Raw genomic sequence first — 133,847 nt, 5'->3', positions numbered from 1 at the left:
TGGCTGCTAATACTGTTATTATAATCATACTGTATATAGTAATGAAACTATTCCTAGTTCTTTACCTTTTTGTCCTATTCCAGAGGTTTCTCCTAATATTGAGGTGCTGGAGTGGCAACAATGTCAGGGAAATAAACCCCGGATTTTATTAGAATACAATGGGATGCAAATAACTGATTGAAGTGTGCACGGGGATTTTCAAACAAAATTTAGTCACATACCTTTGAAATGGCACCGGGTAAATAAAAGTATTGCTGCTAACAATAATGAAACCTTGGTATGGCGGGAAGGAGGCCTAAGTACAGAGTCATCTTTGGAAGTTGTTAGCTGCAGGCAATGCCATTAGCATTTTTGTGGGGAATATGCCCCTTAATCTTTCTAACCCAAATAACTCCTTTCATATTCAGTTATATCAAAATACCTCCTGATATATTATTGCTTGTGTCTGTAAGCCCTACCTATTATTAGCAGGGAATTTGACATGGGATAATCTTACGGGGATTGTTAATTGTACAGATATGTGTACATTTTTGTCTTGCCTCAATCATTCCTGGTGGCACAACTTTACTGAGGATATTTATATCCTCAGGGCTCGTAAGGAAATTTGGCTACCTGTTAACCTTACGCGACCATGGGGGGCATCACCTCTTGAGACTTATATTTGGACTTCTCTCCAGCGAACCCTCCGTGCCCTTGGACTTATAATTGCCTCGGTGATGAGCCTTGTCGCCATCATCTCCACTGCGGCCCTAGCAGGGCTCGCTCTTCATCAAAGCATACAAAATGCTGAATTTGTGCAGCAATGGCACGAACAATCTCACCGGTTATGGCTTCAACAACGAAACATTGATTCTCAACTTGCTGAAAGATTGGACAACATGGAACAAGCCTTGACATGGCTTGGAGATCAGCTCACTGTCCTCAGTACTCGGATAACATTACAATGTGATTGGAACTCCACTCAATTTTGTGTAACGCCTGTGCTTTTTAACATCTCTCAAAATTGGACCGTAATCCGAAAATTATTAATAGGCCATAAAAATATTAGTTTGGACATCCAAGAGCTCACTCAGAACACTTCCGAAGCATTTCAACAACAATTACATGTGTTGTCCGGAACTGTAACCCTTCAGGAGCTGGGTCAGCACCTTGTTGCCTTTAACCCATGGACCCAGATGAAGACATGGATTTCTACAATCTCTGGAAGCATATTGCTTTGGGCACTTGGATTGGGTCTACTTCTTTTGGTGATTCAATGCTCCCTCCGTCGCCTCCAAAAACAAAAGAAAACACAAGAACAAATATGGGCTACCTTTTTAGGATTGAGGCAAAACAACAAAAAAAGGGGGGAAATGCAGGGGCTTTTGAAAACAGTATGCTGAGAATAGATAGGGCTCAAGGACAGTATCTCCAATTGAACTTTTAATGAACTCCTGTAGGCGCCAAGAAGGCAGGCAGATAAGGAAGAGCATAGAAACAACTGAATAGAAGGTTACATCTGGGAAAAGAAAGTTTGTTTTGCATTGCATTCTTTCTGCTGACGTGGGGTTTATGGAGTATAAGTAAAGTGAGGTGGAGGCTCTGAGCGCGGCCGCCATGTTCTCTGTGTGTCTTTGTCTTTTGTGTGTTCTTTCATTCTCCACCACCCCCGGCACAGACCCCAACAGGCCGCTCCTGCAAAACTGACTTTTCTTGCTCTCTTTGGGACTTCTTTAACTCTGTGTCTGCCAGTGAAGCTGCTCTTACTTTCACTGTTGGCTGGGCTCAGGCTGCACGTGTTTTGCAATAAGCTGCTAAACAGGGCTGGATCCAGGCCGGTCTTGTCTGTGCTATACTTAACTATGAATCAATATAAGGAAATTGATCTGGATGCCTCGGCTGTCCTCTGACTCTTGTCACCACCTTCAATACACAGCCAATTATTTACTTATCTATAGTTCTTTTGGTCAGCCATCTAACACTAAAAGAAGGCCATTCTAATTCACAGAGAGTTCTCAACCCCTGTGGGATTAGCTTAACTCCATAATCCTCTGCAAAACCTTTCTTAAAGTTCTGTAACATGCCCTCTAATGGGGTGACTTTTGATGACTTTCTTCCTATTCTTCCTTTTATGGCACGGCACACTCTTCCCTCTCGTTTCGGCCTACCACACTGTCTCCTATTATGGGAGTTTTCAGACGCTGCTCGGCTTTGGAGAGTTCCTTATTCCTGCTACGACTCCGAGCTGTAGGGCAGTTCTTATTAGCCGCGTGCAGATCGCTGCTAGTCTTAGTCGGCCTTACCCTTCGCTCGGAGCACACAGTCCACGCTAGGAGATCTGTGACTCCTTACTTCGCAGCTGATGAGCTTAATTAGGCCTTTTCATTCACACACTTTCACACACTTCTCTGCTCCTTGTTCCTGTGTACCTAACTGGGGTGGCAAGCCACTCTCACCATCTCTAGTTTCTTTTTCTCGACCGACTTGCAAGCCACTCTCGCACCTTGCGTTGGTTGGGGTGTGAGTTTCATCTGAACTGGCAAGCCTTTCTCACCGCCTTTAGCCTCTCTGGGTTGGACTGCTAGGCACACCTCGGGAGGTGATCAAGCTCCTCTTCTGTCCTTGTGGGACAGGTCCTGCCTTGGACCTTAAAACTACTGCAGTTCTTGAAGCGTACTGTTTCTGGAATCATCCTGTAGCCTTTCTTTAGGTTCTGTTGTGCTGCTGGGTAGGGGCACGGGGTCACATGAAAGCCGATCTCCTCTGTGGGCTGCAGTTCTGGTGGCACCTGGGGTCACAGGTCTCCTGAGGTCTGGGGCTCTAGCCCTTAGAGGCAAAAGAGACAGTAAACTTGCTGTCTCTGGTCCCTTTATGGTCGCCAAAAATGTCACGGGAAACTGAGGACTAGAGAGACTGATACGGAGAACAGGAGGATTGTTTATTTAAGATATGCACCGGCTCAGCTTTTTTTTTTTTCTTTTTTTTTTCTTTTTTTTTTTTTTTGAGATGGAGTCTGGCTCTGTTGCCCAGGCTGGAGCACAGTGGTGCAGTCTCAGCTCACTACAACCTCCGCCCCCTGGGTTTAAGCGATTCTTGTGCCTCAGCCTCCCAAGTAGCTGGGGTTACAGGTGCACACCATCACTCCTGGCTAATTTTTGTGTTTTTGGTAGAGACGGGTTCTCACCATGTTGGCCTGGCTGGTCTCAAACTCCTGACCTCAAGTGATCCACCCACTTTGGCCTCCCAAAGTGCTGGGATTACAGGCATGTGCCACCATGCCTGGCCCACTTCTCCTTTCCTAATCTAGATGGTTTGCATTTATTTCTGTTGCCAAATTGTCCTGGCTAGCACCTCCAGCACAATATGAATGGATGTAGTGAGAGTGGATTTATCCACCTTGTTCCTCATCTTAGGATGTAAGTATACAGGCTTTCAACATTAAGTATGCTATTGGCTGTGGTTTTTCATATGCCCTTTATTAGTTTAAAGATGTTCCCTTCTTTCCTTCTTTGTTGAACGTTTCATCATGAAAGGATGTGGGATTTTGTTTCTGAACTATTGAGATGACTGTGGTTTTGCTTACTGTATTCGTATGGTGTATTATATTAAATAATTCTGGCTGCTATCCAACCTTGTATACTTGGGATGAATCCAACTTGGTCATGAGGTATAATTATTTTCTCATGTTGCTGTATTCTGTTTGCTTGTATTTATTTATTTTATTTATTTTTTGAGACAGAGTCGCTCTGTCACCCAAGTTAGGATGCAGTGGCGTGATCTCGGCTCACTGCAAGCTCTGCCCCCCAGATTCATGCCATTCTCCCTCTTGCCTCAGCCTCCCAAGCAGCTGGGACTACAGGCACCTGCCACCATGCCTGGTTAATTTTTTGTATTTTTTAGTCGAGACGGGATTTCACCATGTTAGCCAGGATGGTCTCAATCTCCTGACCTCATGATCTGCCCACTTTGGCCTCCTGAAGTGCTGGGATTACAGGTGTGAGCCACCACGCCTGGCTTCTCTGTTGGCTTGTATTTTATTGAAGAGTTTTGCATCTGTATTCGTAAGATATATTGGTCTGAATTTTTCTTTCCTCGTGATGTCTTTGTATGGCTTTGCTGTCATGGTAATACTGGCCTCATAGAATGAGTTGGGACATGTCTCTCTCTACCACTTCTATTTTTTGGAGAGTTTGGAAAGAATTGATCCTAAATCTTCTTCAAATGTTGGACAAAATTCACCAGCAAACTTTCTGGGCTAGGGCTTTTCTTGGTGTGGAGTTGTTTCTTTATTAATAATTCAATCTCTTTACTTATTATGTCTAGTGAGAGCATTTTTTCTTGCATCAGTGTCACTGGGTGGTGTCTAGGAATGTTTCCATTGTATCTAAATTATCTAATATATTGGCATACCATTGTTCATATTATTTTTCCTTAAATGTTCTTTTCTTTCTGCAATGCTGGAAGTAATATATCCTCTTTCATTTCTGATTTTAGTTATTTGAGTCTTCTCTCTATTTTTCTTACTCAGTCTAGAAAAATGTTAGGAAAACTTCCTGCCAGAACTGAGTTGTCCTACATAATGGAGAGAAAGCTCTCAGACCAAAGAAAGAGATAGACCATTCCAGGCTGGTAGATGGTCGAAGGTTTATTCAGGAGGATCTTACTGAGGTGGTCTTGGGCAGCAGAAAGATGAGGCAGATCTCCACATTTGCAATGCATGCCTGTCTAACCTTTTATATCATGAAAATAAAAAGGGGAAAAGAAAAAAAGCCATTTAAATTGCTTTCTTAATGTATTTACTTTCTACTTAAAGGAATTGTTCGGGTTTCCTACAATCTGGTCAGCATTTTTAGGTGAGGGGATGCAGGGGAGATGTTCCTAGCAACAGCAGTTATCTTGGTCCTCCAGTTCCCGTGTCCTTCAACTCACTACTTCTTGTTCGTATACCCAAAATACGTTTTCATGACAATAAGGTTTGTCAATTGTGTTAAGCTGGTTTGAATGTGCTTTTGGTTTCATTGTTTTTCTACATTGCTTTTCTATTCTCTGTTTCATTGGTTTCTGCTATGATCTTTATTATTTCCTTCCTTCTGCTTACTTTAGCTTCTATTTGCTGTTCTTTTTCCAGTGTCCTTAGGTTGAAAGTTATGTTATTGATTTGAAATAGTTCTCTTTTTTATTATAGGTATTTACAGCAATAAATTTCCCTGTAAGCATGTCTCTAATTGTCTTTCATTAAGTTTTGTATGTTGTGAATTCCTTTTCATTCCTCTCAGTATATTTTCAAATTTCTGTTTTGATTTCTCCTTTGATTAATAATTTGGATGTGTGTTAATTTCCACATATTTGAGTTTCCCTACTTTTTTGTTATTAATTGCTAGGTTCGCTCTATTGTGACTGGGGTACATGCTGTTCAGTTCCTTTAATGGCTTAGTGTAGAATCTATGATGGACAATGTTAATGAGCCTTTGAGAAGAATGTAGCTTCTTTTGTTGTGTGGAATGTTTTGCATGTGTTTTTCAGGTCTAGTTGAACTATGAAGTTGATGGTTTTTCTATCCATTAGTGGAAATGCAATATTGAAGTCTCCAGTCATCATCAATTTTGACTCATTTCTGTCAGTTTTTGTTTCATGTACTTTGGTGATGTTTAATTGGGTGCATATATGTTTATACTTGTACTTTCTTACTGATGAGTTGGCCATTTTATTTTATTATTGTAAAATGTCCCAAATTATCTCTAAAAAAAAAAAAATTTTTTTTTCTTTTTTTTAATAATTTGCAATGGCGTGATCTCAGCTCACTGCTACCTCCGCCTTCCGGTTTCAAGCGATTCTCCTGCCTCAGCCTCCTGAGTAGCTGGGATTATTGGCACATGCCACCACGCCCAGCTAATTTTTATATTTTTAGTAGAGACGGGATTCTACCATGTTGGCCAGGCTGGTCTGGAACTCCTGACCTCAGGTGATCTGCCCACCTTGGCCTCCCAAAGTCCTGGGATTACAGGCATGAGCCACCGCACCTGGTCAATTTTTTTTGTTTTAAAATTCATTGTGTCTGATATTAGTATAACTACCTTAGAATAGCTTTCTCAGGGTTTCTGTTTGCATGATATATGTATTTCCATCTTTTTACTCTATTTATATCTTTGAATCTAAAATGTTACTCTGGTAGATGGCATAGATGATCTTTTTTTTTTTTTTTTGAGACGGAGTCTCACTCTGTCGCCCAGGCTGGAGTGCAGTGGCGCGATCTCGGTTCACTGCAAGCTCTGCCTCCCGGGTTCACATCATTCTCCTGCCTCAGCCTCCCAAGTAGCTGGGACTACAGGCGCCTGCCACCGTGCCCGGCTAATTTTTGTATTTTTAGTAGAGGAGGGGTTTCACCATGTTTGCCAGGATGATCTTGATCTCTTGACCTCATGATACACCCGATACACCCGCCTTGGCCTCCCAAAGTGCTAGGATTACAGGCGTGAGCCACCACACCTGGCAACAGTGAGTATTTTCTAAAATGACAATTACATTTCTTTAATGATTTTAGTACTCTATTTTTGGCTTATTATGCTAGTCAGTGTTCTTGGGCTTACATTATACATTTTAACCTATCAGAATCAGCTTCAGATTCATGCTAATTCAGAACAGTTTCAGTTAGACACAAAAACATTACCTCTACCTTGCTCCACGCCCTTCTGCATATAGCTTTGTACCCTATGTAGTTCTATACCCTTCTTATTGTACCTTTTTAAGGTATTATTCTTATTTATATTACATCTATAAATACTAAAAACTCAACAATACACTGTTATAACTATTACTTCGTATAACCATGTCTTTTAAGAAGCTGAGAGGAAATAGTAAAGCACATAAATATTTAAAATTTTAAGTCAACCTTCTTATTTATCATTTATGATTCTCTTCATTTGTTTTTACAGATTTGAGTCGTCTGTAGTCTGATATATGGAGTCGTTGTCTTAACCCAATACAGCTTTGTTCCCACTCACCTCGGTTAGACTGTTATTGGCAAACATATTAAATTTTGTAAGTCACAGGACAAACAATACATTGAACAGACATTGTTTTATAAATTGCTTTCTAAATCAATTAAGAGAAAAAATAGAAAAATGTGCATTTATACTGCCTTTTATTCTTTTCATAATATAAAATATATTAGTTTTAGAGTTTCATGTTTACCTTTACTGGTAGGGGTGTGTGTGTGTGTGTGTGTGTGTGTGTGTGTGTGTGTAAATTTGGATTATTGTGTGGGTAATCATTTTCAGCCTGAATAACTTCTTTTAATATGTCTTGTGAGATAGGTCTGGTAGCAATGAATTATCTCAGTTTTGTTAATCTAGGTATGTCTTCGTTTCACCCTCATTTTTGAACCATAGCCATGCTGAATACAGGATTTTTTCTTCAGACATTGTATATGTTACTCCCCTTCTTCCTGGCCTCTACTATTTCTGGTGAGAAATCAGCTGTTAGTCTCCTTGGGATTCCTCCTATTTATAACCGTTTTAGAGGATCCCTTTTAAGCTCAATGGCTCCTCTTTCTTTATCTCACTTTCTGCTTTCAGCATTTCCTGTGTGTCTTCAGCTTTCAGCGTCATTACTATGATGTGTCTGTGGATCTCTTTATGTTTGTCTCATTTGAAGTTCCATGAGTTCCTGCATGTGAGTAAAAGTGTATTTGCTGTATGCTCTTGGGACCATTTGCAGAGACTGTGGATGGTTATTTTTGTTTTGTGTAGTTTTTGAAATTTTGACTAATTTTCAGAAGAGAACTTATTTCTCACTCACCTTCCTATGCAGGTCAGTGAGGGGTATGTGGACTCCACAGAGTGCCTCAGGGACCTAGGCTGTTGCTAGCTCTGACATCTTATAGCTGCTCTGGAGCACATTGCAGGCTGCACAGCTGTAAGTGGACCACATAAGAGTAAGTTTCTCCTGCGACTTGACCAGGAGCTAGGCAGACTCAGGGATAGGCCGATCAACTGAGCTCGGTTCATGTGCCATGAGGTGACCCCTCTTCCAGCTCCCAGGGTATCTCCTAGATCCCCAGAGAATTTGCTTTGTTCTGCCTCCTTGCTGGTTTGGACATTGTTACTTAACCTGGCTCAGTCCTGCCTTCCAAATAGTTTTCCTTGAAAGTTCCCATAATATTTCCCACAGTCAGAGGTCAAAGCAGTCAATAACTGAAATTACTACCAACCTTGAAATAGATGAAGATGAGTTAGTTTCCAGTGGAATTCTTGGGGCCTCAAACTTGGTGGTAGGGGGGTGCCAGTTGTGTGGAATTTGAAGCTAATCTGTAAGTTGGGAAAAATTTTGGATTTGGGAGCCAGTCAGTCTTCACCAGGATTTAGACAGGTAGAGGCCACCCTTCAGCCAGCTGGTGGGTGAGAACATTTGTGTCCAACAGAAACGCTTGCTGGAACATGACACGCTTTCGGTCATCACTTTGCCCATGCTGGGGGCTTGTGTGTGGTGTGAACAAGACCGAATGTTCCACGTATCTTTCCCCTGATTTTACTACTATGGAGAACTGAATTTAAAAGGTGGCCGGTAACACTGTTTCTCCAAACACTGCCACTGAATACATTAAGGGAATTTCTCAGGGGAAGGAAACACATGACCTGCTTCTGGGAGCAGCATGTGGCTGATTTGTAGGCCCCTAATGATGGGTGGCCAGCTTGACTATTCCAGGGTTTTCTAATTTCTATGTTTCATCTAGTCCCCGTTACTGTGACTTGTGTTACCCCACTGATATGCTTTGGATGTTTTTTCCCCTCCAAATCTCCCATTGAAACGTGACCTCCCATGTTGGAGGCGGGCCCATGGAAATCTCGCTTTGAAACGTGACCTCCCACGTTGAAGGCCAGCCCACGGAAATCTCGCTTTGAAATGTGACCTCCAGCATTGGAGGCGGGCCCACGGAAATCTCGCGTTGAAATGTGGCCTCCGGTGTTGGAGGCGGGCCCACAGAAATCTCGCTTTGAAACGTGACCTCCCACGTTGGAGGCTGCCCACAGAAATCTGGGTTGAAACGTGACCTCCCACGTTGGAGGCTGCCCACGGAAATCTGGGTTGAAACGTGACCTCCCACGTTGGAGGCTGCCCACGGAAATCTCGGTTGAAACGTGACCTCCCACGTTGGAGGCTGCCCACGGAAATCTCGGTTGAAACGTGACCTCCCACGTTGGAGGCGGGCCCACTGGGAGGTATTTGGGTCGTGGGGACAGATGCCTCATGAATACTTGCTGCCCTCCTCATGGTCAGGAGCAGGTTCTTACTCTGAGTTCACATGAGATCTGGTTATTTAAAGAGGCTGGCGTCTCCCTAGTCTCTCTCTTGCTCACTCTCACCAGGTGATGGCCAGCCCCATCTTAGCCTTCTGCCATGATTGTAAGTTTCCCAAGGCTTCCTTAGAAGCAGATGCTGGTACCTTGCTGCTTGTATAACCTGCAGAACTGTGAGCCGAATAAACCTCTTTTCTTTCTAAATTACCCAGCCTCAAGTATTTATTTATAACAATACAAATGGAGTAAAACACAGACCAACTGAAAGCATGAGTACCTCTTTGAATCAGGCCACTTCACTGTGAACTACGGCTCTGTGTTGTTTTTGTTTTTGTTTTTGTTTTTGTTTTGAGATGGAGTCTCACTCTGTCACCCAGGCTGGAGTGCAGTGGTGTGATCTCGGCTCACTGCGAGCTCCACTGCCTCCCGGGTTCATGCCATTCTCCTGCCTCAGCCTCCCAAGAAGCTGGGACTACAGGCGCCCGTCACCACGCCCGGCTAATTTTTTTTGTATTTTTAGTAGAGACAGGGTTTCACCGTGTTAGCCAGGATGGTCTCTATCTCCTGACCTCATGATCCGCCTGCCTCAGCCTCCCAAAGTGCAGGGATTACAGGCATGAGCCACCGCACCCGGCCTAAGGCTTTTATTTTAACACTCCAATCCCTAACCCAGAACCAGACCCTAACCCTAACTTGAATCAGGCCACTTTACCGTGAACTATGGCTCTTCATCATCATCATGCCCCAACAAAGACTATGACCAACAGGACCTGAATACTGTAGTATGGAGTGGCCATGGGAGGACGGAGCATCTAGGAGAGAGAGCTGAGTGTGGTTGGACACTCCCCAGGCTCTGTGAGGGAGCTGTGGATGGAAGGGAACCACCAAGGGTCTCAGTGAGGTTGGAGGGGCAGCACTGAGCTGAGGGCTTGAGGAGACCGAGGAGGAGCAACCCTGAGGACTTGGAAATGACTGGGAGGACCAGAGGCAGCGGTGGTGGAACACAGGCTGGCAGCCAGCAGGACAGGCCAGGGTCTCCTGGCAGCAGCAGGGCCCCGGGTGCTGCCACAGGAGGCACCCCGTGTGCAGCTCCACGAGTTCCCAGTACCATTGCCTCTCACCAAGCATGTTAAAAATTCCATGGGGTGTTGGACTGGTGCCATGGTTCACACCTGTAATCCCAGCACTTTGGGATGCCAAGGAGGGCAGATCACGAGGTCAAGAGATGGAGACCATCCTGGCCAACATGATGAAACCTCATCTCTACTGAAAATACAAAAATTAGCCGGGTGTGGTGGTGGGCGACTGTAGTCCCAGCTACTCAGGAGGCTGAGGCAGGAAAATCACTTGAACCTGGGAGACAGGTTTCAGTGAACCGAGATCGTGCCATTGCACTCCAGCCTGTTGACAGAGTGAGACTCCATCTCAAAAAAAAAAAAAAAAAAAATTCCATGGGGTGTTTTAAGGACTCCCAGGTCAGACCCACCCAGGACCCTAAGTCAGGCCTCAGATGTGGGCCCAGGCAAGAGGTGCATGGCCTGGGGTCCCTGCAAGCATTGGCACCCGGGTCCCCAACAGGCCTAGGAGCACAGCTTTGGCCAGAAGAGATTGGCAGTTTCAGGCCTGGGACATTTCAGGTGGCATCTGCAACTGTGGCCACCCCAATGACACTGAACCAGGCTCGCTGTGCCCTTCACACAGACACCCAGTTACTGAGATAAGGGGCTTTGTGGTAAAGATTTATTCACGAAGATAAAATCCACTGTTTGCGTCCAATTATTTTTGTTATTGTTTTGCAAACCCAAGAGTCTGTATCAATATCTCATGGCTAGTTCTGAAGGAAAATCTACAGGATCTTTGTTTTGTATGAGTGTGTATGTGTGTATGTGTATGTACATGTATTTTGTTACATGTTTATGATCACAAGGCAGCAAATTTGGCTTAAAATAATTAGCCCAAATGTTTTTCAAGTTCACATGACTTATTGATCAAGCAATTTCATACTTATCTCTGCAACATACTATAAGGTGTCAGAATTTGGCATAAAAGTTATATAATTGGCTGGGCGCGGTGGCTCACACCTGTAATTCCAACACTTTGGGAGGCCGAGGTGGGTGGATCACGAAGTCAGGAGTTCGAGACCAGCCTGGACAATATGGTGAAACCCATCTCTACTAAAAATACAAAAATTAGCCGGGTGTGGTGGCTGGTACCTGTAGTCCCAGCTGCTCAGGAGGCTGAGGCAGGAGACTAACTTGAACCCAGGAGGTGGAGGTTGCAGTGAGCCGAGTGGCACCACCACACTCCAGCCTGGGTGGCTGAGCGAGACTCCATCTCAAAAAAAAAAAAGTTATAAAACTAAACCCAGCCACCAAACAGAATTATCTCTGCTTGTGTAATTTTTAAACCAGCAAGATGTTAATATTGTGGGTATAATGAAAACAGGTAAATCTTGAATTATTGGTAAAATAACCATATACTCTTAAGGTTCTTAAGTAATCACCTGAAATTCACAGGCTATAAAAATAGGATGGATGTGAGGCAGGCAGCTATGCCACCCTGGCAACACTACAGGACAAAATAAAAATTGGGTGGCTGCTGACTTGACCAGAAGGGGTAGAGTGTTAACCAAAAGTGGAATTCTAAGTTCCCCCCAACAACCATCTGAATGGACCCCTCCTCTTGGCCAAGGGCCTTCCAGAGGTAACCTGAAGCTCTAGTTCAGGGCATGATGAAAGAGGGGGTTGGAGATGCCTCATTATACCCCTCCAGCATTAACATCAACACAGACCTCAAGTGTAACAAGAAACATTTACAATCTGTTTTCTCTGAGGCCTGAGACCCAGTGGCTTCATCTGCATGATAAAACCTTGGTCTTCTGGATCCAGTGGCTTCACTGATTAATTTTACCAAACATCTAAGGAAGAATTACTATCAATCCTACTCAAACTATTCCAGAAAACAGAGAAGGCTGTTGTATTTCCAAACTCATTCTGTGAGGCTACTATTACCCTGAAACTAAAACCAAAGAAACTACAGGTCAATATCACTGATAAACATTGATCCAGAAATCCCCAATACTAGCAAAAACCAAATTCAACAACACTCTAAAAAGACCATTCATCATGTCTAGGTGGGATTTATCCCAAGGATGGCAGCAAATGGTTCAACACATGTCAATCAATCAGTGTGACACATCACATCAACAGAATGAAGGACAAAAACCATATGATAATTTCAATTGATGCTGAAAGCTTTTAATAAAATCCAACATCCCTATGATAAAAAGAAACCCTTAAAAAAAAACTAGACATACAAGGAACATACCACAGCACAATAAAAACCATATGCAGCAGACCCACAGCCAGTATCATCCCGAACAGGGAAAAACTGAAAGCCTTCCTTCTGGAAGAGGAAGATCTGGAACAAGACAAGAATGTCCACTTCCAACACTGTTACTCAACATAGTACTGGAAGTCCTAGCTACAGCAATTCAGACAAGAGAAGAACAATAAAAAGAAAGAAGTAAAATTGGAAATTGGAATCCAAATTTGAAAGAAGTAAAATGATTATTTTTTTCTTGTTTGCAAATGATTTGATCTTATATTTGGAAAAACCTAAGGACTCCACCAAAAAACTATTAGAACTGATCAACAAATTCAGAGTCACAGGAGATCAAACTACAAAAATCAGTAGCATTTCTTAATGCCAAAAATGAACAATCTAAAAAAAAAATCAAGGAAGTAATCCCATTTACAATAGCTACAAATGAAATAAAATAGGAATAAACGTAACAAAAGAAGTGAAAGATCTCTACAATGAAAACTATAAAACACTGATGCAAAAAAATTGAAGAGGACACCAAAAAAATGGAAAGATAGTCCGTATTCCTTGATTGGAAGAGTAAATATTGTTAAAATACCCAGACTTCACAAAGCAACCTACAGATTCAATGCAATCCCTATTGAAATACTAATAACACTCTTCACAGAAATAGAAAAAAAAATCCTAAAATTTATATGAAACCATAAAAGACCCAGAATACCAAAGCTGTCCTGAGCAAAAAGAACAAAACTGCAAGGATCACATTACCTGACTTTAAATTATACTACAGAGCAATTGTAAACAAAATAGCATGGTACTGCCATAAAACAGACACATAGACCAATGGAACAGAATAAGAACCCAGAAATAAATCCATACATTTACAACTAACTCATTTTCAATGAAGGTGCCAAGAATATACATGGGGGAGAGGACAATCTCTTCAATAAATTGTGCTGGGAAAACTGGATATTCATTGGCAGAATAATTTTTTTTTTTTTTTTTGAGACAGAGTCTCACTCTGTTGCCCAGGCTGGAGTGCAGTGGCGCCATCTGGGCTCACTGCAAGCTCCACCTCTCGGGTTCAAGCCATTCTCCTCCTCAGCCTCCCAAGTAGCTGGGACTACAGGCGCCCGCCAGCACACCCAGCTAATTTTGTGTGTGTGTGTGTGGTTTTTTTTAGTAAAGACGGAGTTTCACCATGTTAGCCAGGATGGTCTCCATCCCCTGCCCTCATGATCCACCCACCTCGGCCTCCCAAAGTCATCGGCAGAATAATTAAACTAGAACCCTCTCTCGCCCTGTATACAAAAATCAAATCCAAATGGATTAAAGAAAGACTTAAATCAAAGACATGAGTCTACTGAAAGAAAACATTAGGAAACTCTCCAGGAAATTGGTCTGGGCATGGATTTCTTGAGTCATACTCCAAAACCTCAGGCAACCAAAGCAATAATGAACAAGTGGTATCACATCAAGTTCAAAAGCTTCTGCATAGTAAAGAAAACAAAACGTGAAAAGAAAATTCACAGAATGGAAGAAAATATTTGCAAACTATATCTGATAAGGGATTAGTAACCAGAATATATAAGGAGCTCAAACAACTCTATAAGAAAAAAACTAATAATCCAATTATTTAAATGGGCAAAAGATCTGAATAGACATTTCTCAAAAGAAGGCATACAGGTCAGGCGCAGTGGCTCACACCTGTAATTCCAGCACTTTGAGGAGCCAAGGCAGGTGGACCCCTTGAGCCCAGGAGTTCAAGACCAACCTGAACAACATAGCAAAGAATTTTAAAAACTCCCTGGGCATGGTGATGTATGCCTGCAGTCCCAGCTACTCAGGAGGCTGAGGTGGGAGGATTGCTCGAGCCCTGGCAGTCAAAACTACAGTAAGCCATGATCATGCCACTGCACTCCAACCTGGGTGACAGAGTGAGACCCTGTCTCAGAAAACAAGCAAAAACAAAAAAGAAGATATATAAATGTCAAACAGGTATATGAAAAGATGCTCAATATCATTGATCATCAGAGAAATTCAAACCAAAACTACAATGAGATACCATCTCACCCCATTAAAATGGCTTTTATCCGAAAGACAGGCAACAGCAAATGCTTGCAGAATGGGAGAAAAGGGAGCCCTCTTACTCTGTTGGTGGGAAGATAAGTCGGTACATTCACTGTGGAGAACAATATGGAGGTCCCTCAAAAAATTAAAAATAGGGCTATCATATGATCCAGCAATCCCACGGCTGGGTATATACCCAAGGGAGGGAAAATTAGTATATCAAAGAGATATGTGCATTCCTATATTTATTTCAGCACTATTCATAATAGCCAAGATTTGGAAGCAACCTAAGTGTGCCCCAACAGATGAAGGGATAAAGAAAATGTGGGACATATACACAATGGAGTACTCTCCAGCCATGAAAAAGAATAAGACCCCGTCATTTGCAACAACATGGATGGAACTAGAGGACAGTATGTTAAGTACAATGAGCCAGGCACAGAAAGACAGACTTTGCATGTTCTCACTCATTTGTAGGAGCCGAAAATTAAAACAATTGAACTCATCAAGACAGATAGTAGAAAGAGAGTTTCCAGAGGCTGGGAAGAGTAGTGGTGTTATGGGATCTTTGGGGTGTCACTTTTCTGGACAAAAACCTCTATGGCTGGTGGCACCTTGGCCTGGGTTTTGCTTGGGCCTACTGGGCTCATTCTGCCCACTCAGCCTGGCAGGCTGTACTCAGCTCATGCTACCAGGTCGGATCCCATGCCTGCCAAGGGAGACTACGTGGAGTGGCAAGGGGGTTGTGAGCACGCATGGGGTCTGGCCACTGTGCAGTCAGACCTGCTGGCTGCTGCAGTGGGGCAGGTAGCTCCAGGTGGCAACACGGGCGCCAGCTCTCCACAAGGCTGTGGCTGGACCAGGGGCACCGCAAACAGCTTCTGCAGCTGGCATGCTGGGAACACAGTAGCACCCAGACGCTTGGAGATACCAGGAACCACAGGGCCCCAAAGAGGGAATCACAGCCCTGGCTGGGGGAGCTCCCAGGTCTGGGCTCCCCAAAGGACCGCAGCTCTTCTTGCCTTCTCTTTGCCCACAATGTGGCGAGCAAGGGGCATGTCTCAGCCCTGTTTGTGTTACAGCTCTTTCAGCCTCTTCCCCAGGATTTGTCGTAATTAATTCACGTGTCGCCTTACATGTGTTTCAGTTTCAGAAGATGTATGGGTCTAAACACAACATGATATGTTAGCTAGCTGCCATATGAATTTCTCCCGGTTCCACCACTCTGTAGCCTAAAGTTATTCTGTCATCCATGACTATCCTGGCTCAAGAATCTAAACATATTTGTTTGGTAGCTATGGCTTCAGCAACTTCATTTGCTAAGTTACCTAGAGTGGTTGACAGATTTCTAATTATACGTTCATGAGAGGTTACTCCCCACCATTGCAAGAGACTTCTCCCAAACATAGGCCAAAATCCATCTCCTTGGTTTGCAGGTACAGTTTGTCTAATCCTGGAAAGTAATTTTGATGAACTAGTTCAGTTTTCAATAACAATGGAGTTAGAAAGAGGGAGAGCCACATAACCTACTAGACAATCACCTCTCATATGCCAGCTGTCAGCACATTCATAAGCCCATGGGTGGTTGATCCAGGGACCACACAGGGTCCCTGACAGATTCTGAAAGTTAAGGCTTTGGTTTACTGGTAACAGAGACAGGTTAAAGTACATGTCTTCAGTCCTGAGTAGAGTGTAATCAGTCTGATTTCTTTTTTAATGAGACAAACATCTGGTGAAGACCTTGACAAGAAGGAAGAGAAAACCCGAAATTCTATAATCATAATAACAGAATTGTAATTGCTAGTTTAAGCAGTCCTTCAAAAATACATCTCATTCCTGACAGGCTAAAACAAGTTTTTAAAATATATTATATCCAGGTTCACTAAGGGACACTTGAAGCCAGGAAATAATTCAGGATTCAGCCAGGATTCAGGCAAATAATAAAAACTGAAAAACAATGATCAGGGTTGGAATCTAATAGTATATGTCATAGTTTTCTTTTGGAACTAAATTTTCTCTCTCTAGTCCCTCATTTTTATCAAAGACAAATCATAGTAGGACCAATGTGTGTGCAAAATAAGTTTTAGTCTTATCATACCTGGCCTGATTATTTGCATAAAGTGCAGCAAGAATATTTATTGGCCATATAGGCTTCTTAAAATTGGCTTTGTTGGAACTTTTTAATAAGGAATCTTAGGCTTTTAAAAGCCTCGAGGCTAGCCACATCAAAGATTTGCCATCAGACTGTGTCTGTAATACTTTTTGTAAAAACCTACCTTTTTTTATTATACTTTAAGTTCTGGGGTACATGTGCAGAACGTGCAGGTTTGTTACATAGGTATACATGTGCCGTGGTGGTTTGCTGCACCCACCCATCAACCCATCACCTATATTAGGTATTTCTCCTAATGCTATCCCTCCCCCCACCCCCACCTCCCAATAGGCCCTGGTGTGTGATGTTTCCCTCCCTGTGTCCATGTGTTCTCATTGTTCGACTCCCACTTATGAGTGAGAACATGCGGTCTTTGCTTTTCTGTTCTTGTGTTAGTTTGCTGAGAATGATGGTTTCCAGCTTCATCCATGTCCCTGCAAAGGACATGAACTCATCTGTTTTTATGGCTGCATAGTATTTCATGGTGTCTATGTGCCACATTTTGTTTATCCAGTCTATCATTGATGGGCATGTGGGTTGGTTCCAAGTCTTTGCTGTTGTGAACAGTCCTGCAATAAACATACATGTGCATGTGTCTTTATAGTAGAATGATTTATAATCCTTTGGGTATATACCCAGTAATGGGATTGCTGGGCCAAGTGGTATTTCTAGTTCTAGATCCTTAAGGAATCTCCACACTGTCTTCCACAATGGTTGAACTAATTTACACTCCCACCAACAGTGTAAAAGCATTCCTGTTTCTCCACACCCTCTCCAGTATCTGTTGTTTCCTGGCTTTTTAATGATCGCCATTCTAACTGGCATGAGATGGTATCTCATTGTGGTTTTGATTTGCATTTCTCTAATGACTAGTGATGATGAGCATTTTTTCATATGTTTGTTGGCTGCATAATTGTCTTCTTTTGAGAAGTGTCTGTTCACATCCTTTGCCCACTTTTTGATGGGGTTGTTGTTTTTTCTTGTAAATTTGTTTAAGTTCTTTGTAGATTCTGGATATTAGCCCTTTGTCAAATGGATAGATTGCAAAAATTTTCTCCCATTTTGTAGGTTGCCCGTTCACTCTGATAGTTTTTTTGCTGTCCAGAAGCTCTTTAGTTTAATTAGGTCCCATTTGTCAATTTTGGCTTTTGTTGCCAATGTTTTTGGTGTTTTAGTCATGAAGTCTTTGCCCCTGCCTATGTCCTAAATGGTATTGCCTCGGTTTTCCTCTAGGGTTTTTATGGCTTTAGGTCTTACGTTTAAGTCTTTAGTCCATCTTGAGTTAATTTTTGTATAACGTGTAAGGAAGGGATCCAGTTTCAGCTTTCTGCCTATGGCTAGCCAGTTTTCCCAACACCATTTATCAAATAGGGAATCCTTTCCCCATTGCTTGTTTTTGTCAGGTTTGTCAAAGATCAGATGGTTGTAGATGTGTGGTGTTATTTCTGAGGCTTCTGTTCTGTTCCTTTGATCTATATATATCTGTTTTTGGTACCAGTACCATCCTGTTTTGGTTACTATAGCCTTGTAGTATAATTTGAAGTCAGGTAGCACGATGCTTCCAGCTTTGTTGTTCTTTTTGCTTAGGATTGTCTTGGCTATTCGGGCTCTTTTTTGATTCCATATGAAATTTAAAGTATTTTTTTCCAATTCTGTGAAGAAAGTCAATGGTAGTTTGATGGGGATAGCAGTGAATCTATAAATTACTTTGGGCAGTATGGCCATTTTCGTAATATTGATTCTTCCTATCTATGAGCATGGAATGTTTTTCTGTTTGTTTGTGTCCTCTCTTATTTCCTTGAGCAGTAGTTTGTAGTTCTCCTTGAAGAGGTCCTTCACATCCTTTTAAGTTGTATTCCTAGGTATTTCATTCTTTTTGTAGCAATTGTGAATGGGAGTTCACTCATAGTTTGGCTCTCTGTTTGTCTGTTATTGGTGTATAGGAATGCTTGTGATTTTTGCACATTGATTTTGTATCCTGAAACTTCGCTGAAGTTGCTTATCAGCTTAAGGAGATTTTGGACTGAGACGATGGGGTTTTCTAAATATACAATCATGTCATCTGCAAACAGAGACAATTTGACTTCCTCTTTTCCTAATTGAATACCCTTTATTTCTTTCTCTTGCCTGATTGCCCTGGCCAGAACTTCCAATACTATGTTGAATAGGAATAGTGAGAGAGGGCATCCTTGTCTTGTGCTGATTTTCAAAGGGAATGCTTCCAGTTTTTGTGCATTCAGTATGTTATTGGCTGTGGGTTTTTCATAAATAGCACCTATTATTTTGAGATACGTTCCATCAATACCTAGTTCATTGAGGTTTTTAGCATGAAGGGCTGTTGAATTTTGTCGAAGGCCTTTTCTGCATCTATTGAGATAATCATGTAGTTTTTGTCATTGGTTCCGTTTATGTGATGGATTACATTTGTTGATTTGCATATGTTGAACCCACCTTGATCGTGGTGGAGAAGCTTTTTGATGTGCTGCTGGATTCAGTTTGCCAGTATTTTACTGAGGATATCTGCATCGATGTTTATCAGGGATATTGGCCTAAAATTCTCTTTTTTTGTTGTGTCCCTGCCAGGTTTTGGTATCAGGATGATGCTGGCCTCATAAAATGAATTAAGGAGGATTCCCTCTTTTTCTGTTGTTTGGAATAGTTTCAGAAGGAATGGTGCCAGCTCCTCTTTGTACCCCTGGTAGAATTCGGCTGTGAATCTGTCTGGTCCTGGACTTTTTTTGGTTGGTAGGCTATTAATTACAGCCTCAATTTCAGAACTTGCTATTGGTCTATTCAGGAATTTGACTTCTTCCTGGTTTAGTCTTGGGAGGGTGTATGTGTCCAGGAATTTATCCATTTCTTCTAGATTTTCTAGTTTATTTGCATAGAGGTGTTTATAGTATTCTCTGATGGTAATTTGTATTTCTGTGGGATTGGTGGTGATATCCCCTTTATCATTTTTTATTGCATCTATTTGATTTTTCTCTCTTTTCTTCTTTATTAGTCTGGCTAGCAGTCTATTTTGTCGATCTTTTCAAAAAGCCAGCTCCTGGATTCGATTTTTTTTGAAGGGTTTTTTGTGTCTCTGTCTCCTTCAGTTCTGCTCTGATCTTATTTATGTCTTGTCTTCTGCTAGCTTTTGAATTTGTTTGCTCTTACTTCTCTAGTTATTTTAATCGTGATGTTAAGGTGTCAATTTTAGATCTTTCCTGCTTTCTCTTATGGGCATTTAGTGTTAGAAATTTCCATCTACACACTGCTTTAAATGTGTCCCAGAGATTCTGGTACGTTGTGTCTTTGTTCTCATTGGTTTCAAAGAACATCTTTATTTCTGCCTTCATTTCATTATTTACCCAGTAGTCGTTCAGGAGCAGGTTGCTCAGTTTCCATGTAGTTGTGTGATTTTGAGTGAGTTTCTTAATCCTGAGTCTTAATTTGATTGCATTGTGGTCTGAGAGACTGTTTGTTATGACTTCCGTTCTTTTGCATTTGCTGAGGAGTGTTTTACTTCCAATTATGTGGTCAGTTTTAGAATAAGTGTAATGTGGTGCTGAGAAGAAGGTATATTCTGTTGATTTGGGGTGGAGAGTTCTGTAGATGTCTATTAGGTCTGCTTGGTGCAGAGCTGAGTTCAATTCCTGGATATCCTTGTTAACCTTCTGTCTCATTGGTCTGTCTAATGTTGACAGTGGGGTGCTAAAGTCTCCCATTATTATTGTGTGGGAGTCTAAGTCTCTTTGTAGGTCTTTAAGAACTTGCTTTATGAATCTGGGTGCTCCTGTATTGGGTGCATATATATCTAGGATAGTTAGTTCTTCTTGTTGCATTGATCCCTTTACCATTATGTAATGTCCTTCATTGTCTCTTTTGATCTTTGTTGGCTTAAAGTCTGTTTTATCAGAGACTAGGATTGCAACCCTTGCTTTTTTTCTGCTTTCCACTTGCTTGGTAAATCTTCCTCCATCCCTTTATTTTGAGCCTATGCATGTCTTTGCACATGAGATGGGTCTCCTGAATACAGCACATCAATGGGTCTTTACTCTATCCAATTTGCCAGTCTGTGTCTTTTAAATGGAGGCATTTAGCCCATTTACATTTAAGGTTAATATTGTTATGTGTGAATTTGATCCTGTCATTATGATATTAGCTGGTTATTTTGCCCATTAGTTGATGCAGTTTCTTCATAGATAGTGTCTATGGCTTTTACAATTTGGTATGTTTTTGCAGTGGCTGGTACCAGTTGTTCCTCTCCATGTTTAGTGCTTCCTTCAGGAGCTCTTGTAAGGCAGGCCTGGTGGTGACAAAAATCTCTCGGCATTTGCTTGTCTATAAAGGATTTTATTTCTCCTTTGCTTATGAAGCTTAGTTTGGCTGGATATGAAATTCTGGGTTGAAAATTATTTTCTTTAGGAAAGTTGAATATTGGCCCCCACTCTCTTCCGGCTTGTAGGGTTTCTGCAGAGAGATCCGCCATTAGTCTGATGGGCTTCCCTTTGTGGGTAACCCAACCTTTCTGTCCAGCTGCCCTTAACATTCTTTCCTTCATTTCAACCTTGGTGAATCTGACAATTATGTGTCTTGGGTTTGCTCTTCTCAAGGAATACCTTTGTGGTGTTCTCTGTATTTCCTGAATTTGCAAGTTGGCCCATCTTGCTAGGTCAGGGAAGTTCTCCTGGATAATATCCTGAAGAGTGTTTTCCAACTTGGTTCCATTCTCCCTGTCACTTTCAGGTACACCAATCAAACATAGATTCAGTCTTTTCATAGTCCTCTATTTCTTGGAGGCTTTGTTCATTTCTTTTCACTCTTTTTTCTCTAATGTCGTCTTCTTGCTTTATTTCATTGAGTTGGTCTTCAATCTCTGATATCCTTTCTTCTGCTTGGTTGATTTGGCTATTGATACTTGTGTACGCTTCACGAAGTTCTCATGCTGTGTTTTTCAGCTCCACCAGGTCATTCATGCTCTTCTCTAAACTGGTTATTCTAGTTAGCAATTCATCTAACCTTTTTCCAGGTTCTTAGCTTGCTTGCATTGGGTTAGAACGTGCTCCTTTAGCTCGGAGGAGTTTGTTATTACCCACCTTCTGAAGCCCACTTCTGTCAATTTGTCAAACTCATTCTCTGTCCAGTTTTGTTTCCTTGCTGGCAAGGAGTTGTGGTCCTTTGGAGGAGAAGAGGCATTCTGGCTTTTGGAGTTTTCAGCCTTTTTGCACTGGTTTCTCCCCATCTTTGTGGATTTATCTACCTTTGGTCTTTGAAGTTAGTGATGTTAATCATATTCCTTTCTGTTTGTTAGTTTTCTTTCTAACAGTCAGGCTCTTCTGCTGCGGGTCTGCTGGAGTTTGCTGGAGGTCCACTCCAGACCCTGTTTGCCTGGGTATCACCAGCAGAGGCTCAGTTGGAAATGCAGGAATCACCCGCCTTCTGCGTTGATCTCACTGGGAGCTGCAGGCCAGAGCTGTTCCTGTTCAGACATCGTACCAGCCTAGACCTCTCTTCTCAAGGTCCCCAGATATCTTGAGGTTCCTGAGCCTGTCAGAAAGTGACATTCTGTACTTCTTACCACAAGGACAGCAACTTTGTAAAGGACCCTTGTAGACAAGACACCAGGCCAGTCATTCTAAGGGGCTTTGTATTGGTGCTATAAAGTCAACCTCAATTCCTTAAAGTTGAGGAAAGTATGGTTGTATCTGAAAATATGCCATTCGAGTTAAAGCCTTGGTAAAATAAACAGTGTCTCCAATTGAATCCTGTTACCAAAAACAAATTCGTATTGAACTTATGCAAATAATTATATAGCCATAATTTAAGAACGCTCACGAATGGCTTCTGAATTCTGGAGAAATCAGTTAGAGAGACAGATAAATGGCTCAAATTTTTGTTCACAAGATAGTTTATCTAATGTATTGTAAGTTAAAAATAGCTGAAAAGAAAAAATTTTCTTCGGAAAACAAAACATAAAGAGAATCAACAATGTTTCCAATGAAAGGGACATGAATAAAATCTTTTTCATCTTTTATAAGTTCATTCCCACGTAACTAAATCTTGTTCTGCTTGATTTCAAATAGCAATTCTCATTCAGCTTTTTGCATTCTGCTTGATCTCAATTAGAAATTCTCATTCAGCTTTTTAGAGTCCTGGAAGATTTTCTTAGTCCAGTGATCTCCAAAGTGATCAGAAACCATATTTAAGACTCGTCAGAGTCCTTTCCATTAAAAGTAATTTAGATGATAGCTGACTGTAAAGGCTTTTTTTTTTTCTTTTTTACCCAGACATGGTCTGACTCTGTCACTCAGGATGGAGTGCAGTGGCATAATCTTGGCTCACAGCAATCTCTCCCTCCCCAACTCAAGCCATCCTCCTACCCCAGCCTCCCAAGTAGCTGGGACCATAGGCATGCACCACCATGCCTGGCTAATTTTTGTATTTTTGTAGAGATAGGGTTTCACCATGTTGCCCAGACTGCTCTCAAACTTCTGAGTTCAAGCAATTCACCCACCTCGGCCTTGCAAAGTGCTAGGATTTTTACACGCATGAGGCACCGCGCCCAGCACCGTGCCCGCCACTGCGCCCGCCACCGCACCCGGCCTGTAAAGGGTTTTAGAGAAGAACTTTAAACAATCACTGTGGATGACAAAAACTTAGAATAGCCTTTGTTAAAATCCAGTGAAAGTTCTCAACTGGCAAGAAAATTTAGTTATTTCTGTTATATGCAGCATTTTAAGATAACAGCCAGAATCATGACTGATAGCAACACATCAGATCCATCAGACTTCCACAAATGTTATATAATCTTTAGAATATTTATATTAATATATCTATACACATACAACGTTAGAAAGGATTTAACATCATCAAAATTATGACTGATACCATATTAGATTTTTATAAATTTATATAATGTTTATAACATTTATATTAATAACATACAAATAAATGTAACCAAAAGAAGATTGAGGCCGGGCACGGTGGCTCAGGCCTGTCATCCCAGCACTTTGGGAGGCCAAGTTGGACAGATCACCTGAGGTCAGGAGTTCAACACCAGCCTGGCCAATGTGGCGAAACCTTGTCTCTACTAAAAATACAAAATTAGCCAGGTGTGGTGGCACATGTCTGCAGTCCCGGCTACTTGGGAGGCAGAGGCAGGAGAATCGCTTGAACCTTGGAGCAGAGGTTTCAGTGAACTGAGGTCACGCCACTGCACTCCAGCCTGGGTGACAGGGCAAGATTCTGTCTCAGGAAAAAAAAACGAGAGAGAGATTTAGTGTTACTTACTTTTTGGCAATGCTTCCCACACAATGTTATCAACTAAGTTTTAGCAAAGGTGTCAGAAAATTAAAAACATTTGACCAAAACAGAATGACAGTTGGTTTTTTTTTTTTAATTTTATTATTTTTTTGAGACAGTCTCACCCTGTTACCCAGGCTGGAGTGCAGTGGTGCAATCATGGCTCACTGCAGCCTCAACCTCCCAGGCTCAGGTGATCCTCCACCTTAGCCTCCCAAGTAGCCAGGACTACGGGCACGTGCCACCACACCTAGCTAGTTTTTGTATTTTTAGTAGAGACGGGGTTTTGCCATTTTGCCCAGACTGGACTTGAACTCCTGGGCTCAAGTGATCCACCCACCTTGGCCTCCCAAAGTGCTGGGATTACAGGCGTGAGCCGCTGCACACAGCCCCACATCATTTTTAAATAACCGTCGTTCATTTAAATAGCATGACAACCAAAAGACATCCAAAGCAACATAGAAGGTTACATGGATGTGAAAACTGAAAACCCTCTTTTCCCAAGTAATAAAAAATAAATAAATAAAGGCAACACATGGATTATCTTGATAAAACCTAAAATCTTTATTACAGGCCAGTCATTTAAAGGGCAAAACCTTTTCTATTATTTAATTTAATATAACTAAAATTTCAAAAATAGGCTGGGCATGGTGGCTCACACCTGTAATCCCAACACTTTAGGAGTCCAAGGCAGGAGTATCATGAGACCAGCCTGAGCAAAGTGGTGAGATGCTGAATCTACAAAAAAATAAATAAAAATTAGCTGAGGATGGTGGAGTATGCCTGTAATTACAACTACTTGGGAGGCTGAGGTGGGAGGATCCCTTGAGCCCAGGAGGTCAAGGTTGCAGTGAGCTGTGACACGCCACTGCACTTCAGCCTGGGTGACAGACAGAGACACTGTCTCAAAACAATTTCAAAAATACATTACAATGTCTTGTATAGACCTTTATCCATTTACACTTACTTATTTTTAACAGTTTAGAGTATTCGTGAGAACTGAGATATTAGACAAAGCTAGCCATCATTTTTAGGTTATTTTCTTGTTAACCATTTTATAGCCTGTGAATATCAGATGTTCACGTGTGAGGACTTCAAAGTTAAATACACGGGTATTTTGCCAATAACTCAGAAAATTCCATGATTTTTGTTCAACAAACCGTATTAAATTGGTCTTACGTATTTAAAAAATCACATAAACAAATATTCTTTTTTTCCTGTGTTTACAGCTTTATAACCTTCATGCCAAACCCTAACACCTTAAAATATCTAGCAAATGTAAATATAAAACACAGTCAAAAATGTATGCTGACAATTCTGAATACATTTCTATTTTTATTTTATCAATACTTTTTAAATTATTTTTATTTATAAAAGCACTCTTTCATCGGGTACAGTGGCTCATGCCTGTAATCCCAGCACTCTGAGAGACTGAAGCAAGAGGATCACTTGAGCCGGGCGCAGTGGCTCAAGCTTGTAATCCCAGCACTTTGGGAGGCCGAGACAGGCGGATCACGAGGTCAGGAGATCGAGACCACCCCGGCTAACACGGTGAAACCCCGTCTCTACTAAAAATACAAGAAAATTAGCCGGGCGAGGTGGCGGCGCCTGTGGTCCCAGCTACTCGGGAGGCTGAGGCAGGAGAATGGCGTAAACCCGGGAGGTGGAGCTTGCAGTGAGCCGAGATCACGCCACTGCACTCCAGCCTGGGGCACAGAGCAAGACTCCATCTCAAAAAAAAAAAAAAAAAAAGAGGATCACTTGAGCTCAGGAGTTTGAGATCAGCCTGAGCAACATAGTGAGATGCCATCTCCACTAGGAATAAGATAAAAAATTACCAGGCATGTGGTGCATGCCTATTGTCCCAGCTACTGGAGAGGATGAGGCAGGAGGATTGCTTGAGCCTGGGAGGTTGAGGTAACAGTGAGCTCTGATCCCACTACTGCACTCCAGCCTGGGGAACAGAGTGAGACCTGAGGGTGAAACCTTGTCTCAAAAAGATTAAAAAATAATAATAAAGAATTGTTTCATTTTTTTGTTTCTCTTCAGCCAAGTAACCTTGAATCGGTAACACCACAGACAGTAAGTTGCATCTCAACACCAGCAGACAAGTCAGCAGACTCAAAGTAGGCAGGGAAAAAGAATAGGCAAAAGAACTGAGACTTTTTCATTTTAGGGTTTTTAAAAATAGAAACTATTTGAGTTCTGAATTTTCTTTCACGTAATTTGGCCATCAGGTTTAAAGTGTGCACTAGAGGCCAGGTGTGGTGGCTCACGCCTGTAATCCCAACACTTTGGGAGGCTGAGGCAGGAGGATCACTTGAGGCCGGGAGTTCAAGACCAGCCTGGCCAACATGGAAAAACCCTGTCTCTACTAAAAACACAAAAATTAGCAGGGCGTGGTGGTGCACACCTGTAATCACAGCTACTCAGGAGACTGAGGCAAGAGAATCGCTCAAACGTGGGAGGCAGAGGTTGCAGCGAGCTGAGATTGTACCACTGCACTCCAGCCTGGGCAACAGAGCAAGACTCTGTCTCAAAAAAATGTGTGTGTGTATGTGTGTGTGTGTGTGTGTGTGTGTCTAGAATGGTCCACAATATATAGCCAGCTCTAGTCCCAGAAAACCAGCAACCTTACGGTCAGAGCTTCTCATTTTGGCCTTTGCAACGTGAAATCTCCTTCCCTCCAGGGAGGTACTTGCCGGAGCGCTGCCTGGAATTGGTCTTCTGACGCCCTGTTGTTTCTGTTCTGAATGGTTTATTTCTCATTATAAGGGTTCAGCAAAGCAGGCAGAGTTAAAAGCAGAGACGTGAAGACTTTTTAAAATCGTGAACTTCACTCCTACACTGAACCTCAGGTCCCCAGAAAGACAGGAGCACCATGGGACCGCAGCAAAGGCAGAAGGAGTGAGAGAGGGAGGTGGACAGAAGAGCAAACAGGAGTTGTTCTAAATTCTTCATGTGTGCCATTTTCTGTAGGTTTTTCTAGTTTATGGAGTCTCTTTGTTCCAACTGAGCACACAGATAAACTAGAGATCTCACAAGGCTTTCGTTGAGACCATCACAGCCTTTAACCTCTCTTGGGCCAAATATTTTAGACCAAAAATACAGATAGACACACAAAAGCCAGAACCAGACCAGATTGAGTATCTCCGTGACTGCAGCCTTTATTCACTTTATTCTTTAGGATTTGAACTCAAACCAGATTCAGGGTTCTAACCCAACCAGGATCCCCCTGGGGTGAGACTGAAACGCACAGTCTAGACAAGGGTGGGGGTCTTTTTTTAATCTTTTCTTTTTTTTTTTTTTTGAGACGGAGTTTCGCTCTTGTTGCCCAGGCTGGAGAGCAACGGTGCAATATCGGCTCACTGCAGCCTCCGCCTCCCGAGTTCAAGCACGTATCCTGCCTCAGCCTCCCAAGTAGCTGGGATTACAGACATGCACCACCACGCCCGGCTAATTTTGTATTTTTAGTAGAGACGGGGTTTCTCCATGTTGGTCAGGCTGGTCTTGAGCTCCTGACCTCAGGTGATCCACCCGCCTCGGCCTCCCAAAGTGCTGGGATTACAGGCGTGAGCCAGTCTGTCTTTTAACTGGTACATTTAGACTGTTGATGTTCAAAGTGATTATTGATATAGTTGGATTAATCTGTACCACATTTGTTACTGTTTTCTATTTATTACCCTTGTTCTTTGTTTTTACTTTTGTCTTCCACACATTTTTTGCCTCTTGTAGTATTAACTGGGCATTTTATATTATTCTATTTTCTCTTCTTTCTTAGCGTATTTTTTTGCAGTTACACTTTTTTGTTCTTTTAGTGGTTGACCTCGAGTTTACAACTCATTCAAGTCCACTTTCCAGTAACACTATCCCATCTGATGGATAATGTGACTGCCCTATAACAAAACCATCCAAATTACTCCCTCTAACCCTCCCATGCCTTTTACCATAGTAGCTGTTCATTTCGCTTATATATAAGCAAATGCGTGTGTGCACACAAAAGAGAGTACAATGTTACTATTATTTTGTACGTAGTTCTGTTAGATCAATAAAGAATAAGAAAAATGGAAGCAGAGCAGTGGAGCCACCGCCAGGTACCTCTCATCCACACCACCCACTGCGCTGCACCATGGCAGCAGAGTGGAGACCACCCCCGGGAGGCGGGAGCCCCTTCCCCGAGCACGGGCAGACCTGTGTGGAGCACGGCCCCAGGATGCTTGAAGACGGAAAGAAAGTTGATTCCTCCCGGGACAGAAACAAGCCCTTTAAGTTCATGCTCGGCAAGCGGGAGGTGACCAGAGGCCGGGAGGAAGATGAGGGCGGGTCAGAGAGACCGGCTGACCCATCTCCAGGCTATGCCCAGCAGGCAGCCTCCTACCACTCCCATTCTCGCCGTCCATGAGGAGCTCCTACAGCCGGGGTGTCGGGAATGGCCTCCTCCCTCAGCTCCCAGTTCTTGGATCCACCCAGGAGAAACCTGGGGCCTCCAGACTGCGCAGGAATCCACAGGAGCCCTTCCTGGTCTCCACCGCACTGCGCAGACGTCTACCCCGCGGAACGTGTGCTGTCACTCAGCTCTGCTTCCAGCAGCCCCGCGTCCTCCTCCCGTTTCCCCTCATAGGAGCCTTGACCTAACCCTTACGCCGTAAACCCCAGGTCACTCCTGTTGTTTTGTTTTCATCTGGGGGTGAAGATTCAGCTTCTGCCTTTGGCTCTAGGTTTCCAATTAAGCATATGGTCAAGTATTAACAGCACAAGGGACGGGTTAACTTTACAACAGGCGGGTGGCTGCAAGAACTGCAAGAATCTTTATTTTATTTATTTATTTTTTTTTTTTTTTTATTTTTTTTTTTTTTTTTGAGATGGAGTCTCGCTCTGTCGCCCGGCTGCAGTGCAGTGGTGCGATCTCGGCTCACCGCAACCTCCACCTCCCGGGTTCAAGCGATTCTCCTGCCTCAGCCTCCCGAGTAGCTGGGACCACAGGCGCCGCCACCACGCCCGGCTGACTTTTGTATTTTTAGTAGAGACGCGGTTTCGCCGTGTTAGCCAGGATAAGAATTTTTTTAATGAAATTTTAATCTATTAGATATTAAACATTCTTGCTGCTGTGGTGCAAAGCCATAGCAGATTTGAGGTGCTGTTGAGGGCTGAATTATTCGTTAGGTTGAGATATGTCCTTGGGTTAAATTAAAAGCCCAACCCAAAACTGCAGTGAAGAGCCTTTGCCTCCGCCAGCCCCACGCTCCCCGTGGCCGTCTGCCTTTTGAAAGCAGGGCACTTTTGCTGTGATGGTGGACACTGCAGGGATCCGTCCTGACCAGCAGGGTCCTCTGAAGCTTTCATGGCCTAGATTTTTTTTTTTTTCCAATCCTGTGGTTTTTCTAATAAATTTTCAGGAATTCTGTAATCTCATAACTTTCCAAAGTTCACCACTTCCTAATCTAAACTGTAAAAACTTTCATTGAAAGTTTAAATGGAAGGTGCTGTTTGTGCGCTTACTCAATGAAAGCCCAGCCATCGTGACAAATGCTTGAATGACAACAAGCTCATTTAGGAAAATGAAGCTGCCCAGGCGCGGTGGCTCACGCCTGGAATCCCAGCGCTTTGGGAGGTGGAGGTGGGAGGATCCGAGTTCTAGACCAGCCTGGCCAACGTGGCGAAACCTCTACAAACAACATTTTTTTTTTTTTTTTGAGACGGAGTCTCACTCTGTCGCCCGGGCTGGAGTGCAGTGGCCGGATCTCAGCTCCCTGCAAGCTCCGCCTCCCGGGTTCCCGCCATTCTCCTGCCTCAGCCTCCCAAGTAGCTGGGACCACAGGCGCCCGCCACCATGCCCGGCTAGTACAAACATTTTAAAATTAGCCAGGGTGTGTGCGCGGCTGTAGTCCCAGCTACTCAGGAGACTGAGGTGGGCCCGTCACTTCAGCCTGGGAGTGAGGCTGCAATGAGCGGAGACTGCGCCACTGCACTCCAGCCTGGGAGATAAAGCAAGACCCTGTCTCCAAAAAAAAAAAAAAGAAAGAAAGAAAGAAAAATCAGACTTTGGCAACTTTAAAATTATATAAACTCGGCTGGGCGAGGTGGCTCACGCCTGTAATCCCAGCACTTTGGGAGGTCAAGGCGGGCGGATCACGAGGTCAGGAGATCGAGACCATCCTGGCTAACACGGTGAAACCCCGTCTCTACCGAAAAATACAAAAAATTAGCCGGGAGAGGTGGCGGCGCCTGTAGTCCCAGCTACTCCGGAGGCTGAGGCAGGAGAATGGCGTGAACCCTGCAGGCAGAGCTTGCAGTGAGTCGAGATCGCGCCACTGCGCTCCAGCCTGGGCGAGAGAGGGAGACTCCGTCTCAAAAATAAAAAAATAAAATAAATAAAAATTGTATAAACTCCAATCCAGCAATGGCACAGAGGGGTACGAAGGATGGGTTCTTGTTTCCTCACATCACAAAGCTGAGGCCAACCTCGAAGCCCACAGTTAGAAACTCAAGGCCTTCAACCTCATGGTCCTGCTCCAACCTCCTCCCTGTGCTCCTAGAGGTGCCACAGAGCAGCCCCAGGCACTGGTGACCCTGAGGAGACGCGTTCTCAACTCTTCTCCGGCCCTGGGGTCTCGTCCTCCAGGCGGGCCCCTTCCCCACTCCGCGGTGGTCTTCACCCCTATCCCCACTCTGTTCATCCACCTGGGGGTGGCCCTGCCCTCCACGGTGGGCCCTGCTGGGAGACCTGTAGGTGGGCTGGGAACCTCCGGCCCTCCACTTTCTCCCGTCACCTGACCTCCAGGGACCTGGCTTGTTCCCACAGAAACCTGGACCTGGACCCTCACCTGGGGGAGGTGTGGGGTGGGGGCGCAGCCCCCTGCCCAGACCTCAAATCATCTGCTCAGCACGGATTCCAGCCCTGAGGCCACAGAGAGCTGAATGCAGAGATGGACGCACAGGCAGGGGGGTGCCTAGCCCCTCTCCAGGGCCCAGGAGTGAGGCTGGGCACCCCTTGCCAATGCAACCATCTCCCCTGGAACCTCTCTTGCCAAACAGGGCCCCTCAGTCCTCCCGCTCAGTGGATCCTGGCGGGGATGTGCAGGACCTGTGTGTACCACACAACCTCACACTCGCACCCCACCCCACACTCACAGTCCCACAAGCACAGCCCCCACCCCGCCGCCGCGCTGACACCCCCACATACACACCCTCTGCTGTCCTCACACCACCATGTGCACACCTCCCCCACCGAGTTCGCACCCCCACTGTGCTCACAGTCCCCACCATGCTCAGACCCCAAGGTACACCTCCCGCTTGGGCAAACCTGCCTCCCATTGCATTCGAAATCACCCCTCTGCTCACTGAGAGAGATGCACATCCGACAGCCTCCTCTGGGAGACGCTAATCAAAAACTCAAGGCGACCATTTGTCTCTTATCCACCTGTGACCGGGAAGCCCCTCCCTGCTTCAAGTCCTGCTGTTCTGGATGGAACCAACGTGCATCTTACATATATTGATTGATGTCTCATGTCTCCCTAAAATGTATAAAACCGAGCTGTGCCTGTAATCCCAGCACTTCCAGAGGCCATGGCAGGTGAATCACTTGAGGTCAGAAGTTCGAGACCAGCCTGGCCAACATGGTGAAACCACGTCTCTACTGAAAATACAAAAATTGGCCAGACATGGTGGCGAGTGCCTGTGGTCCCGGCTACTTGGGAGGCTGAGACAGGAGAATCGCTTGAACCCGGGAGGTGGAGGTTGCAGTGAGCCGACATCGTGCCACTGCACTCCAGCCTGACAGTGAGACTCCATCTCAAAAAAACAGACAAACCAAAAACCGAGCCGTACCCTTACCACCTCGGGCACATGTTGTCAGCACCTCCTGAGCCGTGTCCTCATGGGTGTGCATCCTCAACGTTAGCAAAATCAGTTTTCTAAATTAACTGAGACCTGTCTCGGACATTCACGGCTCACAGCTGCATTCCCAATGAAGAGAATAATGTAAACAAAGTGCCTTGAATCGGCTTTAGGTGAGCAGACTACAGGAGAGACAGGAAAGACTAGGCCCCTGCTTGGAGAGCCGACGCCTGCTTGTCGCCCACCCCCTCAGCTGCCCTCACCCAAACCAAAAAAGCTTAGTCTAAAATAAAAGTTTACTAGTCTGCAAAATAGCTGGTTTTGTCTGTTCTTATCAGCCTGCCCAGCTACTTAGGTCATAAGTCAAGGACTTGAAGAGCCCCTGAGCTGACTGGGATTGCAATGCATTGAGGGCCGCAACAAAATGCAGCAAGACCACCCTCAGGAAAACCCCTAAAGCGCCTGCCTGACAACCAATAGGCGACGTCCGGGAGGACTGTGACCTCGTAGTACTCAGCCTATGAGGAACCGGGGGAGGGACTTGCGCCCTACAGCGCCTGCCCGACAACCAATAGGCGACGTCCGGGAGGACTGTGACCTCGTAGTACTCAGCCTATGAGGAACCGGGGGAGGGACTTGCGCCCTACAGCGCCTGCCTGACAACCAATAGGCGACGTCCGGGAGGACTGTGACCTCGTAGTACCAGCCTATGAGGAACCGGGGCATAGACCTGCACACTAGGGGATAAGTTGCTTGTTACAACGATGTTGGGTGTGCCTGTTCATCAAACATCCGATCCTGCAGGACCGTCACTAAAACACCCACTCGCTCTGTTCTCTGGCTCTCTGAGTCCATTGTTTGGGTTTGGAGGGGTGAGTTTGTTTCTCACACCACAAGGTCAGGCATTCTTAGTCACGGGATGAAATAGGAGGTTGGTTGGCACAAGATACAGGTCACAAAGACTCTGCTGATAAAATGGGATGAGGTAAAGAAGCCGGCCCAAACCCACCAAAACCAAGACAGCAGCCTCCTCGCTCAGCATGTGCTCATTGTAACACACTGGCATGAGAGAGACACGCCCACAGTGCCAGGGCAGTTTACGGCTGCCATGGCAGCATCGGGAAGTTACCCTATAGGGTCTAAAAGAGGGAGGAGGCAGGGCGTGGTGGCTCACACCTGTAATCCCAGCACTTTGGGAAGTCAAAGCAGGCAGATCATTTGAGGTCAGGAGTTCGAGACCAGCCTGGCCAACATAGCGAAACCCCATCTCTACTAAAAATACAAAAAATTAGCCAGGCATGGTGGCGGCACCTGTAATCCCAACTACTCGGAAGGCTGAGGCAGGAGAATTGCTTGAACCCAGGAAGTGGAGGCTGCAGTGAGGCGAGATTGTGCCACTGCACTCTAGCCTGGGTGACAGAGTGAGACTCCGACTCACAATAAATAAATAAATACATAAAATAATAAAATAAAAGTAAAAGGGGGAGGAACCCTCGGTTCCGGGAACTGCCTGCCCCTTTCCCCAAAAACTCATGGATAGTCCACCCCTTGTTAATATATGATCAAGAAAAAACCATAAGTGTGCTCGGTCAAGAAGCCCAGGCCACTGCTCTTGCCACTCACCCTATGGAGCAGCCGTGCTTTTATTCCTTTACTTTCCTGGTTAACTTGCTTTCACTTTATTCACTGGACTTGCCCCAAATTCTTTTTCTTTTTTTCTTTTGGGACAGAGTCTCGCTCTGTCGCCCAGGCTGGAGTCAGTGGCACGATCTTGGCTCACTGCAAGCTCCGCCTCCTGGGTTCAAATGATTCTCCTCCCTCAGCCTCCCGAGCAGCTGGGACTACAAGTGCCCACCACCACGCCCGGCTAATTTTCATATTTTTAGTAGAAATGGGGTTTCACCATATTGGCCAGGCTGGTCTCAAACTCCTGACCTCAAGTGATCTGTCCATCTTGTAATCCCAAAGTGCTAGGATTACAGGTGTGAGCCACTGTGACTGGCCCCTCTCTCTGTTTATTATTGAGGTTGACAAATGTATTGTTAGTTCACAAATTTCCAATCCTTTCAGCAGTTCAACCCTGTCTGTGGTAAGTGACAAACTTGGACTAGGGAGTGAAAGTGAAAGACGCACTGGCCCAGTTGTAAGATGATCAAATCTAGTCTTTTCCTGTCTGGCAGTGGTTGCTTTTTTTTTTTTTTTTATAGAAGCAGCATCTTGTTCTGTCTCCCAGGCTGAGTGCAGTGACACAAAAAGAGCTCACTGCAGCCTCGAGTTCCCAGGCTCAAGAGATTCTCCTGCCTCAGTCTCCCAAGTAGCTGGGATGACAGACACGCACTACCAGGCCTGGCTAAGCTATTATTAGCTATTTATTGGAACCCCTAAATGCCAAAACATATATAGAAATTTAAATGTCAGAACACACATGTAAATTCTGCATTTAATTTTCTGAACATGGACATTTATTAAACAACGAAAAAGCCTTTTGGGGCTATTTGTGCAACATGTGGAAGTTGTCAGAATTGAAATTGTCATTCAATATGGACAATGATGAAAAGGCAGATTGAAACCAGCACATGCCACAGCTAAGCCTAAGACACGGATTGTTTTGTCAGCTGTGTCAAGAGAGTGGCAAAACCACAAATTTCCAGAACAGAAGTTAAAACATCCTTCCACGCTGTATGTCTTACCACTCGCACAGCTGCTAGAGCATGTGGATGGCAGACGTCCTTTCCGATTCTAAAACTGCAAGGAAGTGAAGTGTTTCGGTACCACGATGAAATCTGCTGTGATAAGAATGAGTGTAACGGCTCCATCTGCGATCATAGAGGCTGTGCTAGGTGTAAACGTTTAGCATCATAGACGTTGTCCTAGGTCTAACTATTTCAGCATTTTACGGCACACTCATGGATGCAGGTCATCAAAATGCCAAAAACACTTCCTTTACTTGTGCCGTGTTCCTCTCAGGAAAAGACCTTTCCGAAGCAATTGTGAGTAGAGTCCCTTCTGGATGAGCACGTGATGACTCTTCCAGTGATGGCAAAGTAACCTCCCAAGACCAGCTAGGCCGGGGAGACCCTAACCCAGCAGCGCTAGAGGAATTAAAGACACACACACAGAAATATAGAGGTGTGAAGTGGGAAATCAGGGGTCTCCCAGCCTTCAGAGCTGAAAGCCCGGAACAGAGATTTACCCACATATTTATTAACAGCAAGCCAGTCATTGGCATTGTTTCTATAGATATTCGATCAACTAAAAGTACCCCTTATGGGAAACGAAGGGATGGGCTGAAATAAAGGGGTGGGTCTGGCCAGTTATCTGCAACAGGAACGTGCCCTTAAGGCGCAGATCGCTCATGCTATTGTTTGTGGTTTTTCTGGTAAACCCACAACCTTCCAGCGTGGGCGTTATGGCCGCCATGAACATGTCACAGTGCTGCAGAGATTTTGTTTATGGCCAGATTTGGAGCCCGTTTATGGCCAGATTTTGGGGAGCCTGTTTCCGACAGTAACTGACGTTAAGTCATTCTTATTTCAACATTTAAACTCTTCCAACTGAATACATTAAAAAACAAAAGTCACACACCACGGTACCCCTTGTATGTACACAGCGGTCGGCAAGCACGTAGCAGGTGGAGGTCCTGAGGCACCGCTGGGGGCTGGTGAGCGGATGGGCGTCTTCCAGAACAAACCCTGCCGGCACTTGGCAACGTGAAGTGTTCATGACCCTGGGACACGGCCCACTCCAGGCCGCCTCTGGGACTGTGAGGGAACAGCTGCGGGGGCGCTCAGTTCCGCTTTGCTCGGGGCGCTCAGTTCCGGTTTGCTCGGGGGCGCTCAGTTCCGGTTTGCTCGGGGGCGCTCAGTTCCGGTTTGCTCGGGGGCGCTCGGTTCCGGTTTGCTCGGGGGCGCTCGGTTCCGCTTTGCTCGGGGGCGCTCGGTTCCGCTTTGCTCGGGGGCGCTGGGTTCCGCTTTGCTCGGGGCCGCTCGGTTCCGGTTTGCTTGAGATCCTGGGAGTTGGGGGCACCTTCTGGCCCACGATGAGGGAATAAGCAAACCAGAATGGGGGTGCCTGCACGGAATACTCCTAAATGCTCAGACACAACGTCCACAGATGGATCCAAATCAGTGCTGGGTGAGGGGCGCTCACCCCAGGTCTGCAGTCCAATAACGTGGGCCTGAGCAGTGGCACAGAGCCCCGTGGCAGATACGGGGACGAGCGGCCCACACATCAGGTGTTCAACGGGTTTCGGGGACATCAGAGAGAGTGGGGGACGAAGGGGGAAATCGCTTGGAGATCCAGGACAAGCCTGGCATGGGGGATGAAGGAGGAAATCGCTTGGAGACCCAGGATGAGCCTGGCACACCAGGATGCTGATTCTGAAAGGGCAATTACGGAGATTCCATGTTTTAAAAATCTGGATTTCTGGCTTCTGAAAAAAGTCAGAAGATGTTTAGCACAACAGTGTTGCATCGTCAGCTGCAGTCCTGCCCCGCTGTCCCCCAGGCCCCAGGCAGCCTGGCTCATCCCACGGCTCACAGAGGCCCACGCCGTGGCCAGACAGGGCCACTGATGGCTCAGCACGTGCACCCCACCTGCAAGGGGACGGGTACCGGCCCAGGAAGTGGGACACTGGCTGAAACAGGGTGGGATGCAGGGATGGGGTGGGATGGCAGACCAAACAGGTGTGAGGAGTGAGGATAAAGGAGATGCTGGAGATAAAATCTGGGCAAGTGAGCAGGGGCTGGTCCCGCTGGCTGAGGCCAGGGATGCCGGCCCAAGGGCCCACTCAGACTCCTGCGCTGACCCTTCCACACCATCCCAGGCCCAAGGCCTCCCACACACAGCGTCGCACACACAAACAGCACCCTCCTCACAGCGACAGGTGACCCTGCCCCTCACAGGCCTCCCTGCCCCCACCTCACCCTGCATTTTAAAAAGAACTTGAGTCCATCCCAATATGTAAACGTGATTGGTTAAATATCCATCATGGGGGAGAACAGACAACTCTCCAACGCGGAAGAGTTCTAAATAACCTATGTGGAGGCTCCACTCTAGAGGAGATCCACCCTAACTCCCCACCTCTCTACCACTGCTCATGGCAGGGACTTCCTTCTCAGGAGTGCAAAGTGGAGATCAGTGGTGGATGAAGATGGACCAGGATCAACATCAGCAGTAATCCCTTGAACTCTGCACACTTGACTCTGGGTCTTTCTCCCCAAAAAACCCAGAACCTCAGTATGATCGTGAGGAAAATACACAAACCCTAATGGAGGAACATTCTCCAAAATACCTGACTAGCCCTCCTCAAAACTGCCAAGGCCATGGAAACAAGGAAAGTCTGAAAAACTCACAGTTTAGGAACCTAAAGAGACTTGACTACTAAATGGAATATATCTTGGGATCCTGGAAAAGAAAAGGATGTGACGTAAAAACTAAGAAAATCTGAATAAAACGTGGCCTTTAGTTAAGAATCCATCAATATTGGAGCATTCGTTGTAACAAGTAGTTGGAACAAGCGTCACGCTAATGTAAGACGTCCGTACCAGCGTGACTGGGTGCCAGGCATTTGTAAACTCTGTTCCATCTTCTTAATTGTTTTATAAATCTAAAACCTCTCTTTTAAAAGAGTTTATTTAGTGGGTTGGGCGCGGTGGCTCACACCTGCAATCCCAGCACTGATGAAGGCCAAGACTGGTGGATCACTTGAGCTCAGGAGTTGGAGACCAGCCTGGGTAACACGGTAAAGCACCATCTCTAACAAAAACACAAAAATTAGCCGGGTGTGGTGGCGCATGCCTGTAGTTGCAGCTACTTGGGAGGCTGAGGTGGGAGGATCTCTGGAGCTGAGAGGTCGAGGCAGTAGTGAGCCAAGATTGCACCACTGCACTCCAGCCTGGGCAATGAGAGTGAGACCCTGTGTTTACACACACACACACACACACACAAAAGAGTTTGTGTAAAGTGAAAACAGAGAATACGAGAGAAGAGGGAAACCAGGGCTCAGCGGAGGTGGGCAGGGGTTGATCCATGTGCACGCAGCCCACCTGGTTGGCAGCTGCCCGGGTGTCTCCTCAGGTGTCAGAACAGGAGTTTCTTCCTCAGCCTTCATTTCGCTCAGGTGGGCATGTGGCGATGGCAGACCCTTGGGCTGTGAGAAACTATGTTGCTGTTTTGTCCAAGTCTTCACAGACCAAAGACGGGGCTTCGCCCAGAGGAGGACTCGAGGAGCCAGGCTGGAGTTTGTGGAGAGAGTGTGTGTCACTCACAGAACAGATGACGCATTTGCAACATGCGTTCTCAACGTGGGAGCCACATTGAGAACTCCCTGACGCTCAGGGTGACAACGGCCACCCCGCCTGCTCCTCCCTTTCCTAATGCCCACACAGCAGACACTTGAGGGCTGCTCTGGGGAGTGCTGACTACATGCTTACCTACCTCCACGAAGGCATGTGTGTTCATGCGTGTGTGCACAGACATGTATGCATGTGTGTACACAAGCATGTTCTGTTTTCACCTTTTCACAAAACTATCTCAAAAGCAAAACATTTTGGAATACATTTCCAGTTATGCAAAATGTTTAAAATATGAATTTCATTGGTTAATACAAACTAGGCATGAAATGCAGGCAACCCTGTTTACCAAGAAACGTCAGGGTGCAGTGTGCCTCTGGGGGAGGTGCCCATGAGCACCTCATCTTGAAGCCAGTCTTCATGCTAGACCCCGGGCCGAGAGAGTGAGGCGGCTGGAGGTGGGTGTGACACCAGGTGACTTAGCGGCCCCAGGACGGTGACTTCCCCTCCGGAGGTGCCATGGGACTGAATGGCTCAGGAGCATTCAGAGTGACCTCCAGGAGGGGCAACCCCTGGGTGTCTCCCAACACAGAGCCCAAAACCTGGAAGTGGACAGAGCACCCCCTGCTCATCTCCTGGGTCCTCATTTCAGGGGAAGGACGGCCACTCAGGCCGACACTGACCGATGCTCCAGCCCACACTGCCCTGCACTCCCTAGAAGGAGAACCTAGGTTGGGCTCCCAGACAGAAGAGGGAGTGGGTTTGTGGTGCTAATTAATAGTAATCACAGGCCGGGCGCGGTGGCTCACGCCTGTAATCCCAGCACTTTGGGAGGCTGAGGCAGGTGGATCACCTGAGGTCAGGAGTTCGAGACCAGCCTGACCAACATGGTGAAACCCCTTCTCTACTAAAAATACAAAAAATTAGCTGGGCGTGGTGGTGCCTGTAATCCGAGCTACTCAGGAGGCTGAGACAGAATCACATGAACCCGGGAGGCGCAGCCTGTGGTGAGCCCAGATGGCACCATTGCACTCCAACCTGAGCAACGAGAGTGAAACTCTGTCTCAAAAAAAAAATATATATATAGAGAGAGAGAGAGAGAGAGTAATAATAATCCGCTCTCACCTGAGCTCTAGTAAGTCAGTCCAGGTTCAAGATCCCTCCTTTGGCCGGGCGCGGTGGCTCAAGCCTGTAATCCCAGCACTTTAGGAGGCCGAGGCGGGCGGATCACGAGGTCAGGAGATCGAGACCATCCTGGTTAACACGGTGAAACCCCGTCTCTACTAAAAATACAAAAAATTAGCCGGGCGAGGTGGCGGGCGCCTGTAGTCCCAGCTACTCGGGAGGCTGAGGCAGGAGAATGGCGTGAACCCGGGAGGTGGAGCTTGCAGTGAGCCGAGATAATGCCACTGCACTCCAGCCTGGGCGACAGAGCGAGACTCCGTCTCAAAAAAATAAAATAAAATAAAATAAAAGATTCCTCCTTTGAAAGGTAAACTGGGTTTGGATAAAGAGCGTGTTCATGTGTGAGGGGGGAGGCCCGGGATGCAGGCCCAGCGTGTACCGGCGAGGGGTCCCCGGATGCAGGCTCAGTGTGATGGGGGAAGGGGGCCCGGGATGCAGGCCTGGGGTGAGGGGGGAAGGGGGCCCGGGATGCAGGCCCGGCGTGAGGGGGGAGAGGAGTCCCAGGATGCAAGCCCGGGGTGACGGTGCGAGGGGCCCGGATACAGGCCCGGCATGATGGGCTGCAGAGTTGCCCTCTGCTAGTCAGTGCCACCGCCATAACACAGCACCACCGGCTGCGCGGCGTCTGCAGCAAGCGTTTATTTGCTAATTCTGGGGACTGGAGGTCCGCGGTCACAGTGTCCACTGGCTGGCTTCTCCAGAGGCCTCTCCTTGGCTTGTGGACACCGTCTTCTCCCCAGATCCTCATCTCCTCTTATGAGGCTACCAGTCAGATTGTATCAGGGCCCGCCTCATGATCCCATTTAACCTTAATGGCCTCATTAAAGACCCCATCTCCAAACAGCCACATCCTGAGGTCCCCGGGGTTAGGGCTTCAGCACAGGAATTTGGGGCAGGGGGACACACACTGAGTCCGCACCACCTCCCCACTACTGCGTGGTGTGTGCTGCAGGTTAGCTTGTGTGACTGTGATCTTTTTCACCAACTGGTTCATTGAACGAGTGTTCAACAGGCCCTCTAAGGAAGTTATTAAGGTCAAATGAGGCCGTAGGAGTGGGGCCTGATCCGATAGAATTACTGTCCTTATGAAAGAGGCACCAAAGCACCCACTCTCTGTCTCGGTCGTGTGAGGACAGAGCGGGCAGCCGTCTGCAAGCCAGGTATGAGCCCTCGCCAGAAAAAGGCCAGCTCACACCTTGATCCCAGACTTCCAGCCTCTAGAACTGTGAGAATTTTAATTTCTCTTTAACCCACCCAGTTTGTGGTACCGTCATCTCTCAGTACCTCAGTACCTGTGGGGGACTGGTTCCAGGATCCCCACAGATACCAAAAGCCACGGAAGTTCAAGTCCCCCAGTGGGCCCTCTGCATCCATGGAGGCAGCCCCAGCCTTGGAGACCGACTGCGTTTCCTTAGGGCAGCCCTAGGCGCAGCAGTGCAAGGACAGCCACAGTTACCCCTAGCGCTGCACGGCCCTGAGGCTGGGCAAGGCTGTCCACCCCGCTGTCGGACCCCAGCAGGGAAGGGGTCTAGAAGGCAGTCCTGGGAACCCTACAGAGAGGCCCACCGGGACAAGGTCGGGGCAGCTCTGTTCCCATCAGGCCGAGCCCGGGTGTCTCTGGACCTCCAGGGTGGCTGCCGAGGGAGCTCCGGAAGGTCAGCGTAGGGGCCGTGGGCCCCTGTGGTTGTGCCCAGCCCAGCATCCCAGGGAGCTCCCTCCACGTGTTCATCCCACGAGGTTCCTGCTGCAGTCAGAGTGGAGGATGGGAGGCCTGGGGCGGAGGGTCGGGGGATTGAAGGGGCCAGTGCAGAGGACAACGCGAGCCCCAGGGGCCCGGGGTCCTGGTCGTCCTGGTCCTGCCGTTTTTATTAGAAGCGAGTCCTGCACCCCAGCCGGTGTAGAGCCCAGGACGCAGCCGAGAGTGGAGGGTGGGAGGCGGCATCGAGGCAGGTGGCAACCCCTTGGACGCAGGCTCAGGACGCCGGGGTCAGGGAGTGAGCGCCGGGGCCTCCTCAAAGCCGCGGGGTCCAAAGAGGCCACTGTCCCCGGCCCCGCCCCCCCCCCTCCGCAGTCCCGCGTGGCCGCCTCCTCCGCGCGTGGCCGCCTCCTCCGCGCGTGGCCGCCTCCTCCGCGCGTGGCCGCTTCAGCAGCGCCCGGCGCAGGCCGCACTCCGCCACCAGGGGGCGCCACAGCCCCTCGCGCCGCCGCCTCCCGCGACCCCGCGGCGGAAACGCGAACACAAAGACCGGCGCGGCCAGGACGGCGGCGCGGCCAGGACGGCCACGTGCCCGGAGCGCCGGGGTCTTTCCTGGACACCAAAGTCAAGAGCTCACGTTCCAGGAGGATCTGTCCGCGGAAATTTAGTTCCGAGCGTTGCCGGACTCCGCCGCGGGGAGGACGTGCAGGGGAGGCGGGTGAGGGGAGGGGCGGAGGGTCGGGGGTGCCGGGGGCTTCGGGAGGGCCGCGGGGGGCTGTTGGGCGACGTTCGTGGCCGTGGGGGGCTGTTGGGGGGCGTTCGTGGGGGGGGCTGTTGGGGGACGTTCGTTGGGGGGGCTGTTGGGGGACGTTCGTTGGGGGGGCTGTTGGGGGGCGTTCGTGGGGGGGGCTGTTGGGGGACGTTCGTTGGGGGGGCTGTTGGGGGGCGTTCGTAGGGGGGCTGTTGGGGGACGTTCGTTGGGGGGGCTGTTGGGGGGCGTTCGTGGGGGGGGGCTGTTGGGGGACGTTCGTTGGGGGGGCTGTTGGGGGACGTTCGTGGGGGGGGCTGTTGGGGGACGTTCGTGGGGGGGGCTGTTGGGGGACGTTCGTTGGGGGGGCTGTTGGGGGGCGTTCGTGACGGGGGGGCTGTTGGGGGGCGTTCGTTGGGGGAGGCTGTTGGGCCCCCTCCCCACCCCGCCGCGTCCCAGGGAACCCTGGGAGGGCACCCAGCGAGGGGACCCCCCGGGCGTCCGCCGATTCCTCACTGCTGTCTCCGCCTGTCCCCGAAACCCCCGCACACGTTCACCGAGAAAACAGACATAAACCCAGCCAGGCACATCCACCAGAATGGCTGTGATTTCAGAAAAGCAGAAAGAAGTGCGCCGAGGAGCGGGAGGCCTTGGACCCCCTCGTGCATTGTCGGGCTGGGTGCAGCCGCGGTGCAAAAGCAGCTTCCTCAGAAAGGTGAGCACGGAATTCCCACAGGCCCAGAAATTCCCCTCCGGGGCGCAGTCCCCGGAGAGCTGAAGACGCCTCAGGCAAATGGAGGCGGCGAACGTTCCCAGCAAAGCGAGGCCCAGTGCGCAGCGCGAACATCATCCCCAGGCACTCGCTGCGACTGAGACGAGCCTGAAACGTGAAAATGTCCAGAGCAGGGAATCCACAGATACAGAAAAGACATCGTGGTTGCCAGAGCTGGAGAGAGAAGGCAACAGGGACCACTGCTTAATGTGTTTGGTTCCCTTTAGGGTGAGGACGTGTTCTGAGAGGAGGTGGAGGTCAGGGTTGCAGGACAGGGTGAAAGCACTAAATGCCACTAAATTGTTTGCTTTAACGTCATTAATTTTGTTATGTGAATTTCATCTCAAACGAATAAATAAGTCAAGCTGGCTGCAGGGCCCACCCCACCCCGGTCTGGAGCAGGGTCCTCTGGGGTGTGGCCTATGGCTTCCCCTCCCTCCAGGCTCCTCCACCTCCGCCTTTCTCCCCACCTCTGCCCTCACCCAGGCTCCACCACGACCAGCTTCCTCCACCCCCCAGGAGACCATGAAGGCCCACGTCTGAAATCCTCACTGAGCCCATCTCCCATCTCCCTGAACCATGGGTAGGACCCCTCTGGCCCCCAGCCCTGCCCTTGACCCGGCCCACCAAGCCCCCACCCAGATCCACACCACCAGGCACTCTTGCCCTTGGCCTGCTGCCAGGCTGGCCCCACTCCTTCTGGGCCTCCTGGAGCTTCAACCCCTGCCTCCGCGGTAGACCTTGGCCTTTAGCATGCTCAGTCTCCTCAGGGGCAGCCCCGGGAGCAGCCCAGGGCCATCTTCTTGGGTCAAAGCCCCCCACCCTACCTGCCCTCTTGCCAGGACTAGCTGTGTCCTGCAGCAGCCCAGCATGTGCCGGTGAGCTGGCCTTTTCCCAGGCCCAGTGCCCAAGGAGGAGCTGATTTCACAGGCTCGGAGGCTCCGGGAAGAGTCTGGGGACTCAGGAATATCTGCCCAGGTGTCTCCACTGCGTCTGCCAGGGCCTCCAGCTTTCCTAACCAGGACCCTGGCCTCTGGCCTTGGTTGGGTATTTCACCTTCTTCCATGTTTAGTCCCTTGGGCTCTGCTGTTCTCCTGCTGGAGATGAGAACATCCTGTGTGCAACCAGAGATGCTCTCTGGCTTTCACACCTGCCTGCTTCTCACCCTCAGCCCTTTCTCACTCAGCAAAACTGTGGGGGTCCCTAGTCAGCAGCTCCCTGGGCAGCTCTCTGAGCAAGGTGGTCTCTGGGGTCATGAAGGGGAGCTGGCTAGGACACGCCGGAAACTCAGCCACCTCTCCCCTTCAACTCAGCCGGCCCCCACCGGAAGTGCACAGAAGCCGGGAAGAGAGGCTGGAGCCCGACCTGAGGGCAGCACAGGAGGTGTCTCTGCAGCTGGTGTCCTGCCACCCCTGCAGGCTGCACACGTCCTGGGCACTCTCCTTAGCCACAGACAGAACAGCCAGTGCCAGAGTCTGCTTCACCTCCCCTGAAGCACACTCATTCACCCACACCCGATGCAGCCCGACGTGCAGGGAGCATGGGCTGGGTGCACCTCTACCGGTGAGAAGGCTGAGCCCCCGTGGTCCTGGGAGCCTGGCTCTGAGGCCTCTCATTTTCCCCTGCCTCCCTAAGACTTTTCTGTCTCTCCGGCCATTGAAAGGCTTCGTTCCTTAAAGTCCTGTTACACTCTCCTTTCCCAGAATGCAGCGAGCCAAGACTGTACCACTGCATGTCAGCCTGGGTGGCAGAGCAAGACCCTATCTTAAAAAAAAAAATTGATTGGACGTGGTGGCTCACACCTGTAATCCCAGCACTTTGGGAGGCCAAGGTGGGTGGATCATTTGAGGTCAGGAGTTCAGGACCAGCCTGGCCAACATGGCAAAACCTCATCTCTCTACTAAAAATACAAAAATTAGCATGGCATGCTAGTGCACGCCCATAATCCCAGCTACTGGAGAGGCTGAGGTGAGAGAATCGCTTGAACCCAAGAGATGGAGATTGCAGTGAGCCGAGATCACACCACTGCACTCCAGCCTGGGCAACAGAGGGAGACTCTGTCTCAAAAAGAAAGAAAAGAAAAGAAAATCTTCTTTCCATGATGCGAATGTCAGGCCCTGTGGCCTCTTGCACTGGCCAGAAGGGCTGGGGTCACTGGCCCACCCTCAAGGGACAAGGAGGAGAGGTGAGGCTGTGGGCGCACCTGATTTTACCTCCTGGAATCCATGTTCTCTGGGCTTAGGGAGCATCTGGAGTTGACTCTTCCTCCATGGGACCCTCCCTTTCTCAGGAAAACTTCCTCTCCAAGGGGATCCCGCAGGGCTAAGAAACACCCTCTTCACCTCCCTCCTGCCCAGTCCTTCTGACCAGGCAAGAGAGTGCAGACCCTCCCCGACCTGGGAGGAGGGCCCATCACCCGCTCCCTGCCCCCTGCTCGCCAATCCCCCCGGGACTTCCCAGGCCGCTCCCTCCACCTGAAGGATCTAGGCTCACAGGTCACCTGTCAGGATGGGGCCTTACCCAGCAGGCACTGACCCAGTGACAATCACCCTACCTTTCTTTTTTTTTTTTTTTTTTTTTTTTTTTTTTTTTTTTTGAGACGGAGTCTCGCTCTGTCGCCTGGGCTGGAGTGCAGTGGCCGGATCTCAGCTCACTGCAAGCTCCGCCTCCCGGGTTTACACCATTCTCCTGCCTCAGCCTCCCGAGTAGCTGGGACTACAGGCGCTCGCCACTTCGCCCGGCTAGTTTTTTGTATTTTTAGTAGAGACGGGGTTTCACCATGTTAGCCAGGATGGTCTCGATCTCCTGACCTCGTGATCCGCCCGTCTCGGCCTCCCAAAGTGCTGGGATTACAGGCTTGAGCCACCGCGCCCGGCCCACCCTACCTTTCTTACGTATTCGTTAGTTGATTTGTTTGCAATCCGCCCCACGCCTATTAGAATGGAAGCTGCAGGGAGCAGGAACCAGTGTGGCCAAGCTGGAGGTAGCACAACGTGGACAGCAGGTTCATGGACAGAAGGCATGGAACAGGCCAGGCCCACAGGACGGCGGTCAGGAGGGCAGGCACCGAGAGGTGCAGACGGCCTGTCAGAACAGGGGTGCAGGCTGGTGGGGGCAGGAGCTGGAAGGGGAAGGTCACAGAGCCAGAAAGATAGGGTGTCCGCCACAGCCAATTCTTTGGAAGTTTTCCCGAAAATGGGAAGAGAGACAAGGTATGGTTCAAAGGAAAGCAGGGCCCGGGAGGGGCCTGTGTGCAGTGTGTCTGCAAAGGGAGGAGGCGGCAAAGATACTGGAGGGCAAGAGGGAGAGGAGGAAGGGGCAGGCGAGGGGACAGAGGGAGGGGAGAGGAGACGGGGAAGGGGAGGAGGGACGGGGGAGGGAATGAGGGAAAGGGGGAGAGGAGGAGTGGGTGGAGGAGAGGAGACAGGAGAGAGGGGAGTAGGGGGAGGGGATGAAGGGGAGTGGGGAGGAGAGAGGGAAGTAGGAGTGGGGGGAATGAAGGAAAGGTGGGAGGGGAGAGGGGACAAGTGGGAGGGGAGGGGAAGGGAAGGGAATGAGGGGGCAGGTGGGAGGGGAGGAGAGCACAGGAGGGAGGGAATGAGGGGCCAGGGGAAGGGAGGGGAGGAGAGGACATGAGGGAGGGAATGAGGGGGCAGGTGGGAGGGGAGGAGAGGACAGGAGGGAGGGAATGGGGGGCAGGGGAAGGGAGGGGAGGAGAGGACAGGAGGGAGGGAATGAGGGGCCAGGGGAAGGGAGGGGAGGAGAGGACAGGAGGGAGGGAATGAGGGGGCAGGTGGGAGGGGAGGAGAGGACAGGAGGGAGGGAATGAGGGGCCAGGGGAAGGGAGGGGAGGGGAGGACAGGAGGGAGGGAATGGGCGGCAGGGGAAGGGAGGGGAGGAGAGGACAGGAGGGAGGAATGAGGGGCAGGGGAGGGGAGGGGAGGACAGGAGGGAGGAATGAGGGGCAGGGGAAGGGAGGGGAGGGGAGGACAGGAGGGAGGAATGAGGGGCAGGGGAAGGGAGGGGAGGGGAGGACAGGAGGGAGGGAATGAGGGGCAGGGGAAGGGAGGGGAGGGGAGGACAGGAGGGAGGAATGAGGGGCAGGGGAAGGGAGGGGAGGGGAGGACAGGAGGGAGGGAATGAGGGGCAGGGGAAGGGAGGGGAGGGGAGGACAGGAGGGAGGAATGAGGGGGCAGGTTGGAGGGGAGGAGAGGACAGGAGGGAGGGAATGAGGGGGCAGGTTGGAGGGGAGGAGAGGACAGGAGGGAGGGAATGAGGGGGCAGGTGGGAGGGGAGGAGAGGACAGGAGGGAGGGAATGAGGGGGCAGGTGGGAGGGGAGGAGAGGACAGGAGGGAGGGAATGAGGGGGCAGGTGGGAGGGGAGGAGAGGATAGGAGGGAGGGAATGAGGGGGCAGGTGGGAGGGGAGGAGAGGACAGGAGGGAGGGAATGAGGGGCAGGGGAAGGGAAGGGAGGGGAGGACAGGAAGGAGGGAGGAATGGGGGGCAGGGGAAGGGAGGGGAGGGGAGGAGGGAGGGAATGGGGGGCAGGGGAGGGCAGGGGAGGGGAGGACAGGAAGGAGGGAGGAATGAGGGGCAGGGGAAGGGAGGGGAGGAGAGGACAGGAGGGAGGAATGAGGGGCAGGGGAAGGGAAGGGAGGGGAGGACAGGAGGGAGGGAGGGAATGAGGGGCAGGGGAGGGGAGGGGAGGGGAGGACAGGAGGGAGGAATGGGGGGCAGGGGAAGGGAGGGGAGGAGAGGACAGGAGGGAGGAATGAGGGGGCAGGTGGGAGGGGAGGAGAGGACAGGAGGGAGGAATGGGGGCCAGGGGAGGGGAGGGGATTCGGCCCTGCAGCAGGTGGGATTCTGTTCAGCCCATTTCCTGGGCCACAGGGATTCATGACGGGCACTGAATCAGGTCCCCGAGTGCACTGATGCTCGTAAATGCGGCGGTCGTTTTTGGTGTCATCACTGCTATCTCCGAGGCCCGGAGGAAGGACCAAGGGTGGGCCTGGCACGGGTGGGGGTCGTGTGCGGGGGCGGCGTCCAGGGCGGCGGCGCGGCTGGGCTGGTCCTGGCGCTGGGACCCGCGGCTCCGCCTCTGCCTGGGCAGAGACCCGGAACCCCGCACCGCGCCAGCACCGGGCCGCTGCGGAGAGGGAAGGGTTACGGCGGGGATGGGGGTGGGCGGTTGGCGGGGGCGCGACTGGCTCGGGATTGGCTCGGCGCGCGCAGGACCCGGGGGCAGCTGCGGGCCCAGACTTCCCGGACGCGCTGGCGCCTCTGCTGCCCACGGCGGCCCCGGGGCCGCGCCCGCGGAGGGGGGGCCCCCATCTCCTGTCAGCCGCAGCGACTGCGGGTGCCTGACGGCGCCGCCAGCCCGGGTGGCCCCTCCCGGCCCCAGCGGGGTCTCCCGAGGCTGCTTCTGTGGTCCCGACCTGCCTGGTCCCTGGAGCTGGGGTGGGAGCCCTGCTTTGATCAATTGCTGGGGGTGGGGGGACTGGTCGACCTCGCCCTGAGGGGCCTGGGACTCTTTGCGACACCTGGGGAGCTTGCCGTGGCATCTGGAGGGGTCCTGGTTGAGCAGCTAGGGGGGTGTCTGGTAACCAGCCAGGCCCCTCAGGCTCCCTCCCGGGCCGAGGAACCTGGCGGGCCCTGAACAGACAGACAGGGACGGGCTCATCCGCTGGGCGCCCTGTGCCTGCCCTCAGCCTCCCCACTGAGGCCGGGGACTTTAGAGGTGGGCATGCCTGCCAGGCTGCCAGGCCCTCAGTCCTGTGGGCAGCTGGGCAGGCCACAGTGTGGTAGAGGCTCCAGAAAGCCCAGCCCTGCCACTGCACATGTGCCTGGTCAGCAGATAAAGTCTTCCTCGTTGTGGGCAGTGTAGCTGCACCTGCAGTGAGGCCAGCACTGTTGAAAAGATGTCAATTCACAGAGCTTGACTGTGACCCAAAGGTGAGGTTAGGACTCCGGGAAAGGACGGTGGCGGTGTTCAGCGGAAACTCTCCTTTTCTTCTATCTGGACACAGGAGCCGCACACCTGCTTGTCCCCATCCTCCTACAGCATAGGGCCCCTGGGACCTCAGCCCTGAGCAGGATTTGGGGGATGGCCACGTCTCCCTGCGTGGGCTCTGCCTCATGGTCCTCACAAGGCCCGGGACATGGATGAGACCAGGCCTGTGACCTCTGCCTCCCTGCCCCACTCTGGCTGTGCCAGCCTCCCTGACAGGGGCTCCTCCCTCCACGTGCCCCTCCTGGGCCACCATCCTGTTAGAAACAGGCAGGAGTCTCCTTCCAGCCTCCCTCTGGGGTGGGCAGACAGCACGGCGATCACCTGCCCCCACTCGCTCATCTATCACCCTGAACTGTGTTCACGATGAAATTACTCATCCTAGGCCGGTGATAAATGGCACCAGTCTAGAGCCAGCACGCAGCATGGGGTGGGGCTCCCCGCTCAGGGTTCCCAGGCTTGGGCCAGAGAAACCTGGTGAGCTGTGCCTCTGTGCTCACGCACAGCCTGCTAAGGGCAAGTCAGTGGATTTGTATGTGTCTGATGTGTGCCCTTGGTAAAAGCACGCGTGTGCACGATTCTGTGTGCTTGTGCTCAGGGGGCCTGGGGGCTGAGGGAGACCATCTGGGATGTGGGGTCCGGATGTGGTGGCCCAGGTGGGCGCTAGGCAGGTGGCAGAGTGGAGAAGGTGTGTCGCCAGGAGGAATGAGAAGAGCGGGGAGCCACAGAGGGATGCAGGGAAGATGGGGTATCTGGGAGCTCAGCCTGGTGCAGAGGGAGGGAAGCAGGCAGCTCCTGGGGGCACATGTGGGGCAGACTCTCTAGATTAAATGCTGGATTTGTATAGTGTGTAGATTTTCAGTAATAAAAATCATCAAAAACAATCGTGTTTGCAATGTATTGGGCAATCACTATCTGCTGGTCAACATCTAGAATGTATCAATTGTACAAGCCAAGTATTTTATCCCCATTTTTCCAGAGGATGAAACCGAGAATAAGGAGCTTTACATTGTCAGTGACCGAACACGTAGTACATCCATGGCCGTGCGTCCGCAGGACAAAGCAGCCTTTGGCAGCCCTGGACCTTAAGATGTCCAGAGATCAGCAGCTCTCAGCCCAGGCCCAGGCAGCTGGACAGCACCCAGCGCCTCCTCCAGGTGCTCCTGATCCCCTGCTTGCTTTCACTTTCAGCCCGGGAATCTCTGTGAAGTCCTAGCTGATAACTAAGGGGTTAATGAATAGTCACAGTGATGAGCTCCGGAGGAGCCGTGGCCCAGAGCAGCTGTGGGCTCCTTGATTAAACCACAGAGGTCCAGAGGATCAGGCCTCAAACCTCCTCCACCACCTGCCAGCTGGCACCTGTGCAGGAGGTGGAACCAGCACCCACCTCACAGTGGCTGCAGGGTCATCTGAGATGTTGACTGTAAAGTGCTGAGCCATTTTTCCAAGACCTCCTGAGTGCCGGCTGGCCCCTGGAGCAGAGACGAGACCCCTGTGGGGCCTACAGTCCAGTTATGAACAGGGTTCCTGTGTCAGCCAGCACGCCCAGTTCTGGAAATGCCAGGATGTGGGTTCAAAAGCTCAAGGACAATGGACTCATTCTGACTGGAGGGATCCAGGGAGGCTTCATGGAGGAAGTGGCATTTGAAATTGGCACCAAGGATGAAAAGAATTAGACAGAGGGGACTGGTGTCTACGTGAAGGAAGGGCCAAAGTGCAAAGGCTGCTCTGGGGTGAGGGCGGTCGCCCCTTCCTGAACGGCGCGGCTCGGGAGGCTTTGGCAGAAGGTGGGTCTGCACACCCCAGGCGCAAGCTTCCTTTTCTCCACTCCACACCAGGAAGAAGGGCTGTGTGAACTGCTCACCACTGTCTTCCTGGGTCTGCAGCTCTGCGCCTGGCACAGAGATAGGCTCAGTGACGGTTGAAGGAATCGGAGAAATAATGAAATGTGTGTTCATCCTGCAGACGGTGGAGACTCAGCTTAATGGTTAATGTCAGCAAATGACAGATCCAACACCCCTGCTTGGGGCAGTGTGGAGGCGACAGAGGAACTGCAGGAGCCTAAAGGAGATGGCGCAGGCCTGGCTCAGGAGAGCTGCCCTTTCAGACAGCGAAGGGTGCGGGAGGCGATGCCCCAGGCAGAGGCTTGCCGGTGTCTGGCACCAAACTTCCCAAAGCAGCTGCCTCTGTGGACTGTGCCTGGCAGGGAGGGGGCCACGCTGTGAGTGACTCTACACTCTGGCTCCCCGGAGTGGCCGGAGGCAGTGTCTCCCGCCCGTGTGGGCCTCCAGCTTGGGGTCCCCAGAGCTCTGCCCTGCTGCTGGCTGCACTGAGAGAGGTGGCCTTTGGAACGGGCCCTGTCCCCGGGAGCCTCTGGTAAAGAGATTCACCTGCCCCCTCAAAACACGCCCACTGCAGCCTCTGGGTGCAGGCTGCCCCTCAAACAGAGAAAACCACCCCCTGTTTAAGACCCAAACCCAAGGAGACGGCCCCTCACGCCCCCTTCTATCTCCTTCTGTCCAGGGCCCCCTGCCTGCTCTGGTCCACCCCGTCCTGATCTCCTCTGCCTGCTCATCTGCGGGCTGTGAGCCAAGGCCTGGGCCTGCCTGTGGGTCAGGGATCCTGGGGCCTGCTTGAGACCATATACCATATGCTCCTTCAACCAGAAGGCGCTGGAGACCACCCCCCACCCTGAGCCTGCCCTGGAGACACCCCAACCCCGAGCCCGCCCTGGAGACACCCCCACCCCGAGCCCGCCCTGGAGACACCCCCCACCCCGAGCCTGCCCTTAGACCACCCCCCACCCCGAGCCCGCCCTGGAGACACCCCCCACCCCGAGCCCACCATTAGACCACCCCCCACCCCGAGCCTGCCCTGGAGACACCCCAACCCCGAGCCCGCCCTGGAGACACCCCCCACGCCGAGCCCGCCCTTAGACCACCCCCCACCCCGAGCCCGCCCTTAGACCACCCCCCACCCCGAGCCCGCCCTTAGACCACCCCCCACCCCGAGCCCGCCCTGGAGACACCCCCCACCCCCGAGCCCCCCACCCCGAGCCCACCCTTAGACCACCCCCCACCCCGAGCCCACCCTGGAGACACCCCCCACCCCGAGCCCGCCCTTAGACCACCCCCACCCCGAGCCCGCCCTGGAGACACCCCCCACCCCGAGCCCACCCTTAGACCACCCCCCACCCCGAGCCTGCCCCGGAGACACCCCCGCCCCGAGCCCGCCCTTAGACCACCCCCCACCCTGACAGTGGCAGTGCCGGGCAGTGTCAGGCTGAGACCGGGCCACTTGCTCCAACGTCCACTCCAAGCAAGCCAAAGCCAGGTGCTGCCAGCCTGCCACACATTGCCAGACGGGTCTCCTGGTGTGGCACACGTGTTATGACCGCGGCTGCTGCCCCCAGCCCAGAGTGCACTTCCGGGTAACAAATTCAGCATCCTGAGGCTTCACTGCTCTCCTGAGGGTTTTCCAAGGTTAAATTTCCTTCACAATGACAGCCTCTTGTCACCTGGGCCCTGGTGACGAAGCCTTCGGAGAGGAAAGGACCCATCCAGGGCATTCACAGTGGGAGTGCCGTCCACCCTCCACCCCTGTCCTGGCCCCTGCAGTGGGGCCACCACCCTGGGTAACAGGGGATGCCTGAGGTCCTGGAGGAAGAAACAGGTGACCCACCTTCGGTGCGCAGGGAGCAGCAGGCCCCTGATGGCAGCCCCCGCACTCCCCCCCCGGCTGAAGTTCAGGCTGTCTCATCCCTTGCCAGGAGCTCAGGGCTGAGCTAGGTTGGCAGGGGATGGGTTGAGGGTCTGTTGTCCAGCAAGTTGCCCGGGCCCCACCCAGGCCCCTCAGAAAACACCTGTGAGAGCCCCGCAGGGCACTGTTGTGAGCAGCAGGGTCACCAGTGGGGACAGACGTCCAGGCAGGAGGGAGCAGCCAGAGCCCCCCACCAGGGTCACCAGTGGGGACAGACGTCCAGGCAGGAGGGAGCAGCCAGACCCCCCCACCAGGGTCACCAGTGGGGACAGACGTCCAGGCAGGAGGGAGCAGCCAGACCCCCCCACCAGGGTCACCAGTGGGGACAGACGTCCAGGCAGGAGGGAGCAGCCAGACCCCCCCACCAGGGTCACCAGGTGAGCAAGGCTGGGGAACAATGGAGGCAGAGCCCTGCGAATGCCCTGCTCACCGCCCCGCTCACTGCCCCGAGTGTCCGGGCTGTGGTGCAGGCATGGCGACCCAGGTGTGTTCAGGCTTCTCCTTCAGGGGAGGAGACCAAGCTGGGAGTCTGGGGAGGCTGAGGTGTGAGGTGAGAGCAGGTGAGAGTGAGCCCCAGTGAGCATTTTCACATGAAAGGAAACTAGAGGGCCGGGTGCAGTGGCTCACGCCTGTAATCCCAGCACTGTGGGAGGCCGAGGCAGGAGAATCACCTGAGGTCGGGAGTTCAAGACCAGCCTGACCAACATGGAGAAACCCCATCTCTACTAAAAAAAATACAAAATTAGCCCGGCGTGGTGGTGCATGCCTGTAATTCCAGCTACTCGGGAGGCTGAGGCAGGAGAATCACTTGAACCCGGGAGGCAGAGGTTATGGTGAGCCAAGATCGCGCCATTGCACCACAGCCTGGGCAACAAGAGCAAAACTCTGCCTCAAAAAAAAAAAAAAAAAAAAAGAAGAAGAAGAAGAAAGAACAAGAAAAAAAGAAACGACAAAAGGCGAAGAAAGAACCACCCGAGATCACCAGAGGGAACCATGGCTGGAGCCCACCAGGACCGTGGAAGGTCCACCAGCGGCGGGGGCACCTCAGCCCCTGGGCAGAGCAACAAGCAGGGCCGTGCCCTGGTAAAGGAGGGCACAGTCAGCCCCAGACTAAATGCTGCCTTGGTCCTCCTAGCAGGGCTTAAAAGCAAGACCCCAAAGGACCAAACAGCTTCCAAGTAACTTCCTGGAGTCCTGAGCAAAGTGAGTATTTCCAAAAATAGTCAGCACCCAACAAAATTCACAATCCCTGTTCAAAAATCACCCATTCGGAAATCACCAGGTGTGCAAGGAAGCAGGAAAATGCAGCCGAGAATAGAAGGAGGACCAAACAATGGAGCCGACTCGGAAGTGACAGACGACCGGCAAGTCCGCAGGCCACCGAGGCACCTGCCACCGAGGCACCTGCCCCACTGCACCCAGTGCTCCCGAAGCCGGAGGGCAGTTGGGACACAGGTGGGGACGTTCTGAGCAAAAACACATGCAGCCGAGCTGGCGTCACCCGTGGGAAGAGGGCGAAACACTTGCACGTGGGTAGAGCAGTCTCTGCAAGGGGCTTTGTGGGCTCCAGGACCAGATGCCGTGAGGACCTCACCAGCGGCGGGGCGGCTGTCTCTGCCCCACCTCACATGCTCAGTGCATGTTCATTTCATCTTGTTTCATTCTCATTGCCATTTTACAGGTTGAGGTTCAGAGAAGTCAGAAGGCTTCCCAAGGCTGCACAGCCAGAAATGGGCACAGCGTCCTGGGGTGAGGCCTCACGCCCTCTGCGTCACCTACCCTCCAGGTCCCACCATCCTCACGAATTCAAGGCAAGGTTCTGGGACCCCAGCCCTCCAGAAAGGGGAAGTTGAGCCCAGGAGGCACATCAGAGAGTTCGGGCCCATGAGTTTACCCTGCACTCACGCCCCGACTCATCCTGCATCCTCTGTCGGGATGTCTGGATTCCAGAGTCCCCACCCCAATTTTCCAACCTTGCCTCAGCCTCGGCTTCTCCCTTTTGGGGTGGGACAGGGAACCCCCACAGCAGGCGTGTGAGGGTGGGAGAGGGCGGGAGAGGGCGTGAGAGGGCGGGAGGTGCCCTACACCTGCCCGCCAGACCAGGGCCCCCAAGGCTGGACACAGGGAGACAGCGCCAGCGCTGGTCCTGCCCCCACTCCCTCATCTGGGCAGGTGCTCCCAGGTACAGGTGCCAAGTCCCACCCAGAGGGGCCCTGCCACACCGGGAGGACTGACAAACCCAGACACAACTGACTCTTCCCCTCGTCAGGGGGCCCTGTGGGCTGCTGCTGTGAGTGTCCGTGCGGTGGCCAGGTGTGTGAGGTTGCGTTTCCAACCGGGAGTGATTTGGCTTTGGTTACCCGGAGGGTCTGAGGACAAGCACTAAAGCCCCACCTTTTTCCGGCTTCCAGCAAGTTGCTGCTTCCGCAGCAGCCTCCAGGCCTGACCAGGCTCGGGGGCTCCCACACCTGGGGGCCAGGGTGGGGGTGACAAAGGGCCCCAGGCGACGGCTGAGAGCCTGCCCTGGCGGGCAGCAGAACAGCCACCAGCTCCCACCAGGCCCTGGCAGCATGAGTGATGGCAGGCCCAGCGATAAGAAACTAATAATTTATGCTTCCAGCTCCCGGGGCCGGCGCCGAGGGAAGGCTGGGCCACAGCCTCCCCCGCACTGAGCGGCCACAGTCCTTTATTGCACAAATTATTAACGACCAGAGAATGAATGACTCTGTAATCAGATCAGGCTGCCAGCACTTTTCATTGCGTTTATTTGTATAAATTCTGAAGTCAGGGTCTGCCCTAAGCTCAGCCTCGTGCTGGCTGGGCGCCCAGGCCCCCACCCAGACAGAGCACTGGTCCCTCACCCTGCCCACGGGTTCCAGAGGACAGAGAGCTCAGGAAGGGGTGCAGTGAACTGCTCTGAGCCCGAAGCCGAGTTCATGGGCACCAAAGCAGCCCTGGGCCAGGGTCAGAGCTCTGTCCTTGAACCTGCCTCAGGGCAGGCTCCCAACTGTCCTCAGAATCAGGGGCGCCCAGGGTTTGGCAGCTGAAGGGAGGTGGGTCTGAGACCAGGAGAAGGCTCCCCAGCCCTGAGGGAACCCTCATCACCCCTCTGCTCTCCTCCATCCAGGAGCCATCCCAGGGTTGCCCCAGGCCAGCTGGCTCTCCTGCCTCCATCCCGTGGCCTTCCCTGGAGCCCCAGGCTGGTCTCCCACCTGCCCCCTCCTTTTCTGGTCTTGCCTGGGCCGGGCCCAGGGGCTCTGGCTGTGGGTTTTCTGTGCAGCGCCTCAAGTGAGCCTGGCGCTGGTCCTCTCCTGAGCCCCCGTTTAATCTCATTGACCTCTCGTTACGCTACAGCGCATAAATTCAGATTTGGAGATCTTATGTTCCATCATAAATTGGGCTGGCAGACTTCCGATCAACAAGATAAAGCTGTCTTCTGCGAGGTGGGTGTTTTATTAGTCCCAGTCCCAGTGCCGCAGGTGGGGGCTGGGGAGTGCACGAGGGAGGGGCTCTGCTGGGGAGCCTTCCTGCCTGGGCGAGGGGCTGAGTCCCTCCTGCCGCCCAGGCTGGGCCCCAGGTACCTGGCGAAGAAAGGGACCCGGGCATTGCCGCCTTCCCCTGCACCTTGGGCTCAAGCCTGGCCGCTGCCCTTGGGCTCTTCATAAGATCTCAGCCAATCCCTGCCGCCCAGCCTCGCCCACCCGCTTCTGGGGCCACCCCCGGGGTCATGCAGGGCTGTGCAGCATGGGGGTCCTGTTCTCATTCAGCCACCTGCAGGGTCACCCCAGTGTGATCCCTCAGCAGCCACACAGAAGACAGATGGTCCATAGGAGACTCAGAAACAGAGAAGCCTCGCGCCAGGTCCACAGAGGCACCCACGCCCGCCAAAAGGATGCCACGCACTCACCCTGCCCTCTGGGGAACACACTGGGAGTCCAGGACATCACCTTGGATGGGGTGAGGCTCCGTCTGTGACCTCGGAAAGTCAGTCTGGAGCTGGACTTGACATGGGAAACAGTAAAACACCTGAGCTTGCCGCCCTGAAAATCCCTGATGTGACACAGAAATCAGTGTGGACAGAGCGCCTGCTGCCCCCAGTGACCCTGCCAGTGGGCTCTCAACCCACCCAGCCCTGCTGCAGCAGCCGGTCACAGCTGTGGTCCTGCTGGGGCACATGGGGACGAGATCCTAAAATACACAGCAACTGCACAGTGGAACCCTGCATATCCCGTTTGGGTACAAGGAAACCCAGCGCAGCTCACGTGTGGGTATCCTCCGCTGTGTTAGCGTCCTGGCCCTCATACAGCACCCAGGCCTCGGGGCAAGGCCGTGTGCACACACCGTGGGATCTGAGTGTGCACTGGGGCCTGTGCCTGGGCTGCTGCTCCCCAGCCATTGGTGTCAGGATCTCCAGGACCCCCATGAGTGGTCAGTGGAGCAGAGATGGCACAGATGCCAGCGACCTGGGTCACTCTCTACCTGGGATGTGGGACCCCAGAGGCCACACCGTGGGTTTGCATCTGCCTCTTCACGCAGGAGCAGCTGCCACCCCTGCCTGCCCCATGAGGCTCTGTCCCAGGGGACCTCTGTGGCATCCCGTGCTGCAGGCAGGGCCTTCGGACGGATGCTACGCCACCGTCCGTGCCTCCTGAGGCTGGCCTCCCTTTGCACTGGGCAACGTCTGCTGAAGATAAGGACGTCCTTCACTGGGCCAGGCCTGGAGTTCTCCCAGGTCGTGAGCTCTTCTCCCTCTGATGAAGAGGATACCTGTGGTCCAACTCCTACAAAGCACCGGGGACAAGAAGGCAGGCAGAGTCCCACCTGGGCAGGTGGTAGGAGTGGAGGGAGCAGGCAGGCAGCAGGGCTGCCCAGGGCTAGGAGGCTGAGCTGCCCTGGGCGAGCCCCAGAGCCCACCCAGGGCTATACCCAGTCTGGCTGCGAGCAGGACCCACCCTCCCCTGGACACAGTGGAGGACCCCGTGTATGTGGTCTTCACAGCCTGAGCACCTGTCTCATGCCAGGCGTGTGAGATTGTTGGTGAATTAACAAAAGCCCTGCTCTCAGGGGGCTCCCATCCCAGCACATACACAGTCACATCTGGGGTCCAACCTGGACCCCCCATGCAGTTGGAGAGGGTCTCAGAGCTGGGTCTGAGAACAGCAACTTCCAGCCACCACACCCCACCCCTCCCCAGCTGCCCTGGGCTCCGGCTTCTTGCACCTGAGGCTGTCTGTGCAGGGCTCCCAGCTGGTGCCCCTCTCCTCTGAAGCTCAGGGGTCAGTGCAGCCTGGCATCCTCATGGGGCCTGTTATGCGGGTTCTGGTCTCTCTGTGACCACAGACCCGCCAAGCCCACCAGCTAGTCAATGTGGAGCCAGCACAGCAGGAGCCCGACCTGCTAGGGCCCTCAGAATGAGGATCGTGGCCCCTGAGGCCTTCACACAGGATCTGTGCTGAGAGAAAGCTGATGTGGACGGCGGCACCATGGCCACGGCAGAGGCACCATCCCTCCACCCTTACTCACGTAGGGATCCGCTCTTCTCTCACACTGGGCCCTGCTGGCACATTCCAGATGTGGGGGACGGGCTGGAGCCCAAGGCCTGCGTGCTGGGCCCTGGCTCTGCACCCAGCTCCCAGTGTCTCCCTGGCCCAATGTCAGAGAGGGTGCCACAGCAGTGCTTCGGGGGCTCCTGCCATAAGGGCTGAGGGCTGAGGACCACCTAGGCCCACGTGCACCCAGCAGGCGGCCGCTGCATCCTCTGATCCCCTCCACAACCCAGGCCAGGTCCAGGCTGCAGGCCGGCAGCGTTGGCAGGGGGAGGACAGGGAGGAATTGGCCAAGTGCATTCACTGGGACAGACCCTCCCGCTTCCTTGAGGCTCTGGAGAATTCTATTGCTTCCCTTTGCCTAGCCTCAAGGTGCTGGGGCTTCTGCATCATTTATAGAGGAATTGGCTGGGATGTGCTGGGCCTAGCACTGTCTCCGGTGTGTGTGTCAGCATCTGGTGACATGGCAGGTGAGGACCACGGCACCACCCCTGCGATCTGGCAGTCAGAGCCCACCTGTGTGTGTTTGCAGGAGCATCCCTGACCACACACCATGGGAGGGCAGGGAAGGGTCCCTCGGGTCCCACCCCTTTGTTCTTTCAGTGGTAAAGGTTCAGGTCGGTGGACAGACTGGACAGGTCGGTGGACAGACTGGACTCGGAAACACCTTCTTATGTCCTCGAAACGACGTGGCGCGCAGCCAGCTCACGGCACCCAAAGGCGCGGGCAGGTTCCAGCGCAGCAGCTCCTCCTGTCTGACCAGGAGCAGGTGCGTTCCTGAGGTCCTGGCTGCTTCTGCAGGAGCATCTGAGGGAGCGCAGCTGATTTACCACAACCCCTGACCTCCTGGGTTAGCCTTTCCGTCCAACAGCACCAGGACTGAGCCCTGGCACTGGGCAGGCCGCCTTGGCTGGGGATCATGTGTGCCTGGGTCTGTGCGGTGCAGGTGCTCACAGGCCCTGGGTCTGTGTTGCGCACCGGCCTTGGAGGGCAGTGCACATCCTGTCTGCACCGTTGTCCCTGTGGCCATGGGAGGGTCTGTCTGTGCTGTGTGTGTGTCGTGCGCGTGAGTCTGGAGCTGCTGCGCCACACACAGGCATGCAGGGTGTGGGCACACCTGTGCTTCTGAGCACGCGTGCCCTTGCTGGAGGCCAGGCAGACACACAGCTGTGCATCCTTGGCCCGAGGTCAGCTGTGCCACACCTGCGGCTGCAGCATCTTTTCTGCGTATCTCGCTCCATCACCAGAAGTAAACTCAGGACTGAGGCTGACGGGCTGGCCTGAGCGCTGCTCACCTGCACTCCTGGCTGCACCTGTGGCCCTGGACTCGGCTTCCCCATCTCTCTCCTCCCCACCCCACCTCTGGGTCCTCTCTGGCTGGGGCTGTACCACATCTGGGCTCAATCAATGGTTGACTGATTGATGAGGGGATGGATGAGAGGCAATCTAACAGAAATGCTGGGGAGCCTGGGCAGGCACTCCCGGATGGAGGCGGCGGCGTGCGGGCTGGGGCAGCGGCCCCTGGCGCCCCCACACTCCCCCAGGACTTCTGGGGTCACCGTCTGCTCCGCAGCCCCAGGGTTATTTATGACCTCCTCCCTCTGGCGGGAGGCAGCGGCTCCAGCCTCAGCCCAGCGGCGGAGGGGCCCCAGCAGGGGGACCCGGAGCAGCGACAGAGGCACCAAGGCCCAGGCAGGCGGGGCTCGGTGGGCAGGAGGAGGGGCAGTGGAGTCCACACCGCCACGTCCCTGCCTTGCTCGGGATGATTCTAGCAACAAAACTCCATTCTTCTGGCCTCTGCCGCCGGCCTGAGGAGTGCAGGGGAGAGTGGGACCCAGGTGTCCCAGACCAAGACAGGTGTGTGAGTGGACACGGGACACAGGTGTGCGAGTGGAGGACACGGGACAGGTGTGAGCAAGAGGACACATCACACAGATGTGCAAGCAGACACAGGACACGCAACACAGGTGCGCAAGTGAAGAAGGGACAGGTGTGAGCCAGCGGACATAGGTGAGTGAGTGGACGCATCACACGAGTGCCTGAGCAGACACGGGACACAGGTGCATGAGTGAACTCGGGACAGGTGTGAACCAGTGGACACGAGACACAGCTGTGAGCAAGTGGATACAGCACATGTGTGAGTGGGCACGGACAGTACATGTGTGAGCGAGTGGACACAACACAGATGTGAGAGTGGACACGAGATACAGGTGTGGGAGTGGACACAGTGTGCTAGTGGACACGGGTGGGAGTGGACACAGAACAGGTGTGAGCATGGACACGGACACGGGTGTGGGCATGGGACACAGGTGTGTGTGAGTGGACACAGGATGTGAGTGTGTGAGTGGACAGGACCAAGGAAGGGGCACAGCCCCACGGAGAAGGATGATGCTGGGGGTGAAGAGGCCTGGTCATGTGGGAAAGTGGCCTCCGAACAGGTACCTGTTTCCCAGGAAGACAAGGAGGTGGTGGGGAGGCCTCCTCACCCAGCCCCTGGAGGGGCCTCCAGAACATCAGGGAGTGGACGGTGAGGATGGGGGGGCGCCTCCAGCTTTGGACCCAGTCAGGGTCTTTTCGGGGAGACACCCTGGTCCTCCAGAGACAGGTGGAGCCAGACTGTGGGCTGGAGGTTAGGCTGCAGGGCCCGGGTGGGCTCCCACACCCAGCCAGAAACCCAGGGCCAGCCCCAGGCCCCTCCTTAACCGCACTGCGGGCCTGAGCATGGTGAGACACTGGTGAACAGGGGAGGGCTCTTGGAAGGGAAAGCAGGCCCCTCTGCTGGCCCAGGTCAGAGGAGAGCCTGGCCCAAGGGCCTCAGACCCAGAGAGGCACTGCCATGCGGACCTGCGCCCCCCCAGCCTCCCTCCCCAAATCGCTGTGTGAGCATCAGGGAGTCAGGTGCAGGCGAACCTAGAAAGAGGGTGAGGTGCAGGTGAATCTAGTAGCCCACACAGGGGCAGTATGGTCACGGCTGCGGACAGTGGGCACTCACGGTCAGTCCACTTGGCCTCCAGCTGGCCCCAGGAGTGGACTTTCCACATGGCATCGGACCTGAGAGAACACACAGACTTCAGGGGAGGAAGACACAGGAACTCGCTGGCAGCCACGTCTGGGGTCAGGGATGCAGAGAGGTTGATAGCACCAAGGGTGGCCATGTAAGGAAGGGTCACTCACAGCCACACCCACACTCCCACCTGGCCCCTCAGACCCCAAAAGACCAAGGAGCCCCCACAGAAAGGGGCCAGGATGGGAGGGGAGGCTTCTGGGCATGCTCCTTGTCTGAGCAGAGCACCACTGGCCCAGATCTCGCTCCGCGGGTGGGCTGGGGGGCCAGCAGAAGCCTCTGGTGAGATAAGGTGAGGGAGCCCAGCGTGGTCACCCGGGGTCAGGTTTACGCTCAGGGGGGCTGATCTGGGAGGAGGTGGTGGTGTGGGAGGGCGTGCACCCTGCCAGCCCCTGTCCCCCACCCCCGCCCTGACTAACGCCTTCCTGCGGGGGCTGTGGGGTGACGGGAAGCTCTTGCCCCACCCCATGGCCCTGGCGCCGTCCTGGCGTGAGACACTGCGCATTTGAAACAGCTGTGTGACTTCAGGAGCGTTACTGGACCTTTCTGTCTCAGCGTCCTCACCTGCAAAAGACTAAAAAGGAACTCGGTGGCTCAGGCGAACTCACTCCTGTCAAGTGCATAGGAAGGGGCAGGAACGCGCGGGGAGGTGCTGCCCTGTCACTCACAGAACACTTTGCCCAGGCCGCACACTACAAATCCACAGCCTCGTTCCCTGCAGGTGCAGAGACCACCACGCCCTCCAGGACACCGACGCCCACCATCAGATTCGCTGTGCAAAGCCCCAGAGCCGCGGGCGCAGGCTCACACCGCGGCGAGCAGCCCCCGGCTCCCTCCCTCCGAGAGAGCCCGGTCCGCGACCGGCCCAGCCCATCCCAGTCCCGCGCGGAGTCCCGGATTCCAGCCGCTCCCAGTGACTCGCTACTCGGGATAGCGCCGGGGGCCGCAGCCCTGTCCCGCTGCCGCCGCCGGATGCCCCGAGTCGGCCGTCACGCACCCCCCGCGGGAGCCCGCGCCGCCCGCCGCGCCGGGGCCGTTTAAATGGGCCAAGTTGTGGCGGCGGCGGCGGCGGCGGAGTCTCCCAAGTCCCCGCCGGGCGGGCGCGCGCCAGTGGACGCGGGTGCACGGCTGACGCGGCCCGGGGGGCGGGGCGGGGGCTTGGGACCCCCAGGCGGGGCGGGGACTCCGCGGCTCCTCGCTGCCGGGCTCGGCCTGGAGGGTGGGTCGGCGAGCCGGGCGCGGGTCTTCCCGGGGCGCGGGCGCAGGTGGCCGGAGCGCGGGACTCCGGACGCCCCGCGGAGCCCCAAGGCCCGGGAGCTGCGGCGCTCGGCGAGTTGATCCGGGATCGGTAGCGGCTCCGGCAGCTCCATGTCTCGGGCCGCCGAGGCCCCGCCGGCCGTCTGGGCAGCAGTCCGGGGAGGCCTGGCGGGCGGCGCGGAGGCGGCGGCTGCAGGCGCCGGGGCGCAGTAGCGGACGGGGTGGGCGCGCGGCCAGGCGCCTCCCCGGCCCCCGCGACCCAACTCCGCCCGGGCCGGAGTAAGTTGCTGCCGCCGGCGGAGAGCGGGGCTGCGAAGCCACCGGGGCGCCATGCCGGCGGTCAAGAAGGAGTTCCCGGGCCGCGAGGACCTGGCCCTGGCTCTGGCCACGTTCCACCCGACCCTGGCCGCGCTGCCGCTGCCGCCGCTGCCGGGCTACCTGGCGCCACTGCCCGCGGCGGCGGCCCTCCCCCCGGCCGCCTCTTTGCCCGCCTCGGCCGCCGGCTACGAGGCTCTGCTGGCCCCGCCGCTCCGCCCCCCGCGCGCCTACCTCAGCCTGCACGACGCCGCCCCGCACTTGCACCTGCCCAGGGACCCGCTGGCCCTCGAGCGCTTCTCGGCCACCGCGGCCGCGGCCCCGGATTTCCAGCCGCTGCTGGACAACGGCGAGCCGTGCATCGAGGTGGAGTGCGGCGCCAACCGCGCGCTGCTCTACGTGCGCAAACTCTGCCAGGGCAGCAAGGGCCCGTCCATCCGCCACCGCGGCGAGTGGCTCACGCCCAACGAGTTCCAGTTCGTCAGCGGCCGCGAGACGGCCAAGGACTGGAAGCGCAGCATCCGCCACAAAGGTGCCGCCGCCCCTCCCTTCGCTGCCTGGACCCGCGGGCCCCGACCCCACCCCAACCCGACTCTGACACCCGTGGGGGCGCAGGCCGCCGCCGTCCCTCCCTTCGCTTCCCGGGGACCCGCGGGCCCCGACCCCACCCCCTACCCGACTCTGACACCCGGGGGCCTCCGGCTCGGCCGAGGGGGCGCTGCAGCTCCAGGCCTGTGCGGGGACACACCCGCCGCGCGCGGAGGCCTCGGTGGACCCGGGCAGAGCGCCCCCCGCTGCACCTCCCTCCAGCTTGGGCCACAGCGCTTGGGGCTCGCGGGCCGCCCCCTCCGCTCGGAACGTCTCTGCAAGGCTCCTGGGCCTGAAGGCCCAAAACAAGTTTACGGGAACTCGAGAGAGCCGGCAGGAGGCGGGTTGGGAGGGCGCGGAGCCCCGGGTTGGGGGGCGTGGAGGGGCGCACGTGCGGCGGGGTGCGAGCGCGCGGCGCGGGAGGCTGCGGGGCGGGGCGGGGGCGCGCGCGGAGCCCGAGCGGCGGTGCCAGGACGCGCGGCCTGTTTTGGCGCCTGCGGGCGCCTGGCCCCAAGGGTGCGACGCGGGGGCGCCTGAGCCGGGACACGGGGCGAGGTGAGCGCCAGGCGCCGCGAGGAGTTAAAAAGTTCGGGACCTGAGTGGTGCGTGGCTCCGCGGTGGCCGCCGCCTCCTACCGCGCAGGCGGAGGGTCCCGACGGCGCCGCTCACCGCTACGGGACGCAGCCTTTCTGGGCCCGGCCTGCGGCTCCCTCGGGACCGGGGAAAGGGTGGAGCGCGGGAGGAGGGGCGCCGGGTGGGGACGCCCAGGCCCTTCGTCGGGGGAGGGCGCTGCTCCCGGGCTGGAGTTGCAGAGCCCAGCAGATCCCTGCCGCGTTCGCGAGGGTGGGGCGGGAAGCGGGCTGGGAAGTCGGGCCGAGGTGGGTGTGGGGGGTCGGGGGGTATTTCGCCCAGGAGACGGGAAGGGGGGACTGGCCCTGCCGCCGACTGCGCCCAGAAGCGTGCCGCGCCCTCACAGGGTCTGCCTCGCCTCTGCTCGCAGGGAAGAGTCTGAAGACGCTTATGTCCAAGGGGATCCTGCAGGTGCATCCTCCGATCTGCGACTGCCCGGGCTGCCGAATATCCTCCCCGGTGGTGAGATGCGGGGCTCGGTTGGGGCTGGGAGTTACTCCCCCTGCGGAGCTTGTCCCTGCGGTTTTCAGGATCGAGAGTCCTCACTTCACCCCTGTGGGTGTGCTGGAGGGAGCCTTCGCAGGGCGGAGGGAAGGGGCTTTACTTCGTGTTCTCCCAGCCCTTGTACCTGGACAGGGGGAGGAGTCGTTGGGCACCCGAGCCCCCTCCCAGTGTGGAGACAGGGGGGTCGTGCCTGTCCTAGAGCCTCCCCTTGGGTGCCTTGGAGCTGCTTCTCCTCGAGTCCTGGGTCAGGATCTTCTCTCTGGGAGGAGTAATTCAACGTGGGCCTGGCACTGTGCCCTGTCACATTTTGGGGGTCACTGTGTTCTCTGGCCCAGCTGGTGAGATGTGATTCTGCGTATGACAGCATTTTGGGGAGCTACAGGCTTGGGTGTGAGTGACTTGTGTCTCTGGGGTGCTGAAGGCCAGGGTGCAAGGGCCGGGATGTCAAAGTGTGTCTTAGGGACACAGAGGCTAGCCAGGGACAGTCTTTCCAGTGTGGACCTTTGGTGTCCAGAGAACTGGAGCCGGAGGCTAGTTCAAGGCCCCAACCCAGGGTAGACAGCTATGGACACCCTCACTGAGGGAGCAGGCAGGGGAGACTGGGATGCTGGGAGCTCCCTTCTGCTCAGGGAGGCACCTGCACCCCCCACCCAGCCTCCAGCCCCCTAGTTGGGCAGCAAGGGTTGGAGGATTGATGTGAAAACGAAGATTGCCTGTTGGGAAGACCAATTTGGAGCCAACTAGGGCCATGGCTGCTGGGGGTAGGGGCTGCAATTCCTGGTGCACGCGGGAGCCCCTTCTTCCAGGAAGGGGTAGGAGAGGCACAGGTGCAAAGTGGGCCTGAGTGGCCACCTCTGCTTGCCTGCTTCGGGCCTGAGAGGATGGGGGAGGGGATACCCCAGGGGCCTGTGAGCTTCGAGTGCTTGGTAGCCGCGAGTGCTTGGTAGCCTGGGCGCTGGGAGGCTGCAGACAACCTGTGAAGACAGCTGGTCCCTCAGACATACAGCATTTGGGCAGGGGAAGGGGACACAGCTGCAGTTCACCCACGTGCCCACCTGACACACAGTCCGACACGGATCTGCACGCACAGGCAGGCAGCTCACAGAGTTCCCAGGCAAGTGTGCAGACAGCTGGCAGCCCCCTGCCTGCTGTCACAGACCTACCCAGGGCAACAGGCCCAGTTCCCTCCTTTCAAGCAGCTGGTGCTGGAGAGGGCTCCTCTGGGCAGCCCACTGGCTAGCCTTGGGTCTCTGGATGGGAGCGGCCCCCTTGAGGCTTCCCACAGGAGCGGGGAGCAGGCAGCCTGAGCCCAGCATCAGTCTCTTCTGACACTGCTTCAGTGGGCGTGCATTTCTTCCCAACCCAGGGCCACAGCCAGGAGATGCCCCCCCACCTGGGGCTCCCAGGTTCCTGCCCTGCATGAGGGATGGCTCAGATCCAGGCCTGCCTCTGCCAGTCCCTCCCAGGCCTGTCCCACACCCTTCCCCTAGGAAGCAGCTCCAGGGGCCCCTTCTTTCCAACCCCCACGTTTCTCACTCAGAGGCTGTCTCCCCCAAGCCGCATGCCAGGTCCACGGGTATGTGTACCTCATGGTCATGGAAACTCCAGGGGCAGAATATGAGTATGTATGTGCCTTGGGGACCCTGCACAGGGGCCCTGCAGGCCAAGCACCTCCCAAGAGGAGGTGCTGTCAGAGGCTGAGTTTTCAGATCTGTGTGCTGTGGAACTGGGGTGGGCTGGCCGAGGTCTGTAGTGTGGAGGAGGTATGTTCTGTCCTTGGGCAGGGCGGGTGCCAGGGAAGCTGTCCTGGTCCTCAGCACCCCCATCAGCCACCCCAGACCTGCCCTCCAGGTGCCTTGGGGTGTGGCTGGGGTGCCAGTGTGTCCCCACGCCCGACTCTGTGCATCACGGGGCTGAGGCTGGCATACAGCCTGGGCTCCATTCCCAGCCAGCCGGCCCTGGCCTCCTTCCAAAGGGCAGTCTTCTGGTCCTTGCTTCCCTCTCTTCCCATTCCACAGACAAGAAGCAGAGAGAAAAGCATTATGTCTTCTTCTCAAAAGAAAGGAGGTGGGAGGCCGGGCGCGGTGGCTCACGCCTGTAATCCCAGCACTTCGGGAGGCAGAGGCGGGCGGATCATGAGGTCAGGAGATCGAGACCATCCTGGCTAACACGGTGAAACCCCGTCTCTACTAAAAATACAAAAAATTAGCCGGGCGAGGTGGTGATGCCTGTAGTCCCAGCTACTCAGGAGACTGAGGCAGGAGAATGGCGGGAACCCGGGAGGCGGAGCTTGCAGTGAGCCGAGATCGCACCACTGCACTCCAGCCTGGGCGACAGAGCGAGACTCCGTCTCAAAAAGAAAAAAAGAAGAAGGGAGGTGGGAGAGGAGAGGCTGTCAGAGCCCCTAAGCCCTGGTGCTTGGGCTACAGAAAGGCAGAGCTGAGACTTCCCAGCACAGCACACTCCGGACAGGCTGTGGCTGCTGAAGTGAGTCCCGAGCTCCGGCTGACACGCGGAGGCCTGGGCAGACAGGCACTGCACCTACGGCCTTGGCCGCACGCTGTGGTCATTGGTGTTGGGGGCAGCCCGGGGCCAGGGCAGGGTCTCAGCAGGGGCCTTGGACCCCATGCCCCACCCCCTGCCCAGCAGTGCTGGGTTTTCCCACTGAGCTGTTGTGGAGAGAAAGGAGGGGACTCAGCGCAGGCCCAGTGGCCGGTGAGGGGGACGGGGGCTTCCGCCTGGGTTGGGGGATGCTCCAGCTTCCAGACCCTTGAGGAGGGGGCACTGTCCAAACTGAGCTGGTGCTGGGGCTGTGTGTTTGAAGGTGATGGTGGTTCTAGGTCTGAGGAGGACACCCTCCTAACACCTTCATCCCCAAGCTCCAGGCTGCGTTTTGCCATTGGGAGGGAGGAAGTCCAAGGAGGCCCCGGTGACTGAACTGAGGAGAGGGAGTCCATTAGATACTCTCAAGGGCTCTGCCACCTCCTGAAGCCAGCAGCCTGTTACTACATTTTAAAAAGCCTCCCGCCCACTGGAAAATCATCAATAACTTTCCTTTTTCCCCTGGGGGTGGCAGGACCTAAAAACACTGGAGGAGTCCGGAAGTGCCTGGGGCTGGGCCAGAGCGAGCGTGCTGTGCAGGGTGGTATAGGCGTGTCCGCCGCGTGTGTGCGTGAGCTTGGGGCTCAGCTGTGCTCTGCAGGGACCACACCGGGCACGTCTGTGCTCCCACCCGAGGCACCCACCGCTCCACACGCTCGTTCCATGGGTGCAAGGGAGATGGGAAGAAGAAGCCATGTGAAAGAAGCCAGGCAGGGCTGGTGGAACAGAGGACCTGGGCTGGTCAGGGCTCCTCGTCTGGTGACCTGTGAGCCCCAGGCCTGCAGTCTGTGAGGGTTCAGCTCAGACAGTTGCCAGTTGCCTTGCGCCCGGCTGCAGCTGCCCCTGAGCTGGGCTGTGCGTGGCGCTGATGAAACAGAAAAGGGCATTCGCTTGTCAACATTGGCGTCGGTGCCAGGGTGTGGTGGGGCAGAAGGTTCACAAAATATGGGTGGGACTGGCAGCCAGATACACGGAGGTAACATGTGCACTTGAGTGCACGCCCACTAGAACCAGCCCCAGGCCACAAACAGATCCCAGGAGACACGCGGGGGCCCTAAGAAGGGAGCTGGGAGTGAGGGGCACACAAGCCCGGGACGGGGGCCCCGACTCGCCCTGGAGTTGGCCAGGACCCTCCAGCATTCTCAAGGGCTGTGGTGGGGTGGGCAGAGGAGGGCTGAGCAGTGGGCGTCGTCTGTAGGGGGATGCCCAACTGAGGCCTCATCTCTCAGCTCTCCTCTGGGTCTCTGGCCAGCTGTGGCTCCTGCTGGCCCCAGGCCCATCCTGGAGGTGGGTGGAGGGAGGATGGCTGCTCCGAGGGCACCTCCCCTGTGCCTGGGGCTGGGCCTGGGGTGAGAGGCCAGGGCAGACCCCCGGGAGACGCAACAGCCCGGTCCAGCCTCACCTTCCTGTCCTCCTGCCCCACCAGAACCGGGGGCGGCTGGCAGACAAGAGGACAGTCGCCCTGCCTGCTGCCCGGAGCCTGAAGAAGGAGCGGACTCCCAGCTTCTCTGCCAGCGATGGTGACAGCGACGGGAGTGGTCCCACCTGTGGGCGGCGGCCAGGCTTGAAGCAGGAGGATGGCCCGCACATCCGTATCATGAAGAGAAGGTACTTGGACCAGGGCCGGACAGGAAGGCACAAGGCTCAGATGGGGTTGGAGCTTCCGGCCTTCAGCTGCTCAGATGAGAGCGTCCACACTGGCCTCCCACACTTCCCTCGGATGCTAGTCTTTTTGGGGTCCTGTGTGGGCCACTGGCAGGAGCTGTTTCTTCATCTGCCCCGTCTGGTGCCCCCTCCCACCTCTGCTCTGCGGCGCTCACTTGCAGGAGGCAGGTTGGTAGCAGTTGGGACCCAGAGGTCTACACCTGCCTGGGCCGACGCTCCAGCTACCCCTGCTGACCGGGTCCCAGTCTGGCCAGAGCAGCTCCAGCAACAAGGAGCTCCATTCAGGCTCATGACTGACTGTGCGGAAGCAGCCTCGGCCCCTACCTGCTGTAGAACGCCAGGGCTCCTCTGAGTGCAACAAGACGGAGGGAGAAGGGGCCTCGGTTCTGTTCTCCTGACGTCTGTGTCTGCTGAGGCAGGAACTGGTCCATGGGCCTCTCCTGGCAGGAGACCCCAGCACGTTGAGCCAGCAGCAGATGGTGCTGGGCACAGCAGCCGCCCTCGTTCACTGCCCAGGGCTGTGGCCCAGCAGGGCACTGACCCGAGACAGGTCTGCTGTCCTGAGGCTGGGGTCAGGGGCCTCCAGAGCAACATGGACCTTCTGCTTCCCTTCCTGCAGAGTCCACACCCACTGGGACCTGAACATCTCTTTCCGAGAGACGTCCTGCAGGTAGGAGCCGTGCTGTGCGTGTAAGAGGGGGCCGTGGCTCCCCTCCCTCCCTCCCTCCCTCCCTCCCACCCCTGCCTGTGGCCTGCTGGCTGCTGTCCCCCGTCTCAGACAGCGTGAGCTGATGCTGGCTGAGCGTCTGCCAGGTTTGACGTGTGCTGCAAAGTTGTCCCCCAGCCCGGGAGGCAGACAGTGTCGCACCCAGTTGAGACTGAGGGACCCCAGGCCCAGTCAGAGGTAGATGTCGGCAGCAGCACAGGTGTGAGTTCTGGGTAGCCCGGCCCTAGAGTTGGCGTGCCCTTCCTCCCATGTGAGACTGGCCATTTGAGCCCAAAAATGAGGCTGTCACCTCCCCCTTCCCACCCTGCTACAGACCCACCAGGAGGTGAGAATGGTGTGTGAGTGGGGCCTTGAAGATGTGTAGGAGCTCACTAAGGCGAGGGGATGTCTGCAGAGAGTGGAGGAACAGGGAAGGGCGTGTAGGAGGGAGGAGGAGTGAACCTGGCAGCTGTGGCTCAGTTGGATGCTGAAGGCTCGTGGATGCTGGGCCTGTGGGCGCTGCCCTCTAGGCAGGGAGCCCCTGGAAGTTCTTGTGCGGGGCAATGACCAGGTGTGCGTTTGGAGAAGGTCCCTCCGGAGGCCCTCCTGGCAGACGGGGGATTGGATTCAGGCTGTGGAAGCAGGACAGTAGCGGGTGCGATTCCAGGATGTGGGAAGGAGATGAAAATGAAGAGCCCCAGGGAAGAGGTCAAGGCAGTTGGGGGACCCGAGTTCCTGGCTCCAGGGGGAAGCGGGTGGTCAGTCTGTGAACAGAGCCCAGCTGTGGATTCTGTCAGTGGGGTCAGGTCTTACCCTGTGGCTTCCAGGGCAGCAAGGCAGGAAGGGGGTGTCCGCCGCAAAGCCAGCTTCCCGGGGCCAGAGCCGTGAGGGCCCAGGGGACCTGCAGGTCCTGGCTCCACGCCAGATGTGTTATTTATGTCTCTGAGGATGTCTGAATCTCAGAGCCGAATTACAATAAAAACATCTTTAAACTTATTTCCACCTCATTTTGGGGTTGCCAGCTCAACTGATCATTTTTATGAACTGTCATGAACATTGATGACATTTTATGAGCCTTTTACTTGGGACACTACAGATAAATTTGTCAGTGAGGCCTGCAGGGAAACCAGCCGCGGTTCCCCCCCTCCAGTAACGGTTCCTCCTGCCTGCAGCCCCTCCTCTGTCCACCTGGCCTCGGGAATGCAGTGACCCTCAGCAGCACTGACGGCTGGCAGCCTGGGGTGCCCTAGGAAGACGCCAGGTCTTCCATCCTGCATGGGCCCTAGAAGGGGCTAGAATGAGTTTCTGAATCTCCCAAGGGCGAGATTTCGGTCAGAGGGGAGGGCGTGCTGGGGTCCCCGAAGGAGAAAGTCCCCCGTCTGTGGACCTGACCCTGGTGTCTGGTCAGAGTGGGTGGTGGTCCCTGAACCCAGCGGCCACACTGGCCCCAGGCCGTGTCTGTGTTTCTTTCGGCCTGTCCCTGGGTCCGTCTGCCTCTGCGGGCTCCCACAGAACCTGTGCGGGCTCCCACAGGTGCCTCTGAGGCCAGGCCACCTCCATCTGTGTGTTCATTTGCTCCCATCCATTGGTCTCCACCCATCTGTCTGTCTGTCCTTCCATCCCTGTCCCTCTGTCTGGCTGGCTCTGCAGTGACCACCTGCCTTTTGGAGCCCGAAGAGCCCCAGGCCATCCTCCTCTGCCTCAGGAACCAGGGCTGGCAGATGCTCCTCAAGCCATTGTTTGCAGGCGGGGGCTTGGCCCCTCTCTCCTGGGCCCCTGAGCTGGTGGAAAAATGGGCAAGGGCTGGACTGTGTGGTCATCACTGAGGGGCGGTGGCGGGAGGCCCCTGCCTGGGGAACTGGGGTCACACCTGCCAGGCTCTGGCCTCCCCCTCACTCTCTCCTTCCTGCACCTCCTGCCCTGGCCCTGACTGCGTCTCCCAGCTTCCCCACCTCCTGACCTGCGGCCCGGCCCCACCACAGAGACCCTCAGGGACTTTGTCCCTTGTGCGAAGGAGGGTGCAGAGGGCATTCTGTGGTTGGAGGACCATGTGCTGATGTGCCCCGGGCCAGGTTCCTGCGTCTCCGCTCTGGCACGTCCAGGGCGTGTTTCTTTACATAAAACTGGCATAATTGGTTCACTGAGTGGCCAAGTGACCAGAACAGGTTTTCAGGGGCTGGGCCAGGCCAGGCTGTGTCAGAGCCTCGGGAGTAAACTCCAAGGTAGAGACCAGGAGTGGGGAAGGCGGGTGGCACCCGGTTCCCCACCAGGTGCCCCTGCCCAGCCACAGCCCCTCCACCCAGCTGTCAGGCCCTCCCTCACTTTCCTTCTGGGCGCCAGGCTCAGGGCTCACAGCCAGCCCCCACCCTCTGGAGTCTCTGGGAAGCTAGTTCTCCTCCTGCAGGCGTCCCGGGGACACCAGAGGGGGGACCCCTGGGGAGAACTCCATGGCAGCTGTGGCTGCTGCCAGGCCAGCCCTCGGCCCCCACCCCATGCTGAGGCCAGCAGTCCTCTCCTGACACCCCCGCATCGATTAGGATCATGGAAGGGATGAGACTCGCTGCCGATTAATCCCATAAAGTACTTACTCCCACCCAGCTGCCCTCCTGTGTGCCTGGGGGGGGCTTGCGTTCCCACTGGGGGCCGGTGGGGGTGGGGAGAGAGCCGGCATCTGGGTCTCCTGGAAGGCTTGAGAGCCCAGCCTGGAAGTCTTTGGTGCTCGGCTTAGGGGCAGCCCTGGATTAGCCCAGCTCCAGCCAGCCCAGGTCAGGGGGGCTGGGGGCTATTTAACGAGGTTTAGGGTTGGCTCCCAGGTCACTGCGCCGGGAGGCTGCTCCGTTACAGGTGGGCAGGGGCTGCGCTGCAGGAATGCTGCTTGGGGAGCGGCGCCTGGACCCTGAGCCCCTTCTCTGCTGACCTGGGGAGAGGCTCACGGAACCGGGAAGGGGTGGAGAGCCGTGCTCCACACAGATCCTCCCATTGCTCTCTGGAACTCTGTGGATGTGGGATTCGGCTGAATTAGCAAGAAGAGGAGAAACGAGGGAACAAAAGAGTTAAATGCATGTTGATTCCAAGCCCACACCTGCTTGGGGGACAGTGGGAGGTCGGAGCACACAGCCCTGGTGCCTGGTGCAAGCTGCATGTGTCTGCTGGTGCTCTGTGTGCGTGCATCAGCCACAGGACTGTGCTCTGGGCCTCAGTTTCCTCGTGTGCAGAAACCGGGGGTCAGGGAATGGTTGCAAGTTTTCACCGAAATTCATGACCAAGGGGCTGGCAGCTCGCATGTGGCTTGTCCTCTCCTGGGGCCTGTCCTGCGACTGCCCCTGTGCAGACCAGCCTCTTCCCGTGCGGGGTCCCTCTGCCGGGTGGGCCCCTCGACCCCCTTTGAGGCAGGGAGTGAGGTAACAGTGCGATTCCCTCCGGAGGGCGTGAAGGCAGAGCCGCTGGTGCTCCACACAGACGCTCCCTGGGGCAGCAGTGGGGTCCCAGTGCCAGGTTCTGTGTCGCTTTGGCTTGCTCCGTGGGTGTGCACACAGTGGCATCACAGGCCACATGCCGAGGTGTGGGCACAGCCACGCGGCACTCAGAGGTCGTCCCCACGATCACACGCAGAGCTAGGCACTCCCTGTGCCCAGGCTGGGCTCCAGCCTCTCGCAGCTGCCCACGGGGTCAGCCTTTCCCGCTCTCGTTCTGCAGCCAGGACGGCAACCTTCCCACCCTCATATCCAGCATCCACCGCAGCCGCCACCTCGTGATGCCCGAGCATCAGAGCCGCTGTGAATTCCAGAGAGGCAGCCTGGAGATCGGCCTGGGACCTGCAGGTGAGGAGCACAGGGGGCCTGAGGGCGGGGTCGGGGCTGTGGGGCCAGAGGATAGTGGCGTCTCCACTCAGCACCAGCAGCCTTGGCAGGCAGCCAGAGAGGCAGGAGGAGCGGCCTGTCCCCCGGGGCTGCATGTGATGGTAATTGTGTTAATCCCAGCCAGCGGGGCAGACAGGAGGCAGAGGCGGTGGCTCCGCTGTGGCTGCCTCCACTGTGGCTGCCGCTGGGGTGGGCTTGGAGTGGCGGGGCCCTGCCACCCCCTCTTCACAGAGCAGACGTAGGCGTGGCCTCAGAGGTTCAGAAATGCACACCCTGGAGGAATGCACTCACTCCCACAGAACCGTGCAGCGCACGCCTGACTGGTCCCGCCTCCTAGGGCTCCGGGAGGAAAGGGGGTCCCCGGTCCCGCCTCCTAGGGCTCGGGGAGGAAAGGGGGTCCCCGGTCCCGCCTCCTAGGGCTCCGGGAGGAAAGGGGGTCCGGGAGGGAAGGGGTTCTGGGAGGGAAGGGATCCGGTGCCTGAGGGAGGTGCTGCTGCCTGGTCACAGTTGTGGGGGGATAAGGGGAACCTGGCACAGGACCTCAGAGGGAGGGGGCAGTTTGGGGACCCAGGCCCCCCTCAGAGGGCACTGCTGTAGAGAGGGGCACAGCAGAGCCTCAGCCCCAGGGCAGGCCGTGAAAGGAGGGGGTCACCCCTGAGGCCCTGTGGACCCCGGGCAGGGGTGTTCCCAGCAGGGCCTGCATCTCTTGGGAAGGTGGGGTGGGGGAGGCCGCCCCCATCTGTGTCCCCCATCCACGTTCTGTGCGCCTGGGAATGCCTTTGTGGGACTGGGTGGGGGCAGCTTCTGATGCCGCGTGGAGGACAGCTGAGAGGCGGTTGATAAAATCTAATTGCCCCATCGATTGGCAGAGCTGAGGGAGCCCCACAGTGATTGAGATATTCTGAGCCAGCAGGCCCTCCCTCTGTGCCCTCACACAGGGAGACCTCCTCAGGTACACGCGTGCGCATGTGCAGGCATGTGTGTGTCTGCGGTCCTGTGGGGTGCACGTGATGGGGGCTGCCCGGCAGGTCTCACCCACGGAGTCAGGGCGTGTTCATGCACTTCCAGGCTCCTAGGCTCTACAGGGCCCGTGTGTCCTGTGACCCGTGTCCAGGTCTCCCACGCACACTCCGTGTCAGGGCCTGGCCCGCTCCCTGGAGCTTCCTCTTGGAGGGGGCGTTCACCTCTTCTCCCTTCCTGTGACCCCAGGAACCACACATCTATGCTGTTCCCAGCCCGGGCCCTCCCGCTGAGCTGCACCTCCCTGGGCCCTGGACTGCGAGGGACTCAGAGCAGGTCTTGCATCTGCCTCTGTGAGACCGCTGGGGTCCACGAGTGAGGAGCGAGCGTGGCCTCATCGGCCTTCCTGCGGTCTCCTGGCAGGCCCCCTTCCCCCTGACTCCCCCACCCAGTCACCTCCCCCAGGCTATGAGGAGGCCTTAGCCCCCCACATGAACGGAAAGGGGAGTTTCCACGTGTAAAATGGAAAACTAATGGTCAGGAGGTGAGAGGCCTTGCTAACCCTGAGGGCATGTGCGTGGTGGGCCAGGCAGCAGGTGCGGAAAAGGGCCAGGCTCCTCCAGCCTTGGCCCACCCCTCCCAGCCCACGGAGCTCTGGCATGTCCCTGGATCCGTGCGTGGCCAGGTGCCCCCCGCCGCCCACGGGGCCCAGCCGCCCAATCTGTCACTGAGGCGGGGACCCTGGACCAGGCCATGGGACTGACCCTGTCTCTGGGGCCGGGCCTGACAGCGGCCGGGCCAGGATCAATAAGTTATTAGCACCGCTCTGTCAGCTGTAATGTGGGATTGATCGGTGTGGCCGCCGCACTTCCCCAGCCTGATAAAAATGACAGATTAAGGGAATAAGAAAAAAGAATTAGGCCTGGAGCTGACGGCAGGGCTTGTGGGGGGATGGGCTTGGGAGCCCCACTGCCTAGGCCTCACGGAGGTCTTGGGTCACAGGGGGGTGGCCCCTCACCCCACCCACCTAGAGGCCTCATGAGGATGAGGAGGGGCCAGAGTCGGAGGCACTGGCTGGCCCGGGAGACCCCCAGGGCGTGGAGTCAGGGGCTTGGGAGGAGCTTGGGGTAGGTCGGAGATGGGTACATGGATGGTATGGTCTGGAATGGGTGTGGTCAGCAGAACCCAAGGGAGGACCTCAGGAGAGTGGGCTGGGCCTGGCCTGGGCCTCCCCTCTGCCACCTGCTGGGCTGGCCTCCTGGCTGAGGAGGTGGGTGAGGCTACTGGGAGGTGCACCCCAAGAGCCCAGACCCTGGCTGGGCAGGTGGACAGGATGTGACAGCCACACTAGGGTGCTAGCTCAGGCAGGACTGGGCCAGAGAGGAGGACTTGGGCCTTCTGGGGGAGGGATGGGTATGACCAAGTAGGAGGCCTGGGAGTGGAAGGGCCTCAAGGTGGCCTGGGGGGCCCACAGGCCAGTGACTCACAGAGCAGGAAGAGGTCAGGTGTGAGGTCCTTCCCGGCTTGTCCTACCCCACGCTGGCATGTGACCCTGCACAGCCTGCCCTCACCCCTGTCCAGGAGGGGAAGGTGCTGCCCAGTCCAATCAAAAGCTTTGTATTCTCCTCCAGGGGGATGATGGGGGGCTCATTACCTGCACAAGAAGCTAGGCTGGCGGGTGGGGCAGCCGGGTGCCTGCTGTGGTTCTCTTCTGCACACATGCACCAGCACCAAGGCCAGTGTCAGGGCTCTCCCGGGCCCCTGCCCCACCACAGCCAGGCGTGATGTCCTCTGCGCTGAAGGCTGGGGCTCCCAGGGCTGGGCAGGCCTGTACTCACCAGGACCAAGGGCCCCCTGAGAGATGGTGGGTGCTGTCCAGGCTGAGCTGGAGCAGGGGCTGGGTCCCCCTTCCACTCCTTGAGATGCAGGTGGGCACTCACTGCCCTCCCGCAGGTGACCTGTTGGGCAAGAGGCTGGGCCGCTCCCCACATATCAGCAGCGACTGCTCTTCGGAGAAGAGGGCACGAAGCGAATCCCCCCAAGGTAAGAGCGTGTCTCACAGGTCACCAGGGGAGGGGGCAGTCCCCGAGGGTCCCTGGACCTCAAGCAGGGGCTCTAGAGGGGGTGTTCCCCGGCAGTGCCTGGAGAAGCCTCTCACCCCGGGTCCCCAGTAGAAGCACTGCTGCTGCCGCCAGAGCTGGGGCCCAACATGGCCCCGGAGGACCACTACCGTCGGCTCGTGTCGGCGCTGAGCGAGGCCAGCACCTTTGAGGACCCTCAGCGCCTCTACCACCTGGGCCTCCCCAGCCACGGTGAGGACCCACCCTGGCATGATCCCCCCCAGGAATGAGCCCTCATCACCTCCCCACCTACGTGTGCTCGGCCATTCCTGTTGCTGAGGCTCTGCTGACACCAAGGCCAGGCTGGATGCAGGTCCCTGGAGGGACCCTCTGCCACACGTCCTGCCCCATGCCCCCCGGGGCGGGCCACCCCTCCATGTCCTCCAGGCCCCCAGGCTCATGGGTGACTCACATTTTGTATATGGAGAAATGGAGTCTGGGGTGGACCAGGTGAGGGTGGACGGTGGGCATTTCAGCAGCACCGCGGAGGAGAGCTCCTGGACCCTGTGGCCTGTGAGTTGTCTCTCCAGCCGGGGGACGCTGACCTGCCAGATGCCGGCCCCGGGAGCCTGGGGAGGGGCAGTGAGCAGCACGGCCGGGCTGGGTGCAGTGGGCATTTTGCCACCAGGACTCCCCAAGTGCTGAAGAGACTCCAGCTGGAGGGGCTGCCCCTTCCCTCGGGTCGGCTCTGACCCTGTCCACCCCACCTCATGACGTTCTCCAGGGTCACTCCGGGATGCAGTCGGACCTCCCGCCCGCTGCACTCAGCCTCCCAGGCCCCAGCCGCCCGCCTGGCAGGGGAGCTTGGCTTTTCGGGCTAGAGGTGGGTGGGGGCGCCGGGAAAGGAGGCAGGATTCCTCACACCAGGCACCGTCCCCCAGGGCAGCTCAGGCACCAAGAGCCTGAATAATTCACCAAATGTTAATAATTTAAAAATCCTCCTTTTTAATTGCTTTCCCTGCTCTGCCTCGGGCCGCTCTGCTGGCCGCGCGGGGGAGGGGGCGCCGGCCGCCGGGGAGCGCGCTGTCAATCAGGCCGCGCCGCCGCCCCCGCCCCCGCCCCCGCCGCGGAGCCGGCTGTAAATAACCCCGGCCGCGAGCGCGGGGGCGCTGGGCCCCGCTGGGATCGATGCGGGCGGCCGCGCCGGCTGGGCTCTGCGGGCTGGCACCCGGCCCGGGGCGGGACCCACCTCCGCTTTCGGGTAATTAATTTATAAACAGGCGGCGGTGGAGCTGGCGGAGCCTGCACAGTGGGGGCTGCGGGGACTCGGGAGGCCCGGGCCTGGGCGGGAGGGAGAGGCCGAGAGACCTGGGAGGCGGCGCCTTAGACGCGGGCGCTGCGTGCGCATCGGGGCGAGTGTGGCCACGCGGGACAGTGACCCTGCGCAGCCGGCGACCCCTGTGCTAGTGTGGCGTGCGCGCACGGGCCCTGCCTTGCCGTTGTGACAAGCTCTGGCCGGCCGTGTCTACTACGGGGACCTCAGATTTTCTTGCCTCCCACCGAGGAGGGGGGTGCCCTGGGCGGTCAGCCCTGGCTGGCTCTCCTGGACTCTCTCGCTGCCCCGCAGGCGCTGTGTCCTCGGGACCTCTGCACAGCCCCCTCCCCGCAAGGCTCACCGCCTCGGGCCAGCGGCCTCCAGGCTCCCGGCTGCCCTTCGGGCCTTTCCCGACACTTCCCCGCCCAGCATCTTGTCTGCCGCCCCGGCCCTGTGGCCGCCCATCCTCCTGCCCCGTGCCCGAAACCAGCCCGGGGCCGAACGCGGCCGAGTGCTGCGGTTACTTCCCCACCTCCGTGTCCTACGCTAGGACGCGGGCTGGGGAAGGGGGGCGAATAGCCAGGGGGTCACTGCTGTTGTCCCCCACCCAGATCTCCTGAGGGTCCGGCAGGAGGTGGCAGCTTCAGCTCTGAGGGGCCCCAGTGGCCTGGAAGCCCACCTGCCCTCCTCCGCGGCAGGTCAGCGTCGGAAGCAGGGCCTGGCTCAGCACCGGGAGGGCGCCGCCCCAGCTGTCGCCCCGTCCTTCTCGGAGAGGTACTGGGGTGGCTGCCGTTCTCTGCTTGTTTCTGGGGTACGACCCGCACCCCACGCTCTCAGCCACCAGCACGCGCCCCGAGTGTGCCAAGCACTGTGTTCAGGTCTAGGTTCGGGTCCGGGCAGAGCGTTTCGGGGGTGACACCGCTCTGGGCTGCAGTGTTGAGGGCGCCACTGGGGTGGGTGAGAGAGGCTGAGGCCGGTCCGGGGGTTCCCTGGAGGAGAAGCCAGAGAAGGGGAGAGCTCCAAGGCTGGAACCCCGGGGTCAGTCGGGAGGGGTTGGCCAGAGGACTCAGAGCTGGAGACGGAGGGGATCCTGGCTGGCGCTCAAATTCAGACGCCGGCGCCGGATCTGTTCCCGGCACAGACAAGGCCTCCGGCACAGACCCGGGTTTCTGGGGTCCAGGAGACAGGGCGGGGCGGGGGCGGGGGTCCTGGAGAAGGGAGGGGCCGCCTGAAGACCGAGTCCCCGCCCGGCCGCTGAGCCCGGCGTCTGCAGCTGCCTCCACCGCCGCCCGGATTGCGGCTAATGACGCCCCCGCTTCCCCCGCCGCTCGGGTCCGCAGGGGAGGGGAGCGGGCGGGGCCGGCGCCCCGCGCAGTAATTACCGCTGCAGCCGCCGCCGCCCGCCGGGTCAGCGCCTCCGCGCCGCCGCCGAGATTAATTGGCGCCGCCGGCGGGGGCGGGGATGGCGCGCGACCTGGGGCCGTAACGAGCTACGCATCGACCGCCCGCGGGGCCGGCAATTAGCGGAGGCGGCGGGGGAGGGGCGCCGGGGCCTTTACGGGAATGGGGCGGGGGGGGCGCCGCTCATTGCGCTGCCGTCCACAGGGAGCTGCCGCAGCCGCCCCCCTTGCTGTCGCCCCAGAATGCCCCTCACATCGCCCTGGGCCCCCATCTCAGGCCCCCCTTCCTGGGGGTGCCCTCGGCTCTGTGCCAGACCCCAGGTGAGGAGGCGGGTGCGCGCCCCTTGGGATCCGCGTGGAGTTCCGCGGACCCGTCCCTGCCCCTGTCGGACCGAGACGGACGGGGTCGGGGGCTGCGAAGGGCGGACTCGGACCCCCGACCCCGCGTTGTCCCCTCCCCACCAGGCTACGGCTTCCTGCCCCCAGCCCAGGCGGAGATGTTCGCCCGGCAGCAGGAGCTCCTGCGGAAGCAAAACCTGGCCCGGTAGGTGCGGGGAGGCGGGCGGGGCCGCGCAGCCCGGGAGGCGGCTGACCCGCGTCTGCCCCCGGCCCAGGCTGGAGCTGCCCGCCGACCTCCTGCGGCAGAAGGAGCTGGAGGGCGCGCGCCCACAGCTGCTGGCGCCCGAGGCCGCCCTGCGCCCCAACGACGGCGCCGAGGAGCTGCAGCGGCGCGGGGCCCTGCTGGTGCTGAACCACGGCGCGGCGCCATTGCTGGCCCTGCCCCCCCAGGGGCCCCCGGGCTCCGGACCCCCCACCCCGTCCCGGGACTCTGCCCGGCGAGCCCCCCGGAAAGGGGGTCCCGGCTCTGCCTCGGCCCGGCCCAGCGAGTCCAAAGAGATGACGGGGGCTAGGCTCTGGGCACAAGATGGCTCGGAGGACGAGCCGCCCAAAGACTCGGACGGAGAGGACCCCGAGGCGGCAGCTGCTGGGTGCCGGGGGCCCACTCCGGGCCAAGCTCCAGCTGGAGGGGCCGGCGCCGAGGGGAAGGGGCTTTTCTCAGGGTCCACACTGCCCCCTCCGCTGCCCCTGGGCTTCCCCTATGCCGTCAGCCCCTACTTTCACACAGGTGGGCACCCCCACACTCTAGATCCTTCCAGAGGCCACAGGACTGGCAGGCCGCCTGTGGAAGGGTCTTGGGGGAGGAGGGGCCGTGGGGAGGAAAATCCCACTTAGGTTCCCATCCCACACCTGAGCAATTGGGGCCCACGAAGGTCAGGAGACGGGCGGGTATTGGAAAGCCAGCCAGAGCTCTAGTAACGTGCCCCACAACTTAGGCGCCGTAGGGGGACTCTCCGTGGATGGGGAGGAGGCCCCAGCCCCCGAGGACGTCAGCAAATGGACCGTGGATGATGTCTGCAACTTCGTGGGGGGCCTGTCTGGCTGCGGAGAGTACACTCGGGTAAGGGGGGGCCATTCCCCGGGGCAGGACTGGAGCTGACTGACACTCACTACTTCCCTGGAAAGCATGGTGGAGTAGGGCTATTCCCCGACGTCCTCTCCCTCCCTAAAGGCAGCGCGTGGCAGGGACAGGACTATGAACCCCACCTTTTTTTGCCAGGTGTCTTCTGCCTGACACCGACTCAAACCCAACAGATCATTTTTTAAAAAAATTTCTGTGAGCTGCACAAACAGTTCTCCTTGGCTTTCCTGGGCTGGAGGATGAAGCAGGCACCCTGGTCCTGACCCACCCTCTCTTCCAGGTCTTCAGGGAGCAGGGGATCGACGGGGAGACCCTGCCACTGCTGACGGAGGAGCACCTGCTGAGCACCATGGGGCTGAAGCTGGGGCCCGCCCTTAAGATCCGGGCCCAGGTGAGCTGTGTGCGGGGGAGTGAGGTCAGGATCTCCAGACCACAGCTGGGCAGAAAGCTCTGGGTGGGTGTGCGCCAGCCCCCACCAGGCCCTCTCTCTGCAGGTGGCCAGGCGCCTGGGCCGAGTGTTCTACATGGCCAGCTTCCCTGTGGCTCTGCCACTGCAGCCACCAATCCTGCGGGCCCCGGAGCGGGAACTCGGCACGGGAGAGCAGCCCTTGTCCCCGAAGACGGCCACGTCCCCCTATGGAGGGGGCCACACCCTTGCCGGTCGAGCTTCACCCAAGCAGGAGAATGGGACTTTGGCTCTGCTTCCAGGGGCCCCTGACCCTTCCCAGCCTGTGTGTTGAGGTGGCCGGGGGTACGGGGTGGGGCCACACAAATCTGCAGGAGCCACCACTCACTACAATGGCCCTGCCTCCCACAGCTTTATTTCTTTTGGTTTTGGATGCAAAACAAAAAATTTTGAAGGAAAATGTGACTTCAAAGGAAAGGAGGAAATTTCCAAAGACTTGGGGGAGTGAATGTAGAGCCTGGTGCAGCCGAGGTCTGCGGATGGAGGGCAGAGGTGGTGGAAGGGGCCAGGGGTCTGCAGGCCTCCCCCTGGAACTAGGACTGGTCTAGTCTCCTGACATCAGGGTCATCGTCTCCCCAGCGGAGCTGGCTTCAGCCCAGAGCTGTGGGGCTTCGGCAGCCACGCCAGCCCAGCACAGCTCTCAGTCCGTTTGGTCTTCCATGCTGAAAAATAAATAAAGCCTGTCCCCTGTCTACTGCCTCCCCCAGCTGCACAGACGCCAGCCTCTGGGCCTGACTGCCAGAGAGGTGGGAACACTGGCCACCAGCAGGGCAGCCCCTGCAGGCCCCCAGATGGGCTGCCTTAGTCCTCTTCGGAGAGCTGCAGAGCCTCCAGCTCATCCTCCGGCCCCTGGGCCAGCTGCTGCAGCTCCCCAGGGGCCAGCCCCGCCTCTGCGTCTGGGTCTCCATCTGTGGAGAGATGGAGGCCACATACATTCTGCTTTATCAGGAAGAAGCCAGCCTTGGAGGTTACTCATCACTAATTAATCACGGCACTAATTAATTTAGCCCTGCCGCTGTTGCTGGCTGCCAGAGCCAGAGAGAATAGACCATTTGGCCTCCCCAGGGAGGGGAAAGCCTGGCCCCGAGCCCCCGGCCCACCTCCCCGCCCCGGTTATGCTCTGCCCTCCCGCCAGATGGGATCACAGGGCCACACCCCCTCACCGCAAGACCATTCACCCTCGGAGTCATCCTCATCCTCTTCCACTCCATGCCGAGTGCCCAGGGGCCCCAGCGTCTCGTCCTCTTCCACCCCATGCTGAGTGCCCAGGGGCCCCAGTATCCCTGAGGAACAAGGAGCAGAGCCCATGCGACTCCCACCCACAGGGTCCAGCAAAGTCACAGTGGCTCTGGGAAGTCCAGCAGAGCCCTCCAGGCCAACCCTTCTCCTGGAAGCACCACACAGGCCCCACCTCTCTCCGAGCAGCCCTCAGTGTCGTCGTCCTCTTCAGAGCTGTTCAGGTCAAAGAGGTCTTTAAATTCCTTCCTGTCCTCATCCTTCCTGTCCGCCACCTTCCTTCGTTTGATCTCAGGGAAGTTCAGGTCTTCCATCTGGAAGGCCAAAGAGCCAGGGGCTCAGGTGGGAGAGGGCAGGGGCTGACGGCCACAGCTGGGCCAGGCATCGCCAGACCCACCACCAAGACCGTGTGGCCAATTTCTAGTCCCCTCTCTGTTCCCCAATCAGCACAAAGCCATCCTCCAGGTTACCCACCCCATGTCCAAGGGCAAAGGCAGAGCCCTTCCTGCTTCTCCCCACCTGCCGGCCGGGGTGGCAACGTCAGTCCAGCCACTCCACCTGCCCAGAGCCCCCAGCCCATCAGGCCTGAGGGGGTGTGGCCTCCCCAACCCAGTGCAGCCCCGGGCTTCCCCTCTCTGGAAACACCTGGCTCTGGTCAGTTCTGCAACACCTACCCCCTTCTCCAAGTTGAATCATCTGGGCACTGCCCTGGCAGTGCAGCCCAGCGCCATGGCCCCGGCCGTCTGGCACTGTTTCCAAACCCTCACCCTGGCCGCAAAGTCTCACGTCACAGTCCATGAGCTAGATCTGAAAACCCAGCAAGTCACACCACACCCCAGGCCCCTCCCAAGCCGCACCCGCTCTTTTCCACTGATCTCCAGCTGGATCTCCCGGTCACGCAGCTTGCGCCAGTGGCTGTAGTACCAGGTCAGGGGGGTCCCCTCTTCCCGGGTCAGCTTCTCCCAGGCTTCCTGGGGGGTTGGGGGAGTTCAGGGTCATGCCTTACCCTGGGCAAACCCCCACATCCCAGCTACACCCCTGGCAGGTGCCCTCAGGTGGCACTACCCCCCAGGTTCCACTAACCACTGCCTGCTGGTCAGACACGCCAAAGGAAACCCTCTGGCGGCGGCTGCAGATGTGCTCCGAGTTCTCCTGAACCTTCCCAAGCAGCTGCTGCACCTGCCGGCAGTAGTTGGCCACCTTGCACTCCCGGAGGAAGGTCTTCAGCTGTGGAAGGGAGGGGTCAGCCACTGAAGCCCAGGGCTGCTCCATGTGCACAGCTGGCCCAGGTCCCCTGCAGAACCACGCGTGGCGGCCACGGGGATACCCCAGGAGGGAACTCAATCTCAGGGCTCAAGTGCATAGGTGTTGCGGCTGGGGTGGCAGAGGCAGAGTCACCCCACCCTCTGGGCCAATGCTGCCCGCCGCCACCTCGGGAAATAAAGTTTTATGCCGGGCGCAGTGGCTCACACCTGTAATCCCAGCACTTTGGGAGGCTGAGGCGGGTGGATCACCTGAGGTCAGGAGTTCAAGACCAGCCTGACCAACATGGCAAAACCCCGTCTCTACTAAAATACCAAAAATAGCCGGGTGTGGTGGTGGGTGCTGGTAAACCCAGTTACTCCGGAGGCTGAGGCTGGTGAATTGCTTGAGCCCAGGTTGCAGTGAGCCGAGATCGCACCATTACACTCCAGCCTGGGCAACACAGCGAGACTCCATCTCAAAAAATAATAAAAAAATAGTTTCACTGGTGTGTCCATTGCATGGCTCCTGCAGCTGCCTGTGCAGCTGAACATCTGTGGGAAGCAATGTTCACCGTTTGGCCCCTTACTGGAAACATTTTCTGACCCCTATTCCAGACCCAACCCTGGGCCCTGGAGTCCAGAAGCAGAGATGCCCCAATGCCGGGCATCGCCACGCAAGAGGACACGGGAGGAACACAGACTGAGGCCCCTGCTCTGAGTGCCCCCGGAAAGAGGGTCCCGGCTCTGTGCCCGTGACACGTGTGTGTGGCCATGTGTGACTGAGTACACACACACACACACACACACCCCTGTATCTTGATGAGCCTCTGACCAGTTGTGGCTCAGGTGGGCAGACCCCTCCTCCCCACAAACCTGTAATTGGCACATCTGATTCTAGCCACCAGGGCCAGACATCAGGGCCTCCACCCCTCCCTTTGGGCACAGGCCTCCGAGGCTGGAAACATCAGGGCTGAGAGCAAACAGGCCTCCCGTGGACCCCGAAGGACCTTCTGAGAACAAGGACAAGCCCCTCCTCTGCCCTCCTCCGGCCTACGGTGAGGCTGACTTGGGGCATTTGGCGAGGCAGGCCGGGCCTTCCAGCCACTGAGAAGACACTCCACCCACTCCCCACACCCGGGATGGCCTGGGGAAGTGTGCGGTCAGGGCACCAGCCTGAGCCAGGGTGGGCACACTCAGTCCCAACCCCGAAATGAAGATCAGCCTTGTGGCTCCCCCCTGGGAGGAGGCTGTTGTACTCCCAGGGTCCTTAGCCCGCTGCCCAAGCCTGCCCGCAAACCTGAATGGCTTAGAACCCCTTGTCAGAGTCCCATGGCCCCCAAGGACACCACAGGCTCCCCATCAGCCCCTCCACGGGGGCCCGGAGTGGGGGCTACCAGTGTGGAGCCTCTACACCAGTCGGGCTCTGCCCCGGCCCCAGGTATCCGGGACAAGGACACCTCTACCGGCCCGGGGCAGCCGGGCCCATTATAAGACAGGATGAGTCGGCCACAAGCAGGTGTGGGCAGGACACACACCTGCAGGACCACGGGCAGCGCCAGCTCCGGGAAGCCGATGCAGTGTGCCTGACTGTGCAGGTACTCCAGGGTGAGGTCGTACAGCTGCTCCACCAGGCCGTCCTGAGGAGCAGGGGAGAGGACTGAGTGCGTTAGGGAGAAGCAGGGGCTGGCACTCAGTCTCCTCCACTCAGGCTATCAGGTCAGCCTCATCTCCAGAGCAGGGACTGCAAGACAGGGCCCTGGGCCCCCAGCCCTGATAGACCATGAAGGTCCATACTTGAACTCGGAGGATGCCAGCCCCCTCCCATTCACCTCAGCACCCCCAACCCCACCCTGGGAACTGCCCAGGCCCCTCCCCAGGAGGCCAGCCTCACCCGGTAGGCCTTCTCCTGAAGGTTGACATTGGACAGCTTGAGGATCACAGAGAAGTTGATGGGCTTGGAGCTCATGCGCCCCGGCTTCTTGTTGAAGTCGACCTGCTGGAACATCTGGCCCGAGGGCCATGTCAGGCTATCTTGGCCCTGTGCCTGGTCACCCTGGCTGCACCCTGGTCCCCCGATCCCCTCGGCCCCACACCTGGTCCCCCTTGTCCCCTCGGCCCCGCGCCTGGCTGCACCCTGGTCCCCCTTGTCCCCTCAGTCCTGCGCCTGGCTGGACCTAGTCACCCTGGTCCTCAGGCTTCAGCACGAGGAGACCCAAGCTAAGACCAGAGATGGGCAGCTAGGCATGGTCCCAGCCCCGTGGCCTCCACGGCCTGCTGTGTCCCTGAGTGGGGTTCTGGTCAGCAGGGCAGGATCAGGAACACGGGTCCTTTCCCAGAATCCTGGGAAGCACTAAGGACCCGGGTCTGGAGACCTAGAGGTCCCTGCCACACAGAGTACGGGACAGCCCCCATTCCCGACAACGTGGCACTGAGGCCCGTCCTGGCCCTCAGCACGGCAGCGCCACATAGGGCTCTGTCCTGAGCAACCAGAGGATGCAGCAGCAACAGCGAGGAGTGCCCAACACAGGAAGGGACGGAGAGAGGCCTGGGGGGCCCCCCTCCCACATCCTCCACAGAAGCCACAGGCTGTGCACCTCCATAGAACATGCCAGGAGAAGGAGTCTAGCCCGGCCTCTTAGTCTTGTGACCCCTCCCCAACCACCAGGAGACCCCTCACACAGGGGCCCTCAGGCTGTGAACCATGGAGATTCAGGGTACATGCTGAGGCACCCAGAGGACAGAAGGTTATGGGGGGCCCAAGGGTGGAGGCCCCAGCAAGAGACCCCACTCAGCAGGGGTGGCTGCCAGACAGCTGAGCTCAGGTCCAGATGGAAAAACGCCCTGGTACTGATGAGCCTCTGGGAGGGCACTGCCCTTCTCTAGCCTGGGCCGAAGTATGGGCGGGCGACTGGCTTCCTGCCCAGGCACCGGGGAAGGGCGGGCACAGCCTACAACTGAGGGCTTTGCTTTAGCCTTCAGGGTTTGCTTTTTCCGGAGAGGAGAAGCCTGCATCCCTGCATGAGAGGGGCCTGCGGGGCGCGGCTGCAGTGAACCAGAGCAGTGCAGAGGTGAAGAAACAGACACTGCAAGAGAGCAAGAAAGCCGCCGCCGGGGAGACTGAGCAGAGCGGACGGACACAAAACATGCCTGGAGCTGGGCAGCAGAGCTGGAGGCCTGCACACACAGGGGCCAGGCCAACGGCTGGGCAGTCAGAGACCACCGCTGGCTGCCGTAGAAGTGAACGTGGCTTCCTAAAGATGTTCAGCATCCCTGCCTCGGTGGAAGGGGAATCAGGACATGCCTGGGGCTTCCATACCTTCTGGACCTGGCAACCTGGAGACCCAGCCCCCAAAACAGCTGTGACATGACTCTGGGCCTTCATGAGGCTGAGAACTAATTAGATAAACAGAGTGGACATCGTGAAGTCCTAAATTTATGGTGGGCTTGGGCCTAACCCACCCACTGAATGTCGAAACTTCAGACTCCAACTTTTCCCTACCTGAGTGACACGTGTACATGCAAAGATGCATGCACACAAGTATATACAGACGCATGTGCATGCACACAGGTGCACACATGCACAGGTACACGCATAGATATGCACAAGTGCACATATGCACAGGTACACACACGCAGACGCATGTGCAAGCATACAGGTGCACACACAGATACACGCACAGATACGCACAGGGGCACACATGAATAGGCGCACACACGCAGACACACATGCAACCAGGAGCACACACACAGGTACACGCAGATAGCAGATATGCATAGGTGCACACACACACAGTATACATATGCAAATGCATGCACAAAGGTGCACACACAGGTCCACACACGCAGATGCATGTGCATGCATACAGGTACACAAAGGCATACACACGCAGCATGCATGCACACAGATGCACGCGTACAAAGGTACGCGCACAGATACACGCAGACATGCATGCACACAGGCACACATACGCACATACCTGCAAGCACACGGGCATTCATGGATACACGTGCACACACACACATGCACACATGGAAACATGCACACACGGACCGATATGCGCACACACAGATTTGCACACGCATGCGCACACAGATGGTGCACTCACACGCATGCGCACACAGACATAAACGCACTCACCCACAGATGTACACACCCCCATACAAACACACACACGCACAACTGTCGGGGCAGAGCCTGCAGAGTGTACAGTTCACACTGGGGTCTGGGCCCCGCTCTCCTGCCAACTCGTCTTGGGCAAGCACCTATAGGGCCAGGGCCTGGCATCCTCAAGCGCAGCCCTAGCAGCAGCTGTTTTCATCTCCAGAGGCCCCACGTCCCCCAACACTGCCCCCGGCTCGCGGAGGAGCACCGTCCTCAGGACACCAGTGACAAGGCTCAGGACACCGGTGACAAGGCTCAGGACACCGGTGACAAGGCTCAGGACACCGGTGACAAGGACCAACACTGCCCCCGGCTCGCAGAGGAGCACCGTCCTCAGGACACCGGTGACAAGGCTCAGGACACCGGTGACAAGGACCAACACTGCCCCCGGCTCGCGGAGGAGCACCGTCCTCAGGACCCCGTGACAAGGACCAACACTGCCCCTGGCTCGCGGAAGAGCACCGTCCTCAGGACCCCATGACAAGGAGGCGGCCAGGGCTCCGGGAGGTCGCGGGACAGCTCAGCACAGACGCCCTGAGCGGCAGATGCTCCCCACAGGAGCAGGCAGAGGGGCCGCACACCCACCACAACCCCACTCACCTCCAGGATGAAAGGCAGCACTGGGATGAAGGCCCCCGAGCTCCCTGAGAGCAGCGTCAGGGCACGGATGCAGTGCATTCGCAGTGGGTAGAAGCGAGCAGTGGGGATGAGCCTGGGGGTGGGAAGGCCGAGTGAGCAGAGGCCCCATCTCTGACAACCCCTGCCCCTCCCCCTGCCGTCTTGGACCCCCTCCCCCCTCACTGGCATCAGATCCCTCAAGCAGGGCAAGGCAAGTCTGAACCCCAGGGGACCTGCACCCCTTGCTCAGCTTTCAGCTTCACTTCATGTTAACACGGTGCCAGGGGTCTCATCTGTTCCTGCCTCCTCTCCTCTCCATTCCCGCCTTCCTGCTTCTTCCCTTCGACCTCCCACCTCCCTTCCCAGCTTTGAGTTTCTAAGGCTCAGCCAGACAGATGCCCCCTCCTGGCCAAAGAGGCCACAAAAGCGTCCGGCCAAAGTGCCGCTCCCACCTTTTCCTGCTGCAGCCCCTACCCTGCCCGGACCCTCCTGAGTGCTCACACCCAAAATGCAGCTCACTGCATCAGATGTGCTCCACCCATAAACCCCACGTAATGAACCAAACTCACTGTAAACTGCACACAAGCCCCGAGAACACACGCCGGGTGGCACCCGAGGCAGCTAAACCGCTGCTGGAGGAGCTCATGTCACAGGTGCCCACCAGCCCAGCTCTCCAGAATCCAGGGCATCTCCCTGTAGCAGGTACAGGGACCCCAGCCCTTCCTCAGGGACGGCCAGGACACAGACTCAGGCCCCAGGGCCCTGAACGCCAGAGGTACTGCCCACACAGTCCCAGCAAATTTGCTTCTCCTGAGCCTCCTGGACAGCCCTGCCCACCCCACAACTCACTTGATACAGCCAATGATGACCTGGGCAAGGGGGTAGACCAAGGGCTGGAGAGCTTCGCTGGGGCCCAGAGTGCTCAGGACCCGGCACCACAGGTAGAGGCAGTGCACGTACTGCCAGTTGTACACAGACTGGTACGTTTCCTGATCAGAGAGAACCACGTCAGCCACTGGCCAGGCTGACCGGCCGGGCTGATGCACATTCCTCCTGGGCTGGCACAGGAATCATTTCCTCACCTCGCACGCGGGGTCTCAACCCATCCACCTTCCCCGACCTGCGAGGACCGACTGCACCGAGGTGCTCGGCTGTCTCCAACAGACGGGCTTCGGGGAGGCCCCAGGCCCTGCCTTGGGTCAAGCACCTGGGCTGCCCCACCCCATGCCCAGCATGAGCCTGGAAGGGCCCACCACACACCTTCTTACGGGTGGTCATGGCGTTGCGCAGGTGTATGGCGAGCTGGCGGACGTAGAGGAAGGCGTGCTGGTAGGCCACACCCGGCTCCAGGGCCAGCAGCTCTGTCAGGGTCCGCTGCATGAAACTGATGAAGGGGAGGGCCCCAGGCGAGGTGAACTTGCAGTTCCTCACATACGTGATGTACATTTGCTGCGGAGGGACCCGGTCAGAGCCACCTGGGATCAGGGCCATGCACCTCCACCGCCCACTCCAGGCCCCCTGTGAACCCCTGGGCCTTTCCCTCCGAGCTGGGCCTCAAGGAAGAGCCGTAGCCCCGCGCACAGCCCCCACCCCCATGTGCCCACCAGCCTCAGGCCTGGGAGGAGGTGGGGCACAAGTTCCTGCTGCACACTGGACCTGTCTGGGGGCTGAGGGTCCCCACATGCAGGCCACCCACGGCTGGGGGACGGGCAGGACTGTACCCTGACCATGACCTCAGATGCCAACACCCAGTGTCCTCCTCCAGCCAGGGAGGCCCTCACCTGGGGAAGTTGTGTGAAGCAGGGTCCAGGTGGGGCCCTGAGAAGGCTGAGGGCTCTCTTCCCTGCCCACCACCCCCAGATGCTCTGTAAGACATTCGTGGTCCAGGAGCCCAGGTCTGCTCAGAGCCGCAGTGCAGGGCCCAGTGAGGGGCACCACCAAGGCAGCCTCCCGCGCCTCAGGCCGAGATTTCCAAAGCAGACGCTGAGGGACACAGATGCAGGGCCCCCAACTACCTTGAGGACGGGGCCGAGGAAAGTGGCCTTCTTGTGCCGGCAGATTCTGCTGAGGACCAGGAACGCCAGCACCCGCAGGGACTCCTCCCCAGTGCTCCATACGACCACCATTCTCTGCAGAAGGTCAGACATCACTGCCGGCCCCCCAGCCTCCTCAGCTGGGATGCCCCAGGGCCAGCACAGCCCTCCCCAGCCAGGCAAAAGCTCCCGTGGCCACCAGCTCTTCCCAAAGCACGAGGGAGCTGTGAGTTAGGAGCTCAGTTACAGAAGTAAACACAGAACAGGCGCGTTGCTCCTCGTGAGAAGAGGACCACAGAAGCGTAGGTCAGACACGCCGCCGTATGTGAAATCACACCGGGAAAAGAACAGCTCACGTGGCCAGGCAGGTGGGGGCTGCCTGAGATGGAAACTCCAGGTTGGGGGGGCGGGTGCTTCTGTGGCCTCGCTAGCCAAGTGGAGCCAGTGAAGCGTGGGCACCACCTGTGCCCTGGTCAGGAGTGGGATGTGGTGGGGGCAGCCGCGTGGCCTCCCAACCCCATGACAGACAGGGAGGGGACTGGGCTGCCCACCTTGAGCAGCATGCGGCACTGCTTGGGGAAGGTCAGGAAGCAGGGCACCAGCACGCTGATGTGCTGCAGCACGGCCGCCAACACCGTCGTCTCCGCCAGACAGGACGCCAGCTGGGGGCAGGAGGAGACAGTGAAGCCCCAAACCCACACGTTCTGGGATACAAAAAAGGGCTGGACCACCAGATACAGCCCGGCCCCTGTGCCCTCCCCACCAGAACAGCACCTGTATGACCGAGCCCAGGTACGCCTTGATGTCCACACGGAGCTTCCCCCAGAGCGGGCTGCTGGACGGCTGCAGCATCCTGCAGAGAAACCACCCTCCCTGTCTGGGAAGCCCCACGGCTTGGACGCAAGGCTGCTCAGCGTCTTGGCGCGTGTCCTGGCCAGCGCAGCCTCCACAACCCTGCGAGACTCCCATCTCTCCTCTCGAGAAAGCTCAGGGACCTTACAGCTGGATGGACACAGGGGCTTAGCAGGACCCTCTCAAGGGCACTAGCCCCTCCTTCAGTGGCCCTGAACTCCTGTCTGCCCTGGCCCAGGGTTGGCCACCTCCCTAAGAGTCCACAGAAGTCCCAGCCTCCAGCTCCATCTCTCAGACATAAACCTTCTCTAAGTCCCCTTGATCATATCCCCACGAGACCACACGAGGCCCCTAAGCCCAGCAGCTGGTACTCGGTGCCTCTAGGGTCTGCCAGGCACCACCAACTGCCGCAGGCTGGTTTCCTTTCGCCCACATTTGCTGCACAAAGAAAACGAAATCAGAGGACAGGTGTGGAGGCTCATGCCAGTAGTCACTGCAGTTTACGAAGCCAAGGCAGGGGTATCAAACTCCAAGCCCAGAACTTTGAGACCAGCCTGAACAACATAGTGAGACCCTGTCTCTATAAAAATATACAAAACATCATCCACGCCTGCAGGCTAAGGTGGGAGAACCCAGGAGGTAGGTGTCACAGTGAGCTGTGGTCAGACCACTGCATTCCAGCCTGGGCAACATAGCAAGACTCTGTCTCATAAGCGGAAAAAAAAAAAAACCATTTACCAGAACCCATGCAGTAGGCGCTCACTAAAATCTGCTGAAGCACGGGAAGGACCAAGGGCAGGGCCCCAGAAAGGCCCCCCTGTCCTCAACCCTCCTCACACCTGTGTTGACACTGGCTGCTGGGCACCTGCTGCTGCTCCCCCACGGCCTGACTCCCTCTGGCACAGTTGCTGCCTTGACAGGGGTCCCTGACCTAGTGGCTCAGGCTGCTTGCTGTCCCCCAATCACTGCCTGTCCTCCACCCCCATCTGCCAGCTTCCCTGTCCCCTTCCGACAGCACTGCCTCCATGTGGACACAGCTCTGCTCGATCCGCCCAGCCCCGACCACCACCAGCAGCAACAGTGCCCGTCTCCTGAGCCGCTGTCTCCTGCCCCCGAGGTGCTGATGGCGAGACCTCTCCCTTGGGTCTCCTTTCTTCCTCTGGAAGGTGTCTTGGGGCAATTTCAACTCTAGGCCTCCACTGCCTCAAGGTCACATGGCTGCACGGCCCCTGGAACCCCAATGTGACCCACGCTCTACCAAATGCTTGGCTGTACATCTCTCTCTGAAAACCTTCCACGGCCTTCTCTGCCCAGCCTTCCTCTAAGGGGGAAGTTGAGGCCCTCAGGTTCTCAGCATTGATGAGGCCCCTGTCTACAGACACACGCAGCTGCAGGAAACAGGCCAGTCACAGTGCAGAGGTCAAGGAGCATGGACAGAACTTCCAAGGCCGTACGAAAGGGAAGAGAGCAAGCACCCTAACCTCCTAACCTGGGAAATTCTAAGCACAAAGGCAGCCGCACATCCACACCTCCTGAGACTCTGAGCAGAGAACTTTCCTTTCCAGGAAGGAAAGAAGGTGGGGCCACTCCAACTGGCCCCAAGTGCCCAGCCTCTCCCAAGGGTCCCTCATGCCTCGTTGCCTTCTCAGGGTCCCCGAGAAGAGCCTGGCTCTGTCACCACATCTCTGTCCTGGCCACAAGGCCTCTGGCTTCTCCTGTGTGTAGTCCCAATCCCCCTTTCACTCCCTCCCCTCTTACCTGCTGCTGTCCTTTGCCGCCTTTCCAAACAGCAGCTTCTGGAGACAGCCAATAAGGTCTCTGATGCAGAAGGTGACCAGAGCATTAAACACTGCAATGAAAAGGCCCGGATGTACTCATGGGATAGAGAACACAACAGACAGCCTGGATGCCAGGGTCCCCTCAAGCTCACCAGCCTGGATGCCAGGGTCCCCCCAGCTCACCAGCACTGTCCGTGACCTGGAATTTGTTGGCCTCAGCACTTTCCCGGTCCCCTTGGGTGGTGGCCACAGCTGCTCGGAACGCCTGTACCACTTCATGGAACAGCTTTGGAGTGAGGCGTTGCTAAGGAGCAAGAGTACCAGGGGCGTCAGGGGAGCCAAGACTGCACTGGGCAGAGTGGAAACGGCGGCCCCAGAGAAAGGCACCCTCACCCTCAGACACAGGGCAGAGGTGGGGGGGGGGCCCACAGAGCTCCATACGGATAACAAAAATGGAAACAAAGTCTAGAATTCTCTGGGAAGGGGAGGGAGTCTGGCTCAGGAGCCCCAGGGAACGGGCTGGGGGTTCCAGATCCTGGACTATGGCCACCTCCAGGTGGTATCTGGAGCTCTCCCTATCCTTGTCCCTAGAAAAACCACTGAGAGAAGCTCAGAAGGACCCCAGCTCCCCCAGCCAACAAAGGCACAGACAGTCCATCCCACCCACAGTGGGGCAGATTTTGGGGAGCCAGGCACCGACAGAGCCCCTGGAATCTACCCAAAGGTGAACACACAGTCCTGGGGCAATCAAGCAAGCAGGAGGATCAAGGCATAGTGACCTGCGCTGAAGAGGACTCCAGTGTCCCCTGCGTGGAGAAGAGCTCCTCCCACCAGGACAGCCTCAGGCACCCCAAGTGAGGCAAGGCCAGATTCCTGCCTAGGGCACCCGGCTGTCCACCCCTCGCTGCTGCTCACCTTTGCTGCCTGCTTCCATCTCTCAACCATGGCAAGGGTCACAGGAACACAATTCTTCTTCCCCTTCAGCCCTCTGGGGACTCTGTCCCCATCTTCCCCCTCCTCTGCTCCATCCTCCTCCTCACTGGCTTCCTGCACAGAAAGGCTGAGCTGAAGGAGGGTGTAAAGGCCACAAGTGCCCTCCTTCTGGTTCGGCCCATGCCCTCACCTCCAGCACATCCGGCAGGGAGTGGAACGGCTCCTCCTCCTCCTCAGAGCTGTCTGAGTCGCTGAAGTTTAGCAGGCTCTGGTCATTCTCCTGCAGGAACTTGTAGAACTCGGGGTCTCTGTCCTTCAGCCGAGACAGCTGGTCCTTGTGCTCAGAGGCACGGCCTTTACGCCGGCTGAGAAGGCACAAGTCAGCAACCCCAGTAGAAAGTGGAAGTAGAGGGGGTGGGGAGTGGCCTACAGGGTTAGTCTGCTCCATTCACGAGAGTCACCAACAAGCAAGGCAGGAGGATTGCCAGGAGGTATGTTTTTGGCAGACCCATCTCTCCTGCCCAACAGCCTCTACAACATACGCTCAAACCCAATACACAGGACCCCCAGCCACGGTCTTCCCTAGACTTGTTGCGCCTGTGCCATGCTCTACTCTGGCTGTTGGTAGCTCCACCCTTCCAGGGACTCAGACTAAAAGCAAACCTCTGTCTCAAACCTCTGTCTCTAATACCCAGCACGCAACTTGTCATCAGATCTCATTAGCAACACCTTCAAAACCATTCACACCTCCTCTCAAACCACCAGAGTTCAACTCTCAGTTAACATAAAAGTCCCTCCGTTTCCACCCTTGCCACCTACAAGGCACTCCACCGCTCAAACCCAGAAATAACTTCCTGTTTTACAAGGTAACCTTAGGACAGTCTATGGCCCCTGGCTCTTCACCCTCCCGGGCTCATCTGCCCCTACTCACCAGCTCACTCCTGCCACAGCCACCACGTTTACCTCTGCATCCTCCCCAAATGCTCTCACTGCACGGCCTTTACTGTTTCTGCTACCTGAAATCCAAGACACGCTCCCCCTACTGCCTGCGTGGCCTCCTCGCTTGAGGTCTTTATTCAGACATCATCTTCTCAGTCACCTCTGCTTTTCTTTTCTTTTTATTTTTTCTGAGATGGAATCTCACTGTCGCCCAGGCTGGAGTGCAGTGGTGCAATCTCCACTCACCGCAACCTCCGCCTCCGAGGTTCAAGCGATTCTCCTGCCTCAGCCTCCCAAGTAGCTAACACTACAGGTGCATGTCACCATGCCCAACTAGTTTTTGTATTTTTGGGTTTCTTTCTTTTTTCTTTTTGAGATGGAGTCTCACTCTGTTGCCCAGGCTGGAATGCAATGGTGCCATCTCGGCTTACTGCAACCTCCACCTCCTGAATTCAAGCGATTCTCCTGCCTCAACCTGCCGAGTAATTGGGATTACAGGCACCCACCACGCCCGGCTAATGTTTGTATTCTTAGTGGAGACAAGATTTCTCCATGTCGGTCAGGCTGGTCTCGAATTCCTGACCTCAGGCGATCTGCCCGCCTGGGCCTCCCAAAGTGCTGGCATTACAGGTGTGAGCCACAGCGCCCAGCCTCCGCTCCTTCTAACAGAGCAACTCGGCTCCCCTGGCAATTCTCTCTCCAGCCTGTCTCTCCTTTCCCTCCCCAGCACTTCTCTGTTCCACTGAACTGCAGGCGGTGATTTTACCCAAGACCGTGAGAGCTCTCCCAGATCGCGAAGAGACGTTTGCAGAACCCCCAACATACGCTCGTAGGACGTACATAGGACAGGGTTTGGCACGGAGCAGGAGCTCAGCAAACAACGGATGAAACAGTAAGCTAAGCTGAAGGCGCTGGGGGTAGAGGTCGGAGGTCCTTAGGCCTTGACCCTGAGACCCCAGGCGAGGTCAGCAAACTTGCGGCGGGGTGGGCCAGGACGAGCAAGGAGGTTCTGCTCACCCCTGTCCCCACTCACCTGGCCGAGGGACTCCCGCCCGGCTCATCCGGACTCCGGGCAGCCTCGCGTGTCTCCCGCGTGTCCGCTTCTGGGGAGTTTTCGGACTCGGATTCGGACTCGGAGTCAAAGCCCGAAGCTAGGAACTCGTCCACCGTCAGCTCCGCCAGGCGCCTGCGGGTCACGCAGGAGTCACAGCTGCCCGCAGGAGCAGCTCGCGCCAGCCCCGCTGAGAGGAGCAAGAAAAGCCCCTTGGATACAAACACCCACCGAGAGGCAGAGGCGGCCCTCGGACCCGCTGCTTACCTCTTGCGGCTCCGGGGAGCTGCCATGACACCAGTCCACAGCGTGCGCCCTACTTCCGGGCCCAGAATGCCGCGCTGCGGCGCACTTCCGCCGCCCAGGCCCCGCCCCGTTCCCCGCCCCGCCGTGCCACGCCCAGCCGAGTGGTTCTACGGTTCTCCGACCGCTGCGCCTGCTGTCTCCGGGCGGGAGGGCGCGTTCGCGTGCACGGTGCGGGCAGCCCAGGTGGAGCCCCGATGCGCCTCCCGCTCGGCGCCCGGCTCAGCAGGACGCGGCGACGCCGGTGTCCGCCCCGGGAAAGAGAGACCAGGTGCCCCGTCGCGCCTGCAGCCCACCCGGCGCTCCGAGGGTACGCGCCTGTGAGGACGCCAGACTGCGACGGCGGGTCCCCTATGCAAAGAGCTCCCACGAATCAACAATAAAAAGTCGAGGGTCCAGTAGGAAACGCGAGGGGCGGTGGGAACCGCACTGATGTCGCCAACTCGACAAAAGACGGGCGACCCGAGGGCCAGGCTGGCTTTGCCCGATCCGCGGAGATCGGGCCAGCGCCACAAACACCACGCAGGGAGCTCCCCGTCCACGGCCCTCTGGACGCCGACGGTGGCTCTTCTGCGGCCCTTCCCGGGGACGCCGCACGGGGTGAAGGCGGTGGGGAGACCGACGCCTTCCTCCCTGCTACCAGCCCGACACCGGGGCCCGCGGGCCTGGACAGCCAGACCCCACGACAGGGGCGCCCTGGGGCGCAGGCGCGGCTCCGCCAGCCCTGGCGCTGAAAGGGCGAGTGAGGGACGCGGGCGGAGTGGCCTCGGGGTCCCATTTGGCCTCTTGGTGCTGCGGGGCCGCGGGGCTCCCCGGAGGAGAGCAAGTTAGGGGGTCAAGGGGGCGGGGATGGCTTCCTGGGGGAGGAGGAGGGCGAGGCTTGTGGGGGCTTCCCAGAGGAGAGTGAGGCCTGGGAGGCTTCTCGGAGGAGGAGGAGGGGGAGGCCTGGGGGGCTTCCCGGAGAAGGAGGAGGGCAAGGCCTAGGGGGGCTTCCCGAGGGAGGAGAATGGTGGGGCCTGGGGAGCTTTCCGGAGGAGCAGGAGGGCGAGGCCTGGGGGGCTTCCCGGAGGAGGAGGATGGCGGGCCCTGGGGGGCTTCCCGGAGGAGGAGGATGGCGGGCCCTGGGGGGCTTCTTGGAGGAGGATGAGGGTGGGGCCTTTAGGGGGCTTCTCGGAGGAGGCGGCGAACCCGGGGCGCGGCGCTGGAAGGATCCGCGTCCAACATCTAGTCCCCGAAGCCTCTCGGCAGGCGGGGCGGGCGGCGCCGAGAAACAGCGGCTGCGGGCGGGAGCGGCGGGACTGAGCGACGCGAGCGGGCCGCCACCGCCGAGCAGCCCTCCGGCAGTCTCCGCGTCGGTTCGCCCGCGCGTTCTCCGCGAATCGGCGGCGGGTCCGGCAGCCGAATGCAGCCCCGCAGCGAGCGCCCGGCCGGCAGGACGCAGAGCCCGGAGCACGGCAGCCCGGGGCCTGGGCCCGAGGCGCCGCCGCCGCCGCCACCGCCGCAGCCGCCGGCGTGAGTGGGCGGGGGTCGGGGCGCGGGGGGCGGCCTCGGGACCTGCCCGGCCCCCGCCCTCGCGTCCGTTCGCAGAAGGGGCGGGGGCCGCTCCCGAGGGCCCGGGGAGGTCGGGACCTGGGTGCGGAGCGGGGTCGGCCCGGAGTAGCGTCCCCACCGGCGCCCCGCGCTCCCAGGTCGCCGCTCCCGCTGCGGGCCCGAGAGGGCGGCTGGGAACGCGGAGGAGCTGAGCTCGTGGGGGCGCCGGGGAGCGGGGCCAGGCGCGGGGCTCTGACGACGCCCGGGGGAGCAGGGGCGCAGCGCAGGCCTGGACGCGGCGCGCGCGGGGCGGGGGTCCTTGGCGGAGGTCAGGCGAGGGCTGCCGGCGCCCCCGTCGCACCAGGGGCTGGGTCCCCGCGGGCTGCCCGGGCACGGCCCAGAGTCTCCAGGGCAACCAGGGCGGGCGGGCAGCGCCAGCCGGGCGAAGCCTGACCCGCCCGCCCCCTGCAGCCCCGAGGCAGAGCGCACGCGGCCCCGGCAGGCTCGGCCCGCAGCCCCCATGGAGGGAGCCGTGCAGCTGCTGAGCCGCGAGGGCCACAGCGTGGCCCACAACTCCAAGCGGCACTACCACGACGCCTTCGTGGCCATGAGCCGCATGCGCCAGCGCGGCCTCCTGTGCGACATCGTCCTGCACGTGGCCGCCAAGGAGATCCGTGCACACAAAGTGGTGTTGGCCTCCTGCAGCCCGTACTTCCACGCCATGTTCACAAGCAAGTACCCGCCTGCGCGGCGCTGGGGACTCCGTGGGTCCCTCGGGTCAGCCCCTCTGACACGCTGTCCCCACAGATGAGATGAGCGAGAGCCGCCAGACCCACGTGACGCTGCACGACATCGACCCTCAGGCCTTGGACCAGCTGGTGCAGTTTGCGTACACGGCTGAGATCGTGGTGGGCGAGGGCAACGTGCAGGTGAGGCTGCCTCCCCTGGGGCCCGGTGAAGTCCTCTCAGCCAGATCCCGCTGCCCTCCACCTTGTGCCTCCCTCACCCGCATCTCGGTGCCCCGTAGACTCTGCTCCCAGCCGCCAGCCTCCTGCAGCTGAATGGCGTCCGAGACGCCTGCTGCAAGTTCCTGCTGAGTCAGCTCGACCCCTCCAACTGCCTGGGCATCCGGGGCTTTGCCGATGCGCACTCCTGCAGCGACCTGCTCAAGGCCGCCCACAGGTACGTCCTGCAGCACTTCGTGGACGTGGCCAAGACCGAAGAGTTTATGCTGCTGCCCCTGAAACAGGTAACAGCTGGTGGGCCCAGCCGGCGCCCTCCACCCCACCCGTTTTTGCTTTTGACTCCCAACCCCATTTTGTCCCGATGCAGCCCTGCTCACAATCCTTAGTGCCCGCTGTGCATCCCCAAGACCCTCCTGGACGGAGGCCCCCCAGGAGCCTCGTCTGTGGCTCCTGACTCTGCTCAGCCCCTCCCAGTATGAACACTCAGCCCCCACCCCCGACCCTCCTCCTAGGCATCTTCGGGGCTCCCTGGGCCCACAGGACCCTCCCCAGATCTCAGGTCTGAGGACCTCCACCCCCAGGTGCTGGAACTGGTCTCTAGTGACAGCCTAAACGTGCCTTCGGAGGAGGAGGTCTACCGAGCAGTCCTGAGCTGGGTGAAACATGACGTGGACGCCCGCAGGCAGCATGTCCCACGGGTGAGGCCCGGCCCCGGGGGCTCCCGTAGCATCCAGGAGGGCATGCAGGTGGCTGAGGGCCTGGTGCGCCCTGATCTTTCCCGAGTTCAGGGATTCCGTGGGGATGGTACCCACCCTGTCTGAAGAAAAACCCGTCACACAGGTGGTACAGGCGTCTGGGGGGTTGTCTCAGCCCTGGGGCCCAGTGTGCCCGAGGGTCCCGCCTGAGCGTAGTGTTCCCTGCGCCCCAGCTCATGAAGTGTGTGCGGCTGCCTCTGCTGAGCCGCGACTTCCTGCTGGGCCACGTGGATGCCGAGAGCCTGGTGAGGCACCACCCTGACTGCAAGGACCTTCTCATCGAGGCCCTGAAGTTCCACCTGCTGCCCGAGCAGAGGGGCGTCCTAGGCACCAGCCGCACGCGGCCCCGGCGCTGTGAGGGGGCCGGGCCTGTGCTTTTTGCTGTGGGTATGGCTCCCCGCCCCTTTCCTTCCTGCCCTGTGCCTTCTGCTCCCCACCAGCACAAGCCCACCCCACCTGTGCCGGTCAGGTCCTGACCTGCCCCTCCGCCCCTCCATCCAGGGGCCTCTCCAGGAGCCCGGGGTGTGGCCCAGCAGTGGGATCCACTCACGAGTCCCGTCTCCACCTGCCCTCCCCAGGCGGTGGGAGCCTGTTTGCCATCCACGGAGACTGTGAGGCCTATGACACGCGCACCGACCGCTGGCACGTGGTGGCCTCCATGTCCACGCGCCGGGCCCGGGTGGGAGTGGCTGCGGTGGGGAACCGGCTGTATGCTGTGGGCGGGTAAGCCCGGAGGCTGGACTTGGGTCAGGTCTGGTGTGTGCCCCATGGGGACCGGCTGTATGCCGTGGGTGGGTAAGCCTGGAGGCTGGACTGGGGTCGGGTCTGGCGCATGCCCGCCAGGCCAGTCTTGACCTGCAGTGGGTTAATTCTGCTAGCTATGACGGGACCTCAGACCTGGCTACCGTGGAGTCCTACGATCCCGTGACTAACACGTGGCAGCCGGAGGTGTCCATGGGCACGAGGCGAAGCTGCCTGGGTGTGGCCGCCTTGCACGGACTCCTGTACTCGGCTGGCGGCTATGACGGGGCCTCCTGCCTGAACAGGTAGTAATTGGGGTTGGGGCCCCAGTGGCTTTGTAGGGTCCACCTCGCAAGAGGCAAGTTTGTGTCACCATCGTGGAGGTCGTATCTGACGGGGTGTTAAAGGGGGTGATCTGCGAGGCTGCTTCACCCCAGGCCACGGCCACATTGGGCCTGAACTGGCTTTGCTGCCCCAGTCCCCTTTCCTCTCTGGGATCCCTACCTCCGGTCCAGAGGCTGGGCCCAGGTGGGTGTACGCCCAGGCTTTTCCAGGCAGCCAGGGGCCTGTGCCCACCTGCGGGTCCTGGCTGGTAGGACTTTGCGGTCTGAGTCTCTGTGACTCCTAGGGTAAGATTTCGGCCGTTCTGCTGGGGAGGGCAGGTCCTGGGGCCGGGACGCCTTTCTGTCTCTATTGAGCTGTGGCGGTCCTGGTGCCCACAGTGCTGAACGCTACGACCCCCTGACCGGAACGTGGACATCCGTCGCTGCCATGAGCACCCGGAGGCGCTATGTGCGAGTGGCCACGCTTGGTGGGTGATGGGGCCTGCCTGGGGGGGGGTCCCCACCTTCCCCCACCCTGGAGACCCCACTGCCAGCAGAAGTGCCACGGGCATGTTGACTTTCCGCAGATGGGAACCTGTATGCCGTGGGCGGCTACGACAGCTCCTCACACCTGGCCACTGTGGAGAAGTATGAGCCCCAGGTGCATAGTGCACCCCTCCTGGCCACCCCCTCCTGTGCGCTGCGGGGCCCTCCCCTCTCTGGTCACCCACATCCCACCCATTCCTGACACCCCACGCTGGAGTTGGGGCTGCGGCAGGGGAGGGATGCCTGTGGCGGGTCTGCCTCCAGCCCACACCCTTGCCCCCAGGTGAACGCTTGGTCGTCCGTGGCGTCCATGCTAAGCCGACGCAGCTCAGCAGGTGTGGCCGTGCTGGAGGGTGCCCTGTACGTGGCAGGGGGCAACGACGGGACCAGCTGCCTCAACTCGGTAGAGAGATACAGTCCCAAGGCCGGAGCCTGGGAGAGCGTGGCGCCAATGAACATCCGCAGGTCCGCAGTGGGGCTGCGCTGTGGGGAGGGGTTTCCCCACTTCAGGGGGCATGTCCCGCCCCCACTGCTTCTCGTGGCGCGGCCCCTCCCCCCACACCCCTTCCTGCAGCCAGGGGCTCACCCCGCCTGCCCCCCAGGAGCACGCACGACCTGGTGGCCATGGATGGATGGCTGTACGCCGTGGGGGGTAACGATGGTAGCTCCAGCCTCAATTCCATCGAGAAGTACAACCCGAGGACCAACAAGTGGGTGGCCGCGTCCTGCATGTTCACACGGCGTAGCAGTGTGGGTGTGGCGGTGCTGGAGCTGCTCAACTTCCCGCCGCCGTCCTCGCCCACGCTGTCCGTGTCCTCCACCAGCCTCTGACCCCCCCACCCCCAGAGGCCTGCAGCCTCCCACATGCCTTAAGGGGGCCGTGGCCCCCACCAGGGACATCTTGCATCTTCTGTTCACGTCTCTGCGTCCATTCCTTCGTGTCTATATTTAGTTGTTTATTTATTTAGTTATTTATCTTATTTATTGAGGGGTGAGCAGTGCTGCGGCCGCCCGTCCTCCCCTCCACTGCCTGCATGGCGGGCAGCCGGGAGTGACCAGGTCGGGGCCTCGCTGCCCCAGGGCCATTGCCTGCTCAGACCCTGCAGGCCGCGGAGCCAGAGGCCCTGGGGCTTTCCAAGCAGCTGCAGACCCCAGCTCGAATTTTGCACACGGCGGGGTCCCGGGAAGGGTGGGGAGCAGGTGTCCTTCCTGTCATCGTCTGCTTTGTGCCGTCTTCCCTGGATCTTGTAGTGGGTGCACACGTGTGCACTCGGGCCCCACACAGCAATACAATCCCAACTTGAACAATAAACATTTCTGGGGCTTCCCAGGCTGAGCATCTCTCTGGCTTGTGGGGCAGCTGCGCAACTTTGGGTCCTATCTGGGGGTCCAGGGTGAGGGGCGTGGGCGGGTGGCCTGAGATGCTGCACTGGTGTCTGGGGGCTACAAGGCAGAGCTGTGCATCCAGGGAGGGTGGGGGCCATGGAGTCCCTCCCACTGTAGGTGGGGTTTGCCTGGGCTGGGTCCTGAGGCTGAGGTCCCCGCCACGTCTTGGGCTCTGGGGGTGTGGCGGGGGAGGACAGCACTGCCCCTGCATATGCTGACTGTCCTGGCCGCCTAGGTGGCACGTGGCCTCCCAGAGTCCCCTTAAGCCTTGAGGACCCTGACGGGTCTGGTGAGGGAGCCCAGGCAGGAGGGGAGGCTGGGGTGGCTCTGGGCACTGTCTCCTACGCTGGAATTCCTGCCTCAGCCCTCCCTGCAGTCACCGGTGACTCAGGCCGGCCAGGGTTTAGATGGAAACAGGATGTGTGTGCACATTGTTGGGGGGGTGCTGGAAGGTGGCCCCAATTTCACAAAGCCTGAGCACAGGCAAGTGGGGTGCCCCTTGCACACTGGAGGCCTTGTCTGGGCCAGAGGGGAGATCGCCCCAAGGCTGGCCCCTCGGTGTGGAGGGCCCAGGGCAGAGACCTGGACGGCTCAGGTAGGGGCCAGGCCTCTTCCAGAATGGCTCCACCCCCGCCCAGCCCTGGGTGACGGGCGGGACGTCCCAGAGCCCCGCCTGCCTGTGGGAGGCGGGGGCAGGAGGCTGTGGACAGGGACCCAGACTTGCCGACCTGCACGACTCTGGCCATGGGGAACAGCCATTGTGTCCCTCAGGCCCCCAGGAGGCTCCGGGCCTCCTTCTCCAGAAAGCCCTCATTGAAGGGAAACAGGTGAGCGGGGTGTGGGTGTGGCCACCTGGGCACGGGGCTCCCCCACCCGCTCCGGGGCCACGAGCTCCCTTGCCTTGTCCCCAGAGAGGACGGCGCACGGATGCCGGCTGGCCTGCTGGGCCCCGAGGCTGCTGGAAGCGGGGACGCCGCCGCCAACAAGCTCTTCCACTACATCCCGGGCACGGTGAGCGCGGCGCACGCGGTGGCTGGGGTCTGGGAGCGTGGCTCTGCCCGCGCGTGTGTGCCGCGTGTCCGTGCAGTCCAGGGTCTTCCCCTCGGCCCGGGGGGATTCAGACCCCCTTAGGTGAGGAGCGGACGCTGACTGCCCCGCCCTGGGGAGCTCAGACGGCCGAAAGTCTGAGCGGAGAGCGAAACCGCGACGCAGGACTGAGTCAGTCGGGAGCGAGCTGGGCGGGGCGGGCCGCGGGCGGGGCCTCCCGGGACCTCCTCCCGCAGGGGCCCGGCGCACGCGTCTCTGTCGCTGCAGTGGGGCTGGGGTCGTGCTGGTCGTGTCACTTGACAGTAAGGGGCTTCAGGTGAGCAGTGAGCCAGCCGGCCACCTACCCGCGGCCTGTTTCTGACGGGGTGTCCCGCAGGAAGCTGCTGCTGGGTACGGCTGCCCTGTCCACAGCAACCCCTCTGTGCCCGCAGGGCCTCCTCCCAGCCTGCCAAGGCCACGCAGCAAGGAGGCATCTCCCGAGCACACACTAGGCCACCTCTCCGTCGTGGAAGGAGCAGAAGAACCCCCATGCCCATCCCCCCGCCCAGGCCCCCGTAGGACTAAGGGTCTTCACAGGGTAGATGCCCAGCCCCTTTCAGATGTGCCTGGTGCTGGGTTGAGGGCACAGGAGGAGGAACCCCCACGGCACCCCTGTCAGGCAGGCTGGATGCTATGTGCAGGCCCTAAGAGCGTCTGGGGGAGAGGACCCCTGCCCTGCACTCCTAGGTCCAGCAGCTGGTGTGGCCGTGCAGACCCCGTTGCCAACATGCCCCCGCCACGCAGGAGGCTCGTGCCATACCCTCTCCTGACCTGCAGAGTTTCAGGGTTCCCTGCAGACAACAGGTGCTGGTTTTGGAAACCACACTGCCTCAGAGGAGTGGGCAGGCAGAGGGAGCCAGGCTGGCCTAGGGGTGGGGTCCCTTTGGCTGCATCTCAGACGCTGCTCTCTCTGTCCAGGCCCAGGACATGCAGTGGGACCCTGGTAGGGTCCTATGAGGTGTGGTGGGTGGCCCTAGTGGTCCTCCCTTGCCAGGACATGGTAGCCAGAGAGGGAACCCGCTGAGCCTCAGGAAATGGGGCTGGGGGAGGAGCTCGGGGCCAGTCCTGGAGCCAGTGCTCCTCTGCCCTGTGCCTGGGCTCTGCACCCAGTGCTGTGAGCTGGCTCTGCCGGCTCCAGGCTGAGTCCTCCCTGGGGCCCCGAGGCTGAGCTGGGCTGCAGGGCTAGCTGTGTGGCCCTTCCTGGTCTGTGGCCTATTTTTCATAGGTGCCTACCCGGCATCAGTTCCCACGCTGGGTGTGGGTACAGGAGGCCCCACCCAGAGGCGGGAGGCCGGGAAAGCCTATGCGTCTGTCTGTTCACATTCCTGGGCCTGCTCAGGGGCAGCTAAGCTTGGCCAGGGCACAGCAGCACTGCAGGTAGCCCTTGCCAGCTCCTAGAGGGAACAGGACACCTTCCCACTTGCCCCTGAGCCTGTGGATCACAGAGCTCTCCAGCCCCAGGTTCACACCCGTCCCCTTTCTGATCTCTAGCCTGGTGATCAAAGCCTGCATTTGTAGAGGACTGTGCCAGGATTGGCTAAGTGTGGCATGGATGTGGATTCCTCTCCCCTCTCAGCACATGTAGTGATACCCACAGCACATCCCAGGCCCTGCCTTAGGCTCTGGGGACACAGAACTGAACGGAATAGACAACCCCTGTTCTCACGGTGCTCCCACTCCCAGACGATGGGGCAAATGAATAGAAGATCCAGTGAGAAGGGTGGGGTTGGTGCTAAGGAGAAAAACAGCGGGGATGGGTGCAGAGGATCAGGGAAGGCTGGAATTTTAGAGGGGCTTTCAGAAAAGGACCTCTTGGAGCAGGTGATGTCTGAGCAAAGCTGCAAAGCGGGTAAGGAAGGGGGTGGGGACTGAGCGGTCCCCAAAGCGGGAAGAGCACATGCAGTGGCCGGAGAGCGGGGGTCTGACCCCTCGGGGCACTGCCAGGACCCGGCTGTCACCTAAGCAAGCGGCCAGCACACACTCAGGGGATCGACCCCGGAAATCTCCTCACATCTTTCAGGCTGGGGGCTGGAAATGGGCGGCGCTGAGAACATTGACACTGAGGAAATTGACAAACGTTACAAATCAGGGCATTGGTGTGTTTCTGTGTCTGTTTTTTGTAGAACCAGGTGTTAAACGTTTACCAGCCAATACTGGAGACGTGGGAGGGTTTTGAGTGTTACCCAGACACCCCCAAATTCTTCTAACAAGTCTTCAGAGGTTGAATAACCAAAGACATGTTACACAGCTTAGGAAATAATGAAGATAGGATTTAATCCACTGAGTTCAAATCTCACCATCTCTACCACTAGACCAGGCAGCTCTGTGTGGGGAAGTGTGTCTGTGTGTGTGTGTATGCACGCACATGAGTGTGTGCACAAGTGTGTATGTGTATGTGTGCATGTGTATGCACATGTGTATATGTGCGTGTGTGTGCACGTATTTGTGCACTGTGTATGTGTGCATGCATGTGTGTATGCATGTGTGTATATGCATGTGCACACGTGTGTGCACACGTGTATGTGTATACGTGTGTTGGTGTATTGGTATGTGGATGTGTATGCATGTATGCATGTGTGTGCATGTGTGTGCAAGTGTACGTGTGCATGTGTGTATGTATGCATATGCGTGCATGTGTGTACACATGTGTATCGGTGTGCATGTGTGTATGTGTGCGCATGTGTACATGTGTATGTGTGCAGTGCATGCATGTGTGTGTACATGTGTATATGTGTGCGCACATGTGTATATGTGCATGTGACACGTGTATGTGTATACATGTGTGTTTTGGTGTATGTCTGTGTGTGGACATGTATGCATCTGTATGTGTGCAAGTGCATATGTGTGCACGTGTGTATCCATGCGTATGCGTGAATGTGTGTGTACATGTGTGTATGCATCTGTATGTGTCTGTATTGTGTGGCATGTGTGTGTCTATGTGTACGTGTACACATATGTGCGTGTATGCACGTGTATGTGTGTGTGTGCATATATGGATACATGCATGTTGCCTGTATGTGCACGTATCGGGGGTGTGTGCATGTACGTGTATGCAAACGTGCACGTGTGTATATATGTATGCACGTGTGTGTGTAAGTTCTGCCATGACTGTTTTCCTGTGGAGAGGCTGAGTGTGCAGGTTCTATGCCTGGGGGAGGCTGTTCTTCACATATATGTTGGGTGGTTGTGCACAGGCAGACCATGCCTATAGTCCTGTAGCTGTGTGGATGCCAGCGGAGGGGGTGGGGGGCCCAGGCAAGGCCCCTCCCCTGAGCGCCGCTCCTCCTAGGACATCCTGGACCTGCAGAACCAACGAGAAAACCTGGAGCAGCCGTTCCTGAGTGTGTTCAAGAAGGCGCGGCGGAGGGTGCCTGTGAGGAACCTGGGAAAGGTCGTACATTACGCCAAGGTCCAGCTGCGGTTCCAGCACAGCCAGGTGGGGGCCGGGCCGGGCCGGGGGGAGCATGCTGCGGGTGCAGCATCCCCACCAGCCTGGGGCTCCCCAGACCCTGCACTGACGACCCTGCTGCCCGCGCAGGACGTCAGCGACTGCTACCTGGAGCTGTTCCCCGCCCACCTGTACTTCCAGGCCCACGGCTCGGAAGGACTCACCTTTCAGGTGAGGCAGTGGGCGGCGGGGGTAGGGCCATGGCCACCCTTCCCTCCGTGGATTCCTGAAGCTCCTACCCTGTGCCTGGCAGGGGCTGTTACCACTGACGGAGCTGAGCGTCTGCCTGCTGGAGGGGTCCCGAGAGCACGCCTTCCAGATCACAGGTGTTTGGGATGCTCCCCGGGCCCCCAGAGGCACTCGTGACCCAGGACTTGGAGAGGGGCCTGCCCTGTGGGCTGTGGGGCATGTGTGTGTATGTGTGTGCCCTCTCTGCCCCGCCCGCAGGCCCGCTGCCCGCACCCCTCCTGGTGCTCTGCCCCAGCCGGGCCGAGCTGGACCGATGGCTTTACCACCTGGAGAAGCAGACGGCCCTCCTTGGGGGGCTGCAACACTGCCACTCGGCACCGCCACAGGTCAGTGCCAGGGACCCCACGCCCCTCCCCACCCAGATCCTCGCAGCCTGCTCTGACCTCCTCCTCACAGGGGTCCTGTGGAGACGAGCTCCCCTGGACTCTGCAACGCCGCCTAAGCCGGCTGCGGACGGCGTCAGGGCACGAACCCGGCGGCAGCGCTGTCTGTGCATCGAGGGTCAAGCTGCAGCACCTGCCCGCACAGGTGGGTGGGAGGTGCATGCGGCTGTAGGGGGACAGGAGGGGTGCAGGGTGCTGGGCAGGGCAGGGACTGGCCCTGGGTGCACAGCAGCTCAGCCCCCGCATCGTTTGACACCCCCCACTCAGGAGCAGTGGGACCGGCTCTTGGTCCTGTACCCGACGTCCCTGGCCATTTTCTCTGAGGAGCTGGACGGGCTTTGCTTCAAGGTGGGCCCCTCCCCACTGTGGGCCCGCCCCAGGGAGGCACCTGTGTGGGGGTGAAAGGGGGCGGCCGTGCAGGAGGAACCTGTATTTCGGGGCCTGTTGAGACAGAGCGCGAGGCCCGCAGTCCTGGTCAGTCTGGTCTCCCCGTGACGTGGAGGAGCCCCTGCCCGCCCTGAGCTTCTCACCCTGAGGTTCTTGACCGTCACCCTGGGGCAGGCAGCACGGGGCTGAGAGCCCCTCCCGGGGACTCCCTCATGTGTGCCTGCCCGTGAGGGGTGTGTGTGCCTGTGTCCCCCAGGGTGGGCACCGGGAAGGGGGTGTGCACTCATGGTAAACTTCAATCACTGAGGAACAAACACAGGGCCCTCCCTGTGGTTCCCCCGGCCCAACTTCCTCTCTGGGGACCCCAGGAGGCCAGTCCTGTGGCTTTGTGTGTCTGCCCCTAGCCAACGAAGGTCCCCCCGCCAGGGCTAGCAGTGGCCCCAGGACATATGGGACCCACTGGCCTCCCTCAGGGCGGTGGCCTCGGTGCCCACCTCTCCAAGTACCCAGCCAAGCTCTGGAGGGCACAAGGGTGGGACGAAGCCAGGCGGGGCCCCGGGGCTGCCCCCACAAAGGCCTGGCCCTCAGTCTCCGCCCCCACAGGGGGAGCTCCCACTCCGTGCCATCCACATCAACCTGGAGGAGAAGGAGAAGCAGATCCACTCCTTCCTGATCGAAGGTGGGGCCCTGACCCCAGTTCTGCCTCCTGCCTGGCCAGGCCATGGTGGGGCGGGAGCCTGGGGGACACCCGGCTCTTTAGTGGGGGTGCTGAGGGGTACACCCCACCCTGCCAGCCCCTCACAGCATCTGTGTGCCAGGCCCCCTCATCAACACCATCCACGTGGTGTGCGCCAGCTATGAGGACTACAGCCACTGGCTGCTGTGCCTTCGTGCCGTCACCCACAGGGCGGGGGCCCCGCCGCTGCCTGGCGCCGAGAGCTTCCCAGGGCTGCAGGTGAGGCATCAGCAGGCCCCACAGCCCAGGTGCTGGGCAGTGGTAAAAATGGGGCAGCAGACCGGGCGTGGTGGCTCACGCCTGTAATCCCAGCACTTTAGGAGGCTGAGGCAGGCGGATCATTTGAGGTCAGGAGTTCGAGATCAGCCTGGCCAACTTGGAGAAACCCATCTCTATTAAAAATACCAAAAAAATTGGCCGGGCGCGGTGGCTCAAGCCTGTCATCCCAGCACTTTGGGAGGCCGAGGCGGGCGGATCACGAGGTCAGGAGATCGAGACCATCCTGGCTAACACGGTGAAACCCCGTCTCTACTAAAAAATACAAAAAACTAGCTGGGCGAGGTGGCGGGCGCCTGTAGACCCAGCTACTCGGGAGGCTGAGGCGGGAGAGTGGCATGAACCCGGGAGGCGGAGCTTGCAGTGAGCCGAGATCTCGCCACTCACTCCCGCCTGGGTGACACAGAGAGACTCCGTCTCAAAACAAACAAACAAACAAAAAATTAGCCAGGCGTGGTGATGCACCCCTGTAATCCCAGCTACTCAGCAGGCTGAGGCATGAGAATCGCTTGACCCGGGAGGCGGAGGTTGCCGTGAGCTGAGATTGTGCCACTGCACTTCGGCCTGGGAGACAGAACAAGACTCTGTCCCAAAAAGAAAAAAGCGGGGGCAGCAGGGTAGGTCCAGGCAGGGGCAGGTGGGGAGGGGGTCCAGCCCTCATTCACCCCCACTCGCTGCCCACCCAGGTTACGGGCAGCGGCCGAGGCTCACTGTCCTCAGGCGGACGGACCAGCTGGGACTCGGGGTGCCTGGCGCCCCCCTCCACACGCACCAGCCACTCCTTGCCTGAGTCCTCAGCGCCGTCCACTGTGGGCTGCTCCTCCCAGCACGCACCGGTGAGTGCTTACAGGGTGGCAGACGAAAGTGGGACAGAAGACTGTCGGGTAAGTGTGTGTTGGGGACCCTGGTTCGTCAGGGGAACTCAGACTGGAGGGAGCCCCTTGCAGCCTCAGAGAGTTACACAGGAGAGGGGCCAAGGGGCTCTCTGTGGAAGGTGTGTGGTCCCCACAGGACCAGGCCAACTCTGACCGCACCAGCATTGGCCGACGGAGGACTGAGCTGAGACGTAACAGCAGCCGGTCACCCAGGAGCAAGGCCCGGGCAGAGGGCCGCGGCCCTGCCACCCCACTGCACCTGGACCTGACCCAGGTGGGCCCAGCACACCCACCCGGCCCCTGGCCTGGTTCCCACCATTCCGCACCACTGGCCTCTGTCTCTGGGCCTGGTTGTCCTGGCGTCACCCAGGGGTGTCTTGCACAGAGAAGGGGTGGCCTAGGCTGCTTCTGGCCGAGAAGCCCATCTCTCCCACCTCTGCCCTGCAGCTGAACAGGCTGAGCCTGGAGAACAGCCCAGACGCCCCTGACCACGCTTCGGAAACTTCACACTCACCCCTCTATGCTGACCCCTACACGCCCCCCGCCACCTCCCACCGCAGGGTCACCGATGTCCGGGGCCTGGAGGAGGTCAGGCCCCTGCTGGGCGACAGAAAGGGCGGGAGGTGCCTGCAGCCTGAGGTTGGGGAGGTCTAGACCGTGCCTCTCGGCCTGGGTCTGGGGCTGCCCCGAGCCTGAGGTCTGTTCAGGCTCTGATGGGAGGTTGAGGTTCTGGGGGTCCCTGGATGCCACTGAGGCCCCAGCCCAGGCTCTCCTGGCAGTTCCTCGGTGCTATGCAGAGCTCACCTGGACCTGTGCCCTTGAGCCCACTCCCCTTGGTACCTGTGTCTGTGCCTGCCTCTGACCCCGGCTCCAGCTCCTCCAGCCCCTCGGGCCCCCACTTGCTCTCCAAGAAGGGAGTCATGCAGTCCACAGCCTCTCAGAGACACCGGGGCTCAGCCAAGGACGGGGGGCCGCAGCCCCCAGACTCCCCTCAGCTTGTGAGTAGCAGTCCTCACGCCAGTGTGCCCTGCGCTCCGGGGTGCTGGGGGCGCTGGTGTGGGGCCTCCTGGGACTCTGAGGGAGCGGGGAGGGAAACAGGAGGACGGGGGCAGATGGAGACCGGGGGGGCCAGCAGGGAGGTGGGGAGACGGGACTTGGGGGGGAGAGCAGGGGGACGTGGGTGATGCCAACCCGGGGGGTGGGGATCTGCACATCGACCGGCCGTCTCCAAGCTCCCTGCCTGGGGCTGTACCTGGCTCTCAGACTGGCGGTTTGGGCTTCCCAGGTCTCCTCTGCCAGGGAAGGTTTGCCTGAACCCCGGCTGCCTCTGACAGGTGAGTGAGGGTCCTGCCTCCTGGGGTGAGTGCCTGTTGCTTCCCACAGGCTGACACATCTCTGCCTTCCCTCATAGATGGCTGGTCCTCCAGGAGGAGCCAGGGCCCCGGCTACGACCACCTCTGGGACGAGACTTTGTCTTCCTCCCACCGGAAGTGCCCCCAGCTTGGAGGGCCTGAGGCCAGTGCGGGTCTGGTGCAGTGGATCTGATGGCCATGGTGAGGCCGGCTCTCAGGACCACCCTCACCAAGCTCCAGGGTACCCGCCCCTCTAACCCACTTCAAATTACAAGTCAGGGTCTGAACCCAGTGTGATGGGGGGTCTCCGGGGCCCTGAGTTCAGAGCCTGTCCTCGGCTCCTGCTCCTCAGTGCCAGCAGCGGGGCAGGGAGGGGCAGGAAGGGCTCACCCCAAGGATGCCCTGGCTGGCGAGGTGGGTCACAGGTCAGGGAGGTCCTGGCCATCCACAGGGTCGGCCCTCAGCTCAGCTCGCCAGGAGTCAGGGGGGAGACTCACTGGGAGTGGGAGGGCGGCATGGGCGTGAAGGTCGGAGGAAAGAGAAAGGTCAGCAGGGTCAGAGTATGTGAGGTCAGAGGGCATGAGGGTCACAGGTCAGCAAGGTGTGAGGAGCACTGGCCAGGGTGTCCCAAGGAGGAGGGCGGGTGGGTCCTTGCATGGCCTGGGCATGCGCCATAGGGCAGCACGGGAGATGCTGACACCACCGGACGAGAAAGAACAAAAAGAGAAAAGAGAGAAGAGAGAGAAGAGAAGAGAAGGAAAGAGAGAGAGAACGAGGAAAAGAAGAAAGAAAAAGAAAAGAAAGAATTTTATTGGTGCCGCGTACACGTGTTCTCCGCTCAGCAGCCAGGATCTCCCACAGTCTTGAGGACCCTGCACACACTGCCTTGGCAGGACCCCCACCCGGGGACCCCCACCTGGCACCCAGCCAGGCAGCCCCCTTCCTCTGCCACCTTCGGCCCCTCACCGACCTTCCCAACTCGTCTCTGACTCCCCTTGGCCGTGGGCCCCCAGCTGCCCCACAGGAGCCGCCAGGACAACCCCAGGAGCCCAGCCCTCCGTCTGATGCCGCCAAATTCTCCCTCTGCACCTGCACCCAGGGCTTCCCAGGGAGGGGCTCACAGCTCTGCCACAGACCCCCACCCTGCAGGGGCCGCTGGGCTGCCTTCACTGTCTCAGGCCAGAGCTCAGAGAGGCCTTGGCCACAGTCCCTTGAGGATCAAGAGTGATGGGCCTTGGAGCCCTTGGCAGCCCGGCCCACCTGTGAGGAGGCTGCCCTGTGTCCTCGCCCCTCCGTTTGCCCCGAGCTCCAACCAGAGCCTCTCGCTGCTCAGACCCCTCCAGGGTCCAAGTCCTGTCCTGCCACTCAGCCCCCACTGCATCCCGGAAGAAATGCAGGGTGTGGTTAAATGTGATTTCAGATAAACAACAAATAACTTCTTAGTAAAATGACCTCCCCACTATTGCATGTCTGAAATTAACCAAATGCCCTGTGTTCTCATCTGTGAATCTGGCCACCCTCCTATCCAGCCACCTGCCTCCCTCCACCCACTCAGACTTTAGCACCTTCCCTCCCAGGCGTGGGGAGTGGCCATGGCCACTGGCTGGATCCTCAGGTGAGTCCGAGGGAGCAGCACCAGGACACGCCCCCCTCCTGGACACCGTAGAAGACAGGGGTCAGAGGGCTCGGGCAAGGGTGGCACCTCGTCCCGTCCTGGGTGCCTGTGGTCATCTCCTCATCCCGCATCTCCCTGGCCCGGGCCTGGCTCCTAGGAGCTGGGGCTGTGGCGCTCTTGCCCCACCTGCCGGCGGAAGTAGCGGATGGCAGAGATGGTGCCGATGTTGGCCAGCAAGACTGCAAGAGAAGCACAGGGTCTCCTGAGGGCCAGCTTGGCTGTGACCACCGTCTGCCCGCAAGACCCAGCCCTCAAAGGGTGGGCTAGGCCGGTGCGGCCAGGGCCACGGCTCAGCCTAGGAGGAGCAGGTCAGGGGAGAGCCCTGGGGCCCCCATGCACCCCTCGTCCTGCCAGTGCCCCTCGGTCTGGCTTCTAGCCACAGCTCCCTCTGCCCCCAGCACCCGAACCTGTTTTCCAAGCGTCTGGGGTGTGCAGATCTGACGTCCTCACAGCCCAGGTGGCAAGGGCTACAAACACCAGGCACATGTCATTCTGGCTGAAGGCAAATGACGGGACAGGCCCCCGGAGCTCCGCTAGGAGAGAAGCTCACCGTCAGCCCCATGGCTGCACTTAGAGACGGCCCCGCACATGCCCGCCCGGAACTCCCTGCACCGCCCCAACCCCGGGAACTGCCTCCCCCCCAATCCTGGGAACCACCTCCCCCCAATCCTGGGAACCGCCTCCCCCCCAACCCCGGGAACCGCCTCCCCCCACCCCAACCCCGGGAACCACCTCCCCCCCAATCCCGGGAACCGCCTCCCCCCACAACCCCGGGAACTGCCTCCCCCCACCCCAACCCTGGGAACCACTTCCCCACCCAATCCCGGGAACCACCTCCCCCCCAATCCTGGGAACTGCCTCCCCCCCAATCCCGGGAACCGCCTCCCCCCCAATTCCTGGGAACCGCCCCCCCCATCCCAGGAACCACCTCCCCCCTCAATCCCGGGAACCACCTCCCCCCCTAATCCCGGGAACCACCTCCCCCCCAATCCCGGGAACCACCTCCCCCCCAATCCCGGGAACCGCCTCCCCCCACAACCCCGGGAACCGCCTCCCCCCACCCCAACCCTGGGAACCGCCTCCCCCCACCCCAACCCCGGGAACCACCTCCCCCCCAATCCCGGGAACCGCCTCCCCCCACAACCCCGGGAACCGCCTCCCCCCCACCCCAACCCTGGGAACCACTTCCCCCCCCAATCCCGGGAACCGCCTCCCCCCGCAATCCCGGGAACCGCCTCCCCCCCAATCCCGGGAACCGCCTCCCCCCAACCCCAGAAACCCCCTGCTCCCTCCAACCCAGGGAACCGTCTGCCTTGCACATGCCCACCCCAGGGACCACCTCCCCAACCCCAACCCCGGGAACCACCTCCCCCCCAACCCCGGGAACCGCCTCCCCCCCAACCCCGGGAACCGCCTCCCCCCCAATCCCGGGAACCACCTCCCCCCCAATCCTGGGAACCGCCCCCCCCAATCCCGGGAACCACCTCCCCCCCCAATCCCGGGAACCACCTCCCCCCCAATCCCGGGAACCGCCTCCCCCCCCCAATCCCGGGAACCGCCTCCCCCACCAATCCCGGGAACCGCCTCCCCCCGCAATCCCGGGAACCGCCTCCCCCCCAATCCCGGGAACCACCTCCCCCCCCAATCCCAGGAACCGCCTCCCCCCAACCCCAGAAACCCCCTGCTCCCTCCAACCCAGGGAACCGTCTGCCTTGCACATGCCCACCCCAGGGACCACCTCCCCAACCCCAACCCCGGGAACCGCCTCCCCCCCAATCCCGGGAACCACCTCCCCCACAACCCCGGGAACCGCCTCCCCCCCAACCCCGGGAACCGCCTCCCCCCCCAACCCCGGGAACCGCCTCCCCCCCAACCCCGGGAACCGCCTGCCCCCAATCCCGGGAACCGCCTCCCCCCCAAACCCCGGGAACCGCCTCCCCCCAACCCCGGGAACCGCCTGCCCCGCACACGCCCGCCCTGGGAACCGCCTGTCCCAGACACGTCCACCCTGGGACATGTCTGTCGTAAGAGACATTTGTCCTGGACACGTCTTCCCGGGAACTGCCTGCCCCGGGGGCCGCCTGCCCCGGAAACCGCCTGCCCTGGACGTGTCTGTCGGAGTCACATCTGCCCCGTGCTTCCTCTGCCTGAGACTTGGGTGACCTGGTTGAGTTGGGCCAGTCTGGGGGGACTGCCTGTGGAGCCCCCGTTTTCTGGTCTGTGAAGCATCTCCCAGAGGAGATGAGTGTGAGATGTCGCCTCGCAGATGCCTGACCCTGAAGGCAGCGAGGCCGGGGCGGGAACCCTGCCAGAGGCTGGGGGAGGGACGGTGTCGTCCCGTGGGCCCGAACACAGGGCAACAGCCAGTGCAGAGCCAGCCCCCTGAACAGCCCGGGCGCCTGGCCTGGGCCACCCCGTCTGGACTGTGTCCTGGGGTGACTGGGGGCTGGTCCCCCACGCTCCTCTGCCAGGGGATGACCTGAGCCCTGCCTGCCCCTCCCCAGTGGTCCCCTCCCTGGCCAAGCTCCCTGGACAGTGTTTGCCTGGGACCTGGACGGGGATCCGAGAGCACGTACCTGCCCGCCTAAGAGCCAGGTGGAGCCGCTCTACTGTGGCTGGCTTGAGGGGGGTCCCCGGCCCCGCACCCTGGAAGGCCGACCTGGGAGGCTCCGGGGCCTGCAGCTGGGGCAGGACAGCCGGCCCTAGCACGCCCTCAAGCCTGTCGTCCCCGAAGAAGTGTTCATAGACCTCAGGGATGGAGATGGGCACAGGGTCTCCAGGTACGGGGGCTGGTACAGGATCAGCTCTTGGGAGTGGCTCCGGGGACCCCCGCTGCCTCGGCCTCTGGGCTCCAGCGTCTTGGAAGAAGAATTCGCACATGTCCGGCCACTGGATGTCTGCCAGATCCTGACCGGCTGCTGCCGCCTCAGCATCCTCGTCCTCCTCGATGGTGTCACAGAAGAAGAACTCGTAGGCCTCTGGGAGGGTCACGGCAAAGCTGCGCCCGGGCCGGGCCCTCATCACGGCAGAGGGAGGGGGGCGAGGCAGGTGCTTGAGGATCCGAGGCTGGTGGGGCCGGGGACCGACAGCCACAGCATCCCAGGCTCCGGGCCCCCCGTGGCCCCCAGTTGCTGTCCGGGGGGCTGAGGGCCTGGCTGTGGCCGATGGGGCCAGGCCTGAGGCCTCTCCTGGGCCTGGCTTGTTGGGGCCGGGCCCAGCCACAGAGAAGCGCACTTTCTTCTTCTTGGGGACTTGGGTGAGACCCAGTGCGGGCTCCCCAGAGCGGTATCCAGGGGCCCCGGCTGAGGGCGCAGACACAACCGCCTCCGTCTCCACATCAGGCCCAGCTCTGCGGGTGGGAGACCAGGCGGGGCCAGCGGCGTCAGCTGTGGGAACAGGGGTAGACCCAAGCCCGCTGGACTCGGTCACCCTCGGCACAGCCTCTGAGACAGGTGGAGATGAAGCCACCTGTAGCTTAGCCACTGGGCCTGCTGTCGGCAAGGCCATGTCCAGGCCATGCTCGGAGGCAGGTGTGGACACAGCCGTGTCCGTGTCAGGTTGCAGCTTGGAGACGGGTGTAGACAGGGCCACACTGGACTGAGGCTCAGAAGTCAGTGTGGACACAGCCGTGTCAGGCTGCGGCTCGGAGGCAGGTGTGGACACAGCCAGGTCTGACTTAGCCCATGAGACACCTGGGTGGGCTTCCTGGACAGGTGTGGACCCCGTGTGCAGCTCAGCTCGGGGAGGGGCTCTGATCTGGTCTGTGCCTTGCTCAGTCACAGGGACGGGTGTAGATAGGCCCAAATCTGGCCCTGGCTCAGGAGCTCCTGTAGGGCCTGGCCCCAGCTCCTCCTGCCTGGCTTTGGCCGTCAGCTTTGCCGTCTCAGGACTGGCCGCGGGGAGCAGCGGGGAGCCCGTCCGGGCAGAGGTAGAGGCCCCTGCGTGCCCACCCCCCTTGGCACCCACAGCTCGCCTCTTCTTCCGGCTGGGGCTCCGTGGTGGGCCTCCAGGGCTATCGGGGGGCCTCTGGGAGCCAGTGCTGTGGCCAGGGGACTCGGGACTCCGAGGGGGCTCACCAGGGGGCCGTGGGGCAGGGCCCTGCAGAAGCCTCTGCATCTGGTCTCCAGAAGACGCCGGACCAGGGCGGGATGAGCACTGGCCGGGAGGGCTGGCGCCGGGGCCGAGGGACGGTGGAGCCTCTGCCCGTGTGGACGTGCTGGGTGTCTGCTGACCGGTCCCCAGGGCCAAGACAGGCTCACACGGAGACCTGCTGACCAGCTGCTGTGTGGCCACGTCTTCCCCCTCGCAGCCCCGCCAGCTCCGCCCTCCTGCAGCTGGCTGCCCAGTTGGGAGAGGCGGGGGCCTGGGGGGACTGCTGCCACTGCTGTCCCCTTGGTCAATGTCACTGGACAAGGGCTCGTCCCCAGAGGCCAGGCCAGCCTGCAGGAGGCCACACTCATCGGCAGTGGCTGAGAACTCAGCCCAGTCCTGGTCGCTCAGCTGGACGCTGTACTGGAAATTTTCCATGTGGGGTCAGCAGAGGCACTGGAGGGTAGTGGAATGGGTCCAGTGGGGTCTTCCTGGGTTCAGGCCCCAGGCACTACACTGCACATGTGGCTCCTGCCGCACGAGACCCGGGGGTTCCACCGCCTCGGGGCTCCATCTGGGCCCTGAAAGGAAGAGAACATCTCGAGGGGAGGGTCGCGCTTCCTTCAAACGTAGTGGTGACGATTTCCAAGTTAGAAGATCCCCAGCTCCCATGACCCTAATTCCCAACGCACCCCAAATGATAGCTGTGTGATGATTACATCACATCGTGTGTTACGTTTCTAGAATCTAGGATGATTTTCTACCAGTGAAGTTATAAAACCAGCCGCCCTCAGGGTCGAACGCTCAGTTTCCCATCACACCTTAGCTGGGGCGGCCTCACTTCCTCCACCTTCTGCCAGAGCTGTCTTTACACGGCAAAGCACCTTTCAGGGTCCACCCAATGGGACCAGTGCGCTCGGGAGGCGGGCGGCCCTGGCCCATCCTAGGGCGCCCCAGCTGGCAGCCGGCCACAGGAGAGGTTTGCAGGGCCCAGCAGGTGCCCAGCCCTCGGTGATGACCTTCCGATCGCATTGGCTGGGCCAGGCTATTCTCTGAGCTCCAGGTGGTGCTCACCAGAGCTGGCCCCGGTCAGCAGGGAGAGCCTGGGCAGGAGGTGCAGGGTGCAATGGGTCTCTTGACCCAGCAACCACCTCGGGCCGTCCTCGAGGTCTGCAGCACAACCCAGGCCTGCCTGGCTGCTCAGGGTGCCTTCCTTTGCCCCATCTCAGAGAAGCAAGGAGAGCCTAGCCAGCTGTCGGGTCTACCCCTACTGACCTCGGCCTCAGGTCAGCCCCTCTGGACCCAGGGGGTAGGAAGTCCCTTTGGCAGGGACAGAGTCCTGAGACGGAGGCCAGGGATGGTGGCTTCCCGCCCACTGACCTTCGCTCTCCTCTCTGGTCTCTGGAGAAACCTCTGTGGGGGTTGTTGCCATTGGGACCCCTTGGGTCAGGAGCAAGCAGCTGACCTTGTCCTACCTGGGTCCCGGCGGCCAAGCTGGGGGTCTGAGCTGCCCATCCCAGGGCGGCATGGTGCTAGGCTGGCTGCACAGGCTCCACCCCCGTGCCAAAAATACCGCGTCCCTGTGGTCACACGTGACTTGTGCCAGCCATCAGGGTCCAGGCCACAAATAGATGGCATTTGAGGGCCCTCCAGCTACAGTACGTGAGAACGACTTCCTGGCACGGGGCCGGGCCGAGGTGAGGTCAGACACAGGCCGGAGGACGCTGACCTGCAGGCAGCTCCGTTCCCGTGCTTCCGCCACCCACAGTGAAACCTCAGACCTGCCCTCCCTGCCACCCCTGGAATGTTCCTGGTCTGCTTTTGAGATGGCTTCTGTGTCCTGGCCAGGGCTTGTGCCTCCCTGTCCTGACCTCTGGGGCTCATGTGAAGGCTCATGTGTAGCCACACAGCCAGGGAGCGTCAGGGTCAGGTGTCCCCACGCCCAGCTCTGCTCAGCTGCACCCTCCAGGCTGTCCTGACCTTAGGGTTCACGGTGCCCATTCCCAGGCCGGTTCCGAGCCAGGGGACAAGAAGACAGGGCAAGAGATCCGACAATAAACATCCAATCTAACAGGCAGATGAGCTCAGCTCCGACGGCAGCTCTCCCGAGAAGGAAGTAGGGAGAGGGGTGGCTGGGGGGGCCAGGAATCTCTCTAAGGAGGGGTTTGGACCCGGAAGTTCTTGGGAGTCCAGGGCACAGGACTAGGAGACTGGGGCCTGCACTGTGAGGGGTGGCAGCGAGAGCTGGGCGTGCGGAAAGTGCCGCCTGGTGCCACACGATGCTTTTCCAGACAGTAGCTACCACAAGGCCGCAGGACACGGCGTCCCGCCACCCAGGGCCAGCCTGACCTGAGCTTTCACAAGTGGAATCGCACCCTGCATCCCTTTCTGCGTCTGCGTCCTCGGGTCCACGCTGCGCTCGGGAGACAGCTGCCGTGCGGACGAGGCCGTCCTGCGTGAATGCCGCACGCGGCTGTGCCGTTTCCCGTGGGTGGTGATGTGGGTAATTTCCAGTTTGCAGCTACCACACACGGTGTGGCCGTGAATGTCTGGAAATGCTCCTTTCAGCAAACCTCTCGCATTTCCAGGACGCGTGGGGTCAGCGTCAGAAGGTGCCGCCCCGTTCGCCAGGCGAGGCTGGAGTTGTGCAGGAGCTGCACGTCTGCTTCTGGGTGGCACCTCTCGGCTCTGGCCGCCTCCCTGTGCCTCCTCCTTTGGACGAGCTCTTCATTGAACTCTTGTACTGGGGAATCTTCTCCCTCTCTGCCTCCATGTTCCACCCTCTTAACGGTACCTTTGTTTGCTTGTTTGAGACGGAGTTTCACTCTTGTTGCCCAGGCTGATGTGAAATGGCAAAATCTCAGCTCACTGCAACCTCCGCCTCCCAGGTTGAAGAGATTCTCCTGCCTCAGCCTCCTGAGTAGCTGGGATTACAGACAGGCGCCACCACACCTGGCTAATTTTGTGTTTCTAGTAGAGACGGGGTTTCTCCATGTTTCCCAGGCTGCTCTCAAACTCCTGACCTCAGGTGATCCGCCCACCTCGGCCTCCCAAAGTGCTGGGATTACAGGTGTGGGCCACCACGTCTGGCCTATTCCCTTTTTTTTTTTTTTTTTTTGTTGTTGACACAGAGTCTCACTCTGTCACCCAGGCTGGAGCACAGTGGTGCGATCTCGGCTCACTGCAACCTCCGCCTCCCAGGTTCACGCCATTCTCCTGTCTCAGCCTCCGGAGTAGCTGGGACTATAGGCGCCCGCCACCATGCCTGGCTAATTTTTTTTGTATTTTTAGTAGAGACAGGGTTCACTGTGTTAGCCAGGCTGGTCTCAATCTCCTGACCTCGTGATCCACCCGTCTCCGCCTCCCACAGTGCTGGGATTACAGGCATGAGCCACCACGCCTGGTCTATTCCTTCATTTAAAAAAAAAACTTCATTGTGTTGCCTTTCACGCTCGGCTCTGCCACACACCTGGCGTTGACTTTTGCGGACGGTGGGAGGTGGGGGGCACGGGGCTCCTCTCTATCTTCACGTGGACGCCCAGCTGATCCAGCGCCACATCCTGGGTGGGCATCCAGGCCCACGTGGACCACCACGAGATGAGAAGGCTTTGGGGCTTGGGACAGGAAAGGCAGGGAGGCCCACGGCAAGGCAGGGAGCTGTGGGAGGAGGTCTAGGGCTGCGGAGGGAAGGGCCCTACCCTGAGGCCTTTTCACACCAGCTATCAGTGGAGTTGGCCTGAGGCTTCCGCGGGAAGCCCTTCTCTGCGCTCCAGCCCAGTCGTGAACCTTCCTGGTGGGAGCGGCAGGGGGATGGCGGCTGTAGGATGAGGAATAGCCGGGCCCCCCTGCACTTCAGGCAGCAGCACCCCTCCGGCCGGGGAGGAAGAAGAACCCAGGTCTATGGTGGAGGCAGAGAGGAGCCCCCGGGCCTGCCGGGCAGAGTCCCCTGGGAGGACGGGGCATGCTGTGCCCCCAGCGGCCACCAGAGGGCACCAGGCCCCCCACTGCGCAGGGACGGGGTTGGCTCTGCGGCTCCTGCCCTGGTCAGGGGGTCCCGGGCCCTGCCCCTCGTCTGGGCGGGCAGGGGGCGAGAAGGGCGCCTCTTGGGGGGTTACTAGGCTCCCCTTCCTGAAGCCACGTAGCCCTGGTGGAAGCCCTGGACCCTGCGGCAGTCAGGGAGCAAGACCGAGTTTCACTGTGTCGCCCAGGCTGGAGTGCGGCGGCGCCATCCCAGCTCCCTGCGGCCTCGACCTCCCAGGCTCGAGCGATCCTCCCGCCTCAGCCTTCCCAGTAGCTGGGACCACAGGCCCCATCGCCAAGCCCGGCCTCCTTTTCAGTTTTTAGAGCTTTATTGAAGTATAATTAACACGTAATACACTCCAAGTATTTATTTATTTACTGTTTGAGATGGAGTCCCACGCTGTCGCTCAGGCTGGAGTGTAGTGGCTCCATCTCGGCTCACTGCAGCCTCCGCCTCCCAGGTTCCAGTGATTCCCCTGCCTCAGCCTCTCAAGTAGCTGGGACTACAGGCGCCCGCCACCATGTCAGGAGAATTTTTGTATTTTTAGTAGAGATGGGGTTTTGCCATGTTAGCCAGGCCGGTCTCAAACTCCTGACCTCAAGTGACCTGCCCGTCTTGGCCTCCCAAAGTGCTGGATGACAGGCGTGAGCCACCACGCCCGGCCCACTTCAACTATTTAAAGTGTGCAGTTTGCTAGGTTTGGACACGTATACCCCTGGGAGCCCCCACAAACATCTCCGACACTCCCAAATGTTCCTTCGGCCCCTTGCTGATTCTTTCCCTCCCCACGCTCAGGCAACCACGAATCTGCTGTTCCGGCAGAGTAAGTCGCGCTGGCTAGAATCATCCACGGGGCCCTCCTTGTACAGGACAGAAGAGTAGGACACGCCTGTCCTCGGTGACAGCGTTTCTTAGACGCTCACCCACACTGTGGTGTATGCTCATTGTTACTTTTTATAAAAAGTGTTCCGTTGTTGGATACACTGCAATTTCTGTATCCATTCCTCTGTTGAAGGACATTTGGGTTATTTCTAGTTTGGGGCTCTCACAGGTAAAACTGCCATGAACATTTGTGTACAAGTGTTTGCAGTGTGAAAGGAAAATGAATCTTGGGATCCCCCAAATCACTGAACCAAACGGAAAAGTCAAGCTGGCAACTGCTTAGGGCCAACCAGCCTTCTGTTCTAGTCTTTAAAAAGACAGCTAAGATTTAAAAAAATAAAAAAACTGCCTAACTCCCTCAGGATGTGTTCACAGGGAAATTCCCTGCAGACACAGGAGGGACAGAATTCCAAGCCATTCCTCTGCTCTGCTCACTGAGATCAAGGAACATCCGACGGCTTTCTTTGGAAAGGCTAATCAGACACAAAAGAATGCGACCCTTTGTTTTACCACCTGTGACCTGGAAGCCGTCTCCCCTCTTCAAATTGTCTCGACTCTTGGGACTGAACCAATATACATCTTACACATATTACCCACGTATTATTGAAGTCTCGTGTCTTCCTGAAATGTAGAAAACCCGGCCGTACCCCAGCCACCTCGGGCACGTGTCGTCGGGACCTCCTGAGGCTGTGTCATGTGCACGTCCTTAACCTTGGCAAAATCAACTTTCTTTTTTTTTTTTTTGAGACAGATTCTCCCTCTGTCGCCCAGGCTGGAGTGCAGTGGTGCGATCTCGGCTCATTGCAAGCTCCACCTCCCAGGTTCACGCCATTCTCCTGCCTCAGCCTCCCGAGTAGCTGGGACTACAGACGCCCGCCACCGCGCCCAGCTAATTTATTCTGTATTTTTAGTAGAGACGGGGTTTCACCGTGTTAGCCAGGATGGTCTCGATCTCCTGACCTCGTGATCCACCCACTTTGGCCTCCCAAAGTGCTGGAATTACAGGCGTGAGCCACCGCGCCTGGCCGGCAAAACCAACTTTCCGAATGGAGTCAGACCTGTCTCAGATACGTGGGGGTGGCAGTGGAGACACAGCTTTCCTTTCTCTTGAGTACATACTCAGAATTGGAGTGGCTGGGTCATGTGATAGGTATATATTTAACTTTTTGAGAAACTGCCAAACCATCTTCCAGTGTGGTTGTAGAATTATTTATTCCCACTAGAGGTTCCAGGCTCCGTGTCCTCGCCCGCTCTCAGCGCTGAAAGCTTTGTAATTCAGTCATTCCAGAAGGCTCTCATTCTGGTTTTAATTTGCATTTCCCTAACAGTGAATAACACCGGGCATCTTCTCACGTGTGCATTTGTTATCCATATATCTTCTTTGGTAAAAAGATTGATCAGATATTTTGTCCATTTTATTTTATTTGAGACAAAGTCTCGCTCTGTTGCCCAGGCTGGAGTAAAGTGATGAGATCTTGGCTCATTGCAACTTCCACCCCCCGGGTTCAAGCGATTCTCCCACCTCAGCCTCCTGAGTAGCTGGGATTACAGGTGCCTGACACCACACCTGGCTAAATTTTGTATTTTTAGTAGGGACGGGGTTTCACCATATTGACCAGGTTGGTCTCAAACTCCTGACCTCAAGTGATCTGCCTGCCTTGGCCTCCCAAAGTGCTGGGATTACAGGTGTGAGCCACTGTGGCTAGCCTATTTTGTCCATTTTAAAAGTTAGGTTGTGGCCTGGTGCTGTGGCTCACACCTGTAATTCTAGCACTTTGGGAGGCTGAGGCAGGTGGATTGCTTGAGGCCAGGAGTTTGAGACCTGCCAGGGCAACATGGCAAAACCCTGTCTCTACAAAAAATTAAATTAGAAATAAAAATCAGGTTGTTTTTTCTTATTTTTGAGTTTGCAGAATTCTTTTTTTTTTTTTTTTTTGAGAGTTTCACTCTTGTTGCCCAAGCTGGGGTGCAGTGGCACAATCTCAGCTCACTGCAACCTCTGCCTCCCAGGTTCAAGCAGTTCTCCTGCCTCAGCCCCCTGAGTAGCTGGGATTACAGGCACGTGCCGTCACGCCCTCCCACTAAGTTTTTTGTGTTTTTAGTAGAAATGGGGTTTCGCCATATTAGCCAGGCTGGTCTCAAACTCCTGACCTGAGGTGATCCACCCATCTCGGTCTCCCAAAGTGCTGGGAGTAGAGGTATGAGCCACTGCACCCGGCCCAGAGTTCTTTATATATTCTGCATGTAAGTCTTTTATCAAATATGTGATTTATTTTCTTCCAGCCTATGGTTTGTCTTTTCTTTTCTTTTTTTTAAGATGGCATCTTGCTCTGTCGCCCAGGCTGGAGTGCAGTGGCGCGATCTCAGCTCACTGCAACCTCCGCCTCCCGGGTTCAAGTGATTCTCCTGCCTCAGCCTTCTGAGTAGCTAAGACTATAGGCACCCACCACCACAGCCGGATAATTTTTGTATTTTTAGTAGAGACAGGGTTTCGCCCTGTTGGCCAGGCTGGTCTTAAATTCCTGACCTCAGGTGATCCACCCACCTCAGCCTCCCAAAGTGCTGGGATTATAGGCAAGAGCCACTGTGCCCAGCCTTTTCATTTTTTTAGCATTGTCTTTTGAAAAACAGTTCATGCTTAACAACGAGGATACACAAAATTTTTTTAAAAAGAAAAAGAGGGCCGGGCGCGGTGGCTCAAGCCTGTAATCCCAGCACTTTGGGAGGCCAAGGCGGGCGGATCACGAGGTCAGGAGATCGAGACCATCCTGGCTGACACGGTGAAACCCCGTCTCTACTAAAAAATACAAAAAAAACTAGCCGGGCGAGGTGGCGGGCGCCTGTAGTCCCAGCTACTGGGGAGGCTGAGGCAGGAGAATTGCGTGAACCCGGGAGGCGGAGCCTGCAGTGAGCTGAGATCCGGCCACTGCACTCCAGCCTGGGCGGCAGAGCGAGACTCCATCAAAAAAAAAAAAAAAAAAAGAAAAAGAAAAAGAAAAAGAGGGCCGGACGTGGTGGCTCAAGCCTGCAATCCCAGCACTTTGGGAGGCCGAGACGGGTGGATCACGAGGTCAGAAGATCGAGACCATCCTGGCTAACCCGGTGAAACCCCGTCTCTACAAAAAATACAAAAAACTAGCCGGGCGAGGTGGCGGGCGCCTGTAGTCCCAGCTACTCGGGGAGGCTGAGGCAGGAGAACGGCGTAAACTCGGGAGGCGGAGCTTGCAGTGAGCTGAGATCCGGCCACTGCACTCCAGCCCGGGCGACAGAGCAAGACTCCGTCTCGAAAAAAGAAAAAGAAAAAAGAAAAAAAGAAGTTATTTTAATAAAGTCTAATTTTCCCATTTTTCTTGATATATTATTCTTTTAGTGTTGTATCTAAGAAATTTTGCCTAAAGGTCACAAAGATTTTTAAAGTTTTCTCCAAAAAGTTTTATGGTTAGATTTTGCATTTAGGGCTATGATCTATTTTTAGTTAATTTGTATATATGATGTGAGGTAAGAATCTGTTAATTTATTTGCATATGGATATCCAATTGTTTTTGAACCACTGTTGAAAAGACTCTCCTGGCCGGTGCAGTGACTCACGCCTGTAATCCCAGTACTTTGGGAGGCTGGGGTGGGTGGATCACAAGGTCTGGAGTTGGAGACCAGCCAGACCAACATGGTAAAACCCTGTCTCTACTAAAAATACAAAAATTAGCCGGGCGTGGTGGTGTGCACCTGTAATCTCAGCTACTCAGGAGGCTGAGGCAGGAGAAAATGCTTGAATCCAGGAGGCAGAGGTTGCAGTGAGCCGAGATGGCACCATTGCACTCCAGCCTGGGTGACAGAGGAAGACTCCATCTCAAAAGAAAAAAGAAAAGAAAAGAAAAGACTTTCCTTTCTCTACTGAATTGTCTTTGTACCTTTGTCAAAAGCAGCTGACCATCCATCCATGGGCTGGCCCTTTTCTAGAGTTCAGGGTTGATTGTTTCTGGAGTTCAAGGTTGTTTCTGGAGTTTGGGATTCATTGTTTCTGGAGTTCAGGGTTGATTTTTTTCTGGAGTTCTGGGTTGACTGTTTCTGGAGTTCTGGGTTGACTGTTTCTGGAGTTCTGGGCTGACTGTTTCTGGAGTTCTGGGCTGACTGTTTCTGGAGTTCTGGGCTGACTGTTTCTGGAGTTCTGGGCCGATTGTTTCTGGAGTTTGGGATTCATTGTTTCTGGAGTTCACGGTTGATTTTTTTATATTAAAAAAGAAAGTTTTTATTGGGGCAAAAAAAGTCAGTTTATCTGATGTGTTTCTTAGTAATGGAATTTTGGGGAAGAACAAAAGCGGGCTCTGGGACTCACATTGTTTTGGGGGAGGCTAAGGCTTCCCAGAATCCCTTGTCCCTCCCCACTTTGGGCACTTAGGGGTGGGGCTGGGAAGTGAGAGGGACAAGGCAGGGAATGATTGATTAAAGCTAACGAGCAGACAGAAGGCACTGGTGGGTCATATCTCAGGCCTGGAAGAGGGAGGGTGTGGGCCAGGCCCCATGTAACACCAGGGGCTCCTTGGCATCCAGGCTTGGCCTCTAGTCCTTTCCCTTCCCTTTCTTGGCTTTGGCCTTGGCTTTGGTCTTGGGGGTGCAGGGCTTCATGATGCGGATGGTCTCCTGGCACTGGGCATTGTAGCACGCCTTCTTCAGTGTGCCTTGGCGGACTTTGGTGCCTGTGTCCCCATCACACGCACCCCAATTCTCAAACTTGTACTTGCAGTCGGCTCCAAACTCCTTCCAGTTGCAGGGCACCCTGCACCGGGTGCGCTGGGTCTAGCCCCACAGGTGCCCTCGTGGAAACCCACACTGCAATCCTTGCTGCTGGGGGTGCAGGGCCCCCAGGCACACTCACTCCCCAGGCTGCCCTTCTTCACCTTGTCTTTCTTTTTGGCCACTGCGGAGGTGAGCGCCAGCAGGGAGAGGAGGGTGAGGAGGAAGCCTCGGTGCTGCATCTCGCTCGCTGCCCGTGCTGCTTCACTCCCTCCCACGCCAGGCCCATCCCGCTCTGCCGGGGTTGATTGTTTCTGGAGTTCTGGGTCGATTGTTTCTGGAGTTTGTGGTTGATTGTTTCTGGAGTTCAGGTTGATTGTTTCTGGAGTTTGTGGTTGATTGTTTCTGGAGTTTGTGGTTGATGGTTTCTGGAGTTCAGGGTTGATTGTTTCTGGAGTTTGTGGTTGATTGGTCTGGAGTTCAGGGTTGATGGTTTCTGGAGTTCTCGGTTGTTTCTGGAGTTCAGGGTTGATTGTTTCTGGAGTTCAGGGTTGATTGTTTCTGGAGTTCTGGGTTGATTGTTTCTGGAGTTCTGGGTTGATTGTTTCTGGGGTTCAGGGTTGATTGGTCTGGAGTTCAGGGTTGATGGTTTCTGGAGTTCAGGGTTGATTGTTTCTGGAGTTCTCGGTTGATTGTTTCTGGAGTTCAGGGTTGATTGTTTTCTGGAGTTTAGGGTTGATTGGTCTGGAGTTCAGGGTTGATTGTTTCTGGAGTTTGTGGTTGATGGTTTCTGGAGTTCAGGGTTGATTGTTTTCTGGAGTTCAGGGTTGATTGTTTCTGGAGATCAGGGTTGATTGTTTCTGGAGTTCAGGGTTGATTGGTCTGGAGTTCTGGGTTGATTGGTCTGGAGTTGGATTGATTGTTTTCTGGAGTTCAGGGTTGATTGTTTCTGGAGTTCAGGGTTGATTGTTTCTGGAGTTCAGGATTGGTTGTTTCTGGAGTTCTGGGTTGATTGTTTCTGGAGTTCAGGGTTGATTGTTTCTGGAGTTCTGGGTTGATTGTTTCTGTAGTTCAGGTTGATTGTTTCTGGAGTTCTGGGTTGATTGTTTCTGGAGTTCTGGGTTGATTGTTTCTGGAGTTCTGGGTTGGTTGTTTCTGGAGTTCTGGGTTGGTTGTTTCTGGAGTTCAGGGTTGATTGGTCTGGAGTTCAGGGTTGATTGTTTCTGGAGTTCTGGGTTGATGGTTTCTGGAGTTCAGGTTGATTGTTTCTGGAGTTCAGGGTTGATTGTTTCTGGAGTTCTGGGTTGATTGTTTCTGGAGTTCTGGGTCGATTGTTTTCTGGAGTTCTGGGTCGATTGTTTCTGAAGTTCAGGGTTGATTGGTCTGGAGTTCAGGGTTGATTGGTCTGGAGTTCAGGGTTGATCATTTCTGGAGTTCAGGGTTGATCGTTTCTGGAGTTCTGGGTTGATGGTTTCTGGAGTTCTGGGTTGATTGTTTCTGGAGTTCAGGGTTGATTGTTTCTGGAGGTCTAGGTTGATGGTTTCTGGAGTTCAGGGTCGATTGTTTCTGGAGTTCTGGGTTGGTTGTTTCTGGAGTTCTGGGTTGATTGTTTCTGGAGTTCAGGGTTGATTGTATCTGGAGTTCAGGTTGATTGTTTCTGGAGTTCTGGGTCGATTGTTTCTGGAGTTCAGGGTTGATTGTTTCTGGAGTTCTGGGTTGGTTGTTTCTGGAGTTCTGGGTTGATTGTTTCTGGCGTTCTGGGTTGATTGTTTCTGGAGTTCGGGGTTGATTGGTCTGGAGTTCAGGGTTAATTGTTTCTGGAGTTCAGGGTTGATTGTTGCTGGAGTTTGTGGTTGATTTTTTCTGGAGTTCTGGGTTGGTTGTTTCTGGAGTTCTGGGTTGATGGTTTCTGGAGTTCAGGGTTGATTGTTTCTGGAGTTCTGGGTTGGTTGTTTCTGGAGTTCTGGGTTGATTGGTCTGGAGTTCAGAGTTGATTGTTTCTGGAGTTCTGGGTTGATGGTTTCTGGAGTTCAGGTGGATTGTTTCTGGAGTTCAGGGTTGATTGTTTCTGGAGTTCTGGGTTGATTGTTTCTGGAGTTCTGGATCGATTGTTTTCTGGAGTTCTGGGTTGATTGTTTCTGGAGTTCAGGGTTGATTGGTCTGGAGTTCAGGGTTGATTGGTCTGGAGTTCAGGGTTGATTGTTTCTGGAGTTCAGGGTAGATTGTTTCTGGAGTTCTGAGTTGATGGTTTCTGGAGTTCTGGGTTGATTGTTTCTGGAGTTCAGGGTTGATTGTTTCTGGAGTTCAGGGTTGATTGTTTCTGGAGTTCAGGGTTGATTGGTCTGGAGTTCTGGGTTGATTGTTTCTGGAGTTCAGGGTTGATTGTTTCTGGAGTTCTGGGTTGATTGTTTCTGGAGTTCAGGGTTGATTGGTCTGGAGTTCTGGGTTGATTGTTTCTGGAGTTCAGGTTGATTGTTTCTGGAGTTTAGGGTTGATTGTTTCTGGAGTTCAGGGTTGATTGGTCTGGAGTTCTCGTTCAGGGTTGATTGTTTCTGGAGTTCAGGGTTGATTGGTCTGGAGTTCTGGGTTGATTGTTTCTGGAGTTCAGGTTGATGGTTTCTGGAGTTCAGGGTTGATTGTTTCTGGAGTTCAGGGTTGATTGTTTCTGGAGTTCAGGGTTGATTGGTCTGGAGTTCTGGGTTGATTGTTTCTGGAGTTCAGGTTGATGGTTTCTGGAGTTCAGGGTTGATTGTTTCTGGAGTTCAGGGTTGATTGTTGCTGGAGTTCAGGGTTGATTGGTCTGGAGTTCAGGGTTGATTGTTTCTGGATTTCTGGGTTGATGGTTTCTGGAGTTCAGATTGATTGTTTCTGGAGTTCAGGGTTGATTGGTCTGGAGTTCTGGGTTGATGGTTTCTGGAGTTCAGGTTGATTGTTTCTGGAGTTCTGGGTTGATTGTTTCTGGAGTTCAGGGTTGATTGTTTCTGGAGTTCTGGGTTGATTGTTTCTGGAGTTCTGGGTTGATTGTTTCTGGAGTTCTGGGTTGATTGTTTCTGGAGTTTGTGGTTGATTGTTTCTGGAGTTCAGGGTTGATTGTTTCTGGAGTTCAGGGTTGGTTGTTTCTGGAGTTCTGGGTTGATTGTTTCTGGAATTCTGGGTTGATTGTTTCTGGAGTTCGGGGTTGGTTGGTCTGGAGTGCAGGGTTGATTGTTTCTGGAGTTCAGGGTTGATTGTTTCTGGAGTTTGTGGTTGATGGTTTCTGGAGTTCAGGGTTGATTGTTTTCTGGAGTTCAGGGTTGATTGTTTCTGGAGTTCAGGGTTGATTGTTTCTGGAGTTCTGGGTTGATGTTTTCTGGAGTTCTGGGTTGATTGTTTCTGGAGTTCAGGGTTGATTGTTTCTGGAGTTCTAGGTTGATGGTTTCTGGAGTTCTGGGTTGGTTGTTTCTGGAGTTCAGGGTTGATTGTTTCTGGAGTTCAGGGTTGATTGTTTCTGGAGTTCAGGTTGATTGTTTCTGGAGTTCTGGGTCGATTGTTTCTGGAGTTCTGGGTTGGTTGTTTCTGGAGTTTTGGGTTGGTTGTTTCTGGAGTTCAGGTTGATTGTTTCTGGAGTTCTGGGTTGATTGTTTCTGGAGTTTGTGGTTGATTGTTTCTGGAGTTCTGGGTTGGTTGTTTCTGGAGTTCTGGGTTGATTGTTTCTGGAGTTCAGGGTTGATTGGTCTGGAGTTCTGGGTTGATTGTTTCTGGAGTTCTGGGTTAATTGTTTCTGGAATTCAGGGTTGATTGTTTCTGGAGTTCTGGGTTGATTGTTTCTGGAGTTCAGGGTTGATTGTTGCTGGAGTTCAGGGTTGATTGGTCTGGAGTTCAGGGTTGATTGTTTCTGGAGTTCTGGGTTGATGGTTTCTGGAGTTCTGGTTGATTGTTTCTGGAGTTCTGGTTGATTGTTTCTGGAGTTCAGGGTTGATTGGTCTGGAGTTCAGGGTTGATTGGTCTGGAGTTCTGGGTTGCTTGTTTCTGGAGTTCAGGGTTGATTGTTTCTGGAGTTCTGGGTTGATTGTTTCTGGAGTTCAGGGTTGATTGGTCTGGAGTTCTGGGTTGATTGTTTCTGGAGTTCAGGTTGATTGTTTCTGGAGTTCAGGGTTGATTGTTTCTGGAGTTCAGGGTTGATTGGTCTGGAGTTCTGGGTTGATTGTTTCTGGAGTTCTGGGTTGATTGTTTCTGGAGTTCAGGGTTGATTGTTTCTGGAGTTCTGGGTTGATTGGTCTGGAGTTCTGGGTTGATTGTTTCTGGAGTTCAGGGTTGATTGTTTCTGGAGTTCAGGGTTGATTGTTTCTGTAGTTCAGAGTTGATTGGTCTGAAGTTCAGGGTTGATTGTTTCTGGATTTCTGGGTTGATGGTTTCTGGAGTTCAGGTTGATTTTTTCTGGAGTTCAGGGTTGATTGGTCTGGAGTTCTGGGTTGATGGTTTCTGGAGTTCAGGTTGATTGTTTCTGGAGTTCAGGGTTGATTGTTTCTGGAGTTCAGGGTTGATTGTTTCTGGAGTTCTGGGTTGATTGTTTCTGGAGTTCTGGGTTGATTGTTTCTGGAGTTTGTGGTTGAATGTTTCTGGAGTTCTGGGTTGATTGTTTCTGGAGTTCAGGTTGATTGTTTCTGGAGTTCTGGGTTGGTTGTTTCTGGAGTTTGTGGTTGATTGTTTCTGGAGTTCTGGGTTGGTTGTTTCTGGAGTTCTGGGTTGATGGTTTCTGGAGTTCAGGGTCGATTGTTTCTGGAGTTTGTGGTTGATTGTTTCTGGAGTTCTGGGTTGATTGTTTCTGGAGTTCTGGGTTGATTGTTTTCTGGAGTCTGTGGTTGATTGTGTCTGGAGTTCAGGGTTGATTGTTTCTGGAGTTCAGGGTTGATTGTTTCTGGAGTCCTGGGTTAATTGTTTCTAGAGTTTGTGGTTGATTGTTTCTGGAGTTCTGTGTTGATTATTTCTGGAGTTCTGGGTTGATTGTTTCTGGAGTTTTGGGTTGGTTGTTTCTGGAGTTCAGGGTTGATTGTTTCTGGAGTTCAGGGTTGATTGTTTTTGGAGTTCAGGGTTGATTGGTCTGGAATTCTGGATTGATTGTTTTCTGGAGTTCTGGGTTAATTGTTTCTGGAGTTCTGGGTTGATTGTTTCTGGAGTTCAGGGTTGATTGTTTCTGGAGTTCAGGGTTGATTGGTCTGGTGTTCTGGATTGATTGTTTTCTGGAGTTCTGGGTTGATTGTTTTCTGGAGTTCTGGGTTTATTGTTTCTGGAGTTGGGGGTCGATTGTTTCTGGAGTTGGGGGTCCATTGTTTCTGGAGTTCTGGGTTGATTGGTCTGGAGTTCTGGGTTGATTGTTTTCTGGAGTTCTGGGTTGATTGTTTCTGGAGTTCAGGGTTGATTGTTTCTGGAGTTCGGGGTCGATTGTTTCTGGAGTTGAGGGTCGATTGTTTCTGGAGTTTGGGGTTGATTGTTTCTGGAGTTTGGGGTTGATTGTTTCTGGAGTCGGGGGTCGATTGTTTCTGGAGTTCAGGGTTGATTGGTCTGGAGTTCTGGGTTGATTGTTTTCTGGAGTTCTGGGTTGATTGTTTCTGGAGTTCTGGGTTGACTGTTTCTGGAGTTCAGGGTTGATTGTTTCTGGAGTTCGGGGTTGATTGTGTTTGGAACTCTGGGTAATTTCCTTGTCAATATATATTTTGCCAATGTTTCCTCCCATATGTGATGTCTTTTCACTTTTTGATAATGCCATTTGAAACGTAAGTTTTAAATTTTGATGATGTCTAATTTATCTATGTTTTTCTTTGGTCACTTATACTTCTGGTATCTGTTTTAGTCTATTTTGTGCTGCCCTAATAGGGTATCTAAGCTGGGTAATTTATGATGAACAGAAATTTATTTCTCACAGTTCTGGAGGCTGGGAAATCCAGATGAAGGTGTTGGCGTCTGATGAGGTCCTTCCTGCTGTGTCATTCCTGGCAAAGGGCAAAGAAGACAGAGAGGGAGAAGAGGAGAGGCTGGACCCCCCTTCCCTTAGGAACCCACTCCCACGATAACCATTCATCTCTTCGTGAGGGCAGAGCCTCCATAACCTAAACCCCTCTTAAAGGCCTCACCTCCCAACACTTCCACATGGGGGATCAAGCTCCCAGCACGAGCTTCTGGGGAGACCAAACCACTGCAGTGTCCCATGAGCTTCTGGGGACACCAAACCACTGCAGTGTCCCACCTAAGAATGTTTTTGCCCAAGGTCTTTCCAAACCCAAGATCATGACAATTTACTGCTATATTTTCTTCTAAAAGATTTATAGTTTTAACTCTTAACTTATGTCTGTCATCCATTCTGTTTTATTTTGTTTTATTTTATTTTATTTTTTTTTTGAGATTGAGTCTTGTCTCCCAGGCTGTCTCCCAGGCTGGAGTGAAGTGGTGTGAACTTGGCTCACTGCAACTTCTGCCTCCTGGGTTCAAGCGATTCTCCTGCCTCACCCTTCCGAGTAGCTGGGATTACAGCTGCCTGCCACCGCACCCGGCTAACTTTTTGTATTTTTAGTAGAGATAGGCTTCACCATGTTGACCAGACTGTTCTCAAACTCCTGACCTCAAGTGATCTGCCCGCCTCAGCCTCCCAAAGTGCTGGGATTACAGGCATGAGCCACTGCACCCGGCCCTTTTTTTTTTTTTTTTTTTACATGAAGTTTCACTCTTGTCACCCAGGCTGGAGTGCAATGGCACAATCTCAGCTCACTGCAACCTCTGCCTCCCAGATTCAAGCGATTCTCCTGCCTCAGCCTCCTGAGTAGCTGGGACTACAGGTGCCTGCCACCATGCTGGCTAATTTTTGTATGTGTAGTAGAGACAGGGATTCACCATGTTGGCCAGGCTGGTCTCGAACTCCGGACCTCAGGCGATCCGGCGTGAACCACCATGCCTGGCCTGTCATTCATTTTGAGTTCATTGTGTGTGTGATGTGGATGAGGCGAGCAGCTTCCCTCACATGCATGCAGATGTTCGGGGGTCTCAGCACCGTTTGTTAAAGATGATTCTTTCCTCCATTGAATTGTCTTGGCACTCGTGTAGAAAATCAGTTGACTGTAGGCCAGGTGCGGTGGCTCAAGCCTGTAATCCCAACACTTTGGGAGGCCGAGGCAGGAGGATCACTTGAGGTCAGGAGTTCGAGACCATCCTGGCAAACATGGTGGAACCCTGTCTCTACTAAAAATACAAAAATTAGCCGGGCGTGGTGGTGGGCGCCTGTGGTCCCAGCTACTCGGGAGGCTGAGGCAGGAGAATGGCGTGAACCCGGGAGGTGGAGCTTGCAGTGAGCCGAGATCGCGCCCCTGCACTCCAGCCTGGGCCACAGAGCGAGACTCTGTCTCAAAAAAAAATAAATAAATAAATAAATAAAGTTTCATTTTTATATTGTTCGTTGCCCATGAAGAAATA

The 133,847-nt window shown here is 56.7% G+C and overlaps 5 protein-coding genes, 1 long non-coding RNA gene and 1 pseudogene across 13 annotated transcripts; 4 read left to right on the top strand and 3 right to left on the bottom strand.

Annotated features, from left to right (window-relative positions):
- Positions 1-42,281: 42,281 nt before the first annotated feature.
- LOC139355864 (uncharacterized) lies at positions 42,282-44,970 on the top strand. The gene is made up of 3 exons (XR_011607080.1): positions 42,282-42,866; positions 43,125-43,221; positions 43,952-44,970. It is a non-coding gene; the product is annotated as an uncharacterized lncRNA (long non-coding RNA).
- Positions 44,971-62,082: 17,112 nt separating this feature from the next.
- LOC105498290 (sterile alpha motif domain containing 11) lies at positions 62,083-81,514 on the top strand. 3 transcript variants are annotated; one of them, XM_011770295.3, is made up of 14 exons: positions 62,083-63,119; positions 64,176-64,267; positions 68,337-68,518; positions 69,195-69,245; positions 72,978-73,102; positions 76,055-76,144; positions 76,276-76,413; positions 78,088-78,250; positions 79,082-79,197; positions 79,342-79,420; positions 79,491-80,002; positions 80,211-80,335; positions 80,637-80,747; positions 80,851-81,514. In XM_011770295.3, the coding sequence occupies exons 1-14, from the start codon at positions 62,603-62,605 to the stop codon at positions 81,094-81,096; spliced, it is 2,547 nt and encodes an 848-aa protein (XP_011768597.3). In that variant the 5' UTR covers positions 62,083-62,602; the 3' UTR covers positions 81,097-81,514. The 3 variants fall into 3 exon arrangements, with proteins under 3 accessions (XP_011768597.3, XP_011768596.3, XP_011768594.3); XM_011770294.3 differs by having other exon boundaries at positions 76,273-76,413; XM_011770292.3 differs by having other exon boundaries at positions 62,507-63,119; positions 64,176-64,360; positions 76,273-76,413.
- Positions 81,147-96,042, bottom strand: LOC105498289 (NOC2 like nucleolar associated transcriptional repressor). Of its 2 annotated transcripts, none has more exons than XM_071068331.1 (19): positions 95,936-96,042; positions 95,651-95,803; positions 93,869-94,043; positions 93,661-93,792; positions 92,929-93,049; positions 92,726-92,816; positions 90,890-90,968; positions 90,667-90,777; positions 90,098-90,211; positions 89,343-89,531; positions 88,932-89,071; positions 88,065-88,176; positions 85,194-85,307; positions 84,838-84,939; positions 83,142-83,285; positions 82,916-83,029; positions 82,234-82,372; positions 81,986-82,105; positions 81,147-81,730 (listed from the first exon to the last, which is right to left on the bottom strand). In XM_071068331.1, exons 1-19 carry the CDS (start codon positions 95,959-95,961, stop codon positions 81,624-81,626), a joined length of 2,283 nt encoding a protein of 760 aa, XP_070924432.1. In that variant the 5' UTR covers positions 95,962-96,042; the 3' UTR covers positions 81,147-81,623. The 2 variants fall into 2 exon arrangements, with proteins under 2 accessions (XP_070924432.1, XP_070924436.1); XM_071068335.1 differs by having other exon boundaries at positions 82,001-82,105.
- Positions 96,043-97,273: 1,231 nt separating this feature from the next.
- On the top strand, positions 97,274-102,188 carry LOC105498291 (kelch like family member 17). 3 transcript variants are annotated; one of them, XM_011770298.3, is made up of 12 exons: positions 97,279-97,483; positions 97,973-98,232; positions 98,309-98,430; positions 98,529-98,750; positions 98,979-99,164; positions 99,395-99,608; positions 99,800-99,944; positions 100,100-100,267; positions 100,685-100,773; positions 100,873-100,946; positions 101,115-101,296; positions 101,434-102,188. In XM_011770298.3, the coding sequence occupies exons 1-12, from the start codon at positions 97,374-97,376 to the stop codon at positions 101,660-101,662; spliced, it is 2,001 nt and encodes a 666-aa protein (XP_011768600.1). In that variant the 5' UTR covers positions 97,279-97,373; the 3' UTR covers positions 101,663-102,188. The 3 variants fall into 3 exon arrangements, with proteins under 3 accessions (XP_070924447.1, XP_011768600.1, XP_011768601.1); XM_011770299.3 differs by having other exon boundaries at positions 97,281-97,483; positions 99,048-99,164; positions 101,434-102,187; XM_071068346.1 differs by lacking the exon at positions 101,434-102,188 and having other exon boundaries at positions 97,274-97,483; positions 100,873-100,933; positions 101,115-101,235.
- A 71-nt stretch (positions 102,189-102,259) lies between these two features.
- On the top strand, positions 102,260-111,632 carry LOC105498293 (pleckstrin homology domain containing N1). The gene is made up of 16 exons (XM_011770303.3): positions 102,260-103,044; positions 103,129-103,228; positions 106,593-106,739; positions 106,842-106,922; positions 107,005-107,077; positions 107,199-107,326; positions 107,397-107,528; positions 107,651-107,731; positions 108,374-108,449; positions 108,589-108,725; positions 109,469-109,618; positions 109,794-109,931; positions 110,105-110,245; positions 110,437-110,655; positions 110,943-110,991; positions 111,069-111,632. Exons 1-16 carry the CDS (start codon positions 102,962-102,964, stop codon positions 111,200-111,202), a joined length of 1,869 nt encoding a protein of 622 aa, XP_011768605.2. The 5' UTR covers positions 102,260-102,961; the 3' UTR covers positions 111,203-111,632.
- Positions 111,633-111,798: 166 nt separating this feature from the next.
- LOC105498292 (PPARGC1 and ESRR induced regulator, muscle 1) lies at positions 111,799-118,326 on the bottom strand. 3 transcript variants are annotated; one of them, XM_011770300.2, is made up of 4 exons: positions 118,249-118,326; positions 115,261-117,354; positions 113,092-113,217; positions 111,799-112,863 (listed from the first exon to the last, which is right to left on the bottom strand). In XM_011770300.2, exons 2-4 carry the CDS (start codon positions 117,209-117,211, stop codon positions 112,778-112,780), a joined length of 2,163 nt encoding a protein of 720 aa, XP_011768602.2. In that variant the 5' UTR covers positions 117,212-117,354; positions 118,249-118,326; the 3' UTR covers positions 111,799-112,777. The 3 variants fall into 3 exon arrangements, with proteins under 3 accessions (XP_011768602.2, XP_011768603.2, XP_024653875.2); XM_011770301.2 differs by having other exon boundaries at positions 118,239-118,316; XM_024798107.2 differs by lacking the exon at positions 118,249-118,326 and having other exon boundaries at positions 115,261-118,147.
- A 6,500-nt stretch (positions 118,327-124,826) lies between these two features.
- Positions 124,827-128,499, bottom strand: LOC105498295 (midkine pseudogene; annotated as a pseudogene).
- Between the last annotated feature and the right edge of the window lie 5,348 nt (positions 128,500-133,847).

The sequence above is a fragment of the Macaca nemestrina genome, chromosome 1, assembly GCF_043159975.1.
Source record: "Macaca nemestrina isolate mMacNem1 chromosome 1, mMacNem.hap1, whole genome shotgun sequence".
Lineage (NCBI taxonomy): Eukaryota > Metazoa > Chordata > Mammalia > Primates > Cercopithecidae > Macaca > Macaca nemestrina.
This window is presented reverse-complemented; position numbering and strand designations above follow the sequence as displayed.

What these genes read in the sequence shown, in the direction of transcription:
- LOC105498289 (XM_071068331.1), bottom strand. Translation starts at nt 95,961, where the DNA reads ATGGCAGCTCCCCGGAGCCGCAAGAG. An exon ending in CCCTGCCGGATGTGCTGGAG is followed by an intron (nt 93,793 to 93,868) that starts GTGAGGGCATGG and finishes CTTTCTGTGCAG; the next exon opens with GAAGCCAGTGAGGAGGAGGA. An exon ending in CCAGGTCACGGACAGTGCTG is followed by an intron (nt 92,817 to 92,928) that starts GTGAGCTGGGGG and finishes TTTTCATTGCAG; the next exon opens with TGTTTAATGCTCTGGTCACC.
- LOC105498291 (XM_011770298.3), top strand. Translation starts at nt 97,374, where the DNA reads ATGCAGCCCCGCAGCGAGCGCCCGGCCGGCAGGACGCAGAGCCCGGAG. An exon ending in GCAGGCAGCATGTCCCACGG is followed by an intron (nt 99,165 to 99,394) that starts GTGAGGCCCGGC and finishes CCTGCGCCCCAG; the next exon opens with CTCATGAAGTGTGTGCGGCT. An exon ending in CGGCTGTATGCTGTGGGCGG is followed by an intron (nt 99,945 to 100,099) that starts GTAAGCCCGGAG and finishes TAATTCTGCTAG; the next exon opens with CTATGACGGGACCTCAGACC.
- LOC105498293 (XM_011770303.3), top strand. Translation starts at nt 102,962, where the DNA reads ATGGGGAACAGCCATTGTGTCCCTCAGGCCCCCAGGAGGCTCCGGGCC. An exon ending in CCCTCATTGAAGGGAAACAG is followed by an intron (nt 103,045 to 103,128) that starts GTGAGCGGGGTG and finishes CCTTGTCCCCAG; the next exon opens with AGAGGACGGCGCACGGATGC. An exon ending in GCTCCTCCCAGCACGCACCG is followed by an intron (nt 109,619 to 109,793) that starts GTGAGTGCTTAC and finishes TGGTCCCCACAG; the next exon opens with GACCAGGCCAACTCTGACCG.
- LOC105498290 (XM_011770292.3), top strand. Translation starts at nt 62,603, where the DNA reads ATGCCGGCGGTCAAGAAGGAGTTCCCGGGCCGCGAGGACCTGGCCCTG. An exon ending in CGGAAGCAAAACCTGGCCCG is followed by an intron (nt 79,421 to 79,490) that starts GTAGGTGCGGGG and finishes CCCCCGGCCCAG; the next exon opens with GCTGGAGCTGCCCGCCGACC. An exon ending in GCTGCGGAGAGTACACTCGG is followed by an intron (nt 80,336 to 80,636) that starts GTAAGGGGGGGC and finishes CCTCTCTTCCAG; the next exon opens with GTCTTCAGGGAGCAGGGGAT.
- LOC105498292 (XM_011770300.2), bottom strand. Translation starts at nt 117,211, where the DNA reads ATGGAAAATTTCCAGTACAGCGTCCAGCTGAGCGACCAGGACTGGGCT. An exon ending in CCTGGCTCTTAGGCGGGCAG is followed by an intron (nt 113,218 to 115,260) that starts GTACGTGCTCTC and finishes CTTCTCTCCTAG; the next exon opens with CGGAGCTCCGGGGGCCTGTC. An exon ending in CCCAGACGCTTGGAAAACAG is followed by an intron (nt 112,864 to 113,091) that starts GTTCGGGTGCTG and finishes CTTCTCTTGCAG; the next exon opens with TCTTGCTGGCCAACATCGGC.